The sequence below is a fragment of the Spermophilus citellus genome, assembly GCF_964194105.1.
Source record: "Spermophilus citellus genome assembly, chromosome: 4".
NCBI classification, from domain to species: Eukaryota; Metazoa; Chordata; class Mammalia; order Rodentia; family Sciuridae; genus Spermophilus; species Spermophilus citellus.
Genome location: NC_138185.1, coordinates 164,312,005 through 164,417,086, shown reverse-complemented (window position 1 = coordinate 164,417,086; position 105,082 = coordinate 164,312,005). Strand labels below are relative to the sequence as shown.

Here is a 105,082-nt window from a genome sequence, read left to right as displayed (position 1 = left end):
CAGTCCTGAGGTAAGTGGGGGCAGGGAAGGGAGGAAATGGCCAGGTCCAGGGGAGTTAGTAGTGCCTGGTCTGCCCACAGCAGTTCACATGTGCACTGAAGCAGCATTTATTTTTACCTAGGTCGACTCAGCTTCTGATCAGACATGGTGGGGGTTTCCAATTGGTTTCCATGGAAACGTTATGCAGAACATCTGCTACCTGATCAAGCAAGCCTAGGCTGGCATGACTCTTTCTAGAATCATTGTACCATTTTTTACCAGGAATAATGTCCTGCCTGAGTGACTTCTTGTGTGGTAGAGGAGAAGGGCAGCTCTGAGGGGCCATAGCTGGCTCCCAAGAAAGCAGAGAAGGTCTGTTAAAGTGAGCGTGGTGGTAGGGCCACTTACATTTGGAGAAGCCCTTGGCTTTCCGTTTCCAAGTCCCATAGTGTCCCACAGTGAAGTAATAGAAGCCTGGGCTGAGCCGGTCCTTGGGATCGGGTCCCAGGCCTGCCCCAGGAGCAGGGCACCTGTTGGCTCTCCTGAGAGAGGCTGGCTTAGCTGCAGGAGAGGGTTAGACTGGAGCATGTTTGGTTTCACTCGGGCCCCAACTTTCCCCGAGCAGGGGAAGGGGGCGCTGCGTCAGAGAGGAAGGCACAAGTGCACGTGAACATGTAAGAAGTGGTTTTATTCCGGGTGTGTGTTTCATAAAGACAATGTCCTCAAGGACAGCTAGTGGCACATGCTTTGGTCAAGAAGAGGAAAAGCAAAAACAGAGTGGGCCAAGTCCCCACCCAGGACAGCTGAGAAGTCCAGAGCCTGGCTGACCATGGAAACGAGGGCGAGACCCTCTCAAAGGCCCTCTGAGCAGCAGTCCTTACATTCAAGAGCTCATGCTCCCGGTCCCCAAGGCCCACGCCTGAACATGGCCTAGGCTCTAGGGAGAGGACTCGCCCCAACCCTGGTTCTATTCTAGCCCACAGCAGGAGCTTCCTGGATGAACAGGGGATCTAAAGCCAGGCTCACAAATGGCTGTGGATGAAACTCCACATCAGAGAATGGGAGAAGTGTGGCCACTGAGGCAAAGGACCCCCACACTGTGAGTCCAGGGGTGCACTTATACCTGCTAAGAGTGCTGGCGAGAGCCAGGAGGCAAGAGGACACTGCTGGAGAACCCTCCAGAGTGGGTGCTGGGGACCATGAACACTTGGCTTCCAACCCCAAGGGCCACGTGGAGGGAACAGGGTGATGGCAGTTTGGGTGCAGCAGGGAGGAAGGTTGGGAGAGGGGGGCTGCAGGTCAAATAGCTCCAATCCAAAGCAGAGGCCTAGACCCTTTGAGATCAGGGACCTCTTTAAGAAGCCAGGGAAATCCTCTTTTCCTGGGTCACTCTCCCCAGGAAGATGCACGCACACACACACACACACACACACACACACACACACACACACCATTTGGGGGGACAATTTCTGGAAATTCCTAGACCTTCTGGAATGCATGAACTCTCTAGAGTGTGGCTCTCTTCTATGAAAGACTGGGTGCTCCTGAGGTAGGAGCATGTGCCCCAGGCTGTTTGCTTTGGGAGGGAGACCCCAGGGGTCCTGGTACCAACAGATCATACTGCCCAAGCCAGTGGTTGGGGTCAGGAGCTTGAGGGAACAGCAGGAAGAATCCCAAGACAAGGCCATGGGGGAACTGGGAATTCTCCACAGCCAGCCTCCTGGCCAAGTGCAATGACTGACCTTTCAAAGGAATCCCTCCTGTAAGTAGAAGGAACTGAGAGTGCAGTTTAGCCAGGTGACTAGCCCCTTGTGACTCAGGGGGTGTTCATACTCCGAAAGGAAGTCACATTCTTATCAGCCACCCTGACCCATGACGCAGTATTTACAGAGACAAAGACCTTGAGAAAGCAGGGTTCAAAACCACAAACGAGGGTGGGGTTGCTCAAGGGTGCATGACATCTGCCAGTTTCCCCACTGGGCCCAGGCGGGGGGACAGGGCACCAGCTGGTCATGATGGCTCAAGAGAGAGGTCTCAGCCTGACACGTGGCCAAACAGAAATGGAGTCTGTTTAATAAGCTGCACCCCAAGTCTATCCTTAAAGATCCCTCTGCAGCCTCCTGCTAGATCAGCATTAAGGCTGGAGGCACGTGTGCGGCTCAGGCCTACGGACTGGTGAAAGTGGGCAGGACAGCACCTGGGAAAGAGACGTTGGTCTTTTGTTGCTTTGCTGCTCCTCCATCCATGGTCTCCTGCGAAGTCTCCACCCTTTGCTCCCAGGATCCCATGCCTCCCACACCCAACCCCTGGGTCTGGCATTTCTCAGGGCCCCAAACTTCTCAGCTCCTTCCAGTTCTCTACCTGCCCCTACAGGTGGCCTCTCTCCTCTCTGTCCCTCTCTTCCCAGCCTTAAGCCTCTCTACAGGCTGCCCACTTTCTCCTCTCAGGCTGTCCCCACTAGCAGGCCCCATGTCCCCACTGGGTCGCTCCGAGGGCCTCTGTCCTTCGCACCCCCAGGCAACAGGGGGATCTTCCACACACCACTGTTTGAGCCCCATGTAGGGCCAAGGGAGAGGACAAAAGGCCAGGGACACTTGCCAAGTCCCTAGCCAGCAACAGTCTGGCACCCTGACCATCTCCTCTCCCAGGGCAAGGCCAGGGAGGCATAAAGGACACTGGGTGTGCCCCTGTGGAACGAGCTTTGGAGTAATGTGTGTCGTGGCAGGGTGTTTGCTGATGACTCCGGCAGAGATGTGAGGAGATGGAAACGGCCCGCTTGACACTCCCACCCCAACCCCCTTCCGGTCTCAAAGTCTCATGCAAAAGGTACAAGAGGCCCTGGGGCTACTGTCATGTATGTGGCAGCAGCTGCCACTGCTGGGCCTGGGCGTCAGCCTGGCACTTGCTGGTCACCAGCTGGGCAGGCTTCGTCTCCAGGCAGAGGCCGCTGACTGAATGCTGGATGAAAGATCCTTTTCTCCTCCATTTCTGGGAGGGAGAGAGATGAGAAGGAGGGACATGAGAAAGCAATGATTAGAAATAATAATGTACCTTCACCTCCCTCATCCCCCCATTTAAAACAGACTGCATGTCCCTTATGTCCGTGGCTGCCCATCCTGCCAAGCTCGCAGTCCTGGCGGCAGGGCTGTCCTCTGGCTGCACGGACCCTACTTAGTGCCACCTCAGCATCCAGTCCTCCCTATTGTAGCTGCTGCCTCTTCCTCTTTCTCCCCCTCCAGACTGTGTGTGCCTTGGAGTCAAGTCCTTAACTACTGAGCCACATCCCCAGCTGCTGTCTGGACCAGGGAGACAGTGCAGATGCCCATGGGCAGAGTCCAGCTCAGAGATGTATTTTGTTTGGACAGTACATCGTTCATTTGAAATTTTGCTTAGTTACTACATACAAATCTGCATGTTGAGCTTCTATCTGGACATTGGGCCTAATTTCTTAAATGGCATCAGTTGGCGGGCTGAGGACTTGCCTTCTCTCTGCTCCCAATGGGGCTTTTGTTCTCCAGTTTGTCATAGTCCCTGCCTGGTCCTCTAGGGACCTGGGCTTCCTCAGGATTTAAGTTTGTGAGTCTTGGCCTAGGTGAATTTCCTATTTCTGTGAATAAGATTTCTTCTTCCTGCAGCCTGAATTCTGACCCAGCCTATAACCATGAGGCTGATGACTGGACGCCATCTTTACAGGCATGGCACACTGAGCGGGACGACAGGGGTACTTGAGGTCCCCTACTGCACTTTTGGGTGACTTCCTCTCCCAGCTGAGATAAGCAGGGAAGAATTTTTGCTGTAGAGCATTTTAGAAAGGCCTAGATAAAGCATGGAGTGTTGTCTGGAACATGGAGAAGAGGGAATGAGAGACCCAGATTTCAAGGATCAGGGAAGACAGAATAGTGAGACAGGTATATTTTTGGTTTCTCTCCTGTTTTCCTCCCATGCTACTATCTCTCCTCTTCTTCTTCTTCTTTTTTTTTTTTTTTTTTTTTTTTTTTTGATACTAAGGATTGAGCCCAAGGATGCTTAACTACTGAGCCACATCCCCAGCCCTTTTTTATATTTTATTTAGAGACAGGGTCTTGGTGAGTTGTTAAGTGCCTTGCTAAGTCGCTGAAGCTGGCTTTGAACTCTTGATCCTCCTGCCCCAGCCTCCCGAGCCACTGGGGTTACAAGCATGCGCCACTGCGCCCAGCTCTCCCCTCTTCTTATATCCACCTAGTCCTTGAGAAGAGGTGGGAAGGCTCAGGACCACAGTTCTGAGGGAGTGGGTCCATGTTCTCACTGAGCAGCTAGGAGGAGAGGGATCCCCTGCACCCAGCCATGGGGCCAGAGCTAGAGCTGGAGAGGGACGTGGGGTGAGTAAGGTGAAAGGCGGGGGCTGCCGAGCCTGGGTTTCCCTTGGGAACGTGAGGCTGTGAGGGGCCAGATTGAGAGCCAGCCTCTCTAGGTCTAAGTGGCCCCAGCTACAAGCCTAAAGGTCAAAGGCCGGTGGGAGCAGCCTGTGGCCCCCTGCGGTTCACAGCCTGCTATTGCTTCAGAGTTCTTCACATTCAACTCACATCAGCCAGACCTCCCCCAATGCCCATCTGGGGGCAGTGTGGCCATCCTCTCCCCAGCAGGTCTCGGGGTGGCAGGGCTGTCCTCTGGCTGCACGGACCCTACTTAGTGCCACCTCAGCATCCAGTCCTCCCTATTGTAGCTGCTGCCTCCTCCTCTTTCTCCCCTTCCAGACTGTGTGTACCTTGGGAGTCAAGTCCACGCCCCTTCCATCCCCGTGGCCGGCATGATCTGTACATTCCCTGGCCCAAATTAAGCACTCAGTGCGGCTTTGTGATAAATGAATGAATCACCCAGTCATCAGGAGGGGCTCCCCAACTGGCAGGACTCTTCACTTCCCACCTGCTACCAGGTAGTTTCAGGACCTCCTGGCCACTCAACTCTGGGACTGGCCAGAGAAACAGTATCAAGTCACAGCACTTAATCTGCATAGTCTCTGTGCAGTTCCTTCCAGGGCAGGCAGAGAAGGCAGCCCCTCATTCTGTAAGTGAGGAGCCAGTCTCAGGGAGATGTAAGGAGTGCAGAAGCTGGGACTGCTGACACCATTGACCCCGTCTAATGCATAGGAGCCTGGCTGGTACCTTATAGCCATCCAATTGGCCAAAAGGGGACAAAGGAGAAAAGGCCAGATTCCAGAGGCTTTGGCAGTGGGAGAGCTGCTTATGCTGTCCTCCCAGAAGGGGTGGGGCATAGGCGTCCAGAGTGCTTGGACACCTGGCAGGACTCACAGGAGCAGAATGAATGGGCCCAGGAGAATCCTCTAAGCCCTGCTGGCTGGGTCAGCACAAAGGAGAAAACAATGCTTCAGCCCCAGAGAAGTATCTGAGTGCAGGCTGCCGGACACTTATCAGGTCTGTCCTCAACAATGAGAGGGTGGGCGTGGCTCAGGCTTTCCCTTCATGGAGGTCCCCGCTCCAGGTGAAGGGCAGACTGTGCACCAGCTCTGCTGCTGGGCTGGGCAGAGGATGAGCAGCTCAGGATAGAAAGGATAAGCTGCATCCCTCAGTCAGAAAGCACTCAGAAGCCTGGCCCCACAGGTTAGTGCACACCTAAGATCATAGCCACTTGGGAGGCTGAGATATCACAAGTTGGAGGCCAGACTCAGCATTTTAGTGAGGTTCTAAGCAACTTAGTGAGACCCAGTCTCAAAAATAAATAAAAAGAGCCGGCCATGTAGCTCAATGATAAACTGTCCCTGGGCTCGATTCCCAGGACCAAAAGGGGAAAAAAGTAGTTCAGCATTAGGGCTGGGGTTGGGGCTCAGTGGTAACGCGCTTGCCTAGCATGCATGAGGCACTGGGTTCCATTCTCAGCACCACATACAAATAAATAAAATAAAGGTCCATCACCAACTAATATATATAAACTGTTTAGCAGGTCACAGAGCTGAGACACCCCCCCCCCACACACACACACACACACCCAGACTGGAGGGAGAGGACCCAGCTGCTTTTCCAGAATGGAATAGCAGACTCCCAGTCGTCCCTGACCAGCTGACCCTGGTAAGAAGAAGAGGGGTGGGTGGAGAAGTCTGCAGGCAGAAGGAGAAAGCCAGCCCTCCACCCTCGCCTGTACTCAGGCAGCCAGCCCAGGGAGCATGCCAGGAGGGTGGCGGGAAGCACTGCAGTAGCCTCAGGTCTTGAGTGCCCTCCCCAGGGAGCAGGCAGCACCTCCAGGCAGGAAGAGAACAGCATAGAAGGGAGCTGGGCTGGCCCCAGAAACCTGGCCTCCACTTCTCCCCAGTCACTGCTGTGTGCCCTGAGCAAGTGACTTCAGAACTCCAAGCTATCAGTTTCTCCTTAGATAGGTAGGCCAGCCTCCTCCCAGGACTCAAGGAGATAGTGTGGGTGAGAGTGGACATGGGAGGCTGGTCAGGTCTCAGTTTCCCCAGTCAGCAATCAAGAAATACTTACTGGGCACCTACTATGTGCTGGTTTAAGACTATTGGCTTAGGAGTCACACTGGCCAAGGTTTAAATCCTAGGCTTCTCAGATGTGGGATCTGACTGCCTGTAATCAGCAAGCCTTGCTTTACTACCTATCAAATGAGGCAGTACTGGAAGCACCTCACTAGATAGCTTGGAAGATCAGACGTGGTGATCTATGTAAAACTCCTAACACAGGCTGGCAGTGAGCTGACATCTGCGCTGTGTGGTTGTCAGGGACCAGGGATACAGTATGAACAAGACAAACTTCCTGCCTTCAGACCTGCAGGACTAACATTAACCAAATACCTAAAAAAGCATTTCCTCAAGGAACCACCATTCGACCCAGCTATCCCACTCCTTGGTTTATACTCAAAAGGACTTAAAATCAGCATATTATAGCTACCTCAAGGTTTATAGCAGCTCAACTCATGACTGGAACCAACCTAGGTGCCCTTCAATAGATGAATGGACAAGAAAAACGTGGTATATATACACAATGGAATATTACTCAGCCATAAATAAGAATGAAATTATGGCATTTCCTGGTAAATGAATGGAGCCAGAGAATGTCATGCTAAGTGAAATAAGGCAATCCCAAAGAACCAAAGGCCCAAAGTTTTCTCTGATATGTGAATGCTAACTCACAATAAGGGTGAGGGAGCCAGGAGCTAGGGAAGAATAGAGTTACTTTAGGTAGAGGGGAGTGAAGGGAGGGGAGGGGTATGGGAATAGGAAGAATAGTAGAATGAATCAGACATTATAACCCTACGTGCATGATCGATGTGATTCTATATCATGTACAACCAGAAAAATGACAAGTTACACTCCATTTATATATGATGTATCATAATGCATTCTACTGTCATGTATAATTAATTAAAACAAAATATTTTTTTTAAAAAAGAAGCTTTTTGGGGGGCTGGGATTGTGGCTCAGAAGAAGAGCCTTGCCTCGCATGCATGAGGCACTGGGTTCGATCCTCAGCACCACATAAAAATAAAATAAAGATATTGTGTCCACTATAACTAAAAAATAAATATTAAAAAAAGAAGCTTTTCCTCATAGGCAAAATAATAGGCTGGACCCAGCGGTTGACTTGGTTCCTCTGGAGGCGTCTCTGAGACTATAGACTTCTGCCAAGGTCTGCCACACACACTGCACGTCCCCCTGGGGCTGCTGGCCATCTGTGCCCAGGAGTGGAGACTTACCTGCTTGCTTTCTCTTGAATTGCACACCTGCAGTATGACTGGGGACCCGGGAGAGGACATTAAGGTGGAGGTGGCAGCCAGGCACTTCCCCTGCTGCTGGATGAGATGGTCACTGAATAGCCATGCCTGTAAGACAAGGGAAGGACAGTTCTAGATGGCCAGATGGGCAGACAGGTGATAAAGCAAATACAATGTGTATTTTTGTAGAATATTTTTACAAATGATTGTAGAAGCTGGAAGTGGGTGTACGGGTATTTATGGTACAATTCTTGGGGGGGGGGCTGTATTTTTCTGTATGTTTGAAATTTTTCATAATCAAATACTGAGGTGAGGAAGCTCAGCTGGAGCTGGCCAGAGAGAAACCAAGGAAATACCAAGGGACCCAGGGGATGGGGGATAATAGGACATGGAGCCAGGCAGCCAGGGAGCTGGTCCACGCTGGGGTCTCATGACCTGCTCTAGTGTTGATGTGGATGTGACACTCATGTTCACTCGTGTGCTCAGTTCTGGAGCCTGCTGCTCATCACATAGCTGTGACCCAGGAGAGAAGGGGCCTCTCACAGCCTTTCTCCCCCTGCAAGTGTGTGGTACACAGAGGGCTAAGAAGATGCGTCAGGAGCACCGTGAAGACCCTGAGAAGGAGGGTGTGTGGAGGGTGTAGCTAGACAGGATGAGAATGGGTCCAGGGAGGTTGACCCTATTGATGGTCAATGCCCCTGGCTCCTGTCCCACTCCCAGATCTGACCCCGAGGCCCTTCCCAGCTTACCTGGGCTGGTGGGGGATTCTTGGCAGACCCTCTGCAGATCCCCATTCCAAGCAAGAAGTCCCCAGCTGTGTTCTGGCCCTGGGATTCTAAGCAATTAACCCCCTGCTTAATAATGCCAGGAAGTACTTCCTTCACCGGGACACTGAGGAAAAAGACAGCGGTCAGCCTGGTCCTCTGCCCTCCCCAGCCTACCCATGCCCTCTGGCAGAGGACAGTACCCAGGCACAAGGCCACTACGACCTTCAGTCCTGGCCAGCAGTGGGGGGGAGGGACAGGGACAGCCTCAGTCCCAGTGTTTCCCAGGATTCCCTGAAGGACAGGTCTGAGAAGAGGACCCTGGCAGGAGAGAGCTCAGACTGGAACACAGGACCTGGAAACAGGGAGAGGCTGGGGCCTAAATGTGGGATTAACAACCATCTCAAAATGATAAGGAAAGGGTGATTTTGAAGAGGCAAACTTAAAACACACAGATGTGTTCAATCTCACTAAGTGTGTTCAATCTCACTAAGGATCAAAGAAATACATAATAGATGGTCACCATTATGTTCTCCATATAGACTTATATATGCACATGCATATATAACGACAATGCCCAATGTTGGCAAGAGGATGTGAGATTGACTCTTCTCATACCAGTGAGCGCATCTTGGAGAGTAGTGTGGTATTATGATTCAAAGCCCTCAAAAATGTGCACACCTCTGACCTAACAATGTCACTTCAAGGAATTTATCCTAGGGAAATAATTAAAGATGTGTTAAAAGATATTCATCTCAGAATGGTTGATACTGAGAACACTGGAAATTCCTAGTTGTCCAACAATAGGGGCTGGGCTAAATAAATTCTGATTTATCCACAGGTTAGAAAATCCTGCAGCCATTATAAATGACTTTGTGAAAGACTACCTGGTAATCTGCAAAAAATATTCATAGCATACTGTCAAGTTAAACAAGCATATTGCAAAATATTACATTATTAAAACTTTTTAAACATTTTTTTAGTTGCAGATAGACACAATACCTTTAATTAATTTATTTATTTTTATGTGGTACTAAGGATCGAACCCAGGGCCTCACAAGTGCTAGGCAAGTGCTCTACCACTGAGCCACAACCCCAGCCCCTATTAAAACATTTTATATGCCCAGGAAATGCTTAAACACACACACTGACACTCTTTGGGTAATGAACCTAGAAGGCTGCTGGCCCCAGCTGGTGTGGTCTTATACATCTAGGTTTAGAAGTTTCTTGGAATTTGGATCCTCCAGGGGGTGATAAGGAACCTGGAGGTTAGAATCTGACCTGTGTCTACTCTTATCTGTCTCCTGGTATCTTTGTCATAGAAAACATGGGCCTGGGGTGGGGTATCTTAACATTTCCAGCATTCTTTGATGTGGACACCTTCCAGGATCTTGACCAAACCAGGGCTTTCTCAGGCTGGCCAGAAGCCTACGGAACCACAGGACCTGGCTCCCAGGGGGTCCTTGTCACGTCCTCTCCCTCCCCCTGCAGCAGCAAGCCTGCCTCCAGACCCTCCTTGAGAGGCTGGGCAGCTCTAGAGCAGCGGTGGCAAACTGCTGGCCTCCGAGCAGAATCTGGCTCTTAGGAATGTTTGTCTGACCTGTTCAGGGTGGTTGTTATTTGGTTTTCATTAGTTGGCAATCATTTTTTAATTTAACGTAACAGAAAAATCTGAATTTGGGCTCTCTTGGAAAAAACAGAAAGATCAAGCCTCAACACGCTCATATTCCAACATGACACTAATCCACCGTCTGTGTAGTAGCTGTCCCTGCTGGACCGGGCCTTTGCATCCCAGTTTGCCACAATCCTCACCATTCCCCATTCCTCATCCCACCCACCTGACTTAGTTACATCACCTGTCTGACTATCGTAAGCATCTGAGTTGGCAACCCTCGCTAGGTATAAGGGCTTGGGGGACAAGAGATCCACCCTCTCTGCCTTGTCCAGTGACAATGTGTTAGATTTCCCTCTCTCCAGAGACCAGAGGCCTGCTGAAGCTTCTGTGAGAACTGTGTGGAGGACGGGGGTCTGGAAAGGCTGTGAAGGCTCCAGAGCTTGCTCCTGACCCTCCTGTGCTCTGCTTCTCCCCACATGCTGCTGCTGAGGGAGGTGTGCCGGCTCATCAGCATGTAGGGGGTGGCGGGGTGGGGCAGTAAGTGTGGCTTCCCATTGACACTAGCAAAGAAACCCTGAGCTGGACAGCAAGCTCAAGAGCAGGTGCAGCTCCTGATGTCACTCTGTGGCAGTGGTCCTGGGGCAGAGGGGATAGCAGTGATCACCACTTCCCCAGCTGCCTTCCAGAGGACTGAGCTGCCGGGTTTGTTGGTGGCCCTCTTAAGTCTACCCCCGATTCCCTTCCTACGGATCTGCTCTAAGCAGGACTGCCATTAGACCTTAAGATGCCTTAGAAGTGAGACATCTGTCCCCACTATGTTTTCCATATAGACTTGCATATATATATATATATATATATATATACACACACTTAATGACAATGTCCAATAGAAGAAGATATCTCTTTATAGAAGTAAGATATCTGTTTCTCAAGATGCTACACTTTTATCCAATAGAAAATTGTCATAAGGGCTGGGGTTGTGGCTCAGGGGTAGAGCGCTCGTCCAGCACGTGTGGGCCCTGGGTTCGATCCTCAGCACCACATAAAAAATAAATGAATAAAGTATTATGTCCAACTACAACTAAAAAATATTTTATTTTTTTATTTTTTAAAGAGAGAGAGAGAATTTCAATATTTATTTTTCAGTTTTCGGCGGATACAACATCTTTGTTGGTATGTGGTGCTAAGGATCGAACCCAGGCCGCACGCATGCCAGGCGAGCGCGCTACCGCTTGAGCCATATCCCCCTAAAAAATATTTTAAAAAAAGAAAATTGTCATGATACACTGATTTGATTAGAAGAATATTTTCTGCCATCTGCTTGGAATTATAATGAGCACTCAATGTCTACTCTGTGACCAGCACTCTCACAAATGCATAGCTCAGCCGGGTACAATGGCACACATCTGTAATCACAGAGACTTGGGAGGCTGAGGCAGGAGGATCTCGAGTTCAAGGACTGCCTCAGAAACTTAGTGAGGACCTGAGCAACTCAGTGAGACCCTGTCTCTAATAAAATATTAAAAAGGCTGTGGCTCAGTGGTAGAGTGCTTGCCTAACATGTGTGAAGCACTGGGTTTGATTTTCAGCACCGCATATAAATAAATAAATAAATAAATCAAGGTCCATCAACAACTGAAAAATATATATTTAAAAAATATATATTAAATATATAAAAGGTGCTGGGGATGTGGCTCAGAAGTTAAGCACCCCAAAAAATAAAAATAAAAATCAAACAAACAAATGCGAGGCTCACACAATCATTCTTGACAGTCCTGATAAAGGCAATAAATTAGTGGCTGTGGCTTCGGAGGCCAACTGCAGAGGTAGGGACTGGATGGGGATGGAGCTATGGCGGAAGTGCTGCAGGCTTAGGAGAATGAAACCCTTCTCCTCCAGCCTCCTCAGTCTTCCTGTGACTATCTGAGCAACATGGCCAGCTATTAGCCTCCTGGTTTTGGAGGGAAGCTGGCATTGCTGGGGCTGATACATCTCCTTTCAAACAGACAACTGATCCACTCCTGGCCTCTCCCTTGGAACTGGGGGTGAGCAACCCAGATAGCAATGAATGACAAAAGCAGCAGAGGCCCTCATGCTCCTCAGTCAACACAGCTGGTGTACTCTCTGCTCTCGACTTGGGATCCACCCAGGATCTTGGGATCCACCCAGGATCGGCTTCCTTGGGAGCCTTGGGGATGCCACTGTGGGCGGGGCTGAGGTGTGGAGAGGGAGGACACTTCCAGTTCTCCCAGTCCCTCCCACAGGCTTCCCAGTCCTGCCCCTGGGGCTGGGGTCTGTGGGCTCCCTCCACATGTTGTACAAACCCTGACAGGATGTAAAGAAATGTGTCACAGAAGAGACACATTCCATGTGAATGAGCATAGTCCCCTTAAAAGGAGTCACTTCAGGAAGTTGTTCACTTCTTACATTTTTATAAATTAATGTTCTTCCCTACACAGCAATTGTCCAGGGAGCTGGGATTATCCAAGCCACCAACTTTCCTTCAAAGGTGCTGCTGTTGCTCAAATTGCTGGAATTTCTTGGAAATTGTCTGAAGAGTCACTGTAGTCTTATTACTTTTGAGGCATGCTGTATTTGGGACCTGGGATTGTGTTATCTGGGTTAATCATCTAGCTTATTCCCTGGGTGTGGCTATGGCCTAACTGTGCCTACTTTCTAGGCATCAACTGTACCCTCCAAGGACAAAGATTTGCCTCTTTCGAGGAGACACAGGCTCTGAGAGGTGGAGAGAGCCGTGGCAGCGTCCTTGGGAGAGAGCTGGCAGTTGAGGGACAAGCTGTGGAGGGAAACTGTAACTTAGACATTATGGAGGCACACTGATCCTGCGATTTATTTAGTAAAAAATGGTTATCAAGCGCCTGTGTTGTGACAGGCACAATTCTAGGTGCTGGAGGCAGTGCAATGACCCAAACAGATCCAAACCTCTGCCCTCCTGGAGTGTACAGCAAGTTGACAACAGAATTAACTGACCAGATATATGCTAGATGCCAATAAGGGCTATGGAGGGAAATCCAGCAGAGAATGAGAGAGGGCAGGCTGCTGCCAGTTCACAGCATTCAGAGAAAATGTCCCCGAGAAGGGGACATTTGAGTCAAGAGCTGAAAAAGGTGAGAAAATGAGTCACTCAGATAGACCAAGACACTGAGAAGAATTTGGAAATAGGAAAAACGGGGTCCCCAGCGGTCACAGCTGCAATCCTGTTGAGAGTGCACACAGGTTCCCAGGTGAGCACAACCCCAGGACATTACCATTCACATTTTGCTACCTCATACACTGGAAGAAACATTTGTCTACTTTTTTTCCCCCACAGTCTTGGTGATCAGATTCTTGGATGCATAATATTTGTTTAAATCAACAGGATTCACTGAGCCCAGCTCCGACTGAGAATTGTTTCTCCTTGTGCCACAGCAGCAGCAGAGAAGCCTGCAGAGTGACCGTCAACAGCCTTCTGCTGTGGCTGTTGTATTTCCTCAGGAGAAATTCCCACAAGGAGGAGGATAGGGTCAAAGGTGCCAGGGTTTCTGCAGCCTTGACTGCATAATGCAGTGCTGGGGACAATATCCATTTTTAGATCGAAGACACAGTCTGTTAAAAATTCGGTTCCTATCTATCACACCTAATAGATAACTCTTGGCAATGCCCTTATCAGTTTCGCCAGGGCTTTGTCCCAAAGATAAACACTGGCAGCCAGAAGGAGCCAGATCAGGTAGGGAGATCCCCCTGGGCAGCACAGGCCCATGTGCAAGGTGAGGGTTGCACTCACGTGAGCTCAGGGTAGACGTTCTCCAAGTACCAGCGGAAGGACTTGCAGTCCATTTTCTTCCTCTGCTCGATCCGAGTGGCCACACTGAAGGGAAGACAAGGAACTGGGCAAGGTCACTGTGTGGGGAGGAAGCCTGGGAAGGATGGCAGAGACCCCTTCCAGGCCCCAGAGGTTGGTCCCCTCTTCCTGCCTACTAAGGCATCAAGGGCGAGAGCCATGGAAACCTGCCCAGTCCAGCTGTGGCCACTTGCCTCCTGTCATCCCCTGACCTGGAAGGTCTCCTGGGTCTCCCTCTTTCCTAACTCAAATCCTGCTTGGAGCTCACCTTTCCGGACAAGCCCAGCTCACAGGTGACCACACTTTGCCCCAGGGTTCTCACTCCTGAGACCTCAGTTAGCACACTACAAACTGGTCCTTATTTTTGCAGAGACTTTGTGAACTAGAAGCTGTCCTCTCCTGCTTTTCAGTTGAGGAGAAACTATCTCAATGTCAAGAAGAGCAGACTTTCTAATCTTTCAGGAGTCAGAACCATCTGGTGGGTCCCTGAAACACCTTGGTTCAGCTTCCTCACCTGCCTCAGTCACACCGACCACAATGGCCACCAGCTGAGGACCCTCAGTGCCACCTAGCCCAGCCTCAGTTTCTTCTACAGTAAACTGGAGACATGATTACTCACCTTGGGAGGTTTTTGTGATAAGAAAATGAATTTAAAGGGACATGAAGCCCAGGATCGTCCTCAGTAGATGATAGTTTCCCATTAAAAAATACATAGTGACATAACTCTTTTTAAATGATAGATATAAATAAATAGAGGGAAGATGATTCATCTATGATTGATCATTAACAATGTTTTCAAACTTCTCTGACCACAACCTTAAGGAGGAGATAAATATACATCTTACATCGTGATGTAGTGTACCCCGAGTACACCCACAGGCACACACGCAGGTGTGTGCACACACACAACAGAAATGAGTTTTATAAAACAATACTTACCCTTAATTGCAATCAACTCTGATTTTCTATTCTGGTCTCTACTAATCTAATCTGTGGTGCTTTTCTTTCTCTCTTTTTTAATGCTGGTCACGACTCCCTAAATTGATTTCGCAACCCATCTGCATTTTGAAAATGCTTCACTCGACTGTAGTCATAACAGTCCACGACAGGAAAACAGACTGACAGATCACAATCTGACCGGGGGAGGAGGCAAACCTGAAACGCCTTCCACAGACAGCCCCTCCCTAAGAGGCCCCTCTTCCTGCACGCAGCTCAGCCCGAGGATGGCACTGCCTTCACAGCAAGCCTTTTCTCACTGTCCCCAGCCCACCCCATGAGGCGCATGCTCTTCAAGGACCAGGGTCTTATCCCTGCATCGTGTACCCTCCCTGGGCCCAGAGGAGCCCAATCAGGGCCCAGTTGCCAGGAAGATCATGAGTGGCTCCCTGGCTGCACACCACTTCCTGTTGCAGGGGCCACATTGACATGGGTAGAGGGGGACAAGTGGCAGGGAGACTTGTTGGAGGGTCCCACCTGCCGAAGGCTTTCCCGATGGCCGAGGGCCGGGCCTCGTAGTAGTACTGCTTGTATTCATCCATCCACACCTCTGCTGTGCGCTTCGTGTTCCTAAAAGAGGAAAGAGCAAGTTCACCAGAGAGACAACAGGGGAGGGTTAGGATTAAGATGAGCTCTATATGATTTTTTGTTGTTGTTGTTGATTAAAAACATTTGCTGGGTGCAATAGCACACACCTGTAATTCCAGCAGCCTGGGAGGCTGAGGCAGGAAGATCGAGAGTTCAAAGCCAGCCTCAGTAAAAGTGAGGTACTTAGCAACTCAGTGAGACCCTGTCTCTCAATAAAATATAAAATAGGGCTGGGGATGTGGCTCAGTGGTCCAGTGGCCCTGAGTTCAATCCCCAGTACCAAAAAAAAAAAAAAAAAAAAAAACCAAGCACATATTAAAGAAAAAAGTTGAGCTCTGTGAGTACAGTCTCATTGGAGGACAATCTGTCGATATCCATCAGCTTTGACAAGGAAGACTGGGGTTAGTATGTGCTGACATGGAAGGACGTTATGACACAGTATTGGGTGGCAGAGAAGCCACTGAAGGATCACATGGCATACCCGATCCACACAGACACAAATTTAACTATGGTGGGTATATCTCACTATATACATAAATCGTATATGTGAAAATGTACTTAAAGGTGTGAAATGACAGACCAGCAATCTATTAACAGTAGTTAGTTCTTGTTAAGGGTCTGGAATGAGAGACTATGTACTAGTAATGGTAGTTATTTCCGAATAGACAATCAGGATGCATGGAGAAAGAATGGGTAAAGAGGATTTTTGCTTTTTTCTCTGTAATAACATAAAAAATAAATATATAATATCAATGTACATAGTATGCATATTGGTACTGCTTGAGTTTTTACAGTAAACATGCATGACTTTTATGATTATAAAAAATAAAAATAAAAATGGGGTAGGGGAAGCAAACAAAACTCTAGATCACTCATTTTGCTAGACTTGGGTAGTTGCTCCTCTAAGCCCTGCATAAATAAGCATGGCTGTAGAAGGTGGAGACTCATTCTTAGGAGGAGGGGATGCTCATGACTTCCCCATCATCCCCTGGCCACCCCTATCAGGACAGTGTGTCTTGGGGTGGGCTTCTAGGACTTTGCCCCCTCTCCTAAGACCAAGTGCACCCCGTGGCTGGGGATAGGGAAGGACAGATGCTTGACTGAGTTATGATCTGGGATACTGGAATCCAGAACCAAGTGAACCTGGGGTTCAGTGAATGGAGGGCAGTAGTTATTTGGTCATTTGGCCAGTTTTCCAAGACTGTCATGGACAAAAGGAGTCAAAACCAGAGAAAACTGGTGGTAACACTCCCAACTTCATCGTGGAATCCCAGAATGTCAGACCTGGGAAGGGCAAATAGGAAAACTGAGGACAGAGAAGGAGGGAGGCAGACCAAAGCCACCTGGTGAGTAACCATCAGGGTGGGTCTGGAGCTGTGGTGTCCTGCTGGTACTCCAGGGCTCTTTCCGCTTCACCTACCTGATGTAGGTGAGGGCATTGCCCTCAGGGAAGTTGTAGGGGTGCCGCTTCCTGAAGACGTGGCCCACTCGGCTGCAGGGGACGATCTCCAAACTCCCACCACACATCCACACCCTGAAGGAGAGCTCTGCAGGAGACGGCAGCCATGAGGAGGCAAGACGAGACCCACTGGGTGAGGGTGAGAGGGGCTGGCTGTCTCATTGTCTTGCTTGCTTTTGGGGCGTGAGGATGGAACCCAGGGCCTTGCGCACACTAGGCAAGCACTCTCCCACAGAGCCGCACCCCAGCCCTCCTTCTCTTTGTTGTATCCCTGGAGGTACCTGCTGGGGTTGAGCTCATGGGCCTGATTAAAGGGTGTCCCCTTCCTTGCACATGCTTACCCATGCATGTACACAAATGCCCTATGGCTGAGCCCCGGGGAGCAGTGGGAACGGTTTTAAAGGGACACCAAGACCATGAGTGGAGGGGAAACTGCACCAAACATTTCTAGCCTGGATCCAGAGGCCCTGGCCAGACACAAGCTGAGGAAGAACTCATCTGCTTATTGGCCAGCTCTGGGCACCCGTGAGCCCAGAAAGCCAACCGCCAGCCAAACCGCAGGCTGCTCCTTGGCATTTCTCTGGTTGGTGCCAGTCCTGCCTCCAGCTCCAGATGGTCTTGTATCCAGGCCCTCGTGAGACTCACTTCCTTCTGAGGGTGGTGGTGAAGCCCAAAGAGCTTTGCAGAAAACTTTGCAACATCAGGAGATACAAGAAGTTGCCACTGTGCTTCCCATAAGGGATGTCACGGTCTGGCCTCTTTGTTCTCCACTTGCCAATCCCCTTTTATAGCAAGGACCCTCCTGGGCAGCTCACTGAGCCTCTCAATCTGTTCTTTCTTTTTCATTTTAATTTTTTTTAGTCATAGATGGACACAATGCCTTTATTTTATACATTTATTTATTTATTTATTTAATATATTTATTTATATGTGGTGCTGAGGATCGAACCCAGTGCCTCACACGTGCTAGGCAAGTGCTCTACCACTGAGCCACAACCCCCGCCCCTCTCAATCTCATTAATTCCTCCTTTCCTTCATGTTAACCCTAGAGTGAGACAGCATGTGGCACTAAAACACCTTTTTCCTGCCCCAGAAAGTCCATAATTAAATAAAAAATAAAAAGGCTGGTCCTCTCAGGAGTTCTAGCCTTGATCCCTCTTCCCACTCCCCAGTTGGCCCTAAGGACTCTTGTGGTCCCTGGGTGGAGGCTGTCACCTGGCACACCTGGATGGGGGCCCTCCCAGTGATGAGCAGAGTGGAAAATGGAGGAAGCAGCACTAACGCCCCCTTCTGTCCAGACTGTGCGCATCAGGCAGCGTTCAGATGTGGCCTGGGGCCAGGATGGCCATTTGGCTTACCTGGATCCATACAAGGTGGGTCATGTTAATGGGCTTCCCTAGAAACTGAGGTTATAGAACTAGGGACAGAACTGGGGGACAGAGGACCTATACTCTGGTTCCATTTCTGCCAGACCAACTTTGTTATATAGTTAAGTTACTTCATCCTGCTCAGCCCATGCCACCAAAACTATTGTTAATTACTGCTACTATTATCAACAGTGGCAATGACGAGAGAAGTAACCACCTTCCGTTTACTGGGAGCATTTACCATCCATGTACATGCTCTCGACATTCAAAATCTAATTCTTACTGCAGTCATGTAAAGTCAGATTATTATCTTTCATACCATTTTGGGGTGATTTTTTATTTATTTGGTTTTTTTAATAATTATTTTTAGTTGTCAACGGACCTTTTTTATTTATTTGTTTATATGCAGGGCTGAGAACTGAACCCAGTGCCTCACACATGCTAGGCAAGCACTCTACCATTGAGCCACAACCCCAGCCTTATCCGTTTGTTTTTGAGTTGGGGTCTTTCTATGTTGCCCAGGCGGGTCTTGAACTCCTGAGCTCAAGCCATCCTCCCATTTCAACAGCCTGAGTATCTGGGACTACAGGTATTGATCACTGCACCCAGCTATGCGTTATTTTGTTTTGTTTTGAGATAGGGTCTTACTTAGTTGCCAAAGCCTCCCTAGTAGCTGGGATTACAGGTGTGGGCCACCACAATTGGCTTAACTATATGTTTTTTAAAATAAGGACCGTGAAGGTCAACGATGTTAAATGACCTCTCCAAAGTCATCCAACTACTCACTTACAGAATTGCAACACAAAATTCACACTTTTAGGATCAGATTCTTTAGTTCATTAGGCAACTTTTTATTAAAAACCTATCATATGTCATATTCTAGATTCCTTTATACTCTAGTAGGGGGAGACAGAAATTCAGTAAAATGAGTGAACAAGAAAGTGCATAGAACATGTAGCATATCAGATGGTGGCCACGGGGAAGAGTTAAGCAGAGCAGGGGCTAAGGAAGGGTAGTGGGTTGGGGGGCTATATTTTTAATTAGGTGGATCAGGGAACTTCTCACTGAAAGGGGGACATCTGTGACAAGACCCAAAACAGGAGAGCAAGTGATTCATGTGACTTTATTGGAAATATCAGGGGTCCTGGGCACCCCAGGAGCCAAATAAACACTAGGTTTGACATTAAAAGACAGATGGGCTTGTTTTCCCTCAACTGTTAGGGAAAGAACTTTCTAGGCAGAGGGACAAGCAAGGGATATACCCAGAGGTAAGAGCTGTGAGTTGCAGGGCAGCCGTGCAGAGTAGGAGGCCTGGAGAAGTGGGAGATGAGGTGGACCTCATGGGGTGTGGTTTAGGGGAAAGGCTGATGGTGCAGGGCCTGGCCTCCACGGTGCTTTGAGTGACATGGAGCCCTTGCAGGGTTTGAGAAGAGGAGGAACACAATCCAGCTGTTTTAAAAGGATTCCTGGGCTGGGCAGGTGGTGTATGCCTGCAATCCCAGCGGCTCAGGAGGCTGAGGCAGGAGGATCAGAAGTTCAAAGCCAGCCTCAGCAAAAGCGAGGCCCTAAACAACTCAGAGAGACCCTGTCTCTAAATAAAATACAAAACAGGGCTGGGGCCAAGTGCCCCTGAGTTCAATCCCTGGTACCCCCCAAATAAATTAATAAAATAAACGATTCCTGAGTCTAGAGATATGACTCAATGTAGAATGCTTGCCTAGCATGCACAAGTTCCTGGGGTCAATCCTTAGTACCACCAATAATGATAATAATTATAATAAGTAATCAAATAAAAATAAAATTATCCCTAAGAAGAATCCCAAAGTTTTCACATCTGCCATCCCCACTCAAGGTGGCCTCTGGATTCCTGAGTTTGAATGTCCCAGGGGACACAGGAACACGTCTTAGTTTGGGCATCTTCCTTCCTTCAACAGAGGAATGAAATGAAAGGCTCCAACCCACCAGAGACACAAGTCTCATGCCTCAAAACTAGTCCCACAGCCGACTGGCTGGGCACTGCAGCTCACCTAGACATTTCTTTGAATGCACAGACGTTTCTTTGAATTTCTTGTAAGAAACAAACCCTCGGCAGAACCACTCAGCAGTGTTCCTTTCAAGTTCCCCAAACTCGGAGCCCTCGCCTCAGGCAGAGTCTGGAGTTGGCTATTTGATCATTCACTTGTCTCTGTCAGTCCCCCGTGAAAGAAAGAAAGGACGGAAGGAAGAAAGAATGGGAGGGAGACAGGCAGGCCTGCCTCCGGATGCAGAGAGGCTGTTTCTTTTCCAGTTTTCTGAGTCTTTTTGCAAAACTGGCTTTGCCCACATTGCCTTCAGGCTGAGTCCCAGGACACAGAGGAGGTCACTGGGGCTCAGAACACATGAAAGGGGGTCAGGATGGAAGAGTCACTACACCCCAGCTGTCAGAATTCACTCTTCCAAATGCCTGCCTGGCAGCGTTTTCCAGTAGTAAGTTACAAAGTGGAGAAAGCCGACAACCATCTCCACCAGGGTGGTTTGAGCAGGACTGTTTACAGCCCACGGTTCCTGGGTTTCCCAGGCAGGGAGAAGAGCCCTGCTCCTAACCTCTCAGAGACACTTTGACTTTGATAGCATTTCCCTGACACAGTGGCTCTGCTAGGAGAGCTGCATACACCTGTCAGACATGCCATTTCCTGATTGAGACACAGTGCCACCTGTTTCCCCACCTGTCAAATGGGTGGGACACCTCCCGTCCTTGGTCCAGAAACCCGGTCAGGATGAAAAAGGAGACAGTAGGAAAGGACCGTGAGGGTAGGAATGGCCTTGCTTCTGGAGACCTGCCAGGTGGCTCTGCCCTTCTCCACCCTGTGTGGGCTGCCCTGCTGGGCTTCCTTTAGGATGGCAGAGGGGTGAGGAGGGATTATCCTCACGCCCTCCCCCGGGCACCACACCCATGAGGGTAATCCCTCTCCATCTTTCCTACCTATCCATGGTTACAGCTCTCTGCAGTTGTGGCACCACCCAGAACTACACTGACCCAGTCCGTGTAACGTGACCGCACTGTAAATAGGTCCTTTCCTAAAAACCCGTGTAGGGCGCCATCTGGACCCTGCCTGGACTTACTCAATCTGATTTCCATTTAATTGCACTCTGGGGGAGAGGGCCCTTTCCTTCCCATTTTGCAAACAAAGAAACTGAGGTTCAAAAAGTTGACTAACTAACTAACCAAGGACACACAGCCCACACAGGCTGGAGTTGGAGTCTGGGCTCCGACAGGTGACAGGTGACCACTCTGGGGTGCTCTGCAGCCCCAACACCCAGCTGAGAAGCCAGTGTTGAGGAGGCAGCAGATCCAGCTCCCTACTGTCTCCTTCCCTGCTGCTTCTGGGAGGACTAGGCAGCTTCCTGATCCTTCTGGGTCTCAAGGGTTCCTACCCAAGAATACACAGCATTATGCCTCCAGCACTGTGGCCTGCATTTCAATTCCTCCTCAGTTTATTATCATTGCAATCTCTGAAGGGGAGGAGGCCTGGGGGGACTTTCCCTGGCCTAGGGTCAAAGAGCAGGTGGGAGGGCCATCATCACATGTAATCACCCATGGGCTGCACACCCCCCAAGCCCTTCTGGTAGGGAAGCAGCTGTGGTCTGTGTTCAGTCACTATGTCCCTCCACACACACCTAACCATGTGGCCGCAGGCTCTCCCTGAATACCTAAATCTCTTGAATAGCTGTGGATAAATTGCTTTACCTCTCTCTGCCTCAGTTTTTTGATTCGTAAAATGGAGATCATGGTACTTTCCCCAGATCCTTGTGAGAATTAAATTACTTAATATGGGTTAAGTCCTTAGGATGTGCTTGTCAGGGTTATTAATATTGCTGTTGTGTTTATTATTATTTTTCAACTTACCGAAATTCTCTCCCCCCCAGATGTCCATTTGGGCATCATATTTTCCCAAGTGGTTAAACCAAGACTTGTCAATCACAAAGATTCCTCCAGCTATGACAGGTGTCCTGGGGGAAAAGAGAGAGAAGAAGCAATGTGTGAGCTGCAGAAGCCAGGAGCCCTTTAAAGAGCCCCAGGACCCAAGGCCACTTGATCCAAGTCCCTGCCTGCAGAGTCACTGTGGCAGGATGTCTGACTGGCTCTCTGGCCCCTCCTCTCAGTCCCTGCAGGGCTCAAGCACCCAGAAGAGAGCTGGCACTGAGACTGTGCACCCTCAGGAGCCCTGGTGACCGGTCGGTCCTCCCAAGTACCTCCCAGTTCCCAGACCCCTGGCCCAGGGAGAAAGGGGACTCCTCAGAGTTCATGGCAGCCCTGACCTTATGGGTCTGGTGGGGTCTGTCCGGGTCATCTTCTGCTCCAGAGGGATCTGCTCCCACTTGAAATGCAGGCTCCAGTCGAATCCTAAGGGAAAGAGCAGGATGAGGACAGGCTTAGGGCAGAGCTAACCTGCTTATCCCCTCACTCTGCCACCCCTCAGAGTCTCCCTTGATCAGAGCCCAATGGTAGAGGCCCTTCATGCAGTCACTCCCTCATTCAGAAGGTGACAAGCCCTGCCTTCCTGGGGTTTACAATCTGCTGACCAGAGAGACACCCCAAAGGTAAATAGATAAGGGTTCTGTACACCAGTCGGGGTGAAAAGTACTTTAAAAAGAAAATAAAGGCCAAGCACCATGGAGCACGCCTCTAATCCCAGCGACTCACGAGGCTGAGGCAGGATCACAAGTTCAAGTCCAGCCTCAGCAATGTAGTGAGACCCTATTTCAGACGTTTTTAAAAAAATAAATCAAAAGGGCTGGGGATATGGATCAGTGGTAAAGCATAAAGCACCCCTGGGTTCAATGCCCAGTACCTCAACCCCCAAAACAAAGGTAACCAGCAAAGGTTCTCTGAAGAGGCACGTTTTGAATAGGGACCTGAATGAAGGGTGGATCCATGAAGATATCCTGGAAGAGGGAATTCCAGTCAGGGCAGCAGCAAGCGCCAGGGCACTGGGGTGATTTTCCAAAGGGGAGATGTCTGGCCCCTCAGAACCCCACCAGCCCTAAGATCTAGCTAATGGTTAAGTCCATTATTTGGAGTACTGGCCCCACAGAAGAAATCCACTATGGCCCCCAGCTCTTCTCTAGACCAGTGGTGGTCAGGAACTTTCTGCAGTGGTATACTTGTTTTTTATCAGCATGAATGTGGTAGCCGGGACCTCATGTGGCTGTTGAGCACTTGAAATGTGGCTGCTACAACTGATAAACTGAATCATCAGTTTAAGTCTTAGTTTATTTTAATTAATTTAAACTTTAACAGCTAAATGGGGCTATTATCTATTATCCGGGACAGCATAGTGCCAGTCTAGACCAGAGTGTTCCAAAAGAAATATACTGCAAGCCACAAACCTAAGCCACAGACATAATTTAAAATGTTCTAGGAACCATATCAAAATATAAGAACATATGAAGTTAATTTGAATAAAATAGTCATAATACAATAAATCCAAACTAATATCATTGCAACCTATAAAAAAATACTAATGACATATTTTACATTCTTTCATAGTATGTCTTGGAAATTCCAACTGCCGTAGTCTGTTTTTTTTTTTTGTTTTGTTTTGTTTTGTTTTGTTTTTGTTTATAGCACATCTCAGTTCCAACTCATCAGTTTTCAAAATGAGCCACTTCTCAAGAGCTCAATAGCCAAATGTGGCCGACAGCCACCGTATCACACAGCCAGGCCTTGGCCACCTCTGGGGTGTACATATCAGGAATTCACACAAGGCTTAGAGCTCCCCCTCCCTTACCCTAGAGACAGCTGTCCCATAGTGGCCTTCTGCCAGGACCTGTGGCCATGGTCTCTGGGCTGGCAGCATTTGGAAAGGATGTGCCAGTGCTTGGGGAGGGGAGATGAGTGACTAGCCCGGCTCTGTCACTGATTGTTCCAGAAACTTGCAACTGCCAGCTCAGGCCCTTTGCCCTTGTACCCAGGGCTCCATCCAAACCCTCTTGATTTTATCTTTGCAAGGAAGGGTTGGGGTGGTGCAAGACTCTGGCATAGCTGGGAAGAGCTCCAACCCAGGGCTCTTCTTCCTTCACCTGCCTCTTTTCAGACCTCGAGCCCCTTCCCTGGGAGCAGGACCTACCTCCACGAAGATCAGCAGATGCTGCCAGGTAGGCAAAATTATCCAGACTGATGACATCAATGATGGGACTCACTACACGGGTGTGGTCCTAGGAAGGGGGTGTGAGATGGTGTGAGACCCTCTGCAAAAAGGGGGGAAAAAAAAGGCCCAGCCCCTCTCTGGGAAGAAGGTCTCCTTGGACGTGGGGTAGTCAGCCCAGGCCCATCCCAGAACCCTGACAGGCTCCTAGGAACTGTGTGCATCTCCACACCAGGCTCCTAGAAGGTCCCTCCTGGGTCCCTAGGGCACAATGCTCCCTGGCCTCTTCCTGTCCCATCATTTCAAGGCTGCTGGGATCTCATCTCCCTGACTGCTACCAGCTGAAGGATTTCTTCCTCTTTTAAGCTGCTCTCACCATCAGTGTGAGACAGTGTCCCAACTCCTGGGACAGTGACTCAGGTGCTGTGTGAGCTGGCCCTCTTGTTACTGGTTGAGCAGGACTTTTGTTTACTGCCACTTACCGCGGGACATGTTCGGGTGAGTCTTCCCAGCTGGACCACCAGCAACTTGAGGGCAGAGGTCCTAGGATCCCCAGGTAAGTGGGGACAGGTGCCACTTCTCTCAGGCCACATCCACTACAAGGCTGGCCACTCCCTGCATCCCACCCCCCAGAACCCAAGTCCAACTGCAAAACACCCGTGAATAATGTGGGCTTTGCTGTTTTGTGGGAGAGGTGGATTACGTGGTAAACCTCAGGCAAAGCTCTCAACACTTTCTCTTAAACCATATTCAAAATTTAGTCTCACTTTATAGCCCCCTTTGTGTCTTGCTCTCCAGGGGGGGCCACAAAGCAGTGCCTCTTTTTCCCCCTCTTCTCTTCATCTACTCTGCTTTCACCCTCAAATCGCTCTTGTCCCTAACTTGTGCTCCAGCCCCACGCCTCAGTTCCCACACCCTCAGGATAATGAAAACCTAGGGAGGGGGCTGTTCAGGGGGGATTGTCCCATGGCCTGTCTGTGCTCAGGGGTGAAAAGTGCTGTAAAAAGAAAATAAAGACCAGGCTCTGTGGAGCACGCCTGCCATCCCAGCGACTCAGGAGGCTGAGACAGGAGGATTGCAAGTTCAAGATCAGCCTCAGCAATTTAGTGAGACCCTGTTTCAACATTTAAAAACTAAATCAGCCTCACTGCTTCCTACTCATAGACATCTCTGTGCAGAGACAGAACTCACATGCTATAATCTCACAGCTTGAAAGCGTCCAGTTCAGTGGTCTTTAGTATGTCCAACCATCACCACTGGCTAGTTCCAGCATATTTCGTCACCCCAGTAAGAAATGTTAATCTACTTTTTATTTCTATGAATGTGCTTCTTCTGGACACTTCCTATAAATGGAACATATAATATATGGGCTCTTGTGACGAGCTTTCACTTCACACAAGGTTTTCAAAGTTCATTCATGTTGTACCACACAGATGCACTTCATGTGTTTTTCTGGCTGGATGATATTCTATCACAGACACACCACATTTTATGTATCTAGTCATCAGATGATAGGGTTCTCTATCTTTTGGGCATTCTGAATACTGCCGCTCTGAACACTTGTGTGTAAGTTTTTATGTGGATGTAGTTTTTGTTTCCATGTGGAACTGCTAGGAATTCTATTTAAATTTGGGGGGACTGTTTTCCAAAGTGGCTGTACTATTGTACCTTCCTGCCAACAATATCTGAGGGCTCCTGTTTATCCACGTCCTTGCCTGTACTTGCTAGTGTCCCTCTTTTTGATTATAGCCATCCTAGTAGCTATGAAGTGGGATCTCGTTATGGCTTAGACTTGTATTTCCTGAATGACTAATAAAGTCGAACATCTTTTCATGGGCTCATTGTGTATCTTCCTTGAAGAAATGTCTATTCAAATCCTTGGCCCATTTTTTAAAAATTGGGCTATTTGTCCTCTTCTAGTTGAGTTGTAACTGCCTTATCCTTCTTCGCCATCTGTCCAAATCCTCCCACTCTGGAGAACAGCAAGCACATGGAAGGAGCCCCCACCCTCCCCTCCCATTGAGGGCTCAGCCTCTCCTGCCTCCTTCCAGGGCTTCCCAACCTGACCACAAGCTCCCCCTCTCTCAGGAGAAGAGTAACACCATTCACAGAGGGACCTTTCTCGCTTACCCAGGCTTCCATCCAATGTGGTTCTCGCGACAGCCCATGGGACAAACATGACAGTCACCCCTGCTTTCAGATGAGAAAGCCCAATGCTGTGAAGTCTCTCAGAGGGGAAGCAGATCTATGAGGCTTCCCACAATGCCTGCCCGACATCACAGACAGTTCCCTCTGTCCCAAAGGACAGCCAGCTGCCCCGGAAACACACAGCTCACCTCCTTCACCCGCTGCAGCATGGGCTGCAGCCACTCCGTGTTCACTTCACAGTGGCTATCCAGAAAGGTGAGGATGGCAGCTGCGGCCACATCTGCCCCTCGAACTCGGGATCGGATCAGCCCTGCAAAGGGAGAGGACAGCAGCGCTTGACACCAGAACTGAGCCAATGTGCTGCCCAGGGCCCTCAGCCCCTATGGGCATAGGCTCTCTGAGGTATTGTCAGTGGCCTTCCTTCTGCACATCTGTTTGCTTCCTCCTTACCCTTTCTTCCTCTCTTCCATCCATCACCTGTCATTGTTCAAGGTCACTCCCTGAGCACCCTCCATACACCAGACAGTGCCGTTACGTTAGAGTGTAGTGAGTGGAAAATACAATAAAGTATGGGTTGAGACTGAGGCGGAACCAGAGCACAAAGCCCCTTCCACCTGGGGACATCTGGGCAGGCCTCTCCAGGCGCACCACCAGGTGTGACATGGAGAGAATCTTCTAGATTGTAACAGGCTTGAGTTTGTGTGCCAACCCCTTCACTCACTTTGAGCATGTTATTTAGCCTCTCTGAGTCTCAGTTTTCTTATCTATGAGATTCAGAAAGATACACTGAGCCCTGCCTGTCAGGAGGAACCAAGATGACAAGGGGAGAGACCAGCGCCTGGGAGACCTACTCATGTTAGGTTCCGCGGTTCCATCCCCATCCCATGACAGTCTCACCAATGGCTCACAGATGGCAAAGAATGGCCTTGCTTCTGGCAGCTTCCTGCTCAGGGCTGTGGACCTATCTGGTCAGGAGAGAGGAAGTCCAGTTGGTCCTGCCCTTGCCAGAGTAGCCATCCATGTCCTGTGAGCTGCGAGAAAGAAGGGCCTCACTCTAAGGCCTCTGAATACAATCACTTTTTGGAGAGATGTCCCTGGCCACACCTCTCTCCAGCTCTCAGCCTGTATCTATCAAACCAGCTGTCCATCTTTCCAAAAGCCTATTAGTAGGCTAAGGTAAGAGAAATGCAAGTTCATGTTTGAGGTCAGCTTCAGCAACTAAGCAAAACAAAATAAAAAGGGCCGGGGATGTAGCTCAGAGGAGAACCCTCTTGGGTTCAATCCCCACAACTGGAAAAAAATAATCTGCAGCCTCCACAGGCTGATGGCCCCTACAATGCAGTGGTTTGGGAAACATTTCTCTTTGGTTACTTCTATGACAGTTTGAATTCCTCCCTCATCAATATCCCCATGGCCCCTTGGCCTGCCGGGTCTTAAGTCACCCATCACATTCCTCTCTCGCTCTCAAATCATCAGTGGCTCCCAACAATAGGGTCCTTCCCTTCCCAACTCTAAATGCTCTCTTATGGCTTCCAAGGCTTTTTTTGTTGTTACCAGGTATTAAACCCAGGGGTGCTTAACCACTGAGCCACATCCCCAGCCCTTTTTAAAAAATATTTTATTTAGAGACAGGGTCTCGCTGAGTTGCTTAGGGCCTCACTAAGTTGCCGAGGCTGGCTTGAACTCACAATCCTCTTGCCTCAGTATCCTGAGCCACAGGGATTACAGGCGTGGGCCACGATGCCTGGCCCAACATTTTTGACATCAAAATTCACTGTCCTTTCCCCACTATGGACCAGGACTGGATTCTCACAGGAAGGAAGTGGAAGCAGAGGGAGAGGACAAGAAGCTGGCCTTTGGGTGGACTCCTGGATCCTCCATTCATCACCCTGGGCAAATTACAGAACCACCTGAAACCTCAGCTTCCCTGTCTAAAATATGGGGACAACGGGGCATTATGAGGATGGGATGTGACAGCGTAGGCTCCGTGAATGCCTGGCATGGGTGAGCACCACACACGTATGCATCCTGCGCCTGCACCACCTCCAAGCCAGGCATGCCCTCCTCTGCTCCCTTCCTGGGTCTCACAGGCCCAACACCCTCCTCAGGCCACCCCTGCACAAAAGCCTGTTGCTTTCCTACCTCCACATTATCCGACTATAACCAGCCTGTGGGGTGGTGATTTCTGACTCTTGGCCACACACTAACCCCTCGAAGAGCCTGGACCATGCTTGTTGTACTTCTCATGTGTCCCCTGAGGGCTGAGCACGATGCTATGCTGTCACTGGTGTTCCCAAACACCTCTGGATTCAAGGTGAGTTCACAGCTACTTTATCCTCCCTTCAGTTTTCTCAAAGGCCCTTCCATTCCATCCTTACAGCCTCCTTCCAAGGCAGAAAGAGCGCCATCACTGCCTTGCTTCTCAGAAGGAACAATGGAAGCATCCAGAAGGACGGCAAGGTGCCTAGGTTGTGCTGACAGGGCTGACTGGCGATACAAGGAGGGTCCTCTGCAGACCCTGGTCCCAGCTGTCAGGCAGGACCACACTGGCTCAGATGACATGGTACCCAGAGGGTACCTGAGGTCCAAGCACTCACCTTCCCGCCGGTCGTTTCGCAGGCACTTGACCTTGGGGATCCTGGTCAGGAGCACGCAATCTTCAGCTGAGGTGGAGGGAAGGAAGGCAGGTTCATTCAGATATGGGCATCAGACCACAGTGGTTAGGCTGCACCGGGGGCCGTCCCATTCCAGGTTGGGGAAAGGGGTGGGATGGGGAAGGATGGAGGGCCATGGTCATCACTACTGGTCAAAGGACTGTCCTGTCCCCAGTCCCAGACAGGAGTGCCTGAACCTATGACATCAGTTGAACCCCACCCCAGGGAGTGCCGGAGAGCACCAGCAATGGGCAATGGCCCAGCTCTCAAATCTAGTCTTTTTTGCAGTACTAGGATTTGAACCCAGGAGGTTTTGTGGTGGTGGTTGTTGTTGTTTTTATCACTGAGCTACATCTCTATCTTTCTTTTTTTTTTTTTTTTTTTTTTGGTGCTTGGGGATTTGAACGCAGGGCTTCATGCATGCCAGGCAAGCACTTTACCACTGAACCACATCCCCAGCCCAGCCTTTTCATTTTGAAGCAGGGTCTTTCTAATTTGCAGAGGCTGTCCTAGAACTTACAGTCCTCCTGCCTCAGCCTCCTGAGTGACTGGGATTACAGTTGTGTGCCACCATGCCTGTCCTTGGCCCAATTCTCATAGACCTAGAAAGAAGGGGCACTCTTCTGCATGTTGGCAGTTAGAATTATGAAGAATGCTGTTTATATTGTTTCCATTGTTTGAAGCATGTCGTGTCACTGGGGTCCCATCCAAAGCAGCAACACTTTCCCCCTCTTTTGGCACCAGGGCTGGGAGGGCTCCTAGAAAGACCAAGGATCTCAGGTATTGGCAAAGAGGTCAGTGTGCCAGGCCAGGCCAAGCCTAAGAGAGCTTGCCTGGGCATCCTGGGGGAACGGGCTGGGTGGGGTGTGGATCGGTGCAGACAGGAAGGTGTATACTCACGGTCTGAACTGAAGTCATCCACTAAGATGATCTCCTGGATCAAGTTGGCAGGAGTTCGGTTCAGGACACTGGAGCAGCAATGGGGACAGAGACAGAGTCTGGATTTGGGGCAACCTCCTATTTATACCTCCCTGGACATGGGATTCTCCTACCACCCAGCTCTAGGACCAGCACATTGGTCATGGTCAATTGCTTGCTAACTCCCTGGGCTCCTGCAAGAGCTCTCTGAGCTTTTCTAAGGACCTGGTTGGCACTGTTGCCTGGGCCCTCAGGGAACTGCACTTGTCTTGGGGGACTGCATTCATGGGGTGGTCAGGGCAGGAGCTACTTGAGCTGCCTGAGGCTCACCAAGCCACCCTGGGAGCCCAGCTGGGTGGAGCTGCCTGTTTGGAAGGCTGGCGAGACTCCTGCTGACCCCAAGGTCATTCTCAAGGAGCTCCTGCCCCCTGCCCTTCCTCTGTCCCTCTTCTGCCCCCCTTGTCTGGGAAGGGACACCCAAGTTTCTTTAATCCATGGAATACCACTGAGCACTCCTTTCTGAATCCCATTCTTGTCTAAGTTCATTGAGGAAATGGGTCAAGAGTGGATTGAACTTGACGGAAAGACCAGGATTAGGAGGACAGAGGGACACCTTTCTCTGATTCACCAACAGGGACCTATGGGGTTTGCCCCCCCACCTCTGGAGGCCTCTGTTCATCCCCGCCTCCCTCTGCTCCCACCCCCTGCATTTCTGCCCTCACCCTGGACACCTGACCTTGTCTTCAACTCCTTGTAGACTCCTGGGATCTCTCTGACCCCCGTACACACTAGCCCCAGCTTCCTGGAAGGACAGGATTCATCCTCCCAGTGCTCACTGGCTTTCACATGGTCTGATCTCAATCTCAACGTCCTGCCCGGCCAGAGGCACTGCAGACCCCCGAGGCTTTGGGGGAATGGCACCAATGAAATGCAGGTGGGTGGCTGGCCTTACCTCTTCACCGTGCGCAGGAGTGTGGAGCGGGCCTCATTGTGAAAGGTGATAATGATGCTGGTGGCTGGCAGGTCCAAGGAGTAGGACACCGATGGGCAACTGAAAATGGAGCAGGGAGGAGAGGCCAGCCATGGGGACATCCTCAGACAGCCTCCATGTTTCTCTTTGTCCACTCTGTGCCCCTTACAATACTTCTGTGAGGCAGGGAAGGCAAGCTGGAAGCCAGGACACAGGCTCCCTGCCTCTCCGGACCATGCTCTAGCCCACACTGGCCCGGCCCCAAGATGCCACCTAGCCTGGGGTCTTAGGAGGGAAGCAGCAAGTTGGGGGCATCTCCAGACCTGGGAGCTCCTAACCAAACCCTAGAGAACCCAGAGCCACACCCTCTGCCTGTTGGGAGGGCTCCCTGCTGTTCAGCCCCCCCCCCCCAAACACACACACTAGGCCCCAGGGCACTGCCTGGAGTCAAACAAAAAAACTGTCCCTGCAGATGGGGCAGTCTGGTGACACAACATAGGGATAGAGGATAAAATGGAAAACCACCTCCCTTTTGTCTTCTGGTCCCCTGCGGCTTCTTCCTTCCCTTCTTGCACCTCAGGACCTGTGGGAGGATCTGGGGAGGAATCACTCCCACCTGCCTAATGAGCATCCCTGTTCTGCCTGCGCACAGCACTGTGGGAGACACCAGGCAGGGGGCAGGCACCAGTGGCTCCAGGGGAAACCAGCCTCAGAGAAGACAAGAGCATCTCCGGCCACCCTGCTTCTACCCTGCTCTGCCATCCACAGACACACATTTTTGGACCACTGGCTCCCCGTCCTCAGGAAGGGGAGTTAGAAATCACCCTTCCTACCAGCCTTCCCCCCTGGGGTTTATGCAGGCTCCTGGGCAGGCGGGAAGGCGACTGCCACCGCGGGTTTTCGTAAGCCATCTTTATTACAATCGCTGTCTGACTATTTCAGCAGTGACTATTTTTTCATTATAGAATTCATCCCACGGATAGCAGCTTCCAGCCTGAATTCCCAGGCCCATTTCCTGCCCTGCAGAGCAGCCGGTCAGCCAGGCAGGAGTCCCACTAGCCTGGATCCCCCATGGGAAAAATCCTTCAAGGCTCTAAAATAATTCTCCTTGAGAAAGATGTGAGGCAGCCATGGGGGAGGGACATTCTCTCTGTCCCTGAGAAGTCACGCTTCCCAAGTGCTTGCTCCCAAATGCCTGTAGACTGGGGGACAGGAGTGGACATGGCTAGCTGAGAAGGGGCATGAGGGTACCCAGCCTCCTGGCACTGACTTCCAGGGCCCCATTCTCTGTCCTTGTTCCCTGGTCATTAGGTGCCCGGGAAGGAGGAAATCTGGTAGCAATGCCTTTCTCTCCCTGAAGGGGGCACACCTACCCACATTCTATCTGGAGGGTGGACTTGAACTCCCACCACCCCTTGTATTCCTCTGAGATGTAGATCAGTGAGGATGGTACCCAGCTCCAGGGAGCCAGGACTACCAGATGGTTTGTCCCCTGCCCCTGCTTTGTCTGGCTGGTGGGATTTTCTCTGGAATCCTAGTGGATCTGTTTTGTGACAGTTTGGAGTCCAGTGGAAACTGCCCCACAGCACAGGGGCTCCATCACGGGAGGCACAGTCCAGCCTCTGCTCCCTCTACACACACACACACACACACACACACACACACACACACACTTGCACACATGTGCATATGCACACATTTACACCCTGATCCACCTCAGCTTTCAGAGAGGCCCTGGGGCAGCATACGGCACCTCACCAGTTCACCACTGCCTTGGATGTAAGGAGTCTTATTTTACAATGTTCATAGCCTTAATAAAGCCAATCCCTCTTTTTTTTTTTTTTTTTTTTGTCAAGACTGGTGATTGAACCCAGGAGCGGTTTACCACTGAGCTACATATCCAGTCCTTTTAAAATATAATTTATTTTGAGACAGTATCTCACTAAGTTGATAAGGCTGGCCTCAAACCTGCAATCCTCTTGCCTCAGCCTCCCAACTCACTGGGATTACAGGCATGAGTTATCATGCCTAGCAGGCAATCTTTCAATTTCTCAGTGAACACCTGAGAAGGTTCAGGGTGTGAATGAGCAAAGAGGGTGTGCAGAAATGATTCAGGCCAGCCCTCAAGTCACAGATTTGGGACAGCAGATCCTCCCAGCTGTAGGGACTAGGTCAGCCATGGCTAGGGCTCCTATAAAAGGCCAAGAGGAGCTTCATGCTAACCTCATCTGCAGTGCAGGTAGTCACGAGGGAGGACTGCCCCAGGGTTGACTGAGGCCTGGATGTGGCCATCAGACCTGGATGGGGGACCTTGCCTAGTAGCAGGATTATTGACTTATTTGGTAGCATGAGGGGAAGCTGACAGTGCTGGAGTGACAGGACAGGGGGCCAGGGCCCCTCAGCCCTGGAGAGCCTCCAGACCTCAGGCATGCCTCCAAGTGACCAGGAAGGTTCGAGAACCAGTCCCCCTGAACCCTCATCTCACACGTGTCCTTTGTGTTATGGAGTAGCTATTTCCAGAGTCACTCTCGTCTACTCTCAAACTGGGGCCAGTCAGAGGCCCATCCCATCTCTGTGTACAGAGCTGGGTCCAGTGCAGCTCCTGTTTGTCACTCAAAGCTGTGGGTGGGTGGTGGATCAGCAACAGTAACCTGGTGGCTCTGTTAAATGTCTGCATGGAGCACAGAGAAGGGCCTGGAATTAGCTGGGGTTGGTGAGGGACCTTCCCAGAGGAGAGGACCTTGAGCCAAGACTTGAAGGATATAGGTGGGGTGGGGGAGGCGCGTTCAGGCAGAGGAAGCCTCATGGTGAAAACGGGGAAGGGAGGAAAGAGGAGTATAGGATTTCAGGAACACTGAGTGCTGGGTGAAAGGGTGACTGGGAAGCGCTTGCTGTTGCTGGGGAGGTGGGGCAGGCGGGCAGGAGGAAGAGAAGGGCCATGGGGGGGGACGGTCAGAGCACTCCACCGGTTGCATGGAGCAGGGCTGGAGGCCCCACTTCAGCTGCCTGCTCACCTGTCTCCCAAGCCTCCCTGTGGTCCCCTGGCATGTCGCTCTTGCTGGAATGCCAGATGAGATGCTGAGGGGCCTCCCTGGTCCCAGCTGGGGGTTTCCATGACCTTCATTGACCCCGAGTAGGCCAACAGAATATGGGAGGCAGGAATGTAGCTGGGGTGTGGGTTTTTCAGTGTCTAAATCACTAGACTGAGACTGAGGGAATCTTCCTCATTTCTTAAGTGTACATAAATGAAAAAAAAAAAAAAAGCTGAACAATATTGGTCCTTTCTCAGCCTTTCTTTTTGGTCCACACAATGGAGGCCATACCTGTAATGGCGAGTGTCCCGGATGGGCCTGTCTGGGCTCAGCTTGTCACTCTCCAGCTGGTTGAAGGCATGCTGCCTGTAGGGGTCCTCTCCAGCCTTCAGCTGCTTGGCTGACAAGTATGCCTTCTCGTCAAAGCCTTTTGAGGGTGTTCCTGTCACCTGAGACGAAGGTCAGCATCAGAGGGGGTACAGGCAGGAGAGTTCCACCATGTGCTGGGTGCTTAGTATACTGTCAGGTGTTAGATAACTACTTTACCCTATTTGTACCCTGGCTCTCCCCCATTGTACAGATGAGGAAACTGAGGCCAAAGAGACTTTTTTAAAAAGTGCCCCAGGTGAGAGCTACTGAGTCATAGGTCTGGATTCAAACAGGTCATTCTGAATTTAAAACTCGCACTCTCAACCAAAGCTCTCTGGAGAGGATAGGTCTTGGAGGACACCAGCCTCCCAAGACAAAGTATCCTAAGAGTATTAGAAATCAGAATGGAGATTGCCAAGCACGTTTCAGATTGACCCTCTCCTGGGATTAACGTGGGCCTTCAAACTCCAGGACTTGGACACCTTACTGGGCTCGGCACAGAGGAGGTGCTCCATCCTTCAAACTCCAGGACTTGGACAAGCTGCTGCAAACGGAACTGCCCATAAAGACAAGCAAGCCCTCACAGGCTAATGCCAGAGCCACCAGAACTCAACGGACGACGCACCTGCTCTGGGACTTTTGCTAGCTACTGAAGTGGTTCCACATCAGATCCACTGGGTCACTGGCAGTAAGTGCTGGGGAATGATGGATGACAAATGCCACAGCCCAGCTTCTCCCTCCTTAGCCACACCCTGTTCTGTGCTTCCAGAGTCCCCAGTGAGAGACCCTGGGGAAAGACACACAGAGATGAATGGCTGGATGAAGGCATCCTGACACCTGACTACTGGAACCAAACTTCTGGCCAGATATTCCCCATGAAACCTCACCAACTGTGAGTGCATTCCAACTCCAACTCTTCTTCCCAATCAGCAGCCCTAGGCAGGAGCTCTGGGCCCCTGAGGAAGCAGGAAGAACAGTTAGAATCTTCCATTCACAGAACCCTAGCCTAGAGGAAGGGTCCAGCAAGGCGGCTGGACCTGTTGCAGATGGGACCCCTGAGTGGAGAGATTCCCTTTAGAAGGAGGCAGCTCAGAGTCCTCATGTCCCTCTAGAGTCTCACTCCCACCCCACAACTTTCTTGGCCAGGAAATGTTAAAGATCTGGGGAGCTCCAACCTCCTAAACTGGGGCCCTCTGAGGGGCTGTCATTGTTTTAAAAATATTTTTATTTATATTTTTTTTTGTATGTGGTGCTGAGGATCGAACCCGGGCCGCACGCACGCCAGACGAGCGTGCTACCGCTTGAGCCACATCCCCAGCCCCTATTTATATTTTTTAGTTGTAACTGAACACACTACCTTTATCTTATTTATTTATTTTTATGTGGTGCTGAGGATCGAACCCAGTGTCTCACGTGCTAGATGAGCACTCTACCGCTGAGCCACGACTCCAGCCCTGGGGCTGTCATTTTTTTAAGTTGGCCTCCTGTTAGGACAGCCTATAGGGAACTTCCTGAGAGGAGATCTTGTGTCCCATGGGCCTGGCCCCATGCTAGCCACAAACGCTCATGGTGTGTGTTCAGAGGGTGACACAGATGCAGATGTCACCCTGCAATATTCTCAGTTGGTGTCATGCCAGGAACTGAGCAGATGGGGCAGAGTTCCACCCCCCGGGGTCTCAAAATCCATTTCAGGAAAGACAGAAGGGAGGGAGAGAGGGAGAGGAATGTTCTGGCTTGAGCCCTGGATTGCTAGAAGAATCCAAGCTGTCCAACTCAGTGAGAAAGGAGGGTGTTCCTTTGTATATCCCTCCCACCTGGGACAATAATGGCACTAGTGCTGTCCCTACCCTTCCTCCCAAATCTGGGTCAGGAGAATGGAAAGAAGCCTCCATCTAATGGCTGAGGAGCTAAAATTAAAGAAAAACAGCAGAGGGGTGAGTTTTTGATCTCCCGAAGGGAGCATATATCTCTTCATTATCTTACAAGTCGACTGTGGGAAATAACCATGTTTATTTATTTAGGACTTACGGCCACTCTGTGGGTTCAGAAAACCTCCGAATCCTCATCCCATACTCACTACTACCCAGTGAACATTGGTGGAGAGCCACCCATCCCCCAGACATGGGCACCCTCCTGTACGCATTCATTTGGATCACCTGAGCATTCATTCATCCATTCATTCATTCAGGAACGATGAGCTCACTCCCTCTGTCACTCATTCATTCAGCAAAGCTCTGTAAAGCACCAACTATGTGCCAGGAAGTGGGAGGAAGACTTCTAGGTCTGTCCCCTGCCTGCCCCCCTCACACATCTCACTCACAACTTCCTTGGGCCACAGAGAATGTTGTGGAAGAACGTCTGCTCAGGCTCTGGCTCTCTAGAGAAGGCCCTGTCTAATAGAGTTAGACAACCTCACAGGTGCCATCAGGAAAAGTCTGTGGCTCCCTCTCGCAGCCCCAGATCCCTGGAGTGGCCTCCTCCAGGTGGACCAGGGTCTGTGGCGAGGCACTTCAGCTGTGAGATAACTTATAAAAGAGGGTGCCATGGAAACACCAAGCCCACTGCCTTCTAGAGGTCCCAGCTCTTCTTCCATGGTGACCCAGCAACCGCTTGTGTTTGGAGCTAAAATATCAGTTGGCCCTGAGTCAGCAAAGAGAAGGATAGACTGAGGATGGGTGGGATGTGGCTCGTGGAAATGCCATGCAGGACTCTCACTTCCTCCCTCCTCAGCCCCTCCCCAGCCTCGTCCAGTCATCACCCAGGGCGCTTGACCTCTGATGTCTAAGTGCCAGTTCACATACCTGGACCCTAACTCAGGCTCCCTCAGGTGGTTGAACTGCTTTTGCTTTCAATCCCCTTCTTTGATCTTTTAGGACTTGAGTGTCCCATGGATGCTTCTAACTCAGTATCTCAAAGTCCCCACTTATCCCCAGGCAGCTGCTTCTGTAGTCCTGGTTACAGAGACAGCACAAATCAAGGTCATCCTTGATGTCCTCTCCATGATCTGCAGCCTGACTCGGGCCTCTGCCCTGGGTATTAGCAGGTGGTAGGTACTCCATGGATATATCACTATTATTAACTCAACAAATATTTAATGGAAATCCACTATGTGCAGGCACTGTGCCAGACAGAGGCTGGAACACAGAAATAAAAAGCAGGGTGGCCCCTGGAAGAGGAGCCTAGGAATCTGGCCCATCCATGCCAAGCATGGCCATACAGGGTCAGGAAGAAATCCCCACCTCAAGCTTAGAGCACAGAAGCTGCAGATTTGACCCCAGAACCTCATCTCACCCGACCCCTGCCAGCAGGGGTAGTGACCTGTGAATGCTGTTTTCCTTCTGCCCCCTTCTGAAAGGGAATGGAGAGCTACTATCTCATATTTCTATTCATGTTGCCAAACGTGGTGGGGATGAGGGAGTAAATGTGTCATCTGGCCCTGGGGTGCAGGACCATCAGGAGTCATAGCTGGACCAGGTAGAGACTGGAGATACTGGGTGTGGAGCCCTTTCTGGAGTGACTGAGATACTGTGGCTGTTCGTGGAATCCCCATGTCAGGTTGGGGCATCTGAGACATGCGCTGACAGTGCTCTCTCCTCTTACTTTTGCAAGAAGGTGTGTTGTTCATCTGTGAGTCCCCAGCACCTGGCACATAGTAGGTAATGGCTGGATGAATAAATGAATGAATATCTAAATATCATCCCCACTCCCAAATTACTATATCAGGAAGAAACCAACAGCAAACAAATGAGATCCTCCAAAACATCGCATGCCCTTCAGTGACCTCGCCTCAGAGAATACTAGCCCTGGACTCACAATGATCCATGGGACAGGGTGTCCTGTCACTGTGCCGGAGTCTACTCCACCGTTCCCTTTCTTGCTCTGCTCTAGCCACACGGGTCTCCTTACTGTTCTTTGAGCCCTCCAGGTACCCACTCCATAGCCCTCTGGTTCTTTCTGCCTTCCTTCTGGAAGGTTCTTCTCCCAGATGTCTGCATGGTTTACTTTCTTCACCTCCTGCAATGCCCCGCTCAAACACTGCCTTCTCTGTGAGCCTCCCCAACCACTTGACCTCCACCCGATCTCTGCCTCCACTGCTTCATTTTTCCTTATGGTACTTGTCTTCATCTGATAGGCTGTTTGTTTTTTACTTATTTATTTATATATTTATTTTTTAAATTGAGTTTTTAAAAATAAATGACAGCGGAGTGCATTACAATTCTTATGACACATATACAGCACAATTTTTCATATCTCTGGTTGTATATAAAGTATGTTCACACCAATTCGTGTCTTCATACATGTACTTTGGTTGCTGCAAGAGTATAGGGACTGTCTGTTTTTATAATACTGGATTCCAAAGCCCATGACAATGTCTGGGTGATCACAGGTCCTTGAAGACAATGGCAAGTGAACGATTGAGTGATGAGTGATTGTGACCCTGCCCCACCCCCCCACAACTCTGGTGGCTCAAGCAGGTGACAGGGTAGTTTTTGCCTGCCTTAGGGAACTTCCCCTCCACTCACAGGCTCCTGGCAAAGCTGTCATTTACTGCTCCCGATCCATCAACACCCCAAGCACTCCCACAGGAGTGAGCACCAGACTAGGGCCAAGCCAATCTTATCACTGGGACTCTAGACACAGCCATTGGTTCAGGAATGATCATTCGATTCAACCTGGGCCAATCAAAATCTTCCCTGAGGCTTTTCTATACGATGAGCTCTTTTCATCAACTCTGCTAAGCTTGAGAAATGAGGATCTTCTTATCCTTCACATGGAGAAATCTTGTCTGGAGAATGAAATCAAGAAAAAACAATAAGAACCAAGAGATCGAAAGAGTGAGCTCTGATAATATTATATAGGTCCATAGAGTCGAGTTCTCTCTCTCAGCCTCTCCATCTCCCCAACTATCCACCTACCTGTTTGAATCAATTTTTCCTCCTTTTTCTCTTTCTCCCTCCCTCCCTCTGTTTTTTTCTCCTTATAAAATTAGTTTGAATAGGATGTTCTGCTCCAGGAACCAAAAGCTCAGAGATATTAGTTCTGTAGTCCTTTTAACAAATAGAAAACCATTCTCCAGAAGTAAAATCACAAAACTCAGCAAATGAGCACTGATGGCAATGACAATGACCCAGTATAGGTAGAGCCACCCACTCTCAGCTGTCTGGCTGGTCTCTGGATTTGGCCACATTGGAGTCCAGGGCAGGGTGGGACATTCCCAGTGTTCCCTGTAGGCAGGGCTGTGTTCAGGCCTTGGGGTGGGGGTTCCATCTGGACCTTGCTGAAGAGCTCCCGTGTTGCCATGGTGAGGAGTGAGAGCTGGGAGCTGGTGAGTGACAGCCCCATGAGCCTCCCACATCCTTCCAACCCCCCACAGAGAGTTCTTGGCTGAAGTTTAGGCTGTGACTCCCTCTCCAGGCTTTGTCCTTTCAGGGAGTGCCAAATCCAGCACTTCCACATCCAATAAGGTCAATCACATCTGAAATTGTTTAAGTTGAAATAATGACTGTGCTCTATAAAATGGGAAGAACTACTTCTCATCTTGGAGAGGTTTTTTTTTTTTTTTCCAGTCTATCATTTCGATTAAACTTTTGAGACTAGCTTCAGTTTTTTTTTTTTTTTTTTCCTGCTAGATTTGCTTATTGCTTCTTGGCCTGCTAAATTTAGGAAACAAATAGCAAAAGGGGAAGGTTTAAAATAAGAAAGGAAAATATTTTCCATGTCATTTTCGTCAAGAACAGTTCAGCCCCAATTCCCAAGCCTTGTAAACTTTCTCTTAAAACATACACATACTGCTAAATTTTAGATTTAAACAACTCCAACTCCTTTTAAATAATTGCTGCCCAATTTCCTTTTACTGCCAGTAAAACAGGTAACTGCTGGGTTTGCCTTTCACTAAATTTCAATGAAACTACAAGTGCTTTGGTCCTACTTTATGAATGGCTCCTGACTTTTTTCCTGAACCTGCTATAAACCAAAAACACCTGGTGGACAACATGTGCTTCCCAGCCACTCCTCCCTCCCCCAGGAGCAAAATCTCATCTGATGCTATGTCCCAAGCTGAAAGCCTGCCATTCATTACAAGAACTTGGAAGCTGAGCACATGATTCAAGTTCTCTGAGCTCAAGGTCTCAGGCTCTCCCAAATGAAACGCCAGATCCCCAGGGCCTTCCTGGGACCTACCAGTGCTCTCATCCAACTAACAAGATGTTGTGGAAGCAAAGAGCCAAGATCTTCAGGTTGGACATAGGTTGAGTAGGGTGTCAAGGGTCTTTGAGGGGCCTGCCCCACATGTGTTCCCGTATTCCATTCTCCATTGCCTCAGAAGCAGCAATTATAATAGCAATAAACCTGGGCTCTAAAATCTGATGGCCTTGGGGTGGAATGCCAGTTCTTACCGCTCTCTGACCTTGGAGTTATTTGCTATATATATATATATATATATATATATATATATATATATATATATAGAGAGAGAGAGAGAGAGAGAGAGAGAGAGATATCACTTGTCACGGGCCTGACACATACACTGTAATCTTTATTATTAATTGTTATTGCCTTGCCTGTGTTTTTATCAATGGTTCTTAGCCTGGGCTGCACCTTCGAAGTACCTGGAAAGATTTTTAAAATTCTGATGTCTAGGCCATACTATAGACCAATTCAATTAGAGTCTCTGGGGGAGGCAGGGAGATAAGCATCAGGTATTCTGAACAGTCTCCAGGTAATTCCAGTGTGATACCACAGCCAAGAGCAGATGCATGATGGAGCTGCTGGAATCACAGAATCTTAAAGGGACCTCCAAGGCTATCTCCTCAGACCCTCCTTTCTAGCGAGTCTCTCCATGAGTTTGGTTTTTGGCCTCTGTTTGTTCTGTTCTGGGGCTTCACCATCAGCAGAACCAACTGCAACTCAGCTTGAGCCTAGTTACTATGGAAACCCTCTGCCTTACAGCACTTCTGTCCCATAGGCCTGGAAGGCTCCAGTTCAATTGCATATCAAGGGGTTGCTTGGGGATACCCACCAAGTGCCTCCAGTTAGATTTCCCACTAAATGATAATATCACTCCTCCAGGGGTGGCTCTAGGACAACTAGTGGTCTCACCTAGAAAGGGTTCTTGAGGTCTTATAAGTACTGGTAGTACTAGTGGTCTCACCAAGATAATTGGGGGAGACCCATTGCCCATTTCTTTAGGAATCCAACCCAACCAGCGTCCTCTATCCAAGGTTGGGTCAAGGCATCAAGCCCCTATTCTGGACAGTCTCTTCTTAGATCCAACAGGTCCAAGGGGCTTCCCAGGTCTCTGTTTCTCACCGTGGCCTAGCCCATTCTGCTGGGAATGGAGGGATTCTGAGGAGTTCCCAGAAATCTTTTGCAAGAGCTCATTTTCCACCTGCATATCAGTTTATCAGCTTGGGTAGGGCATGTCCAGATCTGTGAAGGGTACCAGAGTCCCAGCTTATCTTCCAAGCAACTGTGGCTGAAGCCCAGGGGAAGAGGCAAATTGGGGCCATACTGACTGTTCATTGAGGGTCTACTGCACACTAGGTGCTATGATAGGTGCTGATTTCCATTTCCAAATACTTCTATAAAATAGGTGTTCTTAGTCATACTTTATGGAAGAGAAAACTGAGGCCCAAAGATGTGCAGTAACATGCCCAAGATCACACAGCAACTGAGTGACTAAACTGGAACTGGAATGGAGGCTGTCTGGCCACCGAGCCTAGCACAAAGCCTTCTCTGTGCCTTCAGACTGCAGCCCGGCCCAAGTGTGCCTGGTACTCCTTTCCAATTCTGAGTTCCTTAGCTTTGGGACAGGCCAGCTTCTGGTGCCCAGTGCCAACGCAAGCCCTGACAAGTGAGGTTGGAGGCCGGCTCCCTCCTTGGCTTAGGGATCAGAGCATCAGTTCATGGCTCCAATGAGCACTTGCTCGATGCTGTCACCTCTTGGCCTGCACACAGGCTTGGAAACATGGTTCTGCTTAAGTGGCTCAAAAGAACATGGGAAAAAGGAAAAATACAAGAGTTTGTGTTACTCAAACCAAACCAGTACGCAACCAGACTTTGCTGGATCAGCCTGGGTCCTCCTGGTTCTTCACAACTAGGGACACCTTCAGGGTGCTGAATGGCCCTCAGCCACAGGTACATCAAAGAGGGGACAAGGCCAATTCCTGTTTAGGGTCTTTTTCTGCCCAGTCATAATGATTCCCCAAACAACGTGGCCACGCTCTACAAGAGAGGAGGTGAGAAGAAAGAACTGCTGAGACAGGGAAACCTCGGGGCTCCCCAGACCTCAACAAATATCCCTTTATCCAATGTCTGGTGCAGATCAGCGAAGGCCAAGGTGGGCATGCTATCATTGCACATTGGGTATCTCACTGTCAGAAGCTATTGAACTTGGACTTGCCAGGCATTATCTGAGAAAATAAATACAACAATGCTCATGTAATACACAGAACATGCAGCATGACTGCTGCAAGGTCGGTGACAAGTTAGGACCAGCTCAGCAAGGTTCAAATTCAACCCCCTAAAACTCAGCAAGGCCCTGGTCACCCGCCAGTCATCTCAACTTATAACCTTTTTCAGACAAAGAGCTAAACCAGAAGAGAGGCTGATGTGGCACAGTATAGACATCGTGGGGCAAATCCAGAAATACACTGCCTGTGGTTTGTGACTAATCATTAAACGGTGAGGTTATACTTCTCCAAAAATGTCCACCCAAAGGATAGGGCATAACAAAAGCAGACTTTTAAAAAATATTTTTTAGTTGTCAATGAACCTTTATTTATTTTTATGTGGTGCTGAGAATTGAACCCAGTGCCTCACACATGCCAGGCAAGCGCTCTCGCACTAAGCCGCCATCCCAGCCCCCAAATCAGACTTTTGTTTGTTTTAAATATTTCCTTTAGTGGTAGATGGACACAATATCTTTATTTATTTGTTTATTTTTATTTGATGCTAAGGATCAAACCCAGTGCCTCACACATGCTAGGTAAGTGCTCTACCACTGAGCCACCAACCCCAGCCCCAAAGCAGACTTTTTGAATAGGATGAAGCATCAAGAGAGAAGGGAGAGGGGAAGAACTTGGGGAAAAGCAGCTCCCCTCGTGGGATTCCCTTTGGGTGTCTACTTGGTCTGTGGCCCCTCCTAAATTCATGTTGAAACTCAGTCCCCTTTGCAGTGGTATTACAAGGTGAGGCCTTTGGAGAAGTGATGAAGCCCTGTGAATGGATTCATGTCCTTATAAAAGAAGCTTCAGAAAGAGTTTGCCCCTTTTTGCCCCTCCACCTCCAGCCATGTGGGGGACAGGGCACTCATGCTCTGCCAGGGGCAGCAACAGGCGCCATCTTGGAAGCAGAGAGAGCTGCTCTCATGACATACCAAACCTGCCAGTGCCTTGGTCTTGGACTTCCAGCCTTCAGAGCTGTGGGAATTAGCTTCTATTGTTTATCAGCTACTCAGTCTAGGCTATTCTGTTTTAGCAGCCACAGACAGACTAAGACAGGGGCCATTGCTACTGCAGTACGACCTGTCCCTTCAAGAGGACCATGCTCCTGGGCCGGCTCCTCCTCTATCCCTGTAGCCCAGCATTTTACCTAGTTTCAATATACAAAGTGGCCGTAAAATCTGGGAATAGGGATAATACATATATATTTTAACTCTTTTGATTATGTCTGGGACATACTAAAGGTGCAGTTTTATTCCATGAGAGATCAAAGACATAAATGTTCATGGGTGCACCCATGCGGGGAATGGATGAACATGCAGCGCTCTTTGCCGTTTTGCACAAGCACGGAACCAAACATTGTTCGTGAGCAACAACACATGCCACGTATTGTAACATAATCTAAATAAAGTGCTTATTATATGTGTTTATCCCTATTTTCCTTGAGGGCCACCCACCCTGTAGTTAAACAGAACTGGAGAGGGAAGACTCGGCTTCTTCTTAAAAAAGACTCAGGGATGCAAAGATGTAGATTCTCTTTGACATAATATACAAATTCGATGCAATCCCGATCAAATGACAGCTATGTGGGAGGGGAGGTTCAGCTGGAAGAGTTTAACCATGAGAGAACAATCAGTGGAAATCTGAAAGCAATTAAAGATTGGGAAATAGACCCGCCAGATATTAAGGCGTAATATAATATTACAGATTTTATATAGCAGAATTTCTATGGCAGATACAAGACCAAATAAATCAATGGGAGAAAACAGGTCAGAAACAGACCCAGATACATATGGACAGTTGATGCCAAATGAGCTAGAGCTGCATTTCAAATGGCCCTGCGGAGGGAGGGAGGGGGGTGCTACTCAGTGACTGATGTTGGGAAAAGTGACTGGACAATGTGGAATGAACAAGGCTGAACTCACTTCTTAAACCAGAATCAATTCCAGGTGGTTTGAAAATTTAAACTTGAAAAAGGAAACAAGAAGTACAAGGAAAAATTCATTTTTGTTTTTGTTTTCCAGTCTTGGACATAAAGACCAAACGCCATAAAAGAAACACTATATAAGAGCTGACACTTTTGCTGGGTGGGAACGGAGGCATGTGCCTGTAATCCCAGCTACTCAAAAGACCTAGGCAGGAGGATCACAAGTTTAGGGTGAGCCTAGGCAACTCAGGGAGACCCTGTCTCTAAATAAAATAAATAGGGCCGGGGATCTGGCTCAGTGGTAGATTATTTGCCTAGAATGTGCAAAGCCCTTGGGTTCAATCCCCAATATTCCCCCACCAAAAAAATTAACTTTTGGGGGAGGGTACTGGATTGAACCCAGGGGCACCGGACCACTGAGCCACGTCCCCAGCCCTATTTTATATTTTATTTAGAGACAGCATCTCACTGAGTTGCTTAGTGCCTTGCCCTTGCTGGTTTTGAACTAGTGATCCTCCTTCCTCAGCCTCCTGAGCTGCTGGGATTACAGGTGTGTGCCACTGTGCCTGGCTAAATTAACACTTTTATAATGCAAAAATGTCACAAAGTCAAACACAAACCATATTGGGGAAAAAATGCTAGTCAAATAATCTAAGAAAAAAGGATTAACTTCTTTAATATATGAAAAGCTCTTATAAACCAATAAGAAAAGGACCAAATTTAAAAAAGCAACATACACATAAAGGATATGAAGACACAGCAGAAAAATGAAATGCAAATGGCCAGTACTTTATACCCCAAAGACTTAAAATCAGCATACTACAATAATGCAGCCACATCAATGTTTATAGCAGCACAGTTCACAATGGCTAAACTATGGAACCAACCTAGATGCCCTTTGACAGATGAGTGGATAAAGAAATTATGGTATATATACACAATAGAATATTACTCAGCCATAAAGAAGAATAAAATTATGGCATTTGCTGGTAAAGGAATGGAAGTGGAGACTATCATGATAAATCCCAAAATAACCAAAGGTTGAATGTTCTCTCTGAATTGTGTATGCTGACACACAATGGGGGGCAGGGGATAGAAGTTCATTGGATTAGACAAAAGGGGATGAAGGGAAGGGAAAAGGAAAGACATAGAATGAATCAGACATAACTTTCCTATGTTCATATATGAATACAGGACCAGTGAAACTCCACATCATTTCAACCACAAGACTGGGATCCTAATTAGAATAAGTTATACTCCATGTATGTATAATATGTCAAAATACATTCTAGTGTCATGTATATCTAAAAAGAACAAATGCAAAAAAAGATGTTCAATGTTATTGATTATTAAATAAGTGCTAATTAAAACAAGACATAATTCCTTGTTAGTTCACCTGGAAAAGTTTAAAAATAATATCAATGTATGGAATTTTGACAGTTATAAAAATAGAAGCTCTTATACATTGGTGGATTATAAATTGGTACAATCGTGATAGAAGGCTGTTTCGCCACATTAGCCTTCTAAATACGACTCTTTGACTTAGTAGAAATTCCATTTTTAGGTAAAAATACACCTGCTTTTCCTGAGATGGCCCATTATCCACCTGTGTTCCCAGGAGTCTGCATTAGCCCTGATTCAGATGGTAGATTACATGATCATCTTACATTTCTAGGCATTAACCCTACAATTAAACTGGCACAGGACATGAAATGTGCAAGTATTGTGACTGCAGCATTATTTATAACAGAAAATGCCAGAAAAAGTGTCTATCTAGAGGCGGATTAAGTAAATTATGGGTTTTCCTTAAATTAGAATTCTAAATGAGTGTTAGAAGGAATAAGTTAGTTATGTATGGTGTGATTCATTTTGTATAAACAGTTTTCATAAATAAATGCATATCTGGAAAAATACACAGCAAACTGCTCTGGAAAGTGGCACAGGAATGAGATGGGAAAACTGAAGAATTTTCCATTTACTTTGTACAAGGCAGGCTTTTAAAATAAATAAGTATCCTTTTATAATAATTTTTTTTAAATGAGTGTTAGTAGCTGGGTGCATTGGCCCAAGCCTGTAAGCCCAGTGACTCTGGAGGCCAAGGCAGGAGGAATGCAAGTTTGAGGCCAGCCTCAGCAACTTAGCAAGGCCCTAAGCAATTCAGTGAAACCCAGTCTCAAAATAAAAAAATACAAAAAGGCTAGAGATACAGCTCAGTGGCAAAGGCCTTCTGGTTTCAATCACTAGTACCAAAAAAAAAAAAGAATGTTAACTCTTCTCTACCTAAGGTAATAGGGCTAAGCTAATTAGTGTCACCATCAACCTGTTGCCCTGCGAGTGAGTCTCAGGGATGAAGGAATGATGAGAGGCTCACACTTCCTCAGCTGCACCACTTGAGCAAAGAGGTATCATCCCAGAAGCTGCTCTGATGGCCAGGAGGGGACAGAGAGGAGGGCAGCAGATGGGGGCTGAACAGTGGTGTGGGGGTGGTGGCGCTTTTATATGTGAATTCATCCTTCAGGTGATGCTTAGAGATACAACTTGACTCCTCCTGAAGCTCAAGCTCAACAACTGAAAACAGGGTGGGGAGGGACCAAGTGTGTGTGCACGCCCATGTCCACTTCAAGCATTATTAACCTGGCCAGTCAAGGAATCAACCTGAGCGCACACCTGTGGAGGAACCAATAAAGAAGATGTGGCCTATTTACACAATGGAACACAATTCAACCTTTAAAAAGGAAGAAACTTCATCAATTCTGTCATTTGCAACAACATGGATAGAACTGGAGAACATTCTATGGGTGTGGGGGAATGAGAAGATGATAATCTACAGGCATAAAGCCTCAGATACCATAAATAAGTCTGATTTTTTGGGGGGGAGATCTGTTGCACAGTATGATAGCTATAACTAAGAGCTGATTGCTGTAGGTTTCCATATCTCTGGGAAGGCGTGTCAGCAATGTTCCCATCGTGGAAGATGTCAAATGTTTGAGGCGATGGATGGATTGGTTGGCTTGAATCCATGCTGCATTAAAAAATCATAGCATGGGCGGGGGACAGCTGGGTTGTGGCTCAGTGGTAGAGCACTTGCCTCGCACATGTGAGGCACTGGGTTCGATCCTCAGCACCACATAAAATAAATAAATAAATAAAACAAAGGTATTGTGTCCGTGTTCAACTAAAAAAATTTTTTTTAATTTTTATTTTTAAATCATAGCATTGGGCTGGGGTTGTAGCTCAGTGGCAGAGCGCTTGCCTAGCATGTGTGAGGCACTGGGTTCAATTCTCAGCACCACATAAAAAATAAACAAACTAAAAAAATATTTTTTAAAAAATTATAGCATTGGGCTGGGGTTGTGGCTCAGTGGTAGAGCGCTTGCCTAGCTCATTGAGGCACTGGGTTTGATCCTCAGCACCACATAAAAATAAATAAATAAAATAAAAACTACTAAAAAAAAATTTTTAAAAAATCATAGTTTCACTTCGCACCCCATAAATATGTATAATACATCAAATATTTTTAAAATATTTTTTTAGTTGTAGATGGACACAATACTTTTATTTACTTACTTCTATGTGGTGCTGAGGATTGAACCCAGGGCCTCCCACATGCTAGGTGAGCACTCTACCACTGAACTACAACCCCAGCCCTAATACAATTATTATTAACAACAATAATAACAATAAACAGTGAGGCGAGGTTTAGAAGCCAAGCCCCCATCAAGGGTAACTGACCTCACCTGTATTTGCAGACTGTGACCACAGGAGGATGCCCTGAAGAAGCTGGTACTTAGGTACATGGGTGATGAATGCCATTTACTTTCCATTTTGTCCATTTTCAACACTTTTTTTTTTAAATACCTATCTAAAGCACCTGGTGTTGAGTGCTTAACTTAGTAACTTAGCTGATGGGGGTGGGCAGACGGAGGAGCGCTGAAAGAGCTGTGGGTCAAGTCCCTCGGGCTAATCCACAGGCCATCTGCAGGGCAGGGTGACTTAACCTGAGCACAGCAGTTTCCACTACGGAGAAAAGCAGGTAATGACGCTCGTTAAGTGAAATTGTCCCAGCACTCCTCCAGAGGCCCTCCCTAAACTACTGCACAGCCAGAGGGTGTTCAGCAAGATGGTCTCAGAGGCCTCTTCCACCCTGAATAGTAAATGATCTGGGACACACCTGCTCATTCCATCAGCGTCCAAGATCAGAGAGCAAATGCCAAAGCGTTGAGGGCCAGGTCTGTGCACAAGGCCTCTGGGGAGCCCAGAGAGCTTCTCTGTAGGAGGTGTGCCTTGTGCCCCAGAGACCTCAGTGCTGGGGAGCTGGAGGACAGGCAGCAGCTCTGATGAAGGGTCACCAGGATGGTACTTGCTCCCTCAGGGGGCCTTGAGATTCAGACAAGAGAGAAGACTACACCCGATGGGGAGGCTCCAGGAAGCCACTTACCCAGGAAGCCCCCCTGGTGGTTCCTGTCAAGTGCATGACAGATGGGCATGTTGGCTTTGGGTCCAGGAAGGACAGAACTACATCCCCAGCCCCACATCCAGTGTTCCCAATAAAGTAAAATAAAATAGAAAACATTGTGATTGAAAAGTCCTCTGCAGAATGGCATTGTGGTTTAATGGGAAACAGAGCTTTTCTTCCTTACAGAATATCTTTGAGTATTACACTAAATTGTTTTTAAGCCACTACAATGGTTATTAAAATGGTCCCCGTTTGGAAAACAGCCTGGCAGTACATTTCTAGTGCTATATCCTTTGGCACATGGCCTTGCCTATCCAAGACATGGTACACCAAATCTCCCACATGCCCAGAGATTTAAGTTGAACTTCAGAAAGAGGGAGTGACATGTGTGAATATGACCTCTCAGTTGGGATTCACTCATTCATTTACTTTTTTCTTCCTTCCTTTCTTTTCCTTTTTTTCTTTTTTCTTGCAGTGCTGAGGTTTGAACCCAAGACCTTGTGTAGGCCAGGCAAGCCCTCTACCACTGAGCTCCTCCCAACTCCCAGCCCCTGAGACTCCTAGTTGAATCATAATTTAAATCACAGACAAAAATTAGGCACAAAGATGTTCACAACAGTCTTATTTATGAGAATAAAGATTTGAAATTGTTCTAAATGTCAACAGCAGGGAAAAGAGTAAGTAAATTATGTTCTCTTGACTGAATGGAGTGTTTGGCTATCATTTACAGTATTTGCTGCAGACTGTGGAGAAATGAGAAGGGTATTTATCAAAAAAAAAAAAAACTGAGATCAGGCTGGGCTGGGGGTAGAGGGGGTGCATACCTGTAATCCCAGCTACTCAGAGGCTGAGGCAGGAGAACCGGGCAATTTAGAGTGACCCTGTCCCAAAAAACAAAAAGGGCTGGCATGTAATTCAGTGGTAGAGTACTTTTGTAGCCATGCATGAGGCCCTGGGAGCAGTTCTCAGAACTGAACAAAGAAAGAAGAAGCAAGGAAGGAAGGAAGGAATGGATGGATGAAGGAAGAAAGGGAGGAAGGGAGAAATGAAATTGGGATCTGAAAGAAATATCAGCATTCCTATGTTCATCACAGCATCAACTCAAGTGTCCACCAATAGATGAATGGATAAATCAGAAGTGGTGGCACACACCTGTAGTCCCAGCTACTCTGGAGGGTAAGGCAGGAGGATCTCAAATTCAAGGTCAGTCTAAGCACCTTAGCAAGACTCTGTCTCAAAAGAAAAATTAGCTTAGTTGAGAGCACCCATGGGTTCAATCCCCAGTACCCCCGCCCCCCCAAAAAAGATGAAAATGTGGCATGCACATAAAGTTCAGCCTTAAAAAGAAAAAGAAATCTAGGCTGGGGATGTGGCTCAGTGGAAGAGCATTTGCCTGGCATGAGTTAGGCCTGTGTTCTACACCCAGTACCACAAAAGAAGAGAAAAAAATAAAGAAATCTTGCCATTCGTGAAACATGGATGAACCTGAGGAAGATAGGCTCAATGTAATAAGCCAATCACAGAAAAGCAAACATTGCATAATCCCACATATAGGAGGCACCTAAAATGTCAGATTCATAGATATCAAAGTGTCAAATTCGTGGTTTCCCTGGGGTAAGGGTAGGGAAGTACAGAATTAATAATCAACAGGCATGAACTTTCAGTCAAGCAAGATGAATAGGCTCTAGAAATCTGCTGCACCACACTGTCTACAGTCACCATGAGGCAAGCACTACCAACTGAGCTACATCCCCAGCCCCCTGTCGAGTGTTCTTATTAAAGTAAAATAAAATAGAAAACAATATATGTGGAATAGAAAGACCTACATCTTCCCATGCATCAGCATGTGACCTACTGGAAGTGCCTTAAATTTCCTGACTCTCCATTTCTTCATTTATAGAATAAAATCATAATAGGACCTGGAGGAAAAGTTATAGGATTACTCTTTTAGGAGAATGCATTATAATTATTAAACATAATGTAGAGGGGTCGGGATTGTAGCTCCAAGGCAGAGCACATGCTTAGCTTACTTGAGGCCCTGGATTCAATCCAGAGCACTGCAAAATTAATTAATCAATTAATTAATTATTGTAGAAATGAATTTTTTTAAAAAATGCATTTTTAATGTGTAAAGATGTTCGTGTGCAATTAAATAGGAGAAGAAACAAACTACAAATTAATAAGTGCATTGTGATTCAATTTTTGTTTATCTGGATATTTTCATTTATCTTAATGAATAATTATTACCTGTGGCAAGAAAAAAAAATAACACTAACAAAATTAACTCTGAAAGTTCTGTAGCAGCACAGAAAACTGCCTGCAGAATAATGGGAGGAGGGGGCAGGAAACGAATCACACGCACTCTATGGTTGCAGTTACGTAAAACTTACAGACCTCGACAAGAAAGGCCTGGTGAAAAAGAAACACTGATTTGTTATGGGGACATGATGGGTGATTTTCTGTGCTTTTTGGTGGTTGTGATTCTTTTTTAATAATTTTTATTTTTCAAGTGTGTGTGTGTTGGAGGGGAGAACCTTTTCAGACTTGTTCCTCTGAAGCCTCTGCCGTCCCCGGAATGCTGTGGTGAGGATAGCTGCCCACGTGGGTTTTTAAAATATTTTTTTAATTTACTTTTTTACTTTCTTGGGCTGGGGAGTGAACCTAGGGGTGCTTAAATATTGAGCCACATCCCTACACCTTTCTTATTGTTTATTTTGAGGCAGGGTCTTGGTAGTTGCTTAGGGCCTCACTAAGTTGCTGAGGCTAGTCTTGAACCTGCAATCCTCCTGCTTCAGCCTCCTGAACTGCTGTGCTTACTTTTCTTTTTTTTTTTAAGAGTGCTTCCCGGGGCCTGGCTCATGGCTTACTGCACTTTACTTGGGGGAGGGAACTGCCTCTTTAGCAAATGGCTGACCCCTGACCCCAAGCACCAGGAGGCTAACTGGCCCCACACCTTTAGGCCCCATTCTATCCACCACCTTGAACCCCATGGATCTAATTTGCCAGGCTTAAAGCTTCCTGGGCCTTGCTGGGGCACAATGACAAGCTAATGTAAGCCGGTAATAATAGATCAAGGCAGATTTAACCCCCTTGAAATGGGCAGGCTTGCGCACAGCTGCAAGGGCACATTCCTTTGTGGAAAACAACTTGGCAAAGATATCCAAAGCCTTTCAGTGGTTCACAGCCTTGGATCTAGCGGTTTGTATTCTAGGGTGTTATATAAAATACTAAGGATGTGAGATATGGGTATAAAGATACACTGCTCTCTGTTCTTTATAGTAGGAAAACATGGGAAATAATCTAAATGTCCAATAATGGGAGACTGATTAGATAAATTACAGCACATCATTCAGGACACCCAGTTAAATTAGAATTTCGGATAACCACAAATAATTTTTTAGTACACACATATTCCACATATTGCATGGGATATATTTTTTATTCTAAAAAAATATTCACTGTTTACCTGATGTTCAAATTGGGATGTGGCTATTTGTTTATAGTTTACCTGGACATTTTTCATTTTTGTTTGTTGAATCTAGTTATCCTCCATATCATATGATAGAATACTATGTAACCATGTTTTTACTTTTTTTTGGTGTGTGTGGGGGGGTCCTGGTGATTGAACACAGGGACGCTTAACCACTGAGCCATATCTCAGCCCTTTTTATTTTTTATTTTGAGACAGGGTCTCACTGAGTTGCTTTGGGCCTCAGTAAGTTGCTGAGGCTGGCTTTAAACTTGCAATCCTCCTGCTTTAGCCTCCAAGCATTTGGGATTACAGGCATGTGCCACAAGCCCAGCTAGCCATGTTTTAAGAGAGGTGGTTTGCAAATTGTATTTCTTCTTTCCTTGTGCTTTTAACTAGAATTGCTCATATTTTATTTCTTTCATATTTTAGACTTTTGTGTAAGACTTTGTTTGAAAATGAGGATTCCATTAGTAAAAAAAAAAAAAGTTGAAAAACATTGTTACAGAAAATTATTTAATAGCAGGAGAGAGTGCTCATAAAATAATAAGTGGGAAAAAAACATCAAAAATCAGTATGAGTCTCAGTTTGTGTGGAGAGAGAAAGAGAGAGAACAAAAAAACCTTTTCAAAAAATCTTCTTTTAAAGCCAGTTATTATCTCTTGAGTGTTGGGATTATAGGTGATTTTGGGGGGAAGAGTTCTAGAAGATTTTTCTCAGACATTTTACATTTTGGAAAATAATCTTTATTAAGCATATCTTCTCTCAAATGACATTAACATCATTAAAGCCCTTCAATTCATCATTAAATTCAGGAGTTAGTTAATCTGTGACCTACTTTCAGATTCTTATCAGATGGTATATTCCCATAAAATTTTGCATACAGCCCTCTCTCCTCCCTTCTTGTTAAGAACGCCTCTCTATATTCTAGAATGCAATTTCTGTAATTTGCCTTCTTATATCTTATCCTATCTCTGAGGCGGTGGTCCTTAACTTTGGGGGGCCAGGGGTTGACCATATATATACCTGCTCTGAAACCCTGTTAAAAGTGATGGGCTCTTTCCTGGGGGTGAGCACACACATACTCCCTCCCCACTGCTGTGGGTGGGTTTGGAGGCTCACAAACCCTTGAGGTCCAATCGTAAGAGTCCAGGTTTAGAAACCCTGGGGAGGTCAAGCCTTGGGCCCTCACTGCAGCCAGAAGGATTTGTTGCATTCTGACCACCTTTGGAAAGCTCTCAATCTGGGAGGGCTCCACCAACCGATGAGAAGAAGGACCAGAAGGGATCCAGAGTCAACTTTTTACCTCCTCTGATCTGGGCCTTTGTGTTGCTGAATGGGAAAGAAGGGGCTGGGGGAAGGACACAGAAGCATTACCTCAATTCCAAGTTGGCTGCCTGCTCACTTACAAGGATCTCTCAAGCAGCTGTGTGGAGAGACAACCTAGTGTGGCCCTCGGATCCTGTCCCTTGCCAACTGACAAGGTGAAGGAGACTGCCCAGAGCCTGGGAGAGAGGCCTAGGCAGGAGAGTGGGTTACGGGCAGTAGCCATTAGGATGTTAGATGTACACATCCCAATTGACACTATGAAAATTCTGCAGATGGTTGGTTCCATGGCCACTCCTCAAGTAGACATCCAGAACAATCCTGTGAGCTCCAAACACCACCCCTGGCCCCAAGGACGCGAGAGCCAGAGTGGTCTTCTAAGGGATCAGGAATGCTGTCTGGACTCCCTGGGGGACAGCAGCACCCACAATCACAGCCCTGGTGACAGCAAGGGCAGAAACAGCTTCATTTGGGTCCTGTCTCTGATCAGTGGTTCCATTTCTTGGTCTGCACATCTGTGCAAGTGTGAGTGTGGTTGGCGTGCAGGGGTGTACCTGCATGCGTACAGAAGTAGGTACTTTTTTTTTTGGTACCAGGGATTGAACTTGGGGCCCTCAACCACTGAGCCACATCCCAGCCCTATTTTGTATTTTATTTACAGACAGGGTCTCACTGAGGTGCTTAGAGCCTCACTGTTGCTGAGGCTGGCTTTGACCTCACAATCCTCCTGCCTTAGGCTCCGGAGCTGCTGGGATTTCAGACGTGTGCCACTGTGCCTGGCTCTCATGCATCTTTAATAAACAAGAGATTCACCCAGTTTTATGGGGCCTCGGGCCCTACCTACTCCAGAAGCGTGTGCTCCCTCTCCTCAGATGGGGCCTGGGAACAGACCTGAGGAGGCCTGCAATTGTGATGCCACTGATGAGGGGAGCAGGTGGCAGAGCTGGGGGACTAGCAAGGCCTCCTGGTTTATTCAGCATGCATTTTTTGGGAGGGAGGGAATGGTACTGGTAGCACTGAGCCACATGCCCGGCCCTTTTTATTTTCTACTTTGAGCCGGGGTCTTGCTTCATTCGCTTCATTGCTGAGGCTGGCCTCAAACCTGTGCCCGTCCTGCCTCTTCAGCTTCATGAGTAGCTGGGACCACACGCAGGTATCACCGAGCCCGCTGTTTCGTGGCTCTGGGAAGCTGGGGCGAGGCTGGCAGGTGGCAACGCGGAGTCTGCCTCAGCCCCCCACAGCGGGCAGTTGTACAAGTTCATTCAGCCTCCACCCCTGCACCTGCCCAGTGGGGGCCGTGACTGGAACTCCACCTCGAAGTGCTTAGGAAGAGTGTGTGAGGTGATGCCTTAAAGCAGCACCTGGCTCTCCCCACCCCGCCTTGAGGACTGAGGCCACTCCAGCCCCCACTGCAGCAATATCACAGTTCAGCTCCCCTGTCCTGCCCATCTTGTATCCTATCCCTGCCAGGAACTTGTCCCTGGGCACTGCCCATGAATGTGCTGGTGCAGAACTACCCCAGGCAGCTTCCCAGGGGACAAGAAGTCAGAACACATGGGGGGACCAAACCCTGAGCCCTGGGGTCACCTCAGCTCAAGGGTCAGAGGAAGAAGCCCCAGTATGTCAAGGGGGAGAGAATACCCAGGTGTGGCCTCCAGAAGTCAAGAGTGACAGGAAGAGGAGTGACCAACAATGTCAGAAGCAGCTGACAGAGAAGGATGGGGACCAGGGGTGAACTATGAGGTCTAGTCCTGTGTGGAGGTCTTTGGTGACCTCGACAAGAACAGTAAAGAAAGAGACCTCAGTGGAGTGGATTCCAGAAAGAACAGCAGGCGAGAAACAGCGAGCAAGCACAGATGGGGGTTCCCTGGGGTTCTGCTATTTCACCCTTGGTGCCAAGACACAGAGACAAAGCCCTGCTTCCCCAGGGCTCCTGCAGGTGCCCACTCCACCCCCAGCTATGGACATCACCCCGTCCACCTCGTCTACACCTCACACAAACATCTTTTGTGCTTTCTTCAAATTTCCAGTTATTCTTAGCTGCTCTGATAGGAACCAGCCCAGCCTGGCAGGGAGCAGAAGAACAAGGCCTCAGCTTAGGACCATGTCCCCAGTGGAGTCTCAGGTCTCTGACTCAGGATGCAGCTCTCTCGTCACTGGGCTACTCTGCAGGACAACAGCCCCAGCCTGGGTCATGCAGACGCCCAGCAGGGCATCTGCCAGGTCTTTGCACTGGGCTCCCAGACTGGGTTTAGAAAACTATCTCCTGCCAGAGGCCCACTCACTCAAACAGCGTTGCCACAGCAACCAAGCCACCAGCCTGCTGTCCTCCCTAACAGCCATGAACCTCCTGCTGGCTATTTGGCTTGGGGACCTGCAGGGGAAGATAACCCTGAAGTGCCTAAGAGGCTGGAACAGGTGTGGGGGGGGCACAGGAAGTGAGGGAGAGGGAGGGGGGAGGTGTTTGAGAAGCCCCAGTTCAGTTCTCCACCAACAGGTGCGGGTGGAGAGAGCTGGAAAATACCTGTGCCAGAAGGGCCCCCACATCTTCTTGTGAAGCAGACCACTTCTCAGGGACACCACTCCACGCCTCACCCGCTTCCTGCAAGCTGGAGGAAGAAGGGCCCCGCCGGGCAAAGTGACAGCCACACAACAGGAGAGAATTTGCCATTGCAGGTGATGGGCCCTGGCATTCACCAGTCCGGAGACAGAGAGGACCATGGGGAAGAACTGGCATTTTGGTGAGTCCCAGGTTTGCTCTTGAGGGGGGCTGTGACCCCTACACCCATAGACTCTTCCTATGAGAGGGGCTGTTTCTTTTAATGAGTCCTGAATATCTCCAGTCTGAACTAGAGTCAAGTGGCCAGGGTTTTGAAGTCACAGATAAGAACTCAAACCATGGTTCCTTCATTGGTTGCCTGTTTAACAACAGGCAAACTACTTAACCTCTCTGAGGCAGTTTAACCTTAGACAAATTACTTAACCTCTCTGAGTTCTAAAATAGGCACAAGCATGGTACCAATCTCTTGGAATTATTTCAAGGATTAATTGAGATCTGGCACACCGAGGATGCAAGGCAGTATCTGGCACATAGGAAGCTCTCAACAGGCAGGAAACATTGTCATCGGTATTGCTATTGTTCTCATCAAGGATGATCAGGTCAATTAGCAAAGCGAGAGGATGGACTTACGAACACTCAGAAGGATCAAGCAAACCTCAGTCTAGTATGCACATTAGGATATGGTTTTTGTTTTTATATAAAAAGTTACCAGTGGATATCTGTAGGTGACCGTGCTACATTTTTTTTTCTTTGTCCTTTCTGTTTTTTTTTTCCAGCTTTCTGAACTGATCATGTATTACTTTTGTTATAAGAAAAAAAAAAAACACTTTTCTTAAAGGTTAGAGATGAGCATTAAAAATGAGCTAAGGATTAAATATCACTGAATCGAAGACTCTTGGTGGGTGAATTGTACCATGTGAATCACATCTCAATGAAGTTGTTATTTTTAAATGCCTTACAATATGAATCAAGATATACAAGAATAATCCACTCAAACAGTTTTAATATAAAAAGTGTAAACTACAGCAAGTTCCAAAAGAAAGACAGAAAATAAGGCAAGAGTTGAAAAAGCAGAACAATGATGTTGAACAGTCAGGTGACTTATTCTGTTGGCTGCGCAACAGGGAATATAATAGAGAATAGGTGCGGAGCCTGGGGGCGGGGGGTATAAATTGGCCAAAGAAGGTAAATCACTGAAAATTGCAGGTGCTACGAAAGCACACACTCTCTGACCCAGCAATCCCTTTTCAGGAAGTTCACTCTATGAAGATTTTAGTGTGACAAACGGCATATGTAGAGGTTATTTATTTATTTTTCCTGTTCTGGAGATTGAACCCAGGGCCTTAACACATGCTAGGTGAGCACTCTACCACTGAGCTATACCTCCAGGGTGTAGACAGGGTCTCACTAAGTGGTGAAGGCTATCCTCAAACTTGCATCCTCCTGCCTCTGCCTCCTGAGCAACTGGGATTACAGGTATGCATCACCATCCCCAGCTGTACAGGTTATGAACATGCATAGCCTATAGTAGTAAAAGACAGGAAATAGCCCAGTTGTCCATGAACAGGTGACTGGTTAAATAACTTATGGTATATATCCATGCAAAGAAATAATATGTAGCTATAAAAATAAAAATAGAAGGATAAAGAAACTTCTGATATGAAGATTTCTAAGCTTTATAATTAAGTGAAAAATATCAGCCAGGCTCAGTGGTGCATACCTGGAATCCCAGAGGCTCAGGAGGCTGAGGCAGGAGGATCATAAGTTCAAAGCCAGCCTCAGCAAAAGCGAGGCTCTAAGCAACTCAGTGAGAGCCTGTCTCGAAATAAAATACAGAATGTGGAGATGTGGCTCAGTGGTGGAGTGCCCCTGAGTTCAATCCCCAGTACCCCCCACCCAATAAAAAGTCAGTACAAAATAGTATATGTAATGTACTTTTGTGTAAAAAGTGGGGAAAGATGGTCTATTCATATTTTCTTACATTATAGCTAAAGAAATTCTGGCAGGATACAGGCAAACTGAGCAGATGGGAGGTAGAACTTTCCAGAATGAAACCGTATGGCTTTCTATATTCTTTGGTTAGAACTTTATGAACGTATCACCCATTTGAAATTCAATAAAAATTCATACGCTTTAAAAAAGAAGAGTAAAACGATATGTCTGAGATTTGCTTCGGAATATTCCAGAAAAAAAAAAATAGTAGAAATCGCGGTGAAGCAACAGTGTTCAGTGTGAAGGTAGCTGGTGGGTCTGTAGGGGTTCGTTCTACTTTTGGAACTTTTCAGAATTAATTATTAAAATGTAAAAGAGGGGCTGGGGTTGTGGCTCAGCGGTAGAGCGCTCACCTAGCACATGCAGGGCACTGGGTTCGATCCTTAGCACCACATAAGCATAAAATAAGGTATTGTGTCCAACCACAACTAAAACAAACAAACAAACAAAAACATAAATGGGTCTTCACAAAGGTCAAAAGATGGAAACCATCCAAATGTCTATCAACCAGCAAAGGGAAAAGCCACCTGGCCTATCCACACACGGAGGACCATCCATCAGGAAGCAGGAACAAACCACTCATATGAACTGCAGGGTGGGTGAACCCCCAAACCTCACAAGAAATAAAAGGAGGGAGCCACTGAAGACTGCATGTCGTATGGCCTATTCATCAGGAAGGTTCTCCCAAGCAAATCCACAGAGGGAGGCAGAGGAGCGGTCATCCAGGGCAGGTGCTGGGACAGGGAAAGGGACTGAGTGGGGGATCCTTTGGGAACAATGGCAGTGTCCTCAACTGGTTACGGTGAAGGTGACGTTTGCACAGCTGGAAATTTAGTAAAGTCATAGAATTTTACACTTAAAGCCAATGACTTTTATGGTATGTGGATTATGTCTCCATAAAATGGATTTTTTTTCTAGGTAAATGGATCAGGGTTACTATGAGGTGGTAGTGGTTGAGGGCAAGAGTCTGGCATTAGACTCTCTAGATTAAAATGCCAGCTCTGCCAGGGGTAGTGGCACATGCCTTTAATCCCAGCAGCTCAGGAGACTGAGGCAGGAGGATGGCGAGTCAAAGCCAGCCTCAGCTAAAGCCAGGCCCTAAGCAACTCAGTGAGACCCTGTCTCTAAATAAAATACAAAATAGGGCTGGGGATGTGGCTCAGTGGTCCAGTGCCTCTGAGTTCAGTCCCTGGCACACACCCACCCCCCCACCCCGCCACACACACACAAACAAAATCAGCTCTGCCTGGGCAAGTCATTTTACCTTTCAATGGCCTCCCCTATAACATAGTCCTGATAATAGCTAATGCTTACTATAATCCCAGGCAATATTCCAAGTACTCTACATATGTTAGTCTACTTGAGCTGCACAACTCCTGCTGGGAGTGTGCTGAGTTGAGAGTCCAGGCTTTGGGGCAAGACGGAGTGGGGTTTGACCCGACTCTTCTATTTGGCTTCTGATCAGTGACATTAGCTTCTGTTAAGTCTCAGCTTCTCCATCTGTAACATGGGTTGGAATTAGATCCGCTTGTAGGTGTGGGGGCTCCCTGTGGCAAAGTGCTCAGCAGAGGTTCCCAGCGCACACTTAGGGCCTGACAAGGGGAGCTTATTTTTTTTCCCATCACCCACAGGTACATGGCTTACTAGAGCTCATTAAGGAATTGCAGCATTTTGTAGAAGATGATGATCCAAATGTCTCACGCTCCCTGCTTAGTGAGCTGACCCTTTGCAGTGGGAAGGGTACGGAAGGAGCCCCATCTTGATGTCTTCAGGGATAGGGCCAAGCTGGGGGGTAGTCACGTGTGCCCTCTCTACCCCCCACCCCCAGGCTCTGGGATGGTGCCCGCCGTGCCCGCCGCCATGCCTGGCCTGGACTGGCCTCCCTCTCTTCTCCCAGGAAGAGCAGGGCCCAGCAGGGGGAGCATTATTAAGCAACTAACCCATCTTTTTCCTCTGATGTAGGACAGAGTCCATAATGGGAAAGGAGGAGGTGGTCAGCACACCCGCAGAGCACTCACTTGGGAGTGGGACAACCTGAGTGCAAGTCCCAGTTCTGCTATGGAACTTTTGTGTAGCCTTGGGCAAGTTACTTAACCTCTCTGTTCCCCAGGACTTACCCCATAAAAGTTCTGGGAGAAGAAAATGAGATCCTGTCTGTAAAAGGCTCAGCACTCCCGGATTCAGAGTCAACACTCTATAATTGGCTGCTACTATTAAGTAAGCCAGTGCTGAGGCAGACAAAGCCGTCCAGAGGTCCCCTTTCTCACCTGATATGCTTATCTTGAGCCATCCGGTAGGGTACCTGAACCTCTCCCAAGTCAGCAATGGCTGTGGGTCACATCCACTATAGAACTCGGGACACCTACCCCAGTAATGACAGTGGTTCCTTCAGTTCTTATGGCTCTGGAAAGTTTGTAAAGCAGATTCACAGGCACCACCTCATCTGAGCTTGGGTTTGATGAACCTGCCGGCATTGACCTCACCCTGTTCTACAGATAAAGGGACAAGGGTCAGGGAGGTTCCCCAGCTACTGGTGGACTCTCTGTCCACATGACTTCAAACCTTCCTAGCAGAGGTGAGGCTGTCCTGCCCATTACACTGGTCTCCTCCTGCACGTCTGTGACCTGTGGTCAGCGGGCACAGGGGGAAGGCCTGGCAGGCCAGGCTCCGAGTCTGACCTTGGTGTACATCTGTGGCAGCGGGTGCTCCCCACAATCCTGACCCGAAGACCCTGGACTCATTTTTTTAAAAATATTTTTAGTTGTCAATGGACCTTTATTTATTTTATATGGTGCAGAGAATCGAACCCAGTGCCTCACACATGCTAGGCAAGCACTCTACCACTGAGCCACAACCCCAGCCCCCTGGTCTCATTTTGTCCTCAGCAAGTCAACCTGTCTGCGGTCTTCCTGGTCACCCAGTGCAGAAGTGCTAGACAGTCAAAGTCAGAGTCCCCCAAGAAGCTTTGAGGAAAACCCAAAGTTTCCTACACAAAATTTTTATTTTATCTTAGTTTGGTACTGGGGACTGATTGCACCCAGGGATGCTTTCCCACGGGGCTACATCCCCTGTCCTTTTTAGTTTTTATTTTGAGACAGGATCTCTCTAATTTACTGAGAGTCTCACTCAATTGCTGAGGCTGGCCTTGAACTTGTGATCCTCCTGTTCAGCCTGCTTAGTCACTGGGATTACAGGCGTGCACCACAGCACCTGGCTACATAACATTTTAAAATATTAACTGTTAGGAAAATACAAAGACCTGCTCTTAAAAAAAAAAAAATCCTCTTATCCATCCCTTGACTGTTGAATTGAGGATTTAAATGTAAAGAGGGTCACTGAGCCAGGGGGGCCTAGAAGCCTCCTTGATGTGTGAGACTTTAACCCTCTCTCCTGTTTCACAGGAGTCTCCAAGAACCACATGTGTTGAAGGAGCTCTGTAAGTCCTGCAAGCTGGCCAGGGCCTTCCCAGGTGACATTAGCTCCCTTTAACACATTTTAATGGTGGCCCATCATGGTACCCAGATGGAAGGTTTGGGCACTTAATTCCTCCCAGTCCCAGCCCCAGGGCCACATTCTTCATGTGAATCTTTCGGTCACTCTCCACCCAGCATCTGGGCTGTCAATGGGAGCCTCACTGTGTTTATAACTTGTTCATTTGCTTCTGTCAGTTTAAAATCATCGACAGTGAATCCAAAGGGCACGGCCATGCCAAGGGCCTGCGTCTGCTCCCTCAGGGAGGTACCCCAGACAGAGGATTCTGGAATCCGCCAGATTCTGTTTCCAGCCACAGGCATCTTGGGTTCGGTTCTGATGTTTTGGGACAGCTTGCCCTTCCCCGGCCTTCCTGATTGCTGCAAGACCTCCAAGATGTTAGTTTCCTGAGGCAAAGGGTACTTCTGGGAGTGCCCAACTTGTTTGGAAAAAAAAAAAAAAAAAACAAAACTACTGCTTCCCAAGAAGCCTGCTAGGATTGTGCAGGTCAAAGTGCAAACTTGAGGGCATCTCCAAATAGCAGTCCTGACATCAAGATGCATATATGGGGACGCAGAGTTAACTGCCTTGTGCACCGTCCCTCACTTCTTACAACTGTACAGATTAGATCACTGGCATGGGCCAACAAAGCATATGTTCATATTAAATTAATTAGCAAAAATAACTCGGCACAATTTCTACACTGAGCCTGGGGGACAGTCTTTGTTTTGAGAAGCCTATTGTCCACTTCCCCTTTCTAAAAGTACCAGGTTTCCCTTAAGGGAACTGCCCCTTGTCTCGGAGGGCAACCTCACAGGGAGGGTAAGACCAAGGGTTTAGCCCTCACCATCAGCTCCATCATGGAAGCCATCCTGCAAGGGCCCATCGGAGACATCCTACGTCTTCCTGCAAAAGGGCAGGAAGTTGGACTGAGTCCACCAGCATCTCTCCGCCTTAGACTGAGAGCAGCGACAGGGAAGCCACACAGCCTGAGCTTTCCAGCAGGGTGAAGCCCAGAGCTTCTGACCACAGACACCTTCAGAAGCCTCCTGCTCTCCTGAGCACAATCCCCAGTGACTCAGTCATGCTAACGACAACCAGAGACTCAGAATGGCTCTGTGAAAGCCTGGGGTTCCAGCAGAATGATGACTTCAGCCCTGGCTCAGTCACTCTGAGCCTCTCCCAGGCCTCCAGTGCCTCACCATCTCTGGGAGCCTCCAAAAGGGAAATGAAGAACTCCACCCACCAGCAGGAAGAGAGCCCCGGTGCCTGGCTCAGCCGGGGCCCGGGCCCTGCCACCAGCGTGGCGTCCTGTTCTCTAAGTGCTGACTCTCCACACCTTGTGCTGGGGTTTTAAATTTCTGATGAGGCAGAGTCCGACTGCTTCCCGATTTACAGAGTTCCGGGTTGACAGTGACTTTCTGGTCCTTGAGGACGTACCCTGTGAATATCCCTCGAATCTCATTATTGCCAAGTAATAGCAGATGGTAAGTTAGTAGGGTCTGGTGTGGCAGCTCACCAGGCCTAACTAGGTGCTCACTCAGTGAAAAATGATGAAGGAAATGTACATCACCATCCCCGGTTGGGACCTGGGAAGGCACTGCCCCAGGGTTACTGGCAGGGAGGTGTCATCTCAGGTGGGCCCAGCATATCAGCGGGGGTGGGGACAGGTAGCATCCCAGCTAAAGTTCATCCCAATTGCATCAGAGGCTTCTTGGCAGCTGGCTATCCACCTGTCCCCACAGCCTCCTGGTTTGCCTCAACACAGAACAAATGTCCAGTGGGGTTTTAAAGAGGCATCATGGCATAGAGGGAAGAGTTGTGGCTCAGAGGTTCCAGCCCTCGTAGGCCCAAAGAGCTGTGTGACTTCTATCAAATGAAACTGTCCCTAACCTTCACCTGTCCAGCTCATTTCCTCAGCTTCAAGTGCCATTCTGTCAGTGACCTAGCAGATAGCCCGTGGCAGACATCCTGTGAGCGTGCTTTGGACTTGGAGGTTCAATGACACCAAGAGACACTGTGGGGCTTTAGCATCTGCCTTTAAGGACTCTGGAGACTTCAGAGAGAATTTCCAGCTCCCAGTACACTGGGGAGGACTTTCTCCAAGCCCTCAGAACCAGTCACTAAAGACCCAGATGGGATCAAGTGGAGAATCTCCTACTGGATCCAGGCCCTGCAGTTAGGGTTTGGGATTAGTATATCTCACTGAGAGGCAGCTGCATCGTTTCCACGCTGTGGCTGCAAACACAAGAGGCAGTGTGGCCCAGGAGGGTGGGATCCGGGTTGGCTCTGCTGCCCAATGCACTACCATTTGCCTGTGAAAAGTCACTTCACCTGAGTCAGTTTTTTCACCAGCAAAATGAGAGTCTGGACTTGATTATTTCTATTCACATATTTATTATGTATTCTGGTAGCATTCGATGCAGAAAGAAAAAATCCCATAGTCATGAAACGGAGGGCTTAGAGAGGGAGCCCAGGATGCTCTAGCAATTGTAACTGCTATATTGAATTTCTAGCTGCAACACTGTTCACAGCTTAGTCCTCACTGTTTGCTAAAAGGAAGCTTACCCATCAATCAGGAAAGCAATGCTTCTTTCCAGCTCTCAAATCCACAATTCATCCATTCCGCATCAAGCCAGTAAATGTTTCCTAAGTACCTAGTTAGGCAGTTACTGGACTGGGCAGACTAGCAACTAGACCTGAGGCCTCTGCTCCAGGGAGCCCAGGAAGCTTGTGCCCCAGACCACCATAGACTGACAGGCATCTTTTTTTTTTAATATTTTAGTTGTCAATGGAACTTTATTTTATTTATTGATATATGGTGCTGAGAATCAAACCCAGTCCTTCACACATGCTAGGCAAGCGCTCTGCCACTGAGCTACAGCCCCAGCCCAGAATGATGGGCATCTTGTTGGCCGATGTCAAACTCCTGCCGGTTTTACCTCTTGGGTTGTCATAACAGTGGAAATACCACAGGGATATCAGTGCGACTGTACAAATGGAGGCCCTATAAAAGCAAGAGGTGCAACACAAGCATGCAATTCTACAAAGACGTTCCAACAGTGGACAAAATCACAAATCATGGCCAGGGACACCAGTTTCCCAGGATCTGGATTGACTCCCAGGAGCGGTGAGTGACATGCAGATCCTAGAGATTCTCAGTTACTGACCAACCCATCCTGGCTTGTGGCAAGAGTTAGACATTGGCCAGTGAGATGCCCAGTATCCTATAGTGGCCTGGGGAACAAGTGTCCCACGCTTTTGACTGGAAAAAGGGCAGATTGTGTTGTGATGCCTGTCAATGCCTGCCTGCTCACAGTTCTTTTTATTCATTAATGTTTACATTTTATTACAAAACTTTTCCAACACACCAAGAAGTTGAAAGAATTGCGTAGTGAACGCCCACATACCCGCCACCTAGATTCTACCACTAAGGTTTTGTCGCATTTGTTATTCTCATATCTATCCTTCTATCCATCCTTTCATCTGTCAATCAATACATCTTAATTTTATGGTGCATTTCAAAGGAAGCTGGAGACCTGAGTATACTTGGCTTAAACATGTCTTCATGCATATTATCAACTAGAATTCAATATGTGCTTAAGGTGTGTTTGTAAAATGCATATCTTAAGAGTACCTTTGGAAGAATTTGATAAATGCATGCATCAGTCAAAATCCCTACCAAGAAACAGGACATTAATAGCATCCCACACTTGTAAAGGACTCTGCCTTGTCCTCCCCCCTACATCACTTACTGCCCTAATGTGTGATGCTGCTCCCTGTGACCATGAGTACCTAGCCACAGCTGTAAGACCAGGGTGGGCACCGGGACCCAAAGGCAGCCTGTCCAAATGTTGGCGAATCACCCTTGACCTCGGTGGCCGGTGGGGCCAATGAGAGGCTCTCTCAGGAAACTGAGAAACTGCTGGCCGGGTAAGTGCAGTAAACTGAAGGGCCATGAGGCAGATCTGGGGTCACCGGGTCATGAGCCACATGGCAGTGGAAAGTGTGGAGAAGCTGGGTCTACTAAGGCTTAAGGATGTGTACCTGGGAGACAAAGAGACTCAGAAATGACACAATCCCTGGGAGAGGCAGGTGGGTGAGAGGGCCCCTGCCTTCTCCAATTTCAGTAGCAGTCCCAGCTCCCTTCTGCCCTCACAAAACATCTTTCTTGAAGGGAACTTGAGCAGGCCTCTCTCCAACCCACAAAACAGCCCAGGTGGCAGAGGCCATGTAGACAACAGCACACAGAACAGGGCAACTCGACAGCTTGATGGGAAGTCAAAGAGGTGTGCAGCCTGGGCATGTGATGGGCACCGCCACACCTGGCTCAGATACTTCTTACGTATTTACCCACGCCTGCCACCAACTGCCCCCCACCCTTCTGAACACACCTTGAGGACAGGTGCCAGAATGTCTGGGGCACCTATGATTTCCTGGCACCCTGGGCAGTTCTTGGTGCAAGGTAGGTGCTCAAAGAACTCTCTTAAATGAATGGATACGTGACGGGAAAGCTGAGAAACAGAGGGATAATGACAGTAGAAATTGCACAGTGCTTACCAAGTGCTGTGCCACATTCTATCAGCACTAATCATATCTCTCTCTCTCTCTCTCTCTCTCTCTCTATATATATATATATATATATATATATATATATATTTATTTATTTATTTTGGTACCAGAGATTGAGCCCAGGGGCACTTAACCATTGAGCCACATCCCCAGCCTTTTAATATTTTACTTAGAGACAGGGTCTCGCTAAGTTGCTTAGCACCTCACTAAGTTGCTGAGGCTGGCCTTCGACTTGGAATCCTCCTGCCTCAGCTTCCAAAGTCGCCAGAATTATAAGCATAAGCACAAGCCACCACATAATCAGATCTTAACTCTCCTATGAAGTGGGTACCGAGGCACAGAGAGGTTAAGTAACTTGCCCAAGGTCACACAACTAGCAAGTGGTATGCCTGGCACTGTACAGGCCCCAGTGCAGCCTGGCAGACATGTGGCTTGCACTCAAGGAAGCCAAGTGACAGTCACCTGCTGATGGTGTCACCAGTGATGCAATTTCCTTGCCAGCGCACCCCATGTTAATTGTGGTAATGCTGGCATATCTTTGCTGATGGTGTCACCAGTGACGCAATTTTTCCAAAGGAGCCGTCAATTGGCTTGGTGTCGTGGCATTTCTGTATCCTCCTCCCTTCTACTAGTGATGGTCTAAAATTTGGGGGCCAACAGAGGTGAGGCAAGAACCTCACCCCCCCACTGGCACCAAGGATATTTGGGGGCCAACAGAGGTGAGGCAAGAAACCTCACCCCCCCACTGGTGCATAGGCCTTTCCACAAGCTTGGCTGAATGCTGGACCGGTAGTCAGTGACGGGTTGATCTGATTGCAGTGGATTCAACCTAAGACAGGAGGCTGACGCCTAAAGGTCAGTTTTCCCATGACGGGTAAGAACCATATGTTGAATTGGACAACCTACCAGGCACGGTCCTTAAGCCACATTGCTTGTTGTTTAATTAATCAGAAGGGGGGAGATGCTGAGGGCCATTACCAAGTAGGAAATTTCCTTGCCAGCGTACCCCATGTTAATTTCGCTGTTGACATTGCATGTTAGGTGACCCTGCCCAAGGACGAGGGTGGATCCAGGATTAGGGTGTATCCTGCAGTTTGAGGAAGTATCCCAATCCTTGGGCTTAGGGCGTTCCCGGTTTAAGACAAGTTTAAGGCGTTCCCAGTTTAAGACCTTGGATTTTAGGGAAGTTCGATGTTGAGGATTATTGCTGCTGGAATTAGGGCGTTCCTGCTGCCTAAGCTCCTGTGGAACTCTCGTGAGATTCAGAGAGCATTTTGGGAAATAAGCCTCGTGGGGTAGGTGATTTGGGTGGCAGGAGAACTGGGATTGCGAGAGAACGTGTGTGGAGGCCGGTGTGAGTTCGGGAATAAAGAATTGCTGTTTGAATCTACAAAGCTGTGTGGTGGCTCGTGATTCTGTGCCCAGCCAAGACTGCGGCAGTCACCTGTGCTTTTTTGTAGCAGACACAGTGCCATGGTGAGCATGGTATCTTTTAATATCATCCCCATGACTGTAATTATGCCTACTGTATTGGTAAAGAATCTGAGACTTAGAGAAGTTGGGTCACTTGTCCCATGGTGACGACACATATTTAGAGATATCCATGTGGCAGGCACTATTCTGTGGTACAGAAGTGAACACCATAGACAGCCTTTCCTCTGAGGGGCTGTGCATGCAGTGGATGGGGAGCAGGGGACAGAAGACAGGAAGGAGCACATAAACAAGATGTGACAAGTGTGGGGTGAGGAGTCAACCATCATCAGATAGGGGGTATGGTAGGATGTTTTAGGCAGGAGACAGACTGTGCTGTGCCAAGGCCCCGGGGCAGGACACCTTGACCATGTAGAAGAAAGCTGGACACAGGGTAGAGAAGGCACATAAGAGAGTAAAGCAGGGGATCTGTGCCCAGGCCTGGTGAATTCCAGGCCTGTGAGCTCCAACACCACACAGTATTAACCAAACAGGCAGTGTGAAAGGCAGCAGAATACAACAGTCACTAATAGGGCATTATGTAAAAATGTGGATGTGTAACCGACGTGATTCTGCCATCTGCATTTGGGGTAAAAATGGGAGTTCATAACCCACTTGAATCTAATGTATGAAATATGATATGTCAAGAGCTTTGTAATGTTTTGAACAACCAATAAAAAAAAAGAAAAAAAAAGTGAAAGGGAACTAAACAAAGAATCGCCTCCAGAGGACAATAAGGACGGTCCCAGGTTACAGTCCCTGTGAGGGAGACACACCCTCCCATGCAACCTGAGTTATCTGCACATCAAAAACCCCCAGCCAGTGCAGGGAACCTTCATCAATTCCAACCATTCTCACAGGCCCTTTGAGACAGACCCCACCATGGAACTCAGGAAAATTAATAATCCCAACACTTGGTCTTTGAGGAGCTCTGTGGACACAAGTACTCACCAACAGGAAGCAGCTTCAGGATGGATATTGTTTCTTTAATGCCCGTCATGGTGGCTTGGGATTTAGATAAACCCTGGGGACAGGCTCGGCTCCCACCCAGCTCCCACCCGCCAGAGGAGGGCTGTGTCTGGAGTAACGGAACGGAACGGTCCTGGGCTCCCCAGTGCAGACCTGTGAGATTCAGATCTCAGAAACACCACACCACATGGAGCTGAGCATGACGTCAGTGTTACAGAGCAAGCCATCTCCCCTGGGGTCACATGAGCTCACTGAGCCCAGGAGGCACGGAGGGTTCAGCTGGTGGCCTGTCAACACAGGGATGCAGCCACAGCCCTGCTACAACAAAGAACAGAGACTCCCCGACCGGGCTCAGGGAACACAGCAAGCAGGGAGAGTGGGAGTCCACCAGCTGTGGAATTGTCCCCCTTCTCTTTTGTTCCTTTCCCTCTGTCCCACTCCCAGGGTTCAGTGGGGGTTTGAGTGGAACCACATACACCTCAGAGGTCTGGAGCGGCGCTGGAGTTCCCTCTCTCTGTGTGGTTAGGAGCCCATTTGCCAGCTGTCTACCCCAGCACTACCATCAATCAGCTGGCACGTCCTCTCTGAGCCTCGATTTCTGCACCTGTAAAATGGGGTTCCTATCAGTGATCCCCAGCTCACTGGCAGTGTTAAGTAAGACATGCCTCAAGCTCCTAGCCCAGGGTGAGTATGCAGTCGTCCCCGGAATTCCATCACTGCAGCTTCTGAGTGCTTGCCATAGACCAGGTGCTGTGGGAGGTTGGGTACAAACCCTGTCCAGTGGGCATACCAGGAAAAGTCAGCTGACAGTGCAGTCACTACTGCCCTGGCTTCAGGCAGATGGCAAAGACTCTGGGATTGTATTAGCCATGAACTGCCCAAGCTGTTGCTTTTCTTCTCAACCCAGGTGACTGCAGCTGCCACCTGCCTGCCCCTTTCTTTCCCTAAGAGTCACAATGATCCTATCCATCACTGACAATCTTTGCAGCAAAGGGAAGGGGACTCCCCAGAGGGCTGTATCCCCAGCCTCTGCCCCAAGGGGAAGAAAAGACAGAGTCTTCTCTGAGGAGAGCCAGGCCCTCTCAGGGCTTCTCCGGGAGCCACACGTCCTGGAGGCAAAGAGACTTTGGCCCTGGAGATGGTCTCTGAGTTCGAATCCTACGCTACCCATCCATTCCCCCCCACCATGGAGTTACTCAACCTCCATGAGCCTCATCCAGTCCACCAAGGTTCCCTGCACATTTACTAGGGGTAGGCACTGTGCTGGATGCCTCAGCTCCCTTATCTGGTGAAAATAATAAAAATGAGAAAACAGTATGGTGGTTTCTCAAAAAATTAAAAATAGAATTACCACAGGATCCAGCAATTTCACCTCTGGGTATATACCCAAAGAAATGGAAAGCTGGGTCTTGAATAGCTATTTTTCCACCCACGTTCATAGCGGCATTCTTCATAAGAGCTGAAAGACAGGAGCAATCCAGATGTGTGTGGATGGATGGGTGGATGGATGGATGGATGGATGGATAGATGGACGGGCTGGCCAAATGTGGAATACACATGATGGACATTCATTAGCCTTAAAAAGGGAGGCCATTCTGACGCATGCTATATCATGGATGACCCCTGAAGTCATGTTAAATGGATGGAACCATCACAAAGAGTCAGCATTGATGTGATTCCATATCATACACATACAATTTATATGAAGTACCAAAGTTAGTCAAATTCATACACCTGGGCTGGGTGCAGTGATGTACACCTGTAATCCCAGTGGCTCAGGAAGCTGAGGCAGGAGGATCACAAGTTCAAAGCCAGCCTCAGCAACTCAGCAAGGCCCTCAGCAATTTAGCAAGACCCTGTCTCTAAATAAAAACTAAAAAAGAGCTGGAGATGTGGCTCAGGATTAAGCACCCCTGGGTTTGATTCTTAGTAGTGAAAAACAAAAATCATACAGACAGGAAGTAGAACGGTGGGGAGGGTGGGAGGCAGTGCTTCCTGGGGACTGAGTCTGAGTCTGCAAAGAAAATTCCAGAGACCAATCATGGTGCTGGTTGTGCCACAGTGTGAATGTCCTAATGCCACCGAACTGCACACTAGTAAATGGTTAAAATGGTGCCGTTTGTGTTACACATCCTTACCACAAATAAAAATTTAAAAAATCAGCCGGGGCTGGGGATGTGGCTCAAGCGGTAGCGCGCTCGCCTGGCATGCGTGCGGCCCGGGTTCGATCCTCAGCACCACATACAAACAAAAAAATTTTAAAAATCATAAGAAGAAATCAATAGCAGACATTAACATCATCATTATTTCTGGTACACAGGGAGAATGACCACCTGCGTGGATTGTTCTAGACTGGGCTGTCCTGGAGTCTGTGTGGCTTGGGAAGAGAACACTTGAGATGGAATGACAGTCTCTTCCCTACCACCACCTAGGCTTGTTTCTCACCCAGTTCTCCTGCACCCTGGGGTGACCTTGGATTTGGGGTGACCACACCAAGCCTTTGCTCAGGCCACACCTCTGCCTGATGTTTCTTCTCTTCCTGTCTAACCAGTATGTGCTCCTGTGAAGACAGCCTGATTTCTCACCCTCAGGGACGTTCCCTCCATTAGGCGAACAAGTGGCCACACTCACTCAGCATGTGCCCTACCTCCTTGAGACAGCCCTCCCACCTCATCAGCCTCCGCCAGAGCCCAACAACTGAGGGCAGACACTGGGTCCTATTCCTCCCCAGCTTCTGGCTCAGTGCTGGTCACACGTGAGAAAGCCAGTGTCTGAGTGGGTAAGAACCCTCACCTGTTGAGCGCACTGCCTGGGCCTGCTGGTCCCAGAGATTTAGGAGCACTGCCACATGATTCTAAAGGGCAGGTACCAGTGTCACTCAGGACTGAGATCAGGATGCAGCAAGTAAGGCACCCAAGTTAGCTTCAGGGGGCCCCCAACACCTCAGTAATCAAGGCACATCATATTTGAATGAAGTATTTCTAATAATCAAAATTAATGCAAAAAATCCTTAATGATGAGCAGGACGCAGTGATGCTCACCTGTAATCCCAGCAGTTCCAGAGGCTGGGGCAGGAGGATCACAAGTTCAAAGCCAGCCTCAACAATTTAGCAAGGCCCTAAGCAACTCAGTGAGACTCTGTCTCTAAATAAAATACAAAATAGGGCTGGGGATGTGGCTCAGTGGTTGAGTGTCTCTGAGTTCAATCCCTTGTACCAAAAAAAAAAAAAAAAAAATCCTTAACAAACAAAATACTAACATTTTAGATAAAGACAGGTTCTGACTCTGTACTTACGTGGCTCAATTCACTCTAATTCCAGCCCTGTCAGATTCAGTGTTTATTTAAAAATTAGATATCTTATTCAACAATTTCTTTTCCAGAGATTTAAAGTCTATGTGTAAACACTGACCTACGAGAATTTTCAGGGTTGGGGGCTATGTCTGTGGCTCAGCGGTAGCGCACTTGCCTGGCATGTGGGAGGCAATGGGTTCAATTCTCAACACCACATATAAATAAGTAAAATAAAGGTCTATTAACAACTAAAAAAATGTTCTAAAAAAAAGAATTTTAGGACTGGGTTTATAAAAATGAGACTGGCTGAGTGTGGTGGCACACACCTGTAATCCCAGCTACTTGGAGTCTGAGGCAGGAGGATCGCAAGTTTGAGGTCAGCTCCAGCAACTTAGCAAGAAGACCCTGTCTCAAAATTATATAAAAAAGGCTGGGGATGTAGTGTTAGAGCACACCTGGGTTCAATCCCAGCACTACAAAATTAAGGAAAGACACTGGGCAACATGTTTGGTTGAACCACATGAAACTGCCAATATTTGACCATTTCTACTTAAAAAAACAATTTTTATAACTCAATCCAATTTAACACTCAGTGTGAAGGGTGATTATATAACCTAAGGAACAATGAGACACTAGACAGCCATTAAGAAATATCGTGAAGACAATTCACGGCAAAGGGAAGTGTCCAGGAGACAGTGTTAACCAGAGCAAGCTACAAACAGCATGAAATTTATAAATTTGTTTTCTTCAACAATCAATCAAAAAGCCAGGTGCAGCAGCGCACACCTGTAATACCAGTGACTTGGGAAGCTGAGGCAGGAGGATCTCGAGTTCAAAGCCAGCCTCAGCAAGAGCCAAGCGCTAAGCAACTCAGTGAGACCCTGACTCTAAATAAAACACAAAATAGGGCTGGGGATGTGGCTCTGTGGTCGAGTGGCTCTGAGTTCAATCCCCAGTACCACAATAATAATAATTAATAATAATAATAATAACAACGATCAAAAAATATCTGAATCAATGATTTGCCTGAATATGAACAATATGAACAGTGATGACTCTGAATGGTGGGGTGCAGGTGACTTTTTCCCCTCCTTTTGATTTCCTGTCTTTGGGAAATTATTGTTTAAAGGGAGATGAAAGAACAGTTAAGTAAAAGCTCCTTGTCTTGATCGCACACCTTTCTGCTAGAAGGCTTCATGTGGACCCCTCATCCCCAGGAAGGGTGCAGAGACTCACCTTTGGGATTCATGTCCCAGGGGCCCTGGCTCTCCTGAGCCCCCCAGGGAGGAAGTGCTTTCCCCTCCCCCACCACCTTCCAATGACAGGCCAGCCAGGTTGGTCTCAGGTTCAGAAGAAAAGCCGAGCATGGCTTTGCTGTCCTCCAGTGGGTGACAGCAGTGCCACATGAGGGACAAGCTTGGGGACGGGCACCTTGCCTTCAGGCTGCTGCACCTCCTTCTCTGTTTTCATGCAGTTGACACCCAGCCTCCCTGGGCCGCTGCCTCTTTCTTTTATTTACTTTTAAAATATTACTATATTTGAGAGGTTTGGGGGTTGATTTTTATTGTTGTTTTGTTTTTGAGTCAGGTCTACCTATATATGTCCCAAGCTGGCCTTGAGCATTTAGTCCCCAACAATCATCCTGCCTCAGTCTCCCAAGTGACAGGTATAAATGTGCACCACCATGTCCAACTCTAGATTTGGGGGCTTTTTTTTTTTAATTCCAGAAAGCACAAACACTAGAAATACAATTACCTGCACTACCACCAGACTAACAACTGTCAATGCATGGTTACATCTACTTCACAAATGTCTCTTATAAAAATTAACAAAATATTACAAATAAAGACAAATTCCTTTTTGGTCCTCCTCTGTCTCTTTCTAGGGACACTCATACTCACTGTTGTTAAGTGTGCTGTATATCCTCTCTGGTAAATTTTTATACTTTGAAGTATATATGTGCATGCTGAGTGCGTGTGTGCGCACACATACACAATGAATTGGTTTTTTCCTTTTTTTTTTTTTTTTTTGGTACTGGGGATTGAAATGAGGACACTTAACCACTGAGCCATATCACCAGCCCTTTTTTATATTTTATTTAGAAACAGGGTCTTGCTGAGCTGCTCAGAGCCTCTCTAAATTGCTGAGGCTGGCTTTGAACTTTCAATCCTCCTGCCTCAGCTACCTGGGCCACTGGGATTACACAGATGCGCCACCGCACCCAGCTCTAGCATCATGTTTTTAAACTCCATTCATACTGCTAGATATTGACATAATTCATTTATTTCCCTACTGTAAGGGATCCATTCCAGGTGGTGGGCCTGCTCCCAGTGCACAAAACTCCCTGGGGCATCAGTAATATCAACACTTTCCTTGAGCTCAGAAGTTTCAGGAATTTGGAGAGTCTAATGCCATTGCAAGGGCCCCCTCAACTCCTTCTAGTCCATAACACATTCCAACTTGTCCCCGTTCCTCTGTCTTCCCATAGCCCCGGCTGAGTGCTGAGGACCCATCAATACTTCTGTGGCTCCCCGTGCTGACTTCAAGAGACAGGGCCCATCTTCCCCCTGGAAGCTGGGGCATCAGGTGGTGGTATCCTGAGAAGTGGGTGTCTCCTCAGGCTTGGAACCAGGCAGCCTCACTGAATCCTGGCTGTGCTGACAGGCAGCCTTCCGTGTCTAAGTCAGTGCCTTCTCTGTGAATGGGCACAGTGGTCCTCAGCTCACAGGCCCATTGTGATGGCTAGGGGGAAGGTACCAGGTACAATCCAGGCAGGTGAAAGCACTTCTGCTCTTGCCCTTCTTCAGTCTGTTCTCAAACCAGCAGCCTCAGTGATCTCTTAAAATCACAGTAGCAGGGCTGAGATTGTAGCTCAGTGGTAGAGTGCTTGTCCAGAATGCATGAGGTACTGGGTTTGATTATCAGCACCACATATAAATGAATAAAATAAATAAAACTAAATGAATAAAAACTAAAGGCTCAACAACTAAAAAAATAGATTTTAAAAAATCACAGTAGTCTTATGTTTAGGTGATTTCCAAGGATAGGTCAAGAAGACTTTGCAGCCAGGTGTGATAGCACACACCTGTAATCCCAGTAGCTCAGGAGGCTGTAGCAGGAGGATCTCGAGTTCAAAGCCAGCCTCAGCAAAAGTGAGGTGCTAAGCAACTCAATGAGATCCTGACTCTAAGTAAAATACAAAATAGGGCTGGGGATGTGGCTCAGTGGTCGAGTGCCCCTGAGTTCAACACCAGTACCCCTTGCCCCTCCAAAAAAGGCTTTGCAGCTTTGGCTTAAGTCTCTTGGATTGCTTGCTCCTGGAAAGTCAGTCATCAGCCCATAAGGAGTAGGCAGGCCCTTTTGGAGAATTGAGGCCTCCTGCCAATATCAAGCACCAAGTTTCCAATTATATGAGAGAAACACAGGTGACTACAGCCCCAGCTGACGCGTGACTGCAACCTCATGAGAAAACTCAGAACCACCCATCCAAGACACTCTCCAATTCCTGGCCCAAAGAAACAAGGAGAGAAAATCAATGCTTATTGCTTTAAGCCATTAAGTCTTAGGGTGATATGTTACGCAGCAGTAGGTAACTAATAAACAAGTTTACAAATGGTAACAACCTGTTACTGCTAACAACTTATATACCAGTGCTTGTATAGTACTGTGCACTAGGCACAGTTCTAAACTGTTTATGTGAATTAACTCATTAATCTTCACAGCCATCCTCCAAAATGGGGCCTGCCAGCATCTCCATTCCACAGGTGGGAAAACCCAGGCACAGAATGTTTCAATAATTCGCCGAGTGGCAGAACTAGAACACACATCCGGATGCTAGGGCTCTGGTGTCTGTGCTGACAACCACAATCCCAGGCTGCCCCGTGAGCAAAGCCATAAGCAGAAATTGGACACCAAGAATCCAGAAATGTTCTCAAATCTACATCCCTACTTTTAAGGACAGGATGAGAGGAAACAGAGAAAAAGGGCCAAGTCTCCTCTCTTCCCCTAGACCATGGTCCTGCCCTTCTTGGGTTTATGGCTCTGCCTCCTGTCCCCACAGGCTGGCCCTGAACCACAGCCAAGTTCATCTCCATGGAGTAAGGGGAGTGGCTGTTGAGATTTTGCCAACAGAAGTGCTGACTAAAATTGTGCACATCTCCTCAAGGTTCTGGCCCCCGGAGGTGACCATCATCTCCTCTGCCCATGGTCTGATTCTCTGTGACCCTGATTCCGGCTTCTTCAAAGTGGCATATCCAGTCTCTAAAGTGGAGAAAAATCTCTCCAAGAAGACAACTTCATCTAATTCAGGATTAGTAAATATAAGGTACATAGGGTGGGGCCCCTTTCCAAGCCCTTTGCAGACACAGTGAATCGATCCCAAGCCCTTTCCCACTCAGCCCAGATGCAGCCTGGGAATCCTTCTCACCCGGGACCCAGCCTTCCATTTCCCCAGGTTCTGAGCTGGCTGCAGAGCTGAGATCTATTTGTCATTCTGGCTCTAACAGGACAAAGACAGAACACCAAAAGCAACAGACTGGAACTAATCCCTCTTCTTTCCAGGGGAGTAAAAGGCTTCCTGCCTCCGCAGCTCCCACCCCTCCTCCAAAACCCATTTTACCACAGCAAGATTTAGAAGGGATTTCTAAAAGAAAAGACTGCAAGAAATATTGACCTTGATTTTAATGACCATATGAGGACTAGGGCCCATGCTGGGAGGTGTCCTGTGCCCAAAGGTGATGGTGAATCAGGAACCCACAGCTTGGCAGCAGCCATTCCAAAAAGGACCGGAAGGCCTGAGATCTAGATAAACAAGGGTGTGTAGCCATTCCCTTTGTATGTGACCTTCCCTTGATAACCTCCTAGCACTTTAGGAGCACCAGTACTTTCCAACAGAAATAGAATACAAACTATGTATGTAACTTAAATTTTTTCCAATAGCCACCTTAAATAAATAAAATGAAACAGGTGAAATTAATTGTCATAATATATAGGGAACTGGGAATGTAGCTTAGTGGTAGAGAACATGCTCAGCACATTGGCAGGATGAGGGTTTGAATCCCAGTACTTCCCCCATACATACATAATTTAGCCCAGAATATTCAAATAGTATCATTTCAACACATTAAGAACATTAGTGAAGTATTTCAATATCTTTTTTTGATGCTCAATCTTTGAAATATAGTGTGAATTTTACAGTACATTTCAATTTAGATACAAATTTTTCACTAGAAATATTAATAAATAAAATTTAGTTAAAAATATAGATTCTGGGACTGGGTTGTGGCTCAGTGGTAGAGCACTCACCTGGCATGTGTGAGGCACTGGGTTCTATTCTCAGCACCAAATAAAAACATATAAATAAAAAATAAAGGTATTGTGTCCATCTACAACTATATATATATATATATATATATATATATTATATATATATATATATTTAAAAAATATTTATTTTTTAGTTTATTTTTCAATTTTATTTTAAAATGTAGACTCTGCATATTGAAGTTCTTCTAACCACTCATAAAAGTTCTCCAACAACTGAAATGAGCATCTATTTTAAATTTTAAGACAACAAAAGTTAAATAAAATTAAAGATATAGTTTCTCAGTTGCAATAGCCATATTTTGAGTACCCAATAGCTACAAGGGCCTGATGGCTACTGTAAGATCCGTGCAGGTTTGGACCAGATAAGGGGAGCTCTTCCCACCCACAAGTGATGCCAGGCTTCTCTCAGAGTCCCCATGACTTTTCTGAGGGCTTCTGGGGACTCTAGGGGCACTCTTGCTTGGGCCTATCACCTCACACTCAGCTTTACTCTCTGCCCAGGCCCTTTCTCAGACCCTGTGCTTGGCTTGCCCCCAGCTTTGCCCCAGGGCTGGCTTTCCGCTTCACCAGGCTCCATACTCTGAGTTCTGCAGCAGACCCACCCCACCTTGCTCCCAGCCCCCAGTCCAGACCCAGGCCCAGGTGTGGTTCAAGGACCTCCTTGTCTGGAAGGGTTATTTAGGAGATGCTATGTTCTCTGTTACACACAAAAAAAGTGGGATTGACCATCTTGGGGTGCATCCAGGGAGGACGGCATTTCATGTTTTGGGAGAAGGCCCTGGCCATCTTTGTGCCCCCACAAGTGGCACCAACAGTGCCAAAACATTCCTGTGAGCAGCCTCCACTCTGCCTGGACCATCCCTTTTGGCTTGATCTTCCCAAGGCAGCTTTGCCCTCCCTGGTCCCTGTGTGTGCTTGCCTGTCTCTTGGATCCCTTTCTTATCTGGCCTATTGGATTGGTAAACTATTTGGGGACTGATCAAGCCTATGTTCTTTCCCACGGAACCTCCAGCTGGGCTCTGCCCCAATCTTGGAATAATGTCTCCAGCCTCCCAACCCCAGTGAGAGATTCCACAGGGAGGTGGAAGATGGCTTTTAAGCAAAGAATCAGGTGTCGCACTTGAGAGGTGCCAGAAGCACCCCCCAACATACACATGCCACCAACTGACCTCTGACTTGGCAACTTTGGAGGGTAACATGGGTTCCCTCTGGCTATGGAAACACAAGGCCGGACCCCCTTGAATGCAAGGCCTTGAAGTATCAGAAGCCTCCGTGACAGTCTGTTTAAAGAAGTTAAAAGCCAGAGCTGCTGGGAGAAGATAAAGGGTTGAAAATCTGGACTTTGAAAGCAGCATCTGAAAGGGCATGACTGACAGCGGCTTGATGGGGCACGCGTGACCTGAACCACAAAAATAAAGCACCTGCGGCTTGCCAGGGACACATGAAGCCACATCAGACCAGTCACCCGGGCACTTGAGCCTCAAGGAACCCAGCAGCCCCTGCACCCACACAGGGTTGAAAAAATGCTGCCTGGAGTCCCAGGTCCTGCCAGGCCTCAGGCTGCACAGGTACCCACCACGGGGTCTGAGGAAGGCTTTGGTGGTCAGGGGCTCTGCTTGAACAGAAGGGGAAAGAATTCCAAGCGCCACATTCCCAGAAAACCATCTCCAGAGTTTCAGCTGGACCTGAAGAGCCCACTGCAAACCGAATCCGGAAACAAAGGCAGATGTGATCAGGTGCCACCAGGGAGAGGAATCCTCCCTCCCACAAAGTCAGAGTCCTCCCCCATCCCCCCCACTCCAATATTTCAGCAAGGGACCCATTATCTTTTGTCCCTTAAATCTCTTCAGGCACCAGCTTCCTCCCTTCCCCCTCACCAGTCACACACACACACATACAAAACACACAGCTCACACACACTACATATAGCCCACACAAACGCACATGGTACACATATCATGCACACACCCACACACATCACACGTGATGCACAGACACATATCACACACACTCCACCTATGACACACACAAAACACACAAGGACCTCATTGATCACACATTATAAGGGAACAAAGTGTTCCAAGCCACAGAACATTAAGAACCAACAGTTACAAATAAATTTGATCATCTTGCTGGAAATTTTTCTGAAATGAATGACATAGTTCCCTGACTTACCACGCCTGTACACGGAATATAATTTGTCACTTCCTGATGATTCAGGAGTGTGTCTGAGCCTGTCTGTTCCGCGGCTCTGAGGCCTAATAACCTGACCACCAGCACTGACTGCTGTGCCGCTTGCTCAGGTTGCCCCAGACAAGGACACCAAGCATACACCCTTGGGACAGTGGCCTGGACCTTGCTTGGCTCTCTGGATCTTTTTTTTCTTTTCAGTGCTGGTTGAACCCAGGAGGGCCTGAGGCTGTCTGGCACACTCTCTCATGTCTGTATGGCTCACACTCTCCTTCCATTCAGGACACAGCTTACCTGAGAAACCCTTCCTGGCCATTCATCCCTCATCTTTCAGCCCTCTTAGATTGCTTTATTTTATTTTCATAGCATTCCCCACTACCTAATAAATCATGTTGATGTGTTTATTTTCTGTTTCCCTCAACTAGAATGTTAGCTTATTCCACTTCTATTTCTATTTTATTATCCTTAGTGCGGTTAACAGTCCTGGCACATAGTAGGTGCTTGGTCAATAATCGTCAAGAGAATGAATAAATGATGCCTTCAGCATTCTGACCAGTATGTGCATGGAGAGAGGGGTTGCTCCCATCTCACATGGCCCTTTTTGGCCTTGGTCCTTTGCTGTCAGCTGTCACTTCTCAGCATGGACAGCAGCTCCTAGCAATTCCCTCACCTTCGTCTAATCTGCTGGATTTGTAACCAAGGAAAAGTTAAAGGTTGCCAGGAGAAGGGCAAACTTGAACTGATTTTTCGGAACAATGTTGATTTCCAAGCTGTGGCCTCTGGAAAGTTCCATGCCTGTCTCCTGCTATCAATGCCCTGCACAGAGATCTTCGTAGCTTCCTTGAGGTCTTAGATGATTGAGATGTCTGAAGTCCACCTAGAAACACTTCTGCATGCACATGTGTACATCACAGATACCTTCAGTTTCTAGTTTAGCAGAAGGGGGCTGCCCAGCTCTGCCAGATGGTATTTCAGGGAAAGACAGAAGCAGGTGGGTCCCAGTTGATTCCTCATGAGAATTTAAAGGTTTCAAGAATTTTTGAACTCTTTGTACTGTGGGAAGTGCTTATCTACTGACAGGGAGGGCCTACAGAGAGACTGGGCCAGCCTTTGTACCACTCCAGTGTTTGGTTCGTTCTGCAAAGAAGTTTTCCTTCTGCTGCAAAGAAATCTCTCTCCCTATAACTTTTACCAGCTCTATTCCCTGGAACTCCACCGAATAATTCAAATAAGTCCTCTGCCTTTGATGTTGGCTCACTGCTCAGCATTGATGAGAGAATCACAGTGTATGACATGTGCAGAAGTTTCTATTTTAATTGAGGAGTCAAGAGTGATTCTAATCAGTCAGCAAATATTTAAAAATTAATGTATTGACTTTACCATTATAATGTTAATAAATGCTTATTATAGAAAATGTTGAAGGAGAAAAAAAATCCCCAACCTGTTAGCATTTTGTTCTGTTTGTTTTTTGCATTTTTCCTCCAACAAATGCTTCTGGAGTGAAGACAAAGGAAAGTGCTGCTCTAGAGGCTTCAGGAGAGACTCACTGATAGTTATCCCTAGGAATCTGAAAGGAAGTCCAGTTCTAGGACTCACCCCAGGGTACTCAAATCTAATGATGTTCAAATCCCTTATACAAAATGGCAAGTATCTGCATCTAACCTATGCACATCCTCCTGTATGCCTAAATCATGTCTAGTTTCTTATAATACCTAACATAATATAAATATTTTGTAAACAGTTGTTCTACTGTATTGTTTAGGGACTAATGGCAAGGGAAACAAGTCTACATGTTTGGTACAGATGCAATTTTTTTTCTCCTTTTTTTTTTTTTTTTTTTTTTTGGTACCAGGGATGGCTTAACCATTGAGCCACATCCCCAGCTCTTTTTAATATTTTATTTAGAGACAGCATCTTGCTGAGTTGCTTAGGGCCTCACTAAGTTTCCGAGACTGGCTTTGAACTCACTATCCTCCTGCCTCAGCCTCCCAAGCCACTGGGATTATAGGCATGTGCCACACAGTTGTTTGAATCCCCAGATGTGAAACCTGCAAGAGATGGAGGGCCGACGATCCATCAGTCTTGAATCTTCCCCTGAAGATGCTCCAGAGAAAAGACGTGTGCCTGGACTATAGAATAAGAAACATCTGGTTTCCAATGTATTCACTAACTATGAGTGAGCCTCAGTTCACTCATATGTTACTGGACCTAAAAATGATACCTAGCTTATTAGGTTATTGAGGGAATTCAGAAGTAAACCTTGTAAAATATTTACACAGCGTCAAAGTAACCAATGAATGTAGCTGCCATAAATATATTACAGAGTAAATGGCTATTAGGAAGGCTAGACAGGTATAGATGATCAAGGGCCACAGATGTTCAGAGACAAGTCGCTTGAATCGGTTTTCAAAGAGGGCCATACACTGTCAGTTATGGTACCAGGCAAGCATGCTGTCTGATGATGTGAACTGAATTTACTGCCCAAATATAATCATTGTTTGACACCCATCTGGAGGCTTGACTCCCCTGCCTCTTCGCAGAAGACTCAAGTCCTGAATCTGTTTGGCCTCCTGTGTTTTTGTCCTGCTACTCATGAGGAAGGTACTTCAGGTCTCCTTAAGAAGCAGGCAGGGTATGAAGCTCCAATCTTGTCACTGTAATGAACTGCTTGGCTCTGTGCTCCCCTCTGACCCTGGAGGGATTGCCTCCATTATAAAGCAAGACAGCCCCCAGGGTAGCTCGGCTTAGCCCTACCCACCAGGGTCTCCTCCATGTCTACCTTTCACTGGCATTTCTATACCCAAGGGTTTCCTCTGCTTTCTGAGCTAACACAGCCACAAGAGAACAGAGCCACTCCCATGGCCCTCAGAGCAGCTGGTGGGGGGATTACTGTCATAGCACAGAAATAAAGGGGCTGTCAGGAGAAGAAGCACCTTCAGACCAATCCTGTGCCCTGGGGCCTCTGGTTTCCTGGGAAGGGGCTCTTGGGCTGTCAACACCCCCTCCAGATATAGATGTCTCTGAGCTGTCCCCATGTCCCACAGGGAGATCTCAAAAATAGCCCAGGGAAGGGCTGGGGTTGTGGCTCAGTGGCAGAGTGCTTGCTTCACACATGTGAGGCACTGGTTCAATCCTCAGCACCACATAAAAATAAGTAAACAAAATAAAGATATTGTTTTAAAAACAATAGCCCAGGGACAGACCCTATTGACCAGAAACTGGCCCTTTAAATCAGAACCTTTTGGCAAAGGGAATTGTGGGTGTTTCTGCTTCTCCCTCCCCACCCACTTTCTTTAGTGTGGCATCTAGATAAATTAAATACAAAATCATCTTGTCATTTAGGTAAATCATATTCCCATGACACCAAAATGCACACATTATAAATATAAACTCATCCCGATCTTATTGAATCCTCTGCTTTCAGAGAACAGTGTCAGTAAAGCCATCATTGGTGTCCCCTCCTACTAGGTAGGTGGAGATCCCTGAAAAGCCTGAGGGTGACTGGAAACTTCTCCTGACAGGGGCGTGTCCCTCCATGGCCTAGACCTCATAGCATCCTGCAGGAGAACTTCCTTAAAGCCCTTTCCTTACTTCAAGAATGAAACTATCATTGGTTTATCAAAACATCAACAAAGGCTGCCAATCATTCAACCCAAACTTAACACTCGGATTAACCAAGATCCAGTGATGGTCAATATTTTGTCCATGGTCACTGAGCAGTATCTCAATTTCAGGATAAGAAACTCCAGTTTAGGAAAACTCTTGCCCAAATCTCTCATGGTTTGACATTTGAGGATGGTTGTTGTTGCAAATGAGTATACCTCTGCTGAAGACACCCATAATGGGTAATATTTTCCAATAAAGTAAAAGTCCATATAACACCTTGGCCTCCCATGCCTGCCTTTTAGAGAACTGGCATATGGAAAACCTGTGTCCAAAACCAAAACAATCACAATGTTCTCCCCCACGGGGCAGCTCAAGATCCCAGCATGTCTGTTCTGCCTCCTGCATTAGGTGGTGTTCTTGACAGTGTACATCAGTGTAGATTCAAGAGATGTATCCCAAGTATACTGCCTTGTCCATGAAACACAACACAGAAAAGTTGCAAACCTTGCCCCATCCTTAGCAGCTAAAGAAATGATGGAATCAGGATCTCCCTTTAGTTTTGCAAATCCTATAACCAATTTTTCACCTCAGAATTTGTGATACATGGGCTGACAGCAGAACCCGAATATTAAAACTCAGGACCTCCCAGAGAAATCGGGCCATACAGTTGCCATGCCAACACCCCACAATGGCAAACAAGTGTCTCCGAAGTCCAGAAGGAACCTGGCTGGCTTCAAACAATCCAGACAGCAAGAAGGCAGAGCTGCTGCCTGGGCAGCCTGTTACACAGCCCTTCCCTTACCCGGCTCAGCTCTTTGATTCCCCAGGGGAGTGATGATGACGCTTGTCTGAATTTGCTCCACTTCTGAAATCAGGACTGGCCACCTCATTCTCTAAGAATCTGAAAATCCACATGCAACATTCTGACCTGCCTGAAATGGCAAGGACAGTCAGTGGCTACAATTCCAGGGAGAACAATTTCCCAGCTGCACCTGCCCCTTTCAAGTTGAACAAAGGATTCCACTCCTGAAGATGCATGATCTTGCATTTCCTTACCTCCTTACTTACATTCAGGGTGGACTTGCAAAGAAATATCAAGGGTATCTGAAGCTTCGACTATTGACTGCTCTCAGAAAAGGGCCAGAAAGCTATTGCACTTCTTTGCAAAAGAAGTTCTTATTAGGACTTGTTGCGTTCATCAATGTGGAGACGCCAGGAGCTTCCAACACAGTCCCTGCATGCAGAATTTACACTCGCTTTAGAACTACTCAGAAGTGAATTAACTCAAAGATAGGAATATAAGACCAGGCAGTGTTAAGGGCAGTGTGTGGCACTGATGCTGACAGAAAAGACTTCCAGAGATAAAGCTTAAGAACGGAGAGGGAGCTGGCTGTGTGCTTAAGTGGCCAGAGAAGGCTCAGTCACTTCGACCCCTGATATTATTACTCTCCCTTTCTTCCTACACCTTCTCTTCCAGGCTCCCAGGTGTCTTCCTGATCCTCTTTTACTCTTTTAAACTTAGCTTCCAGATCTCAGCCCTTTTCTTACCTGCAGCAAGTTAACACCTGTGGTGATAAGGAGGGGCAAGAAGATGCTGGCCAGCATATTCCCCCCACCTCTAATTCCTACCCCTCAAAACAAGGGTTGTATTCCTCCAGCAGTATCCCCACTCCAGGGCTCACACGTGGGAGGAAGCAGGAGAGAGATGCCCCAGCAAGGTTAGGGTCATGGTTCTGCAGAAGAGGGTCTGGGTGACTTAACCGTGCCCTCTCTCTTCCTTGATACCCTCCCTTGGCCTTTTTCCCCTTCCAACTCAGTCACCAGCATCTGGCCAGCTTGCATCTCCCCTCCTGGCCCCAGGCTGGCCTTCCCTGAGACCAGGCTAGTTCTCCCAGATGAAGGCAGCTAGGATGAGGGCAGTGTGGGAGCTCCCTGGGGTCTGGGGCCACTACTGGTCTGGCTGGTTCCAGTTGTAACCTAGACTTCAGCACTCTGGGGTCTTGACACAGGAGGCTTTTCCTCCAGGCTTTCAGTCCAAACACTGTCAAGTGCTTTGGAAACAGTGTCCTAGGGAAAGGATCCAGAGCTCAAAAGGAAACCCTCCACTTAAATAGGCTTGCCCCCACAGATGCATACAGACTGGGATCTAGGGTAAAGTTCATAACCCATTATTTCTGCAAAGGTCAGGTTCCTTTGCAGAAATAATGGTTCCTTTGCTGAGGATTTTCACTTCTTCCCAGGTGGGTAACAAGAGTGGAATCTGGGGCAGGATGGGAATATGAGAGTGGTCCAGCGATTGCTTCATGTTCCTGGAGTTCTGAGGCACCTTTGGATAAGTACGCTAGTGTAGTACGCTAGTCGATAACAAACCTCAGCTCTCCTGACCTTGTACCTCCCCAAGGAGCTCCTCACCCCGCCTCTCCCAGGCCCAGATCTTTCCACGTCAGGATTGCACCCTCCCCCAATCCCCTACTCCGGCTCCACTCTGCTTCCTGGTCCTCGCTCCCCCAGGCTGCCGCGGCCAGCAGTCTGTCGAGAGGGTAGTCATAGACTCTCGTTCACCACTGGCCCCTGTTGGAAGAACGCACCAGAACGCACCCGTTCAAGTGCGCTCTCTGCGGATCCCAGAGTCTCCTGCTTCAACAGGTGCCCCTGCCTGGCCACAAGAAGCTGTCACCCCGTGCCCGGGCGAAGGCGGCGACAGGAACGCCCCCTGCAGGACGGCTGGGGCTCCGCAAGCCACCGCCGGGGTCCCCAGAGCGCCTAGGGCCCCCGCAGCTCCACCAAAGCCCCAACCATTCCACACAGCCTTTGTTTCCCTGCTTGCTAAGCCGTCCCGGAGCTGACCCCATGCGAAAGAATCGCCGAGTCCAGGCGCGGACACAGCCGGCTCAACTGTAGTGTGAACACTAAGGTTGGGGGTGCGGGGCGCATACAGTACAAGACCCTTCCCTGACCCACAGAACCCCCTTGGAAGGGTGTCAATGCCAAAGAAAAAGGTCCGCGTTGATCCGGATGAGAAGCAGCTCTTAGCGACCCTTCCCTACCCACGCCCCCACCCGACGTCCTTTATCCCCAGGAGGCTGGAGAACCAGTGCGCACCGCCACCTACGCGCTCAGCTGCGCGGTTTCCACCGCCCGATCGCTGCGCTCAAGGGCCAGCTGCTTTCTCCGCCCCCCCCCCCTGCAAGGCACCCGCAGCCCCTCAGCCCCCAGCCCCGGCTGCGCAGAGCCGGGAGATCCGCCACGTTCCCAGTCGCGCGTGCACGCAGGGCCCACCAAACTTGCAGCACTTTCTCCCAACCCCCACCCACTGTCACCCTCCCTCCATCCATGCACCCTGGCCCCGCCGGACCAGCAGAGGTTGCCATAACAACAAATAGGAATGCTCCAACGTATACAAAGCCGGCCTGGCGCGGCGGGCCCCGCGCCCTGGGCTGCCGCGCGGGGGCAGGACGCGCGCCGCGGCTCCCCCGCCGGCCGGCCGCCCGGCGCGCCGGGCGTACTCACAATGAGCGGGATGGTGCGGTCCTCGCGCAGCTGCTCTGGCCTCCCGCCGGTCTTCTGCGCGCCCCGGCCGCCGGAGGCTGCGTGGGCTCGGTTGTCCTGCCATAAGTAGTAGAAAGTGCCCAGGATCCAGGCTACCGTCAGGATGGCGATGGCATTGGCTCGGATCTTCCTCATGGTGGGCGGCCGGGCGCCCAGGGTGGGAGCCGGGTCCGGCGTGCTCTCGAGGCCGGGGCGGGGGCGCTACCAGCCCCAGCTGTTTGTTTTCGCTTGCGCCTGGCTGCTCAGTCCTGCAGAGCAGAAAAAGGAGAGAGGTGGGGGGGGGGGGGGTTGTGATAGGGAGAGACAGGAGCGCGGAGCGATCCTCACGGTCCTAATGCCCTTCAGCCCGCGCTTCCCCCGGGCGCCCATTCATTCGCGCGCAGAGCCTCATCCGCGCTCCAGCTGCTGCTGGCGGCCCGGGCCGCTGCGCACCCGTAAAGGAGCGCAGGGAATGGAAAGTAGCACGGGCCTTCCTCCTGCGCTCAGGGACCTGGCGAGACAGAAGCCCGCGGCGGAATGGCGACGGGTCGGAGCCAGCTTGGTCTCCCACCGCTAGCCGACCGATCGCCCGGCGCTGCCCCCGCGCGGCCCTAATGGGTCCCGCCTACCCACCCCACCCCCGGACCAAGAGGCCCTGAGTCACCGACCAGAAATGCGCGACCCCCGGCCTTGGCCCACGCAGTGGAGCTGCAGTTCCGGGCGGCGCTCTGAATTGCGCTCCGGCGAGGGGTTCTAGGTGTGTTTCACGAGTCCTTGAGAAAGGGTGGCAGGGAGGAGAGGTGTCCTGAGTTTACACTGGAACCCTCCACAGCCTAGATTCCGATCCGTGGGGGAGCCGCCCAGAGGAAGGTTTGGAAGCTGGTGCACTTGACATTCGGGGAGAGCGAAGGGGGAGCGACATTGTCTCGCAGCTAGGGCGAGGAGAATGGAGATACAATCAGTGTACATCTTTCATTGGCCCGGGGTTCCGGGCTTTTATGACACTTTCCTACATCCTGCCTCGCTGTCCCCTGGATAACTCTGAGGTATCTTCATCACTATTTCATCAGAAAACAGAAGCCAGAGTGGCCCGGCGATTCCCCAGAGGTCACATGACTAATTAGTGGGAAGAGCCCAGTCTACAAACCATCTGACACTCTTCTACAAGCCATCTGACACTTTTCGACAAAGTGCAAAACACGGTGGTGAGAGACACATCACTGAGATTCTGCGCCGGTGCTGGAAGTGGTGACAATCATGTGTGAACTACTCTCTCCTGACAAAAGGCCAGGTGGGCTACATTAGCCCTAGGAGACCAGCCCAGGGTGGGGGTACAGGCCGACACTCAATTAATAAATGGGAAACGATGAAGTAAGGATCACAGAAAGAGAAATAATTTATTGCAAGGCGGTCTTCTTTTAGTTGCCAGGAAAGCTGCTTAGAGAAGTCCGAATAAATCCTTAAGAGGCAGAAGGGGGAGGGGAGGGCAGGATCATGAATAGCTGTCCCAGCAAAGGTCCAGAGGATGGAAGCATTTGTGTTAAGGAGATAGCACCGGACCTGGTAAGGGTTTGGTGGGAGTTGAGGCTGGAAGACTGGGCAGGTCTGGACTCAGGAGATCCTTAAATGCCAGGAGCAGTGGGCAGGGAGTTTGCTTCCTGTTGATGCTTCTGGGTATTATGGCTCTTCTGAAGACTCAGGGTCAGGGCTCCAAATGAAGCCACCTGGGGAATCAGGCAGTGAGGTCACAGCGTCAAGTCCTCCCTCACTCACACTGTCAGCACCACCCTGAGGCATGGAAGTGAATAAGGAGGTGTTTCTCTGTTTCTCCATCTATTTCTCCATCATTCTGGAAGTGAACTATGTACATAATAGATGCTTGATATGTTTCTATTTAGGGAAAGGGAAGAAACTCCACTTGATTTTCCCAGAAGACTTATCATCACAATTATGATACCTTGACTCAAAAGACTGATCATGAGGATACCTAGACAATTCCCCAAATGGCCCAACGAGGGAGGTGACCCTACAAAATAGAGAACACACCAAAGAGGGTCTATGAAAATAGCAGGGAGTCTTAGGAATAGTCTGTGTGGCCATCATAAACAACAGGCAAGAGGACAGAGCTGCCCGGGCCCTGTCCCAGGTCTCTCTCACCTGGGGAGTTCAATCAAACTGCCTAGGGCCCAGGATTCATTTGCACAGATGGAGAAAATCACTGTGAAGCCACTGCCTGATTTCACAGGAATCATGGGACAGATCCAGTGTCACAGCATCTGTGTGAGGCCAGGGAAGAAAATGTTGCTCCTTAGGCACCAGGCTCCATAGACATCTCTAGTCAACCATGAAAATGAAAGGGAGCTGCTCTCTTGGTGCCGCCTTTTAACACAGGTGATCTATCAGGAGGTCAGCCAGGTGGGAGGACTAGGGACCAGCCCTCTAGTTGCCATAGGTTGCTCCCTGCATCCCAGCCTGCCAATGCATGACTGGTTGCCTTTGATCTTGAGAGAACCAGGTGAAAGGATGTGGGGTCCAAAGGCATCCCCTCAACTTGAAAAACTCACCCCTGGGTATGGGAGGTGAAGCTGGGCCATGCCAGGCTGATATCAGGCTGAGGGCTTTCTGGTGGCTCCATGAGGTGAGGGAGGGGGAAGATGGAATTTGGCAGGGTTTCTACAAGTCTCACCACTTATTCCCCAGGAATAAGTGGAGGCCAATTGTCGTCATCTGGCAGCTCTGTCCCTAAGATAAAACTTCCCTCACCCTCCACCAGAGGGGCATAGCCCTTCATGAAGGTGTTAGACTGCACAATAGCCCTCAGATGGGCACTTCCCTGGGGATGGAAGTAAAAGAGGGCTGGAAGTCACTATGCTCATTTAACTGACTGAAATTTGACACAGAGGTTGACTGATGTGCCTTAAGCCACAGGCACTCTGGCAGAACTGGGGACTAGAAATTGCCACCTTGGCTACAAACTATGGTCATCCTTCCAGATTTGAATCACAAATGGGCCCAAAACTGAGTCTGAGGTAGATTTCAGTGATCAGGGATAACAATGAATTTTGTTTCCTCTCTGGTCCTAGAGTGGATCCCAGCAGAATGACAGATCAAAGCCAATCCTAAGAGATTTGCTGATTCCTAGTGTTCACTGAACTTTAAAAACAAGAGTAATTGTATTAGCTACAGTTTACTCAGGACCTCCCAGGTGCCAGCCAGCCCCCATGCCTACATTCCACATGTCCTATCTCTAAAGTTCTCATGCTCTTGAGATGAGTTCAAGATTACCATCCCCACCTGCAGCTAAGGACCCTGACACTTCACAGGGCAGGTCAGTGGTGGAGCTGGGTTTAAATCCTGAGCCATTTTCAATGTCAGTGTGTGGACACAGGTGCAAGGCAGTCTGCAGGGTGCTTAAGAGTTCTATGTGCAGAGGTCTCCCGTCACTTTGGGCCTGTCCTCTCCTCTGTAAAAGGAGGGATACAGAGACATGCTCGCAGATTCCCTCTAGCTGAGCCATTTTAGACTTCTAGTTCTTTGGCATGTTCCCCTGTTTGCTATTTCTCTCAAGCTCAGTTCACCTTCTCTTTTAAGGCCACCAAAGCTAGCCTGGGGTAAGCTGGGACCCCAGTTGATGTGCAGCTGGACAACTCAATTCAAATGCTAATTATATCACAGAAGAGGAGAGTGAGCAAATTCCTAACCTGAGTTTCCTCAACTGTAATATGAGGGTGTTAGCCCTTACTTGAAGCCCTGTTGGGAAAGACTGAATGAAATTCAGTGCCTAGTAACCATCCCAATCTACTGGAGACCCGCTCCCACAGACATGCTCTGGGGGTGAGAAGGGACTCCTGAAGGGCCTGCCCAGAGAACACGAAGGGGACTGCTGCCATGGCTGCCAAGAACAGAGCACAAGCCACACCTAAGGTCTGATAAGGGTGAACTGTCCTGCCCAACAGGTGGGTGGATGCCTTTTCCAGAGCCTCTGCTGGGCACACTAAGGCAGGGTGGAGGAGGGAGGCACAGAGCAGGGCCCCCGCCTCTTTGTGTCCAATACTCTTAGACCTGTGCCAGCTCAGAAGTGTCTTGTCCTGTCTGCTGCTGCAGCAGGCCCCCAGGACATAGGGGAGACACCTGTTGGATTCCCAGCCCTGCCCATGTCTGTCCTAAGCAGAAGAGAGGCTGGTAGGGGTACAGAATGTTCATAACCAGGCAACACATGCTATGCCGATATGGGATCACAGAATACAGGCACCTGTGAAGAAGGTCCTGAAGCCCCCATTTTACAGATGAGACTCATGCCTACAAAGTCACAGCCATCCAGTGGATATATGCTGCCCACTGCCAGCTGATCACACTTAATGCGCCAATTGTCTTCCCAGGAAAAGGTATCTGTAAGTTTCTATAAACTGTTATAGATGGAGGGCAGGACCTGGCTTTTTTTTTTTTTTGTACCAGGAATTTAACCCAGGGGCACTTAACAACTGAGCCACATCCCCAATCTTTTTTTGTATTTTATTAGAGACAGGGTCTCATGGAGTTGCTTAGGACCTCACTAAATTGCTGAGGCTGGCTTTGAACTGGCTATCCTCCTGCTTTAGCCTCGTGAGCCACTAGATTACAGGCATGAGCCACCGTGCTCAGCTAGGACCTGGCTCTTTGAAAGGAACTTCCAGTCTTATTCTCAATCCAATTTGTCTGATAACCTTGGCTTTTTATCACTGGTTTCTGCCACTAAACTGTAAACTCTAAGAGGGCAAGCCTTTTTCTGTTTTTGTGATTTTTGTTTTCTTTTGCAGTGCTCGGGATCAAACCCAGGCCAAATGCACTACCACTGAGCTACACCCCAGCCCTTGGGTGTTCTTTTTTTATCTTAATTTTTAAAAGCAAGATCTCACTGTGTTGTCTAGGCTGGTCTTAAACTCTAGGGCTCAAGTGATTCTCCCACTTCAGCCTCCCGAATAGCTGGGGCTATAGGTCCTCCCTCAGGGGTTCTATTCATGAGCTGCCCTCAAGATGAGGAGGTGAGAAAGTCTTTTGTGGTCCCATCAGAAGTCATGGAAGGAGTGACCCTGATTCTGTTGAGCAATGGCAGAACTATGATGGTTACTGCTGATCATAATGACCCAGCTTCTGCATTTGGGAGTAACAGGACTGCAGAGGCTTTAAGCTCTGTAGCTTTAAACTCTAGTGCACACCTATAATCCCAGCAGCTCAGAAGGCTGAGGCAGGAGGATCGAGAGTTCAAAGCCAGCTTCAGCAAGCTTAGTGAAGAAACTCAGAACCTGTCTCTAAATAAAATATAAAAAAAGAGTAGGGATGTGGCTCAGTGGTTAAGAACCCCTGGGTTTAATCCCAGGTACTAAAAAAAAAAAAAAAAAAAGTGTCAAATGCTCTTTACTAACAGCAAGAAATTCATACCAAAAAAAAAAAAAAAAAAAAAAAAGTAAAGTAAAAAAAAAAGAAATGCACAAATGAAGCTACTGGTTAGCAGAACTGGTCCCAGAGGCAGAGCCTTTTCCAAGGCCCCTGACCTTCTCACCTCTACTACCTCCTTTCTACACAGCCTCTGCAGAGCTGAATGGCAAAGGTTCTCAGAGCAGACCAGATGGCCCACGGAGATGCCAGACCAAGGCCTACCACACTCCTGTCTCTCTGCCTTGAATGGAAGTGCCTCTGAGCAAGGCCTGGCAGCCTTTTGTGTATCATGAGTTCCCAGCACAATATTGGGCGTCTTGGCAGCACGTACTATATCTGTGTGGAGTAAATCAATGAATGAATGAATATCGAGGGTGGGAAGCTGCTGCTTCTTGCCACTCTGGACTGAGAAAATGCCAAAAAGGCCTCAGATGGTGAAGCCAATGCTTGTTGCCTGTTGGGGTCCCTCCATTTCCTTTTGAATACTTAGAAGGTGCCAGGCACTTCTAGCATAGGGATACAAAAATGAACAATATCTGGTCATAGCATCTGGGGGATTCAGTAATTGACATTAGAGAAATATGTGTAAACAGTCACAGGATTAGACAGGGCTCTACAGCTCTACTGTACAAGTTGGAAGACATTTGAGAGCAGAGCCTTGAAGGACAGGTAAGCAGGTAAGTCCAAGAAATGGAACAAACAAAAGTGGCTAAGATATGTGAGAGTTTGGGAGATTGAATCCAGGAGATTGAATGAGACTGAGCCTACATCCCCAGCCTTTTTATTTTTTGTTTTGAGATGGTTTTGTTAAGTTGCTGAGGCTGGGCTCAAACATGCAATCCTCCTGCCTCAGCCTCCTGAATAGCTGGGATTACAGGTGTATTCCCTACAGGCATACTCATTTCTTTTCAAGGGCCTTCTTTATTTGAGGATGGGCCTTTAGATCTGAGGCTTAGAACAAACTTTGGCTCAATATTGAAGAGGCCAGGCAGTAAGACTAGAGAGAATTTGAGTTGAAGAGACCCATGATCCTACATTCCTTCAGTCTAATGGTGCCTATAATTGATACTTCCATTTTCCTTGTGAAACTGTGAAGCAGAAATTAAAGGACCTTTCCTGAGGTTGGTATAAATTTTGAAGCTCTTAGCCATGCTGAAAATATCCATCGATATATGCTGAAGTGTAATTTCTACTCCATGGCCAGTCAAAATAATTGAACAGGAAGAAAAAGCTGTTAATGCAGGAGGCGTGTAATACCAGATCCGTGTTGCCTGGAAATTTACCATTTCAAAGCAATTGAGGGTTTTACAACCAGCATTTACAGTCATACATGTCCCCTCTCAGTGAAGCCACCCTCTGAAGCCATCAAAAGGCCCATCAATCTGGCTTGGACACCAAAATTGTTCACATATCTGGAGCTGATGCCAGAGTAAAAAAAGGAAATTTAAAAGCATCCTATCCTTTTATCAGCATGTAGGTCTTGGGGAGCGTCCTCCTGGCAGGTGGTGGTAAACAGCGGGGCTGTCCATGCTTGGGGGGCCAGTGATGGCAGAGCTCCAAGGTAGAGTAATAAGGCAACTCTTCCTACCTCTTCCCTTCTACCTTGACATCCCTGCCTTGTGTCCACGCACAACTTGGTCTAGGGTGACTTTTTTTCTTCCTACCAGACAAGAACATACCTGCCTCTGCTTTCTGCAGTGACAGTAGGTTGAAGGCTGCGCATCCTTCAGCAGAGGGTGGCACCATGCTACTGTTCACAGTCCACCTGGCCCCATTTCAGCCTGGAGTCCAGCAGAAGAGGTGGACAATGGACTCAGCCCACAGCCTCTGTCCTCTGCCATGTGTGCATGTGTGTGGATGTGTGTGTGGTCCATTTTTTAATTGGAATTTTATTTCACCTTTTTCTTGGAATTCGTGATTTCTTTTCCTGTCTCTAATCATTTGTTTTTCCTTCCATCTCTGAAAAAGATCTTTACAAATATTACTACCTAAAAAGGGAGCATTTGGCATGTTCTTGGGAAGCAAGGATGATTGGGAGGTGGGAAACCTGGGTTTTAGTTCCATGAATGCCATCAACCATCCTGGTGACCTTGGAAAAGTCACTTATCTGGGTCTTTTTCTCATGTTTAAAAGAGGACTTTGGTACATAAATACTTGGAAGGTCCTTTCTAGGGCTAGCATTTTAGGATTCTACGTATTCTACTTATTTTAAATAATTTCTTGCTGTAGCAAGAATTATTAACAATAAACTGAGGTGCAATTTTTTGGGGGGGTAGATAAGGGATTGAACCTAGGGATGCTTAACCACTGAGCCACATCCCCATTCTTTTATATTTTATTTAGAGACAAGGTCTCGCTGGGCCGGTGGTGTACACCTGTAATCCCAGAAGCTCGGGAGGCTGAGGCAGGAGGATCGTGAGTTCAAAGCCAGTCTCAGCAAAAGCAAGGCCCTAAGTAACCCAGTGAGACCCTGTCTCTAAATAATACACACAAAAAAAGGGCTGGGGATATGGCTCCGTGGTCAAGTGCCCCTGAGTTCAATCCCCAGTACCCCAAAAAAGAAATAGAGACAGGGTCTCACTGAGTTGTTTAGGGCCTTGCTAATTTGCTGAGCTGGTTTTGAACTCCTGATACTCCTGAGTGACTGGGATTACAGGTGTGCACCACCATGCCCAGCCCAAGATACAATTTTCTTTATCATCATTTGATCTCAATACACATTACATACACATGAATACACCCAAACAATTTAAAGCATTCTATATGATCAAGAATCTGAATATTTCCAGATTACAGCAGATCTAAAAAGGAGAAAGTAGAGGAACATACAAGAAATTGGTACATCCAGGGATGCCTCCAAGGAGGGGAGCTTGAGGAGGCAGAATGAGATGTTTTTATTGTACATCCCGTATACCTTTTGAATTTCTTTTTTTTTTTTTCTTTTTTGCTATTTATTACCTCTTCACATTTCTTTTTTCTGGTGCTGGGGATTAACCAAAGGCCTCATGCCAAGCACGTTTGTTCTACCATTGAGCCATACTCACAGCCCTTAAAATTTTTTAAGCAAGAAAAAAAGCTCTCCTTTCTCTTTCTTCCACCGCAGGTCTCAGTCCAGCCCATTGCTGAGGGGAAAGGAGGCCAGGGTTGGAGCTGGAGTCATGCTGAAGGCGCCTTTCAGATCAGGTCTAAGACAAACCCCAGCTCTCCAGCTGGGCTGGCCAACAGCCCCACTGCTCTGGCTGCCCTACAGTCTGCAGAGGTTCTGTGGGCACACACCCACAGCTGGCCCCTGTCCCTGGGCTCTCTGCTGGGTTGTCAAGCTGCACAGGGACTCGCCTCAGCATATCCCAGTGAGGGGCTGCCTCTCACTGCTCCAACAACCAGGTGGGCAAAGAGGCCTAAGAATCCAGCAAAAGGGTCAGTTCATTCAGCCTCAAATTCTCCAGCCCTTGTGAGTCCCTTTCAAAGGAAGACTGCCCTTTTTGGTTTTTTTTTTTTTTTTTTTTTTTTTGTTTTGTTTTTTTTTTTTTTGTGAATATAACATGAGGGGCTGGGGTTGTGGCTCAGCAGTAGAGTGCTCACCTAGCATGTGCGAGGCCCTGGGTTCAATCCTCAGCACCACATATAAATAAATAAATAAAGATATTGTGTCTAACTACGACTAAAAAACATTAAAAAATTAAAAACATGAGGACAAATCTGTAAAAAAGAATAAAAGGGCTAGAGATTAGTGGGGGAAAGGTCGTCAAGGACCCTTTTCTCCTGGCCTCCCCTCACACTGCCTGCCTCCACTTGGCAGAGCAAGCTGCAGCATCTCTGGCCAGGTTCCACTCCCCTGATTCCCCAGTGCCAACTCCTCATTAGCTTTTGACATTGAGCCTTCACACGGCCTTCCTCTTCTGCCTCCTTTACTGCTTACAACCTAGGATGTGTGCTGTCCCCTACTTTCCACCCCCACCTCTGTTTTCGGACTGCCCCTCTTTTGGCTTAGTGCCAAGAAACAGCTGCCACGGTTGAGATTCTGCTCAGAGTGGCACTGTCCCCCAAATGAGATTGCTCCAGGTAGGTTCTTCCACTCTCCATCCACACCCCCCATGCCCTACTTCTTTCCAAGATGAACAGCCAATTGCCCACTAATAGTTTGAAAAATTAACTAACTTTCTCTGCATTACTTCTTCCCGGAAATCCAGACATCAAATCTAAAATGTTCTGAAAGTTACTCCTAGGTCTCGTAAGTGGTCTCTGTGAGTGGATAGGATGAGAAGAGGCCCCACAGGTCCTCCTAAGTCTCTCTTTACCAGAAGGAACCTTTTTGAAAATGGCACAGCATACCATCCTTGCTCAATCTGAGGTACCCTGGCAGTGCTGGAGCACAGACTGTGACCTCAGATCGCAAGTATCAGTGTCCAACACTGCAGCGGGCCACCTCCCCTGCTTCCCCAACTGCACACAAGCCTAAGAGGGGCTGGGCTGTGTCCCAGAGGCAGTGGAAAGTGAGAGCAAGAGGACCATCGAAAAACCATGATAGAACTGGACACAGTGATGCACGCCTGTAATCCCAGCAGCTCAGGAGGCTTAGGCAGGAGGATTGTGAGTTCAAGGTCAGCCTCAGCAATTTATCGAGGCCCTAAGCAACTCAGCAAGAGTTCTAAACAAAATATTTTTTTATATTTATTTTTTAGGTGTAAGTGGTCATAAAACAATGCCTTTATTTTTTTATGTGGTGCTGAGGATGGAACCCGGATCCCACCCATGCTAGGCGAGTGCTCTACCGCTGAGCCACAACCCCAGCCCTAAACAAAGTATTAAAATATTACAAATATTTGTCTTTAAAAATATTTAAAAAGGGCTGGGGATGTGGCTCAGTGGTTAAGTGCCCCTGAGTTCAATTCCTGGTACAAAAAAAAAAAAAAAAAAGAAGAGAAAAGCCATGATAGACAAGCAGCAGAGGGAGATGTGTACTTAGCAGAATGGATACAAACAGACTCCAAGAGATGAAAAGATAGAATATGAGGAAAAACAGCTTCAGGGAAAGAAAAAGCAGAGAGTGAAAACCAATAAAAGTGGAACAAATACTAAAGCCAGAAAGGCCTCAAGAGAAACCATCCAGAGAGCAGCGAGAGGAGAGGATAGTTAACAGTAGAGGGCTGGGGGGGCAGGGGACGGAGGAGGGCGAGGGTGGCCAGTGTTCCAGGCTGGAGGCAAGAGCACTGGCGCAACATAAATCTCTCGGGAAGGGTCACTCACCTTCCAAGCTGTTGGGCTTATTGGCTGCAGCAGGCAGAATCTATTTAAAACACACCAGGCATTTTTCCTCATTCTGTTTCCCTGCCCAGAAAAGGCTGGAGCCAAAGGCTGAGGGAACCAGTGCAGCCTTAGGACTCCGCAAGGACCATAGACTGAAATCGGGAAGATCCTCACCCATCTGGAATGACCCCTCCTCCCACCCCAGCACCAGGCCACCGAACTGCTAGCATATTGAACACAGTCCCCCAAACTCAAAGACGTCCTTCATTCTGTCTTCAAGCTTGTCAGAAAGCAGATGCTGCTCAAACGTGACAGCTGCTCCAAGGGGCCTGTCCGGCCAGTGGGAATGTTCTCATCTGAAAGGCCTCAGTGATTAGATTTCAGCAAGACAAAGGACAGCATGAAAGGGCATCAAGGGTAAAATGGCTTTGGGGAACCATATGGGTCTTGATTTAGAAAATCATCAAGGGTTCCACAGCTTTTCCCAGACTCTGTATCTTGGGAGGCTCCAATCTGGAGATGTGACTCCTAGCCACCTGCCACAGAGGAAAGACAAAGGGCAACTGGGAGCTGGAAGTGACCTAGGAAGGCCATCCCTGCAAGATTTGTTTCCTCTCCCACCGAGAGGGTCAGATGACAGGCCCTCCTTCCCTGGCTCTTGAACCTATGAGTTGTATAAAATACTGTTCACTGTGGCTTGCTGTGAAGTTCTCTGCCACGCATGAGTTACATGTCTGAAAAACTTAGTGAACAAATCAAATAAAAATTTTGCCTGCCAGAGATGTTGGCTTTTCAAAATAAATTTGAGGTCAATCCTATGTTTAAGGAGAAGGATGGCTTTTGAAGGTAAGTAATCATCCCAGTTCATGTTTATAAAATCGTGTAGAGATTTGCCTATAATTTGCGAATGAGCATCACTTCAACAAAAAGGCAGACAGTTGTGCTGCAGGATCTACTTCGAAAAAAAAAATGAATGAAAACATTTAATGGAAAATTTCAAATAGACATAAAAGTAGAGAACCCAATATAATAACCCAGCTTCAACAATTATCACCTCATGGCAATCCTATGAGAAACTTGGACTTCTGAGCCAAATGAGCCAGACAGAGGGCAAAGTACAGTATAGGACAAATAGGATTAGCACTGTGGAGGCTGTGGGATCCAAAACATTTCTGCATTAATGCTCTAGAGGATGAAGGGAAGGGGTAGGAAAATGTTATTGGTTAACACCAAAGAAGAAACTTGAGATTTAAAAATCCAGGTCTGGGGATATAGCTCGATTGGTAAAATGCTTGTCGCATATGCACAAGGCCCTGAGTTCAATTCCTAGCACCACAAAAACAAAACAAATCAAATCAAACTCTATATACTCTCTCTTTGATGGGTGGACAATATACAAATAAATTACACTGGTTATCATTAAGGAAGTAAAGGACTAGATTTCAGTATACATTTTTTAAAAATTTCATATTACTCCCCCCATACTTTGTTTTTTTCTGTGGTACTGGGGATCAAATCAAGGGGTGCTCTACCAACCACTGAGCTGTATCTCTAGCCCTTTTTATTTTTTGAGACAGGGTCTCACTAAGTTCCTTGGGCTGGCCTTAAACTTGTGACCCACCTGCCTCAGCCTCCCAAGTAGCTAGGATTACAGGCTGGTGCCATTGTACCTGGACACATATTACCCATTTTTTAAAAATTCTTAAAATCAAGCTTTATGAAGCTTTGTAGTTACCAAGTCCACTAAGTGTGGGCAAACTGCCTAGACCAGACCACCAACTCTTCATTTAATTTTTACTTGGATTTACTGCTTTAGAGTAATTTGTATGACCAGATGTACACAACCTTCCAATACCCAGAAGCCTATCACTGGAATAGATGTTCACATAGTATAAAAGCCCCAGCCCTTAATGGTTATGTGTGTGTACACTTGTCGAAGTTTATCCGGCTTTACTCTGAAGATGTGCATATCTGCCATATGTTAACTATGCCACACTTCAATGAGTATTCAATAAAAGTCCTAGCCCTTGTGTACAAATAAGCCAAAGAATCACCATTTAGAGGTTTGCTGGGTTGATGGTTCGGAGAAAGCTGTTGTTTTGATAAAACAACACTATGCAGACTTTTTGCAAAAACTTGCTCTCTGGAAACCACCACTATAGCATGTGCTTTTGGTTAAGCATTCCACTGCTGAAACGCAACTCTATGCTGAAATGCCGAGAGGATGAGGCAAAATCTTGGCCAAGGTCAAGCTCTGCTGATGGTTGGAGAGGTGGGTGGCAGCCAATAGCTCTGCACTTGTATAACATTTTAAAAAGAAAAACTAACCCCAAGTCATCTTCTGTTCCTTTCCTGAGCCAACTTTAGTCCTGCTTATTGTATCCAAGAACTCAGGAAGCCATATGTGCTTCAGCGCAGGCCTACCAGGCCTCCAGCGCCAGACTCGCATCTCTCAATTTAAGAGAAACTAATTCAGCTGATGGGGGCTTTTATTGGCTTTGTGAGATACACAGAAGATGTCAGAACTCTAGGCACTTTAGAGACCATGTAGGAGATGCTGGAGTAACATATTTGAGCCTTCTTTTTGGCTAACAGGTCATCATTTTTTAAATTTCTGAATAACAACCCCCCTTGCAAAAAAAGATCCCAATTTGGTAGAAACCAGGGCTCACATCCATGTCTATCTAGATAACAGAAAAGAGCTTCAAGTGGAGCATGCTCAGTACAAATCTGTGTTACACAAAGAAAAACCAACAAGTTCCCTTGGGGCTGAAACTAAGCACAAGGATGATCCAGAAAATGCACTTTCTGCCAGGCACAGTGGCATGTGCCTGTAACCCAGCTACTCAGGGAGAATCAGGGGCTTAAGGACAGATTGATCATTATGGTGACACCCACCTTATCTCGAAAAGTATTCTCTGCCAGGTCCTAGGAAATGTATGTGTATATAGAAAGTCCATTCTGCAGCTTGTAAAATGCAAACTTTACATTTTGCACACGTCTGTCTAGCTGATGCCCAGACAAAGGCAAAGATGAGCAGAACAAAGTCCAGGGCAAGCCAGCTGACCCAAGACACAGGCCCCCTATGCATTAATCTCATCTAGGGTTCCTGGACGGATAACAAGGAATTAACATGGCAGACGCTACTTGACTTCTCATGTTTTCCTTTTAAAGCACCCAATTCTATTCAATTCTCTATGACACATAATTTCTCTTATCATTAAACTGAAAGTCTTTGTTTCCCCTCTCATCAACCTCCCTCTAAACACTTGGCACACTCCACACTGATCGCTTAATCAGCCACACAGCACTGGCCTTGCGGCTATAGATAAAGATGTCCCTCCTGTCTGAGGTTAAATAGCAGACTGAGTAGAAACTTGAGAACCCGAGGGCCACACACAGCACATTTCTGGTGAGAAGGGCATTTTGACCCCGTGTAGAGCGCCAGAGGGAGGGAGGGGGTTTCTCCCTAGTTAATGAGGCCAGGAGGACATGGGGTGGCATCCTGCTTCCCTTATTCCTTTGCTTTCCTTCTAGTTTCCATTCCAGGGCTGGGCAGGGTAAGAGTGTGCAACAAAGCAGAAGATAACACAGCACCCAAGGGAAAGGCCACATAAAGCAATGGGGGGGATGTGTCCCAGAATGCTCTAGCTCAGAGGGCTCTTCTGGAACATCTCATCCAAACCTCTAAATTTATAGGTACAGAAAGAAGTCCAGAAAAGTTAAGTGACTTGTCCAAAGATAACACAGCAGGCTAATGGCAGCAGAACCCAAGTCATCAGCATACTTTTCTCTGAATCGCTAACATGATGAACTGGGTTTAGCGGGGAAAACACCACAAAATATATAAAGTCCATGAACAAGGCTCCCTGCATCAGTCAAATAAACACATCTCCTTTAAAACTACCTATGTTTCAATCTCCCATTTCTATCAGCCCCTTTAGTTTACTAAGCTCAAATTTCTCATTCTTATCCACGATTTAATAGATACCCTCTGGCCTGGGAATCCCAACTTTTCCCAGCATGTTACCACTTGAGAAGGGTGAGCTTTGGGAAGCAGAAGTACAATATAAATAGCTATTCCAACTCAGGAATATTCTGGATCACACATTTTGCTTATAATAATGCTCACTCTAAACTCAGCAGCTTTTGAAGGTAATGGTGCCAGAGAGGCAACAGATGACCCATCCACCAAGAGAGAAAAATTCAAGAACTAGTAACAAATAAGGAAACTGGAAGGAGGGCACATGCTTTGGGCTCAATCTGGAGGATGAGATGAACCATTTCCACTCAGTGAAAGCAGAGAATGACTTGGAAGGCAATGTGTACCATAGGAGAAGAGGGCACAACCAAGGATGCGTGAATCAGGTTCTCTGACATTCCCCATTCCTGTGTGAAGGAAGTCAGCTCTTGATTATCTCCCAAATGATAACCCATTTGGTCTGGTTACCCAGTGTCCAGGGGCCTCCAACCAGAGTTGGTCCTAGGCAAAACTGACTAGAAGAAAACATGATCTAATGTACTTTCCACCTTCCAAATAATATATTGGCACTTAAGCCAGTGCTTTGGTGCCTCAAGCATCCCCAGTGGGCTGATAGAATAGGTACTTTAGGGGTTGGGGTTGTGGCTCAGTGGTAGAGCACTCGCGTAGCATGTGTGAGGCACTGAATTTGATTCTCAGAACTGCATATAGGGGCTGGGGATGTGGCTCAAGCGGTAGCGCGCTCGCCTGGCACGCGTGCGGCCCGGGTTCGATCCTCAGCACCACATACCAACAAAGATGTTGTGTCCGCCGAGAACTAAAAAATAAATATTAAAAAAAATTCTCTCTCTCTCTCTCTCTCTTCTCTCTCACTCTCTCTTAAAAAAAAAAAAAGAACCGCATATAAATAAATGAATAAAATAAAGGTCTATCAACGTCTAAAAAAAAAAAAGAATGGGTACTCTAGAACTTGTGTGTCATTGGCTGCATGTCAGCCCTGTTCCATCACCTAGGGGAACTGTTCCAGGAAGAAGGTGCCGGGCTCTAGAACAAGGGCAACTTAGTGAATGCCTGAAAAGTATGACTGGGTTCCAAAATAAATGTATATGGAGGATTATGTATTATTTTTATGTTATTCAGATCAAGAGTTAATCATAATATGAATCATTACACCCTCTTTTAGTTCACTGTACTAAGAAAAACTGGTTCTCACTATATTTCTGAGGGGATTAGAAAACTCTCAAAATGACCTTCCTATAAAAGAAAAAAGTCCAAAAAATTTTCATTTCAAATATATCATAATTAGTAATACAAGATAATTAGTAAACTAGCAAACATCCTTTAGAAAACACCTCTCATAGGAATGAGACATAATGAAGAAAAAAAGGAAAAGATAAAGGAATGAATGAAAAACACAAGAGATGTAAGGTAAACTAAGAATTTAAGAATTTAACTTAATTTAAATATTGGGACTCAAAATAACAGGCAGAATAAGCTGAACCAAAGCTCTTTCTGCCTGCTGAATTTCTTTCTTTTTTTTTTTTTTTAAAGAGAGAGTGAGAGAGAGAATTTCTAATATTTATTTTTTAGTTCTCGGCGGACACAACATCTTTGTTGGTATGTGGTGCTGAGGATCGAACCCGGGCCGCACGCATGCCAGGCGAGCGCGCTACCGCTTGAGCCACATCCCCAGCCCCCCCTGCTGAATTTCTAGGAGTCAAAAATGAAGGATTAAAATGGCTTTCTTTCAAAGGAACACATTTTGTCATCTGATCAATCCGTGACATGGATAAGAATAAGTAACTTATGGCTGCACTCTTAAGTAGAAGCAAATCCCTGAATATGTCCTCATTCACTTCAGGATGGCAAATCACTAAGTGCTTATTATCTTTTTAAAAAATAATAATAATAATCTGTCTGTAACCTTTTTTTAAAGAAAAAAATCATTTTTAATTAAATTTTTTAATATTTTTATTTTAAAATAAACTGTTCCCAAAAAAATACTGACTACAGAGGAAGAAACATAGCAATGAAGAGTGGGAGAAAGCAAAGAGCAGAAAGACACTCAGAGCCCACCAACCTAACTACCCAGGACATTCAGAGACCCTTGCTATGGCACTGTCCTACCATTTCTGCTTCCCAAAGCTCACCTTCTCAAGCAGTAACATGCTGGGAAGAGTCGGGATTCCCAGGCCACAGGGGTATCTATTAAATCATGGATAAGAATGAGAAATTTGAGCTTAGTAAACTAAAGGGGCTGACAGAGGCCACTCATGTGAAAGCTCAGTCAATGTACTGGGATACTTGGAGCTAAAGGGTCAAAGAGACACATTTCCTCAACATGTAATTCTAAAGGTATCAGTGTGTACTCACTGGGGCAATGAGAGTCCCCCACTTCACAATCATTTCTAGGATTCTATCCTCAAGAAATTCCAAAGGATGGAGTCAAAGAGCTATACACAAGAAAGTTCACCACAACATCATTGGTAATAATGACAATGGGGGCTGGGGATGAGGCTCAGTGGTAGAGTACTTGCTTTGCATGTGTGAGGCACTGGTTCGACCCTCAGCACCACATAAAAACTAAATTAACAAACAAATATATTGTGTGTCCCTCTACAACTAAAAAAACATTAAAAAAATAATGACAATGAAGGATCAACAAAGAATGAATAGCTAAAAGAAGGTAAAACTACTAAGAATTTATTTTCAAAGACACATAAACTACTTTTGATACCATGCCAATGAGGGAGGAAAATTAGAATACCAACCTGTGTGTATGTGTAACCCTCAATTTTGTTTAAATATTATACACATATTATATGCATTTTTAAGTACTGAAAGAAAATCCATAAATGTATCAGTAAAGTTTAGCTCTGTTCTAGATGAAAGATGTTCTCTGTTCTAGAAGATGGATGATTTTTATTCTTTCACTTAAGACTCTTCTTTAATAAGTATATATTACTTTTATATCAGGCAAAAAAATAAATATTTATTTTTAAAAAATATCTACCCTAAAATCTCTCATTTAAGATGGTAAATATTACCCTTAGGGAAAGGCTGCTAGAATTTAAGGCAGATTCAGAATAAAAAGATTCACATCTACTATGAAACTCTTTTCTGGTCTAGCTTCCTTGCCACTGGCTCTGTTACTGGACCCTGCACAGAGTTCCAGAGAGAAGCCACTCCCTCTTCCCACAACACACAGGGCACCAGAACAGTCCTCCTAAGTGTTTCTCACCTTTTCATATGAGGATCAGAAGAAAAGAGAGAATCCTATTCTTTTATTTCAGGGAAATATGT

At 47.7% G+C, this 105,082-nt stretch overlaps 1 protein-coding gene across 1 annotated transcript; it reads right to left on the bottom strand.

The window, feature by feature from the left end:
- Positions 1-648: 648 nt before the first annotated feature.
- On the bottom strand, positions 649-87,688 carry GALNT16 (polypeptide N-acetylgalactosaminyltransferase 16). The gene is made up of 15 exons (XM_081291734.1): positions 87,118-87,688; positions 34,464-34,621; positions 31,123-31,221; positions 30,153-30,220; positions 29,196-29,261; positions 26,787-26,908; positions 24,433-24,520; positions 22,622-22,706; positions 22,209-22,312; positions 16,917-17,043; positions 15,386-15,478; positions 13,856-13,939; positions 8,442-8,583; positions 7,675-7,800; positions 649-2,967 (listed from the first exon to the last, which is right to left on the bottom strand). The coding sequence occupies exons 1-15, from the start codon at positions 87,289-87,291 to the stop codon at positions 2,830-2,832; spliced, it is 1,674 nt and encodes a 557-aa protein (XP_081147860.1). The 5' UTR covers positions 87,292-87,688; the 3' UTR covers positions 649-2,829.
- Between the last annotated feature and the right edge of the window lie 17,394 nt (positions 87,689-105,082).

Excerpts from the sequence above, each read along its gene's own strand:
- GALNT16 (XM_081291734.1), bottom strand. The coding sequence starts at position 87,291 with ATGAGGAAGATCCGAGCCAATGCCATCGCCATCCTGACGGTAGCCTGG. Across the intron at positions 15,479-16,916 it reads AATGCCCTCACCTACATCAG|GAACACGAAGCGCACAGCAG; the intron begins GTAGGTGAAGCG and ends TTCCTCTTTTAG. Across the intron at positions 7,801-8,441 it reads AGAATCCCCCACCAGCCCAG|GCATGGCTATTCAGTGACCA; the intron begins GTAAGCTGGGAA and ends CTTGTCTTACAG.